General features: G+C 45.4%; 5 protein-coding genes, 2 long non-coding RNA genes, 1 other non-coding gene and 1 pseudogene across 12 annotated transcripts; 5 read left to right on the top strand and 4 right to left on the bottom strand.

Annotated features, from left to right (window-relative positions):
- Positions 1–186: 186 nt before the first annotated feature.
- LOC125362128 (phospholipase A and acyltransferase 3) lies at positions 187–21,027 on the top strand. Of its 2 annotated transcripts, XM_048360792.1 has the most exons (6): positions 187–205; positions 413–470; positions 576–657; positions 11,754–11,856; positions 16,345–16,613; positions 20,768–21,027. In XM_048360792.1, exons 3-6 carry the CDS (start codon positions 643–645, stop codon positions 20,867–20,869), a joined length of 489 nt encoding a protein of 162 aa, XP_048216749.1. In that variant the 5' UTR covers positions 187–205; positions 413–470; positions 576–642; the 3' UTR covers positions 20,870–21,027. The 2 variants fall into 2 exon arrangements, with proteins under 2 accessions (XP_048216749.1, XP_048216750.1); XM_048360793.1 differs by lacking the exon at positions 187–205 and having other exon boundaries at positions 358–470; positions 576–648.
- Positions 21,028–25,165: 4,138 nt separating this feature from the next.
- On the bottom strand, positions 25,166–35,291 carry Lgals12 (galectin 12). 2 transcript variants are annotated; one of them, XM_048360790.1, is made up of 9 exons: positions 35,073–35,291; positions 33,263–33,351; positions 32,919–33,132; positions 31,184–31,303; positions 30,402–30,440; positions 29,557–29,583; positions 28,259–28,347; positions 26,099–26,249; positions 25,166–25,789 (listed from the first exon to the last, which is right to left on the bottom strand). In XM_048360790.1, exons 1-9 carry the CDS (start codon positions 35,139–35,141, stop codon positions 25,643–25,645), a joined length of 945 nt encoding a protein of 314 aa, XP_048216747.1. In that variant the 5' UTR covers positions 35,142–35,291; the 3' UTR covers positions 25,166–25,642. The 2 variants fall into 2 exon arrangements, with proteins under 2 accessions (XP_048216747.1, XP_048216748.1); XM_048360791.1 differs by lacking the exon at positions 25,166–25,789 and having other exon boundaries at positions 26,216–26,481.
- Positions 35,292–40,769: 5,478 nt separating this feature from the next.
- On the top strand, positions 40,770–65,015 carry Plaat5 (phospholipase A and acyltransferase 5). The gene is made up of 8 exons (XM_048361432.1): positions 40,770–40,792; positions 44,599–45,086; positions 45,551–45,644; positions 47,853–47,961; positions 61,407–61,515; positions 62,723–62,985; positions 64,492–64,572; positions 64,819–65,015. Exons 1-8 carry the CDS (start codon positions 40,770–40,772, stop codon positions 64,840–64,842), a joined length of 1,191 nt encoding a protein of 396 aa, XP_048217389.1. The 3' UTR covers positions 64,843–65,015.
- Positions 65,016–66,560: 1,545 nt separating this feature from the next.
- On the bottom strand, positions 66,561–108,432 carry LOC125362056 (solute carrier family 22 member 9-like). Of its 3 annotated transcripts, none has more exons than XM_048360718.1 (10): positions 107,838–108,432; positions 106,843–106,946; positions 101,047–101,201; positions 100,780–100,945; positions 99,892–100,015; positions 71,981–72,096; positions 70,703–70,917; positions 69,019–69,127; positions 67,514–67,717; positions 66,561–66,719 (listed from the first exon to the last, which is right to left on the bottom strand). In XM_048360718.1, the coding sequence occupies exons 1-10, from the start codon at positions 108,237–108,239 to the stop codon at positions 66,659–66,661; spliced, it is 1,656 nt and encodes a 551-aa protein (XP_048216675.1). In that variant the 5' UTR covers positions 108,240–108,432; the 3' UTR covers positions 66,561–66,658. The 3 variants fall into 3 exon arrangements, with proteins under 3 accessions (XP_048216675.1, XP_048216676.1, XP_048216677.1); XM_048360719.1 differs by lacking the exons at positions 99,892–100,015; positions 100,780–100,945; positions 101,047–101,201; positions 106,843–106,946; positions 107,838–108,432 and adding exons at positions 74,829–74,952; positions 78,158–78,326; positions 78,424–78,578; positions 81,533–81,636; positions 83,880–84,750; XM_048360720.1 differs by lacking the exons at positions 66,561–66,719; positions 67,514–67,717; positions 69,019–69,127; positions 70,703–70,917; positions 71,981–72,096 and adding exons at positions 88,757–88,874; positions 90,141–90,344; positions 90,795–90,903; positions 92,537–92,751; positions 93,862–93,977 and having other exon boundaries at positions 107,838–108,424.
- On the top strand, positions 85,658–86,369 carry LOC125361882 (annotated as a pseudogene).
- On the top strand, positions 98,435–113,149 carry LOC125362069. The gene is made up of 3 exons (XR_007213017.1): positions 98,435–98,720; positions 105,667–105,672; positions 113,137–113,149. It is a non-coding gene; the product is annotated as an uncharacterized LOC125362069 (long non-coding RNA).
- Positions 113,150–114,738: 1,589 nt separating this feature from the next.
- Positions 114,739–127,117, top strand: LOC125362068. The gene is made up of 3 exons (XR_007213016.1): positions 114,739–114,935; positions 123,388–123,391; positions 127,107–127,117. It is a non-coding gene; the product is annotated as an uncharacterized LOC125362068 (long non-coding RNA).
- LOC125362055 (solute carrier family 22 member 9-like) lies at positions 115,669–138,431 on the bottom strand. The gene is made up of 10 exons (XM_048360717.1): positions 137,861–138,431; positions 135,383–135,486; positions 131,662–131,816; positions 131,392–131,560; positions 129,769–129,892; positions 122,864–122,979; positions 121,351–121,565; positions 119,356–119,464; positions 118,413–118,616; positions 115,669–116,212 (listed from the first exon to the last, which is right to left on the bottom strand). Exons 1-10 carry the CDS (start codon positions 138,260–138,262, stop codon positions 116,152–116,154), a joined length of 1,659 nt encoding a protein of 552 aa, XP_048216674.1. The 5' UTR covers positions 138,263–138,431; the 3' UTR covers positions 115,669–116,151.
- LOC125362795 lies at positions 124,634–124,738 on the bottom strand. Its single transcript, XR_007213106.1, has one exon. It is a non-coding gene; the product is annotated as a small nucleolar RNA U13 (small nucleolar RNA).
- Positions 138,432–140,724: the final 2,293 nt, after the last annotated feature.

Genomic DNA, 140,724 nt, shown 5'->3' with positions numbered 1-140,724 from the left:
GGGGCCTGGGCAGCAGGGCATGGGGGAGGCGGAGGCGGAGGCGTCCAGCTGTCCCCAGATGCCAAGGCTGTCACCAGCCAGTGGCTCGGGGCAGGGGCGGGGCGAACCGGGCGCTGGCCGGGCCTCAGCGGCCACGAAGTCAGTCCCGGGAGCGCAGACCGCCCGCCGGGTAGGCGCAGAGGTTCTTCCTGGCATCTAAGGACAGGTGAACCTCCCTGCTGCTCCTGCCGTCCGGGAGGCGGCGGCAGCGAGGGAGATGGAAGTTGGGGGAGGGAGGGAGGTGAAAAGGCTCGGTGAGCCGCCCTGGCCTCTCCGCGCCCTCTGCGTTCCGCCCTCCGCCCGGCACCGGGGGAGGGGACGGAGGAGGAGCCAGTGGAACGCCATGTGACCCTGCCCTTGTCACCCTCGGCAGCGCCCACGACTTTCCAGGAAGCCCGTCCCGAGTGTGGAGTGCGCGGCTGAAGCATCAGGTGAGACATCCTGGCTCTCGTGCAAGGGATTTGCGGGTGCAAGGCCAAATGCAGGGGTGGGGGGTGTTCATTAAGAATGCTCTTTCTGTTTCCCACCTGCTTCAGTCATCTACGCCGTGGATAAAGTGAGACCCAGCCTGTCTGTCACCCAGGAAGCCCCTCGCTAAAGAAGATGCACGTGCCCTTTGTGAGTGTGGGGAGAGGCTGGGTGGCGGTGGGTTCATGCTTTAATGTCTCAGGGCCTATACGGGGAGAGGTGTGGGCGCCACACCTCCACCTGCTGCTTGGTCCCTGGTGTGGGTCGCTGGCCACCTATTGGAGTTGTCTCACTACTCATCCTTGCCTGGGAAGGTCCCGAGGCTGGGCAGATCAGTCTGACCCAGGCTGGGTAGTAGGCAGGACCCCTCCCCCCCCCCCCAGGAAGAGAGTAAGGAAGAGAGTAGGGGGCAGAGGTCTTTCCTTAGAAGGCTGCCTTCCAGAGTCAAACCGGGACACAGGATAGGCCCCTGGGGCTCAAATGTCTGAAGCTGGACCTGCTGTGTGCTGGCCTTTTCTGGGGTCAAATGATTCACCTCATGACCAGCTCGTTCAGCAAATTCCTAGCTCTGGCTTCTCATTCGAACCTACAATGAGGATCAGAAATCATCATGAGGGCCAGGCAAATGTCTCCAACCTGGCCTGGCAGGACCACAGCAGAATGGTTAGAGTATAGGATTTTGAGGTAGGCAAATGGAGACTGTGTTTCCACGGATTGCCTCTATGTGGGATCAAGTTCAAGTTCACTGTCTTCTCCAGAATGAAGATTATATCACTTAAAACTTAGAAAGTGCTTACAACAGTACCAGGCACCCATACCGCACACCCTGTTACAGGAATTCATTTTCCTTATTATTGCAGTCCCCAAAAGAGCTTAGCACAAAGTGCCTGGTATTAGTTGGGCCTGCATGGCTTATTGCCATCTGTAGCGGTCATGTTTTCTTTCTTTTTTCTTTATTTTTGTGCTAGTATTAGGGTTTGAAGGCAGTGCCTGGGCACACTGTCTTCAGCTTTTTTACTCAAAGCTCTACTGTTACCACTTGACCCACAGCTCTACTTCTGTCTTGTTGGTGGCTAAATAGAGATAAGAGTCTCACAGACTTCCTTGTCTGGGCTGCTTTTGAACCATGATCCTCAGATCTCAGTCTCCTGAGTGGCTAGGATTACAGGCAGGAGCCACCAGCTCCCAGCAAGAGTGGCCACTTTTCAATACACTCCTCTTCTATCTGGTAACATTGTTCTTAACAATAATCATAGAATGAATAGTAAACGAAATGCAGACAGCAAATGTAATATATGTAGTCATACCAGTAAAAATAAACGAAACTGAGTTTGGTGGTACATGCCTATAATCTCAGCTATTTAGGAGGTGGATCAAGAATTCAAAGCCAACAAATGCTGGAGGGGGTGCGGGGAAAGAGGAACCCTTCTCCATTGTTGGTGGGAGTGCAAATTAGTACAACCACTTTGGAGAACAGTATGGAGGTTTCTCAAAAAGCTCAATATAGACCTACCCTATGACCCAGCCATACCACTCCTAGGCATCTGTCCTAAACAGCAAACCCCAAGACATCAAAAAGACATTTGTACTTCCATGTTTATCGCGGCACAATTCACAATAGCTAAAATATGGAAACAACCCAGATGCCCCTCCACAGATGAATGAATACAAAAAATATGGTGCTTATACACAATGGAATACTACATAGCGATTAGGAATGGTGAAATATTGTTATTCGCAGGGAAATGGTCAGAACTCGAACAAATAATGTTGAGCGAGACAAGCCTAGAACACAGAAAACAAAGGGGCATGATCTCCCTGATATATGACTGTTAACAAAGGGAGCCGGAGAGACAGTAGAGACCAAGTCTGGGAATACTGTATATGTTCTTGATACATTGTATATTGTATATATGTCTACCTGACCTAGAGAAGGGATAGAAAAACAGGGTGTAAGATATCACAAGAAATGTACACACTGCCCTACTATGTAACTGTACCCTTTTTGCACAACACCTTGTCAAAAAATTTGTGTTCAATTAATAAACAAATAAAAAAAAGAATTCAAGGCCAGTCAAAGCTGGAGGGATCCTATATCAAGTGAACAAAACTGAGCAAAAATAAATGTCATGTGAAAACAAAGGATAATGTATTCATAGCTTAAAATTTCATTAATGTACTTTTGAAAAAAGGGGAACATTTTATGTACATGTAGGTCAGACATAGTAGTAAATAATTATAATGCTACCATTTCTATTTTGGAGACTTAACTTCCAAAAAAGTTGTTTATGACTTTGTCAGAATTGATCTTCTTTGCCTGTTATATTCAATATTCACTAGAGCTAGATTTGCTAGTCTGTATTTGTTTGCTCAGTTGATTGGAGAATGCTTGTTGCTAATTTTAATTTTGAAAGCTGATATGAAATGACAAAGATAGTTTGGAATAGTCCTTAAAACGTTGGGATTAGCTTGGCACAGATTCACAATACAGCCTGTGGTCTAAAAATAAATCAGTTCTAGTGGCTTTTAAATATCTCTACATTCAAAACATTTTCATGGAAACATCTGAAGGAGACATTTTATTGTACTTTTTAGTTTCATTTGTCAGAGCTCCCTCACTTTTTCTTTTTCTGTAAAAGTCAGAGAAAATGGCAGCTGGAGAATAAACTTTGACATTTATTTTAGCCACTGTCTTAGATAAAGTGTCTAGTTCCTGGTTTTCCTTTCAGTTTCTACTGGCACTAGGAGGCCAGATTGTGCGAGAACACAGGGTTTAGCAACACAAACTCTGTATGAAGTGAGCTCAAGCCCTGTGGAGCCATTAGGAACTGTTGAAACAGTGTGTTGGCACTGGGTGTGTGTTCTGATTTAATTTCCACATAGAATACAAGATTTTTTTTTAAAGGCATAAAAATGTACAAATTATAAACATATATAGTATATATATACTATATAGAAACATATATATACTATATGTATATATTATTAAATCTCAGTGGTAACTTCTCTCCTCCCCTCCCCTCCCCTTTCTTCCTTACTCCCCTTCCCTCTCCTCTCTTCTTTGTTTCCTTCCCCTCCCTTCCCCTTTCTTCTCTTCCCTCCACTCCTTTCTCCTCCCCTCTCCTTTCCTTCCCTCCTTCTCCCTCCCTTTCCTTCCCCTCCCTCTCAGCAGGGAAACTGATCACTCCTTCTTGTAGATGAAGCCATCATCATCTCCTGTGATTAACCACCACAGTCATCCATCCCATGCACAGGGCAGTAGCTAGGTACTTCAGGGACACTGGTGAAGCATGGAGGAGTTGAGATGTTGGGCCTAGATCTCCTCTTGGTGGTTGGAACTTGCTGGAAAGCTTGTGTAACCTTTTCCTCTTAATCTCTCAATCTGGCTGGCTAAGCCAAGCCTTGCTGTCATGTGAGGTCCCATACAGAAACTGAAATGGAAGACCTGTAATGGGATGGGCCTTTCCTGGGTTCTGAAGTCCAGACTTTTTTTTTTTTTTTTTTGCCAGTCCTGGGCCTTGGACTCAGGGCCGGAGTACTGTCCCTGGCATCTTTTGCTCAAGGCTAGCACTCTGCCACTTGAGCCACAGCGCCACTTCTGGCCGTTTTCTGTATACGTGGTGCTGGGGAATTGAACCCAGGGCTTCATGTATACGAGGCCATATCCCCAGCCCGAAGTCCAGACTTCTTTATCAACTGTTGCATGTTCTCAGTTTGCTTTGACAATCCAGCGACTCTCTGTGCAGCTAGTTAGGGTGCAAAGGGGAGGAGAAAGAAGATGACCTTTCTCCAATAGAAGGGGGGACTTGAGGTCCTACATGGCTTTCTCCTCTCTCTGGAGGGGCCACAGGCTGAGAGGGGCTCTGGGAACAAGCCAGCACATTCTTTTGAGAATGTTGTATGTGCTGCACTGGATGCTAGAGAATTAGCTTCATCCTGGTCCTCATCTTGATGCTTAAGTCTAGCTGTCAGACTGGGTGCAGGGAGCCATCACTGTGGGCTCAGCCCAAGGACTGCAAACTGCAGTCCTCTCATCAGCAGGCTGTCGCTGAAGCAGCAGCAACTCTCTGCAGGGGCTAGGTAGGGGCCAGGGGCCTCAGGGAGGCATTCAGGAAAGCAGATATTGACCAGGAGCCCTTTCCTCCCCTCCGCTCCCCTCCTTTCCCCTGCTCTTTCCTTCTTTCCCCTGCTCTTTCCTCCTTTCCCTTCCCTCCCTCCCTTCCTCCCTTACTCCCTCCTTCCCTCCTTCCCTTCCTCCCTTCCTCCCTCCCTCCCTCCCTCCCTCCTTCCTTCCCTCCCTCCCTCCCTCCCTCCCATCTTCAGGCCTGGGTACTTTTTATTTTTGCTCAAGGCTAGTGCTCTATCACTTGAGCTACCACTTCATTAAAATTTTTTTTTTGTTTAATTGGAGACAAGAATCTCATGGATTTTCCTGACTGGGCCGGCTTGGGAACTTGATCCTCAGATCTTAGCCCCTTGAGTGTTTAGGGTTACAGGTATGAGCCACAGATGCCCAGCCAATTGTATGTGTGCATGTTTAATTTCCAGAAAAGCCAGGCTTCATTTTTTTTTCTTTCCTGTGCTCCACTACGAAGCTTCACCCTAGCTCTCAGCCCATGTTGAGGGTAAGTGGGGGTTTGCAGGTGAACACTGAAGGAAAACCATGCAAAGCTGAGGCAGAGGTAGGCAGAAGTGAGGCCTGATGTGGGAGCTGAGCATTATGGGATACTCTGATACCAGCACCTTCCTGTGAATGACTTCACACAGGAAAGCTTTTGCGTGTCTATGGTGCTGAGGGTTTGAACTCAGGGCTTCCTGTTTCCTAGGCAAGCCTTCTACCTCTACTACCTTTAAAAATTTTTTTTAATCAAGAAAGGGAAATCAATGTAATGGCATACCTCCATGCCCCAATTTTCAAGTGTCTAGTTAATGTATGCTATCCTGTAGGGTAAGTGTATGATTATTCATTTTAGATGTATGAGAAAAAGTGCTTGGAAGGAGGAGGTAGTGCTCCACAGTGCTGTGGATGGAGAGGTACAGAAGGGACACAAATGTAGAGCCCTGGACTTCCACTTAAGATTGTGGTCTCGCAATGGCCCATTTGGGGAACTTCTCATCTTCCGTGTATTTTGGGCTTCAAATCAATGGACTGCCCTGATATATTGTATGCTTTTGTGGTTGTTGTTTTTATTTTTTGCTGTCCTCAGGGCCTGAGTGCTGACCCTGACCTTTTGCACAAAGCTAATGCTCTACCACTTGAGTTTTACCACTTTTGGCTTTTTTTTTTGTGATTAATTGGAGATAGGAGTTTCACAGACTGTCTTGCCTGGGCTGGCTCTGAACCATGATCCTCAGATCTTGGCTTCCCGAGTAGCTAGAACAATGGGCATGAGCCACTGGTACCTGGCCAATTGTATGTGTGCACATTTAATTTCCCCAAGAGTCAGACTTCATTTTTTGTTTCTCTTTCATGTGTCTGTAAATCCCAATGACACTTTAGATCTTAGGATTCAGGAACATGGCAGAAAGCTGACACTGCTTTGCAGACAGCTCTGAGACCATGAGCAAATTCATTTCTACCTCTAGGCTCAGTGTTTAGGTCTGAAAAATGGAATGTAAGAACCCCTTGCCCCCCAGTCGTGCTTGGTGTGTGTGTGTGTGTGTGTATGTGTGTGTGTGTGTGTGTGTGTGTGTGTGTGTGTGTGTGTGTGAGTCAGGGAAGTTCTGGTGCAGGAGGGGTGACTTGGGCCCTCTAGGAGAACAGGCTTGAGGGTATTGTGGTCAAGAGCTTGGAGGATAGCCGTGTTTTCCCTCATTTACCCAGGATGCTAAGGGCCTTTGGGTCTTTGAGGCTGGGTGTGGTGCCTGCTGGAGCTGTCCTGGTCCTTTCCCAACTGGCATTGGCCTGGGCACTTAGGGCAGTAAGGGAAGGGTAATGTTTCAGGCTAGCCCCTGTCTATTTCTTTTCCAACTTTTCTCTGGGCCAGAGGCTGGGAAGTCAATTCTCTTCTTTGTCCTCCTACACCTGCCCAGCCAACAGCACGGACACTGACAGCACCCAGCCCCATTTCCTCAATTACTCCAAAGAGCTCAAAGAGGTTAAGTGATTGCTAAAGGTCCCACGGCAGTAGAGTCCTGAGGCTCGGTTGAGACTGCCGTGGGTCTGGGTCTGCTTCTGGGAACCCCAGTTCTGTAAAGATTGTTTGTTTCCTAGAGCCTTGCCAGAGAAATGCCCCAAAAATCTCTGCTGGGAAGTCCTTCTTGGCATCACCCAGACTTTGTTTATCACAGGCTTCCAGACATTCTTCTTGGGTGGGAAGTGAACGTGTTTACACACTCAGTAAAGGTTTGGTGGGATGTGGAAGAGAATGGGCTCAGTCTGGGTTTCATAAGCTACAGTATCCTTAGCTGTTCCTGAAGCCACCTGCAACCCAGAACAAGTCGGCACTGTCCTTTGCCAAATGCCTCCCATGTGCTGTTTTGTAGCTGATTATTTTTAAAATCATTATTGTGTTGTTAGGATTTTTTTGTGTGCCAGTACTGGGCCTTGAACTCTGGGATTGGGTGCTATCCCTGAGCTGTTTTGCTCAAGGCTAATGCTCTGCCACTTGTGTCATACCTCCACATTCAGTTTTTGGGAGTTAATTGAAGAGTCTCATGGACTTTCCTGCTCAGGTTGGCTTTGAACCATGATCCTCAGAGCTCAGCCTCCTGAGTAGCTAGGATTCCAGGTGTGAGCCACCAGCGCCCAGCTTTACATGCAATTTCAGAGCTGTTGATGTAGTTGATCCTCAACATAATACCATGAATCAGGAACTCTGTATAGTTAATCCCATTTTCATGAGGAAACTGAGGCTGGGAAAAGTTGGGTAAACTGGCTAGACAGTGAATGCATAGCTTCTAGGTTTGAACACAAGCCCAAAGTGGAGTTACTATTGTGTCTCTGAAAAAAGTCTCTCTCTCTGTCTCTGTCTGTCTCCCTCTCTCTCCCTCTCTCTCTTTTCTCTCTCCCTCTCTTCCTCTTTCCCTCTCTCTTCTCTCCCTTCCTCCCTCTCTCTTTTCTCTCTCCCTCTCTTCATCTTTCCCTCTCTCTCTTGTCTCTCCCTTCCTTTCTCTCTCTCCCTCTCTCCCTCTCTCATGCACGTGTATGCGCATGTGTGTGTGCACGTGTGTGCGTGTGTGTGCGTGCGTGCATGGCAGCTGAGGTTTGAACTCAGCACCTTGCACTTGTTAGGCCAGCACTTTACCACTTGAGCCACATGTCCAGCCCTAATGAAGTCCATCTTGACTGAACAAATAGAGCGATCATGCCCATTTGCGTACTTTCTGTATTTTTGATAGTCCTGAAATATTTCATAGGAAAAAACCAAAAACAAACAACTTAAGCCTTGAAGTCACAAATGGGACGTGGGTGGGTGACATGCTCTCTAAAGTGGCCGCAAGTACAGAAAAACACTTTTTGTTTTGTTTCAACCTTTAGATTGCAAACTGTTCCCAAATTGCCCTTATTTTCCATCCTGGTCCAGGTCCCGATTCCGTGTGTGTGTGTGTGTGTGTGTGTGTGTGTGTGTGTGTGTGTGTGTTGAATCAGTGGTGGGGGACCAGGGATCATCTGCAGTAGGTTTTCCTGGAGAGGTAGAAATCAGCTGTAGAGCCAGGCTGAGTGCTTTGCTCCTTGTGCAGCCTGCTGCCCTTCCTGTCTCTCCTTCCTGCCCATGTTCTTGTCTCCATAACCCTGTTACCAGCTGCATCTCCTTCCTCAGCACCTCTGATTGCAGTGCAGAGTGTGGGATTCGGGTACCCTTAGGCCTGGGTTCAGATGAAGACCTCAACAGAAACCTCAGGTTCTGTGCCTTCTTCCCTGGTTCTCTTTTGCTGGGGGAGGGTAGGACTAGGACTTGAACTCTGGGTCAGGATGCTTTCCCTTAGCTTTTTTGTTCAAGGCTGGTGCTCTGTACTTGATTCATAGCTCCACTGCTGGCTTTTTCTGGTTCATTGGCGATGAGAATCCTGGTCTTTTCTGCCTGAGCTGGCTTTGACCCTTGACCCTCAGATCTCAGCCTTCTGAGTAGCTAGGTTTGTAGATATGAGCCGCCAGGGCCTGCCCCTCAGTTGTCTCCGAAAGCCAGGCTTTGGCTTCCAGCATTCAATGGGATCCATGCTCATCCCAAACCACTGTCTTGAGCTGGGGCCCGCTTGGGCCTCCCAGGCCTTTCCATGTGACTGCCTAATGTGCTCCCTGGCCTGTTCATTTGCAGCTATGTACATCTCTACCTTCCAGTTGCTCTGGCCAGGGGTCATCTGAGTCCTCTTGCCTTCGCACCCCTCCTCATTCCATCTGTGAAGCCTCTGCTGGCTAGACCTTCAAAGTGGATCCAGCCTCCATTACCTCGTATCACCACCCTTTCCACGCCTGTCTGAGCTATTATTACCTCTCCTGCCCTGATTGCCTAACAGCCTGCTTCTCTCGGTGCCCTCCGCCTGACCTCTTCCCAGGCTGTAGACGGGGGGTAGGGGGGGTAGGGGGGGTGGGGGGGGTAGGGGGGGTGGGGCGGTGTTTAAAATCCTACATGGGATTGTTGGGCACCTTGCAGCTATGCCTGTTAGTCACAGTCAAAGCCAAAGGCCTTATACAGGGCAGCAGGTGCTGTCCAGACGCCCTTCACCACCCCCAGGTAACCGTAACCCCTTTGGTCCTTCAAGCTACCAGTGTCCCCTCTCCCTCACCCACACTATCCTCCTTGCTGGTCCTCACCACCTGGAGGCCTCCTGGCCTTCGCTTCTCTCTGCCAGGAGGCCCTGGACGTCTGCAGGCCTCACTCCAGACCTCCTGCAGGCTCAGAGAGACCTCAGGCCCTCTAACTTCCCCTGACCACCTAGCCCTCCCCTGCCGGCCCCTCCTCCATCTCTCTACCTCCTGCTTAACACGATTACAGCTAAACTCACCTTACCTGCACTCCAGCCCCGACACTGGAAATGTTGTTCTTTCTTTTCTTTTGGTCCTGGGGCTTGAACTTAAGCTTCTTTGGCTCAAGGTTAGTGCCCTATCACTTGAGCCATAGCGCTGCTTCCAGCATTTTCTGAGTAGTTTACTAGAGACTAGATTCTCATAGACTTTCCTGCCCAGGCTGGCTTCCAGCCACAATCTTCAGATCTCAGCTTCCTGAGTAGCTATGAACCACTAGCACCCAGCTTATTTCTGTTTTTGCTAGTTTTTAAATAATCTAGATGATTTTAATATATACTGAGTATTTTTTTTCACGCTAGTCCTGGGGCTTGAACTCAGGGCCTGTGCACTGTCCCTGGCTTCTTTTTTCTAGCACTCTGCCACTTGAGCCACAGCACCACTTCTGGCCTTTTCTATTTATGTGGTGCTGAGGATTTGAACCCAGGGCTTCATGTATACGAGGCAAGCACTGTTGCCACTAGGCCATATTCCCAGCCCCTATACTGAGTATTTGAAATTACTAAGTTCTTTTTTTTAACCATTTGTCTTTTTCTTTGCTATTGAACAAAATCTTGGCCTCTGTTTTGTTTTATTCAGGAACAGTGCAGGTGCCCAAGTGCCTGGCAGGCAGCTCAGTGAGTGTCTGCTGAGTGTCTAAGCGAATGACTGAGTTCCTTGATCCTGGGAGGCCCAGGGGGCAACCCCGGGGTGAGGGGACTTCCAAGGAGTTTCCCTGGCCTGCTTGCTTCCTGTGGGGGCAGCGGAGGGGAATTGTTGATTATATAATCATCACCTGTCTTGGAAGTGAGGCTGGGTGAGGGCTGCAAGTGTGGGGTCAGGCTCTTCACCAGCTCTGTAGCACGTACATATCACATCACACCCCAGCCCTTGTGTGCGTACACACACAACACATCATACCCAGTGCTTGTGTACATGCACGGATAATGCATCACACCTGCAGCACAAAGGAGATCAGGGACAGCGCCCAGGCTCAGAGTTTGAGCCTCAGGACTGGCAAAAAAAAAAAAAAAAAAAAAAAGGTACAAACAACCTGTCATGGTAGCACACACCTGTAATCCCAGCCCTCAAGAGGCTGAGGTAGGAGGATCACACTCATGCACACACTTTCAGCCCAACTCACCCCAAAGCATTTTCTCTTTCACATGTGCCTTCCCACCTCTTTTCATGGTCCTGAGAAAATAGTTGTATGTTATTGCCAGACACTGACAGAGATTCTCTGCTAGGTTCTAGGCCAGGTTGGACGTACCTGTGAGACACCCTCCAGGCTTGGCAGCTCTTGTCAAATGCCTGGTTGATGGTGGTCAAGATGTGCTAAGGCACTGGGTCTGGGAATCAGCCAGCCTCACACTGCTTGCTGGTCTGCTGCCCATGAGCTGCGTGTGGCTTTGTGACAATTTGTCTACCTCTCTGAGCCTGATTTCTTCATTCCTCATTGGGGTTCATAATATCCACTTCAGGATGGGTGTGTAGGTTTATCGAGCCCTCCTTGTAAACTCCTTAGCAGTGAGCTTGTCTCAGAATAAGAGTTCATTGAGTAATAACCCTAGAAAGATAGACAATAAGGCAATGAAGAAGCTCTTTAGGTTTGTATTTTGCAATTCCTCGTGACAGGAGGCCTGCCGGGCCAGCCGGCAGGGGAGCAGGAATCCTGACTGAGGGGCGGCGGGGATAAGGAAAAGGAAAAATAAGGCAAGAGAAAAAAGACAAGAGACAAAGATGGGGTACGGGAGGTCTGCAGCCATAAGGTTGAACCTCAAGACTGCAGCAACAGTTTATTCTCACTCCCAGCTTATATGCAGTTTTGGAACCAGGGAATAGCCTAGGATTGTTAAAATTCCAGAACATAAAGAGTCTTTGAAGTTTGCAACATTTGATTACAGTAGACACAGGACAAGGTTGATTAACATAGGAATCTACTCCAGCGGACATAGCAAGGTGGGGACATAGGAAAGCAATTCCGGATAGTGGCTGTGAACAAATGTCCTTGCCTTTAGCATATCCTGGCGGTAACAGCACAGCCAGAGGTGATAATGAACCTAGGTGCAGGTTTGGCTCCCGACATCTTGGCGACATCGGCACAGCCAGAGGTCAGGATGAGCTTAGCTGCTAGCTCGGCTCCCGACAAGGAGGCAGGTCTGGGGTCCCTGCAGGTCTCAAACACAGGCTTGTGGGCATGCGTCTGCCTATGTCCTGCTAAACTGATTGCTTCCTAACAGAATCTTGCCCCTGGCCCCTGGAGCTGACACGGCTTCTAATAGTCTTGTTATTGGTCTTGCAGCCAGAGCCCAAGCCTGGAGACCTGATTGAAATTTTCCGCCCTTTCTACAAACACTGGGTCATCTACGTTGGCAATGGATATGTGATCCACTTGGCCCCCCCAAGTAAGAGCAACAGGGTCTCCACTGTTCTGGACCCAGAGGCTGGGAAGAGGTTGGTGGGGGTGGGGGTGGGGGAGAGGATGGTGAACTATGGCCCTACTTGGTCCATGCCTGGCAATTTGTTCTTAAGTTTTGCAAACAGAATTTGGTGTGGGGCACTGTTTTTCAGATTCTGCTCCTTGGAACTCCAAGTGGGTTCTTGTTAGGGTTGAGGTGGGCATTCAAGGGGCAGTAAAGCTTTTTGACTCGTGGCTGGCACTCTACCACTGGAGCCACACCTTCACTTCTGGCTTTTTTAGGTAGTTAGTTGGAGATAAGAGTCTCATAGATTTCCTGCCTAGGCTGGCGTTGAACTGTAATCCTCAGATCTCAGCTTCCTGCATAGCCAGAATTGCTGGCGTGAACCACAGGCTCCCAGCTTGTATCACTTCTTGACCCCTTGGCACCTCCACTTGGGTGTTTGACACTTGAACTTCTCATGCCCTACGTGGAAGTTTTGGTGGGTAACACCATTCAGTTTCTCAGGCCAAAAGCCTAAGAGCCATTTTTTTTTTATTCCAGGAGATTAATTTTAATAGGATCCTTATAGACACATGTGCTGATAATTACACATCAATACCTTAAATACTTGCTATCTTTCCTAATTATTATTCAATGCCAAATACTATACCACATCCATCTCATAGATTTTAAGTCTGTAAAATAGAAGACTGGAAAAACCAATCACTGCTTCTTGGGTCCAATCAGAAAAAACGGAAGCAATCACTGAGGAACGTAAAATCAGATTCATTTTTACAAATTACTGTCATTGAAGCAGAAGACGAAAGCCATAGGTCCAAAAAAAAGAGAAAAGACAGAGCTGGGAGAGCCAACGGCTCCTGTTTGTCATCCCAGCTACTCAGGAGGCTGACATCTGAAGACCACAGTTCAAAACCAGCCTGAGACAAGAAAGCCGGTGAAACTCAACCGTCCTCCATGAAACACTCAAAAAAAGAAAAGCCAGATGTGGAGCTGCGGTTCAAGTGGTAAAACACCAGCATTGAGTGTAAAAGCTAAGCGATAGCGCTCAGGGCCTGAGTTCGAGCCCCAGAACTGGCAGACACACAAAAAGGAAACAAAAGAATCATCACCGAATCACACAAGACAGGGAATATTCAAAATCCCAATCAGTGGATTGCAATATGTGCAGTAGCTTTGTCCACAGGCTGTATACAATTATCTCAGCACCCGACTTGACCCCTAACAGTTGAACTCTTCCTCATAATCCATCCCTAGTCTCGCATTTTCTGAAGGGTCCCAATTTGTCTCCAAGCAGAAAGAGCAGGTACATCTGAATGGCTTGCCTTCGTCCCCATTCACCAGAGCAGCGCTCCATCCCTTCAGCTTTCTCCTATCAACAATCCGATCCTCCTCCGGGGGAAGGCTCTTCCCCGGCCCGCGAAGTCTCCTCCAGGCCCGGGCTGGCCCCGCTGGGCGCTCCGGAGGGTTCCATGGGCAGCTCTGTGGGGCTCAGCTGGGACTCCGAACGCGGCCCAGGGAAAATTACGCACCCCGGAAGAAGGACGCGCTGCCAGAATAAGGAAAAAACAATAATAATAAATAAAAATAAAGCCTTTGCCGGCTGAAGGCCCAGCCAGGAGGAAGAGGAAAGACCCTAAGAGCCGTTCTTAGTCCTTATTACCCATATCATATCTATCAGGAAATCCTGTTGGCTTTTTCTCCGAAACGAGCCCCAGATTGGACTGTCATAGTTTCATTGCTACACCCTTGGTGTAAGCGACCCGCGTCCTGCCCGATGCCCCTGTGGGACTGCTGGCTGAGCTCCCCAATCAAAGGCAGCCAATAGGATTGTTCTAAATTGTAAACTGTATCGTGTTACTCCTCTCCCTAAAGTTCCCTCCAGTGGCTGGAGGTGTAGCTCAGCAGTGGAACTCATGCTTAGTTTGAGCGAAGCCTTGGGTTTGATCCCCAGTACTGGAGAGGGAAAAGAAAGCTGTATGTATAGGATAAAACTCCACTTATATAGAAACAACGGCACTCGGTGGTGGGGGCCTATAATCCTAGGTACTCAGAAGGCCAACTTCTGGGGATCACGGTTCAAAGCCAGCCTGGGCAGGAAAGTCCATGAGACTCTTATCTCCAAATTAACTACTTAAAAGCTGGAAATGGCGCTGTGGCAGAGTGCTACCCTTTAGGAAAAAAAGCTCAGAGACAGTGCCCAGAACCTGAGTTTAAGCTCTAGGACCAACACACACACACACACACACACACACACACACACACACCCCACTGTGAGACTGGGTAGTTACCTTCCTTAACTTTTAGTGTGTGTGTGTGTCTTAAGCCCTGAATTCTGTGCCTTGCATTGTTGCCTAGTCTGACATTCCTCCGGTATTATCATAAAATTTCTGATATATCCATGTGCCCCCCCCCCACCTTTTTTTTTTTTTTTTTGCCAGTCCTGGGGCTTGAACTCAGGGCCTGGGCACTGTCCCTGAGCTTCTTTTTGCTCAAAGCTAGCACTCTGTCTTTTGAGCCACAGCACCACTTCTGGCCTTTTCTGTGTATGTGGTGCTGAGGAATTGAACCCAGGGCTTCATGCATGCTAGGCAAACACTCTACCACTAAGCCACATTCCTAGGCCTATCCATATGCCTTTTCTATGATTGTTTACAGTATTTTGTGTTTTCCTTTATAGACTATATGTCTTTCAGGTTGGGCATGGTAGCTCACATTTGTAATCCCAGCCATTTAGTAAGTGGAGTTATGAGAATCATGGTCCAAAGCAAACCAGGGCAAATATTCCAAACCCTATCTGAAAGATAAGTAAAGCAAAATGGGCTAGGGTATAACTCAGTTGGCAAAATGCTTACCTAGCAAGAACAAAGTCAAACCTGAGTTCAAACCCTAGTACCACTAGGAAAAAAGAAAAAGAAAGAAAATGTACAAATCTCAGTATCAGCTCAGCAAGGTTGAGCGACATGTGTGGACCACCCAGGTGGTCAGGGATGAAACCAGGATCAGAGGCCTGAGCTTCTGGGTGTCAGCCTGGGCCCAGTGTACCATCCACCAGGTTTAAGGAAGCTCTTACGCTTAGCTGTTGACGCTGCATGTCCACAAGGCTGCAAGTTAGTACCTCCTTAAATGTTGTGTTCTAGGCAACTTGTTTGACTCACCCTAGGGCCAGCCTTGCTACCTGTCCTGGCTGAGGGCTGCGGGTGGATGGGCCTCAAGAGCTCACTCTATCCATTAACTTAGGCCTTACATGAGGCTGCCTATCTTTTATTTATTTCAATGACTCTGTCAAGCACCACTGACCCTAGTACTGGCAACTCAGAATTCCCTGATTTTCTAATACCTCAGGGCTAAAATGGAGGCAGAGAGCTTTCGTCCTTCCCAGAAAGCTGGGTACAGCAGGATCTGGAATCTGACTATACCTTCCTGCCATGGCTTCTTGGCCATCCCAGGGTGTCACAGTTGAAGACAGGTGGTGCCCAGTGTGTTGCAATGCGGCTGCTGTTGGGGTGCTGTGTCCTGACCCTGGTAGGGCACAATGGCTCTCTGCTGGTGAGCCTTCTTTCATGATGCTCCAAGTGCCCATTTCAATCATCACACGCCAACGTGCTCTACCCTGACTGTGCAGGTTGGCTGGGAGGGAGGCTCGGCCGCTCTTCCGACTTCAGCTCTCCTTCACTGACATCCTGGTCCGCTTTGGAGCCCGGGATCCTGTTTTCCAGGTCTTTTGTTTGTTTGTCTTAATCTCTGTTCTCACTTGTAGCCAATGGGTCTTGGCCCAGGCCTGCTGGCCTATCTCATAGACTTCCTGAGCATCTTGTCTAAGGAAAGCGGCTGTGTGGCATTTTGTGATTTCTGAAAAAGTTATTAGTTTCGTGAAGTCACAGACCGGTAGCCCAGATGGGATGCCAAAAGGTTCACACCCAATTCTTCCAGAAGATGAATATAGTCATTGCTTATATTTGTATAATCAAGAAAGACACTTAAGTGTCACAGGGTACAGCAGATCAGCTTCTCTAGGGTTAAAAAAAAAATCAGCAAATCAAGGAACTTTACTTTTTCCCCCCTTCCACTTGCTCAAGTTCATTTCTGAGTTGGTCCTGTGCGAGGCATAAGAATCCCCAAGATGCCTTGCCATTTGTACGTTGCTAAGTTGGGAGGGAGATGACTAAATCTTCCAAGCTCAGATAGCTGGCAAAAGGCAGGTCCCAGGTCAGGCTAAGGCTTGCCTGTCTCCAGGAAGCCTAGCTCTTGACCACCATAGTGGCCAAGGAGAACCAGATTGGATCTTTGAGATGATTAATCTTGTCAACTTGATCGGATCGAGAGACACCTACATATTTGCAAAGCACACCTCTGTGTGTATCTGTCACAGCAGCCCCTTGTGGATAGTACCCAGGCTGGATACCCAGCTGGGACCAGCTCTGAGCCCCAGGCTCTGCCCTGAACCAATTCCTTTGTTTTCCCTCTGTACAGGTGAAGTGGCAGGAGCTGGTTTAGCCAGCTGCATGTCTGCCCTGAGTGACAAAGCTGTTGTGAAGAAGGAACTGCTGCGTGAGGTAGCTGGGAGAGACAGATACCAGGTCAATAACAAACATGATGACAAGTACACCCCACTGCCTCCCAGCAAAATCATCCAGCAGGCAGAGGAGCTGGTGGGGCAGGAAGTCCTCTACAAACTGACCAGTGACAACTGTGAGCACTTTGTGAATGAGCTGCGCTATGGAGTTGCTCGCAGTGACCAGGTGTGTACTCAGACTGTGTGTCCTTCTTCCGGGAACCAGACCATTCCTCCACCTGATGATGGCTACAGGGTGAGGGTGGAGACAGAACATGAATGAACAAGACAAAGTAGCAGAGATGCGCTTCCTGTCTTCCAGGATGTCAGGGTGGGGAAACAGGAAGCGCAGATTGCTGTGTGTAACACAGCAGTGGCCAGGAAAGGCAGCCCAACAGTGATGACCCATCCTGTTGTTGGGCTTCTTTGGCCACTCACCTCTTAGATGACCCTCAGTGGCTCTGGACACAAGCTATATTCCACCCTCTCTCTCCTGAGAGAGCCTTTCAGAGTTGAAGTAATTTGTAACCGTTCATTTCCTTCACATCTGTATTTGTTATGTCTTGAGAGTCAGATGCAGCTTTGCTGAGTACAGAGATGGCATTTAAAGCCCAGGTGTTTGACCAGCTTCTGGGGTTTACAAACAGCACCATCATCATCCCTGCTGAGCCCCCAGAGGTGACCCAGGATCCCCTAGGGGAATGTGGTTTGTTCATTTGCCAGGTCTGGTTTTTTTGGTCACCCCTTCTTCTTCTTCTCCTTTTTTTTTTTTTTTTTCTGTGTGTCAGTTGTGGGGCTTGAATTCAGGGCCTGAGTGCTGTCCCTGAAGCACTTTTGCTCAAGGCACTCTACCACTTTGAGCCACAGTTCCACTTTGGGATTTTTTTTTTTTTTGCCAGTCTTGGGGCTTGAACTCAGGGCCTGAGCACTGTCCCTGGCTTCTTTTTGCTCAAGGCTAGCACTCGGCCACTTGAGCCACAGCGCCACTTCTAGCCGTTTTCTATAAATGTGGTGCTGAGGAATCGCATGTATACGAGGCCATATTCCCAGCCCTCCACTTCGGGGTTTTTGAGTGGTTAACTGGAGATAAGAATCAGGGAGACTTGTCTGCCTTGGCTGGATTAGACTTGCAATTCTCAGATCTCAGCAACCTGAGTAGCTAGGACTACAGGCATGGACCACCAGCACCTGAACTCAGGGCCTGGGCCCTGGCCCTCAGCTTTTTTGCTCAAGGTTGGTGCTCTATCACTTCAGTCCCGTGGCTCCACTTCCAGCTTTTTGGTGGTTAAATAGGAGTCGTTTGGATTTGTCTTTTCCAACTGGCCCGGAACTGGGATCCTCAGATCTCAGTCTCTTGAGCAGCAAGGATTATAAGTGTGAGCCCCTGGTGCCTAGTTTGGCATTCCTAATGAAGGATGATTTACGATCTGCAATGCACGTGATGTAGCTACTTTCACTGTCAGAATTCCTATAATACTAGCATAGAAGCTATCCTGGATTTGTCAGTTGTGTAACGAGAAGATTCCCAAACTAGCACCAACTTTTGGACAGATTGCTTGTCCCCAAGAGTTTGCACCATCAGGACTAACTAGATACCACTTTCTTGTATTTAATTGCTCTCTTTGACTGCATACAAAGCATGATCACCAACAATGAGGTGATTATTGTTTTCCTTGACAAAGTGTCTTTTGTGTGAACTAGTGGACTCAGCATTCTTTCTCAGGCTGTGAGGTTCTGTAAAGATCTAGGGCCATATTGTTTTTCCTCCATTATCTGTACAATTTTCCCCACCCTGCCACAGAGCTTAGCAAGGAAAATACTGGACACACTGATTTCATGTAGGTTCCCTAGTGAGGTCACCTGCCACAACATGGCTGTCATAAACCCTATCTAATTCCCCCCTTTTTTTTTGTTGGTTGTGAGGCTTGAACTCAGGATATATGATCTGTCCCTGAGCTTTTTCCCTCAAGGCTAGTGCTCTACCACTTTGAGCAATAGCTCTACTTCTGGATTTTTAGTGATTAATTGGAGACAAGAGTCTCATGGACTTTCCTGTCGAGGCTGGCTTTGAACTTCAATCCTTAGATCTCAGTCTCCTGGGTAGCTAAGATTACAGGTGTGAGCCACCAGTGCCTCGCTTCAAATTCCCTGTTAGAGGAAAGTTTAAGGCTAGCTAGCAGTACCAGACTTGCAACTAAATAAGAGAGGAAAAAGAGCGTGAGATGTATAAGATGGGCGCTTTGGTATGGGGGAGAGTTCATTGTATGACCATCAAGGTGCCCAATATTGGTATTTCTTGTTGTTTCTATATGAGATGGCCAGATTCTCTAGAAAAGTCTTCCAGATTCTTGTAGGAAGGGCGAAGTGCTGTGGACAGAGAAAGGTGGGAAGTCCGAGAGTCTCATTGAGCATGTCTACAGACTCTCAATGTCTTGTTTAGGGTCTGCTATACCTCCAGGTGCTTCTCCCTTTCTAGGCTTACAGATCTGTTTCACTCTGTTGGAGTGACTACACTACTACTACGACTACTACGACTACTACTGCTACTTACCTGACCACAGCTCTCCCTCCAGTCATACCAGAGGTACCTGGGGTTGTCAATCTGAACCTTTTGTGCAACCCTTAAGAAAAGGTTCCTATTGTGATTGGCCCTCAGCTTTATTCTATGTGGGATAATGCTTTTTTTCCCCCCATTAATGCAGGACCTGGTGCAGGCTAGGCCAGAGCTCTGTCACTCAGCTGCACCCACAGTTCTAACAAATGCCTTATTCATTTTAGTGATGTTTTAGGAGGAAATGATTGTGACATATGTTCAATTTTTATCTTGAAATTTTCTCTTGGGCAATATTGTTTCTTCCCGTTACAAACAGCACAAATCAGGGGCTGGGAATATGGCCTAGTGGCAAGAGCGCTTGACTCATATACATGAAGCCCTGGGTTCGATTCCCCAGCACCACATATACAGAAAATGGCCAGAAGTGGCGCTGTGACTCAAGTGGCAGAGTGCTAGCCTTGAGCAAAAAGAAGCCAGGGACAGTGCTCAGGCCCTGAGTTCAAGGCCCAGGACTGGCCAAAAAACAAACAAACAAACAGCACAAATCAGATATCCTAATAACTTTCAAGTATAACATCAGTACTCTATAGTTGAGTACTTTATCAGTATTTTATAGCTGAGTAATTTCTTTAAGAACACAAAACTGGATGCCAGTGACTCACCCCTATAATCCTAGCCACTTAGGAAGCTGAGACCTGAGGATCGAGGTTCAAAGCCAACCCCAGGCTGGAAAATCCATGAGACTCTTTCTCCAATTACCTACCAGAAAACCAGAAGTGGTGCTGTGGGTCAAGTGGTAGAGTGCTAGCCTTGAGGTGAAGAGCTCAGGGACAGCACCCAGGCCCAGAGTTCAAGCCCCACAACTGACAAAATAAAATAAATAATAATATAAAGAACATAAAAGGAACACAAGAGAAATCCAGGTATGATGATGCATACCTGTAATTCTAGTACTGAGAAGGTTAGGGCAGGAGGATCACGAGCTCAAGGTCACCCTGGGTTACCCAGTGAGATCCTGTCTCAGAAAATCTTTGAAAACCCAAACCTGCCAGGTGCCAGTGGCTCACACCTGTCATCCTAGCTACTCAGGAGGCTGAGATCTGAGGATTGTGGTTAGAAGCTAGCCTGGACAGGAAAGTCCAGGAGACTCTTTATTTCCAACAAATACCAGGAAGCCAGAAGTGGAATGGTGACTCAATGGAAGACTGCTAGCTTAAAGCAAAAAAGCTCATGCCCTGAATTCAAACCCCAAGTTGGGCATAAAAATAATGAAAGCCAAAAATCAAAAACCCCAGACGAAACAACAATGACAAAACAAAGCAAAACTCCTGCAAAGAGAGCCCTCCATGCCTGGCAGGATGGGGCAGGGCTGAGGGAGGAGCAGAGTCATTGCTCTCATAAGGTCACGCCTAATTGAGTTCTCAATAACAACATCTCCCTGACTTCACACTTTCCCCATGGGCTGGTCCAGAATCTCGACCATTCTGGTATCATCATCTCATTCTTTCCACAGTTACCCTTTATATACGCTTTAAAGCCACAGGGTGAATTCAGTTTCCCTGGATTATGGTTGCATCATGTGAATTCCAGGCCAGATGGCTCCATGCTCAGAATTTCTCCAAAGCGAGCCCTCTCCTCCACTCTTCCCTGCCAATATTTGTTGACTGAGGTTGGCCAGGAGAGGCCAAGGGGCATGAGAGGCACCCCAAACTCAGTGATCCTGCTGAATGGACAGGGTGTTCTTGGATTCTGATATGAAATGTGACCCAGTCCCTTCTCTGTTGCAGGTCAGAGATGTCGTCACGGCTGTGGGCATCACTGGAGTAGGTTTGGCAGCCATGGGCCTCATTGGAGTCATGTTCTCAAGAAACAAGAAGCAAAAGCAATAAGTGAAAGGTCTATCTTGCCAGGGCCTTCCTTAGACGGCTGACGCGGGGAGGTGGGAAGGGTCTTCTTTTGCTAAAACGTTTGGGGCTTAGATTTCATTATATGTTGTAATTAGCCTTATTTTCACAGAATAAAATAAAGCACAAAAAGCGAGGCCTTTATTGGGGGACATGCAGCAGAAACTGCCTGATGTGAAGTTTGTGGTGGGAACTAGGTTGTGTTCCCGGATTCACCCTTCTACGGTTTTCTTCTTTCTCCTATGAGTTTGTATTCTTTGCATTGCAGGAAACAGAGTCTAACCCCAGTTATCTCAAAGTATCTCAAGCATATTTCTGGTTGTCAGGATATATCTGGGACAGCCAGGGAGACAGGCAGTCCACTTAGGAAAAGGAAACCATCAGATAACAAGGGCTCTTGGCCTAGAACTTAATCTACCATGGCACCCGAGATTCCAGAGCTAGAGTATATAGATGTTCAGTGGAGCTGAAAAAAAATAAATCCTCTGCCATAAACTAATCCAGTGTTTGCTTTGGCCAAACTTCCTAAAAGGTGTGCTAATCCATGTCTTTCTTCTGCCTTATGTGTTTCCTCTCTTCATTCTGCTTCTTTACCACTTCTGTGTACTACAAATCCATGTCTCAAATCCCACATGCCTACCTGTTCTTCTCTCCTCAGCTCCACACATTCCTTGTCCTTAACTCTGTATTTCTGAGACTCTGATTGGCTCAGTGTACCACATAGCTCAGCCTACCCATTGGCTGCCTTTGAGGGAGGTGACTTCCACTAGGCCAATCAGCTGTGCCTTTGGCCCAGCCCCTCTGTGTATAAGTTGCCACTCACTATGATTGACATGATAAAGATGAGGTAAGGGGATTAAAAGAAATATATAAGAGAGCAAGAGGAAAATATGCCACCTTCAAATTAAATAAGCAAACATATAATAGAGGAGAGAATCATATCAGAAAGTGGCCTGCATGCAAATGATGATATGAAATGGAGAAACCAAGTCCAAATATATTTGTAACCTTATACATAATGGAAAGACTGGCCCCACCACCACCACGTTTTCCCAGGAACCTTTGATTTTAAGATTCTTACTGATTTAAACAAATGTCCAATGAAATGGTGATAGGTCCAAGGGGTGAGTATAGGGGCATACTCAAACCCCTCATCTCCTTAGACCTAATGGCTTTTTCATTAATCCCTGCCTCCTTGCTCAGACCTCATAAAATCCCAGCTCTTGTCTTTGCTCTTTGCACAGTCTTCAAGCGCACAGGAAGGCTGTGCCCTCACTGATATAATATATGCTCCATAAACAGTCCTGGCCTATGGAAGATCAAGTCTAGCCTGTTTCTTTCTCCTCCATTTTCTTAACAATGATGTGAGATTTTGATTTTTCTGTGTGTTTCTGTGCATGTTTATATACTCCTTTCTGCTGGGTGTAGGTTATGGAGATCACGTGATTTAGATCTGTGGTGGGGCAATCTTCCTTGGAGGTTAGCACACACAGCCAGAGGGCAGGCCCTGGACAGCGAGGACTCCACAGACTGAAAGTCCAAAGACCCTGTCGGTTGATGTGGTTTTTCTTTTTTAAGCCTGAAAGAGTGGAGCCACAGACAACACCCTCACCCATTTGCCTTCAGGGTCCCAGCCGGGTCTCCTGATGCAGAAGTCACTGCCTCTAACATCTCAACCACCTGTCTAGGCAGCCTTGGGGTGCTGGGTGACTCAGAAGTGTCTCCATCTTGACTGCTTCCTGGCTTCCAAACCTAGTGGTTGTGGCTCAGTCTGAAAGCTTGTTTAGCCACAAGCGGCTGACAACCAGTTGGTATAAGCTTATCACTCTGTAGCCAGGCCCGTTTCCCAGGGGAGGCTAGGGTGTCATGAAAAAGTGAACAGATTGTGGATATAACCATGCGAAATACTTGGAATAGTAGAAGTAACTCAGGTTTATGTCACGCCAGATGTCGATGGACCCAGAGGAATTCCTCTCCCCTGACAGAGCATTGACTGTAATAATGTACAGGGCTTTAATAGGCTTTAAAGTTGACATTGGGGAGGGGGATGTAGGATGGGGGCAGTCCTACAGGCTGCAGTTGGGATAGGGGTTAGGTTAACAGGATACAGGTGCAGGACAGTCATGGAAGCTGTGGCTGTATCAACCGTCACACTTTCTGGGAAATCAGAAGTTACACTCTGGGTCAAAAGATAACAGCCGGGCTGATAGCTAGAGGCTCATGCCTGTAATCCTAGTTATTCTGGAGGCTGAGATCTGAGGATCATGGCCCGGAGCCAGACCTGGCAGGAAAGCAGTGAGACTCTTATCTCTAATTAAGCACCAAAAAAGCTGGAAGTAGAGCTGTGACTGAAGTGGTAGAACACTAGCTTTAAGCACAAAAACTCAGGGACAGTGCCCAGGCCCAGTTGCACACACACGCATGCACACAGAGTAGGATTTACAGCCATGTGGGGTTCAGGGATTTACAACCATGACACCTGGGGCTCAAGAGATAACAGCAGCTTTTACAACTGTGGCAGTTTCCCATTGTTTTCTGTTTTATGTAAGCCAACTCCTTAACAAAGGAACTTTTCTGAAATGGCCCCAAGGAATGAAGTTGTTGGGTGGGGTGGCCAGCCTCTGGGCAGGAATCAATGTAAATTAATCCTCAATAATTAGAGCTCTCATTCACCAGAGACTTAGATCTTCTGTACTTTGGACAAAAGAGTTGATGCTATCTGGGGGCACTTTCATTTTCTCTGCCAATTAAAGAACAGAAAGGTAGGAAAGCTGGCTCATGCCTGTAATCCTACTTGGGAGGCTGAGATCTGAGGATCACAGTTTGAAGCCAGCCAAGACAGAAAACTCTGCGAAGATTCTTTCCTCAAGTTAAACACCCCAAAAAAGCTGGAAGTGGAGCTGTGGCTCAAGAGGTAGAGTGCTAACCTTGAGCAAAAGGAAGCCAGGGACAGTGCCCAGGCCCTGAGTTCAAGCCCCAAGACTGGCAAAAAAAAAAAAAAAAGCAACAAAAAAAGCAAGGAGTTTTATCTGGTGGTGTTATTGGATCTATAGACCCTCCTCTGGGGGATGTATCTTTGGCTTGATTGAGTAAGCAGTGGTCACTGTTGCTGGAGAACTTTCTGATGGGATCGATCTCCTTCCCTCTGGGAACCAGAGGTGTAAATTTCTGATTTGGACTCCTCTCATCTTGGAGCAGGAGGTGGGAAGGGGGAAGGGCTTGACTTCTACTTGGCCTTTGTACAGCACTTTCTGATTGGATCTCGTGAGCAGGGGAACCTTCTGATTGGATCCCTTCCCACCTCAGAACAGGAGGGCAGAAGTGGGAGAGCTTGCCTTCTGCTTTGTGTCTGATTGTAAACACCTGTGTCAGTCTTAGACTCCCTGCCCCTCCCCCCACCCAGCCCCCGGTCCAGGGTCCACCAGGAACAAGTAATGTGTTTTGTGCCGTTTCGTTCCCACCAAGTTGGCCTTTTCCTGAGCTGTCCTTTTCCACCCCTAGCTACCTAAAACAAGGCTAGTTAACTGTTTTTCATTCCCTACTCGTGTCCTGGTAGGTCTCTCCTTGTTGCTGGGATAATGTCCCAGTTAGTATTCTTGCTTGTTGCTGGATAAGATGTCCCAGTTGGTCTGATTCCATGTTGGAGGGAAAGTGACTGACTAGTCAGGGACTCTATGTCAACAGGACACTTCAAGCAACAGGGAGCTCAGCAGAACTAGCTCCTAAACAGGGCTTACCTAGAGCCCATGAAGATCAAAAAGCTAAGCGTGACAAATACTTACTCCTAAGAGTCACCCTTCAGTGGGTCTGATTGCCAATACTCCAGAGGATCAAATCTGTCCCAAGTCTCCTTGAGCCGTGATTGATCCTTGTTATTAAGGTCTCAAACTAGGTCTGTCTCGAGCTGATTCAGTGAAGGTCAGGTGTTGTCTGGGATCCTTTGTCTTGTAGAGGTCCATGAATGAAAACTCACTGGTGATGAAGCTTGAGAGCAAAGTATTGAAGTTTGTTTATTTAGAAAGAAACACAAAGGAAAAATTGCACAGCAGGGAGAGGTCTCAAGAGTGCATGGTTGAGCTGGGAATATGGCCTAGTGGTAAAGTGCTCGCCTTGTATACATGAAGCCCTGGGTTCGATTCCTCAGTACCACATATATAGAAAAAGCCGGAAGTGGCAGAGTGCTAGCCTTGAGCAAAAAGAAGCCAAGGACAGTAGTCAGGCCCTGAGTTCAAGCCCCAGGACTGGCAAACAAACAAAACAAAGAGTGCATAGTTGCCTGCAGTCTTTTATTTCTGGGTCTTTATGAAACGTATGGGCCAATTGGGGTGTTGGTGATGCATTTTACCCTGTTCACACAGTGTCCGTGAGCCTGTGCTGGTGAAGAGCTTCTTGGCACACTTTCCTTCTTAGCCAGAGGACAAGTACTGTGTTGTAACTTCACACACGACCTGCAGCCTACACAGCCTGCTGTCCCTGTGAGGCCAGCCCGGGGCCTGAAGGATGGCACAGCCAAGTCCCAGGCTCCTGGTGAAAGGTCTCTGAGTTGGAGCAACTTTCATTCCTGCTATCTTCCCTCTGCTCTTTGGACCCAACATCCCTGCAGACTCCATTGTGATCCAGGGGTGGACTGGGCCTGACTCAGTGGAGACAGGTTGATGGTCTAATGAGGGCCAATGGACTAGGGCCATACAGTGGAGCTCTGGCATAGGTTGGTCTTCCTTTTGTCTGGTTGAGTTACCCCCTGGAGCACCCCCTTCCTCAGGTGTGGACACAGTAGAGCTGGACACTTCCACTGATTCGGAGCTCCCGTAAGCGCTCTAGCACTTGCTGGTCCACGCTGGTGGCTCCCAGCCCCTGCCCATTGAGCGCCAGCTTCAGCCCCCCTTCCCGGCACAGGAGCAGCACCTGGGGAGGAGGGGCTGAGGAGATGACATGCTTCCACGCAAAGTTCCCTTTGCCTTCCTGGTGCGCCACTCATGGAGACCTTCCTCCCCTTAGAGGACACCAAGGGGTCCCGCCTGCCACCACGCCCACCGTGGCCTTGCACTCTTCCCAGCCCCAGGCCTCAGTTTCACTCTCTGCAACTGGGGGTGCTTCCCAGGAACCACCGGGGAGCCCCCACCTCATTGATTATGCTTGGGTCCCCACCACCACCACCACCGTCTCCCAGATCAGCACAGGACACCGTGCTGCCCTCTCTCCCAGCAGGCCTACCTCGAAGAATCGCTGGGGGTAAAAGAGGAAAGGGGCCGCGATGAGCTTCCTGCGCCGCCCGTGGGAGACCCAGGTGAGCGTCCTGTCTGCGAAGGACACCCGCAGGGCCACGGGAGCACGGGCCACCGCGTCGTTCAGGCTCAGCGTGAAACTGCAGAAGGCAGGGTAGAGAAGACCCCCGGTCTCCACTGTCCTCGGGCCTGTGTCCCCCGCCCAGGGGGAGGGAGAATAGGGGGATCCACGGTTTCTAAGTGCTAAGTCCTGATGACAGACTCGGGGCAGGTGCTTGGACACACAGTAGTTCAGAGGAGTGGAAAGAGCAAATGTCTACCGGCTGGAGGATCATGGTGGGGCCAATACTTGGCCTAAGCCTGTTTTTCCTCCTGAAATGGATAACTGTGAGGACGATGGTAGTAGCTAACCCCTCCCTCCCTTCCTCCCCTCTTCCTTCTGTCCTCTCTCCCTTCTCCCCTCCCTCCTTCCCTCTCTCTTTCCTTCTCTCTCTCACTTTGTAGTCCAGGCTGGCCTGGAATTGTGATCTTCCTGCCTCAGCTTCTGGAATGCTAACATTTACTAAGCGATCACTACATTGCCTTAACTCTTTTGCACATTATTTACAGGTTAAAGTCAGATTACATGGGGTTTGACTCTGGCTCTTCTACTTTCTGTGACCCTGAGAAAAACCACTTAATTTCTCTGTGTTGGTTTCTTCGTCGGCCATTGTGGGGTAATAACAGTCCTGCATCTATTTTGTGGGGTTATTGTTAAACGAATTAAATGAGTTGATACAAGTAAAGTGATTGAGCAGGGCAGTACTTGGCACATAATAAACATACAGGCTCTACCTATTGTCCAAAAAAGAATGCAATATGTACCTCATAAAGCCAGCCCTACCCCACCCCCTGCCCCCCCAAATCCTCATGCCCAAGAAAAAAGTAGAATGAAGGACTTAATGTGTGTGAAACATCGGAAGGACACAATAAGGGTTTTTATAAAAATCAGGATCCTTAATCCTTGCAGAAAACTTCATGTGCCATGAAATTTTTCAGCACATTTAACTAATGAAGGTAGGAAGTTAAGTGACTTCGTCTGCTCTTTGTAATAGCTCGTGCTAGGGTGGAGCCAGGATTCATGGCTCTGAGGGGGGGGGTGTCTTTCTACTGCCTGGCACCCGCCTCTTAAGTAGGGGCCCTAGACTCTGTCCTGTGTCTCAGAAACTTCTGGACACCTTCTTTGGGGCAGCTGGGAAGACATAGGATGCGAATAGTGGCGCCAAGTGGAGGAGAGGCCCATCCTGGGGCAGGGAGGGGCTTTTCGGTGGCTCTTACGGATCCCTTTCAGCACCAGAAAGGGGGCAGAGGGCAAGGCTTTCACGTGGGGTGGAAGGCACGGTTGCTGGAAAATGGGGTACATGGAACCTCTGCACTGTGGCTGGCCCGTCTCAAGCTTCCTGGCCCACTAGGCGTCCATCCCAGCCAGGCCTGAGGGCTCCGAGGGGTCCCGGTGTCTCCCCCACCTCCCTCCTATGGACCGGCTAAGGGACTCCCTCTAGATGCTCTGCAAGCAAAGCTCGGTCAAGCTCTTGGAAGTGGTGGCCATGCTTCCTACCCAGCCTGGAATGGGGAGGGAGGGGTGGACTGGCACAGCCCCCAGCCCCACGCTGCCGGCTTTTCTCAGTCCACAGTATTGTTCCTGAAAACAGCAGCAGCATTCACCCCACGCCTTGCCACGTGCCAGGCATTGTGTTCCTTCTGCGTGGCCATGGCCCTCGGCGGAACACGGAACTGGCCTACAGGAACATTGCTCCATCTTAAATGAACACCAGATTCAAAAGCTGGGCTTATTTCAACGATGGCATCCAGCTTCTCTTTTTAAAATAGCCAAGCACTGGCAGCTCATGCCTGCAATCCTAGCTACTCACAAGGCGGAGATCTGAGGCTCAGTGTTCCAAGTCAACCCAGAGGCAGGAAAGTCTGACAGACTCTCCTCTCCAACAAACCACCAAGAAGCTGGAGCTGTGGCTGTAGTGGAAGAGCCCCGGCTTTCACAAGCTCTCTGGCTTTAGGCAACATACTTCTTTCTGTTTTCTCATCTGTAAGGAGAGGATTCGACAGTGGCGCTGGGAAGTGAGAAGAAAGGGACGTTTACTTGGATGCTTACTCCTTTGGCTCTTGCATGACCAGTCCTCGAACTATGATGACTTGTCCAGGCCAGAGACCTCGAGGAAGAGCACGTGAGCAGGGCAACTCCTGAAGAAGACAGATAGCTGAGAAGGGCCGTTACAGGGGTTCAGGGTCGGCTCCACACCTAGGCTTCATGAGCTACCTACCCTTGGCCAGCACCGGGTCGGCCATATTTGTACTTGTTTGCTGGTAGCCAGGAGATTCAGCTTTGCTCTCTTATTAAGCATCTGCTTCACGCCTGCTGGAAGCTCCCTCTGACCCATTTAGGCCGAGCTCAAGGCCATGTGTGTGAGCACCGGGATTGCTCTCTGAATTACAATAACCATTCAGTGGCTCACCCCTCCACCAGCCTTGGGCAGCTAGAGGGCTGGGCCTGGCTTGTCCCTCTATCCTAAGGCCTGGCCCTGGGTCCGAGCACAGGGTAAATGGAGAGGTGAAATGAGGCTGCCCAGGGCTTGAGCCTGGAGCTGTGTAGCCCACCCACAGATGCAGTATTCCATAAAGAAAGGGAAACTGTTGGGCACCAGTGGCTCATGCCTGTAATACCAGCTGCTCAGGAGGCTGAGATCTGAGGATCGTGGTTTGAAGCTGGTTGAGACTCTTACCTCCAATTAACCAGCAAAACGTTGGAGGTGAAAAACCAGAAAGCAGGTACTTGAAAGGGGTGGGGTGTGGTCAAAGGGAAAATGAATGGAGAGGAGCAGGGGGAAATGCCAACAAGAATTCAATGTAGGGGCTAGAAATGTGGTCTAGTGGCGGAATGCTTGCCTTGCATGCATGAAGCCCTGGGTTCGATTCCTCAGCACCACATATACAGAAAAAGCCAGAAGTGGCGCCGTGGCTCAAGTGGCAGAGTGCTAGCCTTGAGCAAAAAGAAGCCAGGGACAGCGCTCAGGCCCTGAGTTCAAGCTCCAAGACTGGCAAAAGAAAAAAAAAAAGAATTCAATGAATATCCTATAAATTTAGGAAGAATGAGGGAGGAATGGTGGGGAGGGGTAATAATGTTGAAAGGGGTGACATGCTCAAGATACATTGTATTCATAAACTGCTTTGTTAAATAGCAAATACTTCATATAACTACTTAAAAATAAAAAAAAATTAAAGCTAGAAGTGAAGCTGTGGCTCAAGTGGTAGAGTGCTAGCCTGGAGCACAAAAGCTCAGGGACAGCACCCAGGACCAGAAAAAAGAAAAGAAAGAAAGAAAAGAGGGAAACCATGGGTTTGGAGAAAGCCCAGAGGGACCACACCTCCAGGGGAGACAGGAGTGTTACTTACCAGCCGAGCACTGTACAGCAGAAAGGGCTGTCGGGAAAGAAAGAAGCAAGAAGAGGCCATTGGTGTTTGCTTGGGGAAAACTTCTTCATGCCATTCTTACATACTGGGGAAACTTAGGGGTTGAGCTTTTTTTGGTTGTTGTTGGTTGTGGGGCTTGAATTCTTGGCCTAGGGGCTGTCTCTGAGCTCTTTAGCTCAAGGCTAGCACTCTACCACCTGAGCCACAGCACCACTTCTGGTTTTCTGGTGGTTTATTGGAGATAAGAGTCTCACTGACTTTCCTGCCTGGGTTGGCTTTGAACCACAATCCTCAGATCTCAGCCTCCTGAGTAGCTGGGATTATAGGCGGGAGCCATGGGCGCCTGGCTGGTTTGAGCTTCTTTCAGCAGTGAGAGAGTCACTGGGGCCCCAGGGAGGTCCTCTTAAATGCAGAGACCCGGCCTCTCTGGAATAACAAGGAAGAACCAGACTGTGGATCTGCCATGCTACACCTTGCGGGGGGGGGGGGGGGGTCATGTGCCTCGTCTCCCCTTCCGTGAAGGCAGATCTTCCCGCTTTTACAGGGCTGTTCTGAGAACCGCAAACTCCAGGCACCTTCCAGTGGGACTCATGGATCTGGGGGGCCGCACTCATCTATTTTCCCAAGCGGGTCCTAGTCGGGGGCTGGGAGAGGCGAATGCAGGCTCTCTGGGGGCTGAAGGGGGCCGGTCCTATCCATGGGTGAGCAGGGAGAGAAGGGTCAGCGGGGCTCGGTGGAGTGAGTCAGGAGGGCAGAAGGACCGGCCTGTGCCAATAGCGCGGTTGTCCAACTTTGAACCGCGCCAGCCTTGCTGACAAGAAACTCACGTGTCCAGCTGGATATTCCTTGCTGCCCTCTACAAATGGCTGTTTGGGAAGAGGAAAAACAAAAAGAAAGAACGGGCAATAATCAGGACTACTGGAAGCCTTTAGAGTCATTTACTTGACGCTGGCCTTCCCTTCCTGCGTCCCACACGGCTTGTCAATGGGTCCTAAACCTGGAATTTTGAATCTATGGATTCCTGACCCTGTCGCCAACATACTAAAATAGAATCTCCAGAGGTAGATTCAAAGGACCATATTTTGAAGAATTTTATTAGCCAGCTCGCTTAATCAGTGTGGGCTTTTTATTTATTTTGTCCATTGTGGGGCTTGAACTTGGGGCCTGGGCGCTGTCCCTGAGCTCTTTTGCTCAAGGCTAGCGCTCTATCACTTTGAGCCATAGCACCACTTCTGGTTTTCTGGGGGTTCCTTGGAGATAAGAATCTCACAGACTTTCTTGCCCACGCTGGCTTTCAACTGTGACCCTCAGATCTCAGCTTCCTGGGTAGCTAGGATGACAGGCCTGAGCCACCAGCGCCCAGCTTGCTACGTGGGCTTTACTGAGCCAAGTCCGTCACTGGCTTTCCAGGCTCCTTACAGCCTGTGGCCCCTGCATACCTTTATGCTGTCACCCTGTCTCTCCCTCCCCACCCATTCATTTCTGACATCTCTGTGGTCCTTCCTCTTGGTGATTACTGGTGGCCAAGGCTTCCTTTGTCTTTTGGTCTGTGGTGGGTGACTGGGACCCAGGGTTGTGTAGGGATCAGGTGAAGTCAAAGTGAACTTACATTGATGTTAAGGAATCCAATGGCTTTCACCAAGACGTCACCGTATACGCCCAGAGTGTTCACCCGCCACAGGGGGAGCCGGTAGCGGAAGTGGAGAAAGTGCTTTCCGTTTACGCTCACCTGGAGAGGCAAAGAGCCCGGCTCAAGGGAGCCCAGTGTTCCCTGAGTCAATGAGCCTATGCCCGGCATTGGCAAACACAACTCCCTGGCTTTTTACTTATTTAGTTAGCTTCATACCAAATATTCTGATGAGCTTAAGTAACTATCCTAAGCTAGCAGTGTTGGCAGACATGGCACTTCCGTGTTCTCTGTCTGTCTGTCTGTCTGTCTCTCTCTCCCCCCCCCTCTTTTGTTCTGGAGCTTGAACTCAGGGCCTGGGCACTGTCCCGGAGCATTTTTGCTCATGACCAGCTCTCTACCACTTGAACCACAGCACCACTTCTGCTTTTTTGGTAGTTCATTGGAGATAAGAATCTCAGGGGCTTCCTTGCCCAGGCTGTCTTTGAACCAGGATCCTCAGATCTCAGCCTCCTGAGTATAGCTGAGAGTATAGGCATGAGCCACTGGCACCCAGCTTCATGACCTCTTTTTATCTATGACAAAGCAGGCCTGAAGCATCCTCAACATCCTCCTTCCAGATGAGGAAACTGAGGCTTGAGAGGCCGAGAGATAACTCAGACCCCTCAGCCGTACTCTGGAGCTGTCAGAATGTCTGGTAGACGTTCATATCAGAAGTCAGAGTTTTGAGGTCAAGTTCTCTTCCCCTGATCCCTGTGGCCTCCGTTGGAAAATGAGGAATTGTGACAGTACTGGCCTTGGAGGGTGGAGCAGGAACTGAATGAGCTGATACATTTAAAGGGTTTAAAACAGCTACTGGGGGGAGGGGGGCTGGGCAAAAAAGTCCATGAGACTCTTGCCTCCAATTAAGCTGGAAGTGACAGTGTGGCTCAAAAGGTAGAACATCAGCCTTGAGTGAAAAAAACAAAATAAAACAAAAAATCTAGGAACAGCACAAGACCTTGAGTTCAAACCCCAAGAATTGGCAAAAAAAAAAAAAAAAAAAAATCCATTAAGGGCTGGGAATATGGCCTAAGTGGTAAAGAGCTCGCCTCCTATACATGAAGCTCTGGGTTCAATTCTTCAGCACCACATATAAAGAAAAAGCCAGAAGTGGCGCCGTGGCTCAGGTGGTAGAGTGCTGGCCTTGAGCAAAAAGCAGCCAGAGACAGTGCTCAGGCTCTGAGTTCAAGCCCGAGGACTGGCAAAAACAAAACAAAACAGTGACTGCAGATGCCCTAAGTGCTTGCTACCATACCACTAGGGCACTGGATCCCTTTCTAAAGTCAGGCACTGTAGATTTCGTGTGTGTGTGTGTGTGTGTGCTTGAATTCAGGGCCTGGGCACTGTCCCTGAGCTTTTGTGCTCAAGGTTAGCACTCTGCCACTTGAGCCACAGCTTCACTTCTGGCTTTGTGCTGATTAATTGGAAATAAAGAGTCTCATGTACTTTCTTGCCTAGGCTGGCTTTGAACTATGATCCTCAGATCTGCAGTCTCCTGATTAGCTAGGATGACAGGCGTGAGTCACGGGCACCCCGCCATGGAGCTCTTTTTCTGCCAGCCTGGGGCAAGGCATGACAGGTCCCTGATCCTTTCCCTACAGAGCTGAGTGGTGAGGGAAGGGAGAGGAGAGGAGCACGAGTTCTTGACAAGGCGACGATTATCGTGTCCACTCACCTTCATCTCCTCGTTCTCAAAGAGAAAGAGGATGACGAAGCTGGCCCCTCGCTGCAGGTCCAGGCCGGGCCAGCGGGCCTCTGCTTGCCACTGTCCCCCCTGCAGACTGTTGCAGATGACGTGGGGCTTGGCGGTGTGGAAGCGAGGGTTGAAGTGGATGGCGATGTCTGGCGGGGGACTCAGGCTGCAGCCACACTGAAAGTCCACCTGGAACCTGGGGGCAGGCAGGGGTGTCGGATGTGCCCCTCTGCTCAGAGCCCCACAGAGATCCCCGAGGTAAAGATGAGCCCTCGGTCCAACACCTCCGAAGCTGAGCCCCGGCGCGCCCCCTGCGTCCCCCTTACCTGCGTGCGTGGAGTGGGACCACGCCCTGTAGCACCACCATCTTGCCTGCATATAGCCCGCCAAAAATGGTTGTGACATAAGGAATTACCTGAACAAAAGGGAGAGAAACTTCTGCTTGGGGAGAGAACCAAGGGTCTAGCTGTTTGGGATGCCAAGAGGGAAGAACAAGAAAGCTCAACTTCTTTACTCCCAAATAGAAAAAGGAAAAAAAAAACACACACAAAAAAACACTAAACCAGGTTTTCATTAGAATTTTTTTTTTTTTTTGCCAGTCCTGGGGCTTGAACTCAGGGCCTGGGCACTGTCCTTGAACTTCTTTTGCTCAAGGCTAGCACACTACCACTTGAGGCACAGAGCCATTTCTGGCCTTTTCTATTAATGTGGTACTGAGGAATTGAACCCAGGGCTTCATGCATGCTAGGCAAGCACTCTACCACTAAGCCACATCCCTAGCCCTGTGAAGCCTGTTTAATAACCAGCGTCTGGGAACTTGGAGGCTGAAAGAGTGGGTAAATTGGCAACTGGGAGCTAACCGTGACTGGAACTCCTAGAGAAAAACCTAGCCCTGACCTTCCCGGCCCACCTTTCTTCTCTTTCCTGAACTTGCAGAACGCTTTGCAGACCGTCAGTCAAGAAGAGCCAGCTGTGAGACCACATGCCCTTCAAAGCTAGCACTAGCTACTCAGGAGGCTGAGATCTGAGGATCGTGCTTTAAAGCCAGCCTGAGCAGGGAAGTCCATGAGACTCTTATCACCAATCAACTACCAAAAAGCCAGAAGTGGAGCTGTGGCTCAAGTAAGTGGTGGGGCACCAGCCTTGAGCAAAAAGCTGAGAGAGCATGCTGGCCTTGAAGTCAAGCCCTAGTACAGGCACAAAACACAACATGAAAAGAAAAGGTTAAACTTGGTTTACCTCTTTGGTAGGCTCAGCACCTGTCAGTTGGCAGGGCATGGGTTTTATGGAGATGTTTGCAGAGGGAATGTAAATAGAACAGCATATATACTTTGGACAGGATCACAAGACAAACTTTGCTAAGCCGCAGCAGCAATCAGAAGCCCAAAACCACCTTGAAAGAACTGAGGTCTCAGCAGTGCCTTTCAGGTGAGCGTCAGTCAGGGATCTGGATTCCTGGAGGCCTCTTTCCCCATTGGGCAGACCCACCTTTCCGGGCCTGTGAGGCATGTTCCAGGAGGAACCTTAGAGGTTCCCGATGCTTCAGTCCTTCAGGCAGGCACCTGCAGGTGCAGGAGGCTCAGGCTCCTGGCTTGCCCTTCCCCCAGCCCTAGGCTGATGCAGCCTCTAGGAGGAGAGGGCCAGCCAAGGGAAAGCAATCTTCAACGCTCACCAGTTCGGATGGCTGCTGGGAGTTTGGTACCCTGTAAAGCCTCTGTAGAAAATCTCCCAAGCACTAAACGGGAGGAGGGAGAGTGGACCCCCCCCCCATCAGAAGGCTCCCCCAGCCCTTCCCTTCCAGGCTGGAGATGAAACTGCCTTTCTTAGCAATCAGGGTGCCCCTCAGTGACTCCCTCCCTAACCCCATTTTCCCAGCCACCCCTCCCAGTAGGGGCACAGCACTGGATTTCCTTCTAAATAAGATATAAAGACCCAGGTGGTCCAATTTCACGCGCACCTAAGTTGGGAGTTTGCAGCTATCAGCCACTTTGCTAAACTCCAGAAAATGTTCGGGAGGCCCCAGGCAAGTCCTCGGAAAGCAGGGCCCAGGACTGCAGGCGTCCCTGTCCCCAGGGAGGCATGGGCCTAGCTGGGAGGCGCCCTGGGGCGGACGTCCCTTCAGAGCCCGCTGCTCACCGGGTGGAAGACGGGCGGCTGCAGGATGAAGCCGTCAGGAATCGGGTCCAGGGTTTCTCCAGGTGACATGAGGGGTGGGGCCACTCGCCCTGGGCTGCAGGTCTGGAATCCCAGAGCTCCGCGTGCACTGGACTCGTCCCTCCCTCCCTCCGCAGCCGCCTCCTGTGCCCCGGGGCAGCTCTGCCAGCTGTTAGGCCCCCAGGTGGCCTGAAGCCTCCGCCTCAGGCCCGCACAGGCGCAGCTGGGGCGGTGCAGGCCCGGGCTCTTGCCAGAAAGTCCGTGTTCAGGGGCGGGTCACTGCCCCCAGCCATCCAACGGGCTCCTCGGGGCCTGAAGCACGCGGCCCCAGGGCAGGAGGAAGCCCGGGCTGGCTCCACGGGAGGGCAGGGGATTTAGGTCGGAGCTGGAGAAACGGCCACACCTCCAGCTCGCTGGGTCCTGACTGTCACCACTAAAGGGTCTCATCTTTCCTATTTCCCTGTCGCCTCCCCTTTCCCTCCCCCACGTCCACACTCTTCCCTCCCTCTTGTCTTCTGTTCCCGGAGGCTCTGTTTCAGCATTAGCTGGAAATGTCAGGGCCCAGCTGGGGCTCACAAGAAGCTGGAATGAGCAAAAGGGGCTGGGAGGATCCCCCTGAGGCCGAAGAAAGGGGAGCCAGGGGGCAGTGGGAGCCCAGGGCTTTGGGAGCCAGATCTGGATGCTTCCATGCTCAGCCTCTGCTTGAATGAACTTTGTACTCTTGGACATATGGCTTCCCTCCCTTGGTCTCCTTTGTTTATCTGAGCAAGGAGAGGGTAACCACAGCAACGTCCTGTCCTAGAGTGGGGTGAGGTCTGTGTCTTGGGGGAGTCCTTGCAGTTCTGGTTCCAGTTCTAACAGGAAGGCTTTCTCTTTAAAAGTTGTACAATGTCTCAACTTTGGCCGGAGTTGGGAGCTGACCATGGTGTCAGATTTGGCAGGGGCCAGGCTGGGCAAACGTTCCCTGCAGGGGTTGCTTTTGGGCTAGAGGGGAGAGAATGTGGGGTCTTGGAATGAGGAATCCATGCCAGGGCCGGTCAGCCTGGCAAGCGCCAGGAACGCCAGTTGGGCCAATGGTGTAGTGTAACTCCTCTGAACAATCGGCAAGAAAGCGTAACAAAACAAATACCAAGGAAGCAGAAATGGGATTTGTTAGAAGGAAAGGTTCAGGGAAGGGAGAGGGGCAAATGAATGGAAAGAGGCAGGATGTGACCTCTCTAGAGTTCAGGTTCATTTTCGCTGTCAATTAAAGGACAAGAAAGGCTGGAAAGTGTCTAAGCAGAGCAAGTTCACTTGAAAGTGACAGGAAAGAAAGATCTTGGGGGAGCAGATCTTCCTGGTGAAGGGAGAAAAAATTGGGTCCCTAGTCCCTGCATTCTTGGGGGCAAATGTCATAGGATGCCTTCTCCCTAGGAAGCAGAGCACACAAGTTCCTGTCTGATTGGACTCTTCCCACCTCGGGAGGCTGGAAGCGAGGGTTTGCCTTCCAGCCGGCCTTTCCTAGCTGTGGACCGGCTCATCCTGAGCGAGGCAGTGTGAGGGATTCTGGAGCGGAGCTGTGCCACCTGGGTTAAAGAGGTTGGAAGGCCATCTCTAACAGCACTCCGAAGGCTGCGTGCGAGCACACTTCGGAAAGGGCCATCAGTCCAGGCAAGACAGAGGTGTAAGTTACTACCCTAAGTGTGTTTAGGTTAGAGCTGCTTGGACACTGAAAGCCTAAGACCTTGGAGCTAAAATCAAAGTCTGTGTTTCTGTTGGAATGTTTACTGCATCCTTCTGTTCTCTAATGATAGGGGAGGTCAATTATCACTACGTGTACAAACTATGCCTCATGTTAATGGTTGTAAGATTCAAACAACTAGCTAATGTTTGCAAATTGGGATTTGTAAAGTGCTTAGGGCTAAAATTGGCAGAAGACAGTAAGGCTACCAGGTAGGCTAAGATATCAGCTTCAGGTAATTGCCTTCTTACTCTAATTCAACTGAAGGTATTCAAAGGTCAATTGATGTGTAAAATGGTCTAAAGACTACACTCAAGTGCTGGGTTGCCAGTCTTCGCTCTACCTCCCATCCACGTGGGGGTCCTGGGCTTCTCTGCCTCTTCCGTGTGTGGTCCTCTGCCGCTCTCTCACATCCCCCTGGCCAGTAGGGAATTAACTGCGGGAGTGGAGGCCACGTGTAGCCTCGGTTTGCGCGTGGTCGCGAGACGCCCCATACCCGCCAAGGAAGACACTGGCGCGTGAACTTCTCGGAGACGCTTCGTTTATTTCAGGGAGGGGCTAACAGTTTACACCAGCAGAGATGACGAGGAAAGGGGTGATAGACCAGGAACTGGCGACAGGCTGGCGAGCTTGTCCTAGGACCCCCCTCATGGGCTAACCGTCACTTCCCATAGTACCACCCTCTGGGCAAAGCCCGCGAAAGGGGGGGCACAAGTGCTCGCTGGCGAGAAGTTGGGGGGCTGGTCTCAAGGCTACCCCTTCTGGTTCCGGACCCAGAAGGAGATAGGTGTGGCTTACTTCCACACTGCCCCAGGGCTGGGGGAAGGACAGTGTCTTGGGAGCTCTGGTCGCCCTTCCCCCTTCAAGGCCAAGCTGAATCCCCAACCCTGGGTGGCTGAGGTTAGCTCCTGGGGACCCCCATGCAGCTTTCTGGAGCAGCAAAGTTTATTCCCAAAGTGCTGGGTTAGGGCCAAGATCACACATTTAGGTGTGCAAGTTACCTAGGTAACACAGGTACTAGGTGGAGACTTAAGGGGGGGCATCTGCAAGGGTCTGCCCCCCCCCCCCCGGCTGTTTAAATCTCCTCCAGTTACCTAGGTAACTGGCACACTTGGAGGTGGTTACCTCGACACTTCTCTGAGGTCACACCCTAATCCATCTAGACACACCCTAATCTACCTGGACACACCTCCCACCCCCAGCCCTAGATAAGGCATCGGAGGGGAGAGACTCTTGCTTGCTACATGTGCCTTGGATTTAGTAGCAGGCCAGGAGTTTGGCTGAATAAAGTTCTCTCTTCTGCCCAAATACCATGGGGAGTTCTCCATCACGGGTTATCTACTTGAAAATGTCTTACACTTACAATAACCACAAGGTAGATTGATGCCCTAGTTTGTGCACATGCCTACAGCCTCCTTCCCCCCAGTGTTAAACCGAATAAAAAGCTTGTTAAATGGGATCTCGGATTCAGAAGCCAGCCATTTAGAAGCCAGCCGTGAGCTTCTGAGTCCCTGGACCCCACCTTTCCTATCCCTCTCTCTGATTTCTCCTTTCTTTGGTATCGTGTTGTGCTGCTTCAAGGTTGAGGTTAGTGACAAGGAAGTTCTCACTGATTGGGTCTCTGTCTTGGAATACAAGGGCAGAAGTGGGAAGTCTTGCCTTCCTCGGTGTCTAGTTGGTAAGCACATATGTACCGGTTTTAGAACTCGCTGCTCAGAGCCTGGCCGGAATAAGAAAGGTGATTTGCACTCTTCCATTGCTCTTGGCCATATTGGCCTTGGCCTCCGTGCCCTTTTCTACCCCTACAACCTAACAAGGGTCAGATAGGTGTTCCTCAGCTGAGCGAATGCAACCATTATATTCAATGTACATATTTGAAAATGGAAACACACAACTTGAGAGTACGAGTGGGTTTAGGAGAGACAGGGGAGAAGAGACACTCTAACAGAGTGTGGATGCTTTCAAAAGGAGCAGAAGCCCAGTTCTTTGGCTGTCAGGGGTATTTACATGGCAAAGGCAGGGGTCTGACTTAAAGATAGGAAAAGATAGTTTACCTTTGCTCTCAGTCACTGATGTTGTTGTACCTTCTAAGTTCCTGGATCTTGTTGACCATTCTGTTTACATTTTGTGTCCACCCATCAGTTATTTTGGGGGAGCATTTCTCTCTGGAAGGGGTACATCCTGCCAAACAGACATCAATTCTTGGGTTGAGAAATGCATCTGTCAGGAAGGAATGCATTGTTGTTTTTCTTTGAAGCAAAAACAGTGCTTCTATATTTCTAAATACCTTGTTTCTGAGTTGTTTTCACCAGGCCTCATTTCAATTATACCTCACTTTTTTTCTTACTTTTTAGTGCCGGTCCTGGAACTTGAACTCAGGGCCAAGCTACATCCCTGAGCTTTTGTGCTCAAGGATAGTGCTCTACCACTTGAGCCACAGTTCTACTTCTGGCTTTTTGATGATGTGGAGATAAGAATCTCACCAACTTTCCTGCCCTGGCCGGCTTTGAACCAACCACTCTCAGACAGCTGCCTGAGCAGCTGGGATTACAGGCATTATCACCCAGCCTTACTTCTTTCAAATGCTTTGTGGGTTTTGTCTTGTGTTCTCCTAACCAACTAATTATTGCTGGTAAAGTGAATGCTTTGCATTTATTTGTTTGGGGTGACATTGTCCAAAAAGAAATGTACTCATTGCCTGACTGATGAAACTGTAACCCCTCTGTACATCGCCTTTATAACAATAAAATAAAAATTAGAAAAAAAAGGAAATGTGAATTTGGGTCTCTACCTATGGAAGAAAGGATCTGTGTGGATGACCACCAGGAATCTGCCTTGGAACCTGCTGTCCAGATGTGCTGATGAATGAGACTGTGAGAAACTCTGACTTAGCTCATAACTGAGAGGGCTTTGGTTGCTGAACCACTGTTGTTCTGCTGGGTAGAGATAGAGCTGGGCGGGGGGTGGGGGGGCAGGTAGAAGGTGTTAGTGGTAGAAGGTGTTTGTGAAAGGGAACTTGATCTGGTGTGTGCTCACGAAAAGTAATCCAAGTGGGGGGGGGGGGTAGTGGAGAAACCCAAAGTAGAGAGACCAGTTGAGCAGGGGTGTGGAGCTGGCACTGGAATTACATCTGGGGTCTCCTCCCCATCCCAGCTGGGCAGATCTGTGGCCTAAGGCCTGTGATGCACAGTCCCCCTCCCCCCGCCCCCCTGGCCGGGCCCTGCAGGGGCTGTGGGTTGGGGGATGTATCTGTGTGGGTAAACAGCTGCGGAGATTTGTTTTCTCACTATTCTGGAGGCAAAAGTACAAGACTAAGGCATTGGCAGGTTTGGGTTCTCCTGAGGCCCCTTCTTGGGCTTGCAGAGGACCGCTTCCTGCCCTTGTGTAGTTGTCCCTGCACTTTGTATTTGTGAGCGCCTCTCTTCTTATGTAAGGATTGATGGACCCACGAATTGGATGGGAGAAAAGTCATCTTTTCTATCAAAGTAGGTGGCTTCAAAGTTCTTGCTTTGAGGGCTGGGAATATGGCCTAGTGGTAAAGTGCTTGACTAGTATACATGAAGCCCTGGGTTGGATTCCCCAGCACCACATATACAGAAAATGGCTAGAAGTGGCGCTGTGGCTCAAGTGGCAGAGTGCTAGCCTTGAGCAAAAAGAAGCTCAGGCCCTGAGTTCAACCCAGGACTGGCAAAAACAAAACAAAGACAAAGTTCTTGCTTTGACCTGATGGCTTGGTTCTTGTTGATTGTTCCGCTAAGGTAGTATCAGTAAGGAAGGAAAGGAAAGGAGGAAATGCTTTGGCACCAGGAAGGAGTTTTGGAATGAAAGGTTTTGTCTTAATGGAACTGGTTGTTCCTAGGGTGGTTACCTGCGCAGACGGGGTAAGAAAGGAGAGGTGAGCGACTGATGAGGGCTCAGGCTTTTCTGGGGAACAGACCTGCCCCGCTGCTCCAAGCAGCATGGAGGCAGCAGCAGTGGACCGGTGTGGGCGACATTTAAACAACATTTAGGAAGCGGCCATGGGTTACATGGAACTGAGGGGAGAGTCAGGTTGGGAGGAGTGTACCGACACTGTTGCAACTAGGGCGGGAATTTGTGGGTCACACCAGGGAAACAGTACAGCATTGGGGAAATAGAAACTTAATAGGTTTTTGTAAACAGGTAGGGACACAGGGTGCGGACTGAATTGGCAAGCTGACTCTCAGACGTTAGACACACCTCAGGCTGTTCAAAAACTAGGAGAGGGTGTGGATATGCTTCCAGATTGCTGTGTAAGGTTAATCTTATTTCAAAGTCTTTTAATGGCTACCTTATGTAAGTGAAACTTATTGTCTTCATTTTTTTTTTTTTTTCAGTCCTGGGCCTTGAACTCAGGACCTGAGCCCTGTCCCTGGCTTCTTTTTGCTCAAGGCTAGCACTCTGCCACTTGAGCCACAGCACCACTTCTGGCCATTTTCTATATATGTGGTGCTGTGGGATCGAACCCAGGCCTTCATGTATAGAAGGCGAGCACTTTACCACTAGGCCATATTCCCAGCCCCTCTTACCGTCTTCAAACTGGCCAATTTTGAGCAGATTGTGAACATGAGCCCCGGCCAATGTGAGCAGAGGGGCGGAGCCTGCTGAGTGAGAGACAAGAAGGGAGCAGCCAGCCTGCCCTGCTTGCTCAGCAGAAGTTTGGCTGGTGGTGCACCCTTCTGCAGAAGTAAATTATGCCTCACTGACACAATTCTTTGCTTTTGTGTTCATTGTTGTGATTCTGGTTTATATATATAACAGTGAGGATTCAGCATATAATTTTTGGAGGGTCACAATTCTGCCTTTAATAGAAGAGTAGCTAGAAGTCTTTAACTCTAATTTCCTGAATGAGCAAGTGGGATATGTCACTTCTCTATTTCTCCCCATTTTAACCCTGTTTTGCCAAAATAAATCGATGCTAAAACCCGAAAACTAAAGTAGAAGAGTTGTAGCTGTCACTGTGGGTCCTCCCTGCCCCAGATTCTTAGGTTGTTTCAATAGCTTGTAGCTGAAGGAAGAAAGATGTTGGATTGCCTTTCCCTTTTTCAAAAACTCTGGTTTTGAACATCTAGGAAGGACGTGAGTAGGCTTAAAGCGCAGAAGCAAAAAAAATCCACATTAGGAGTTAGTAGAAAAGCAGACGGGCAGGGAACTGAGGTCTATACGACACGCAGATGTCAGGATAAGCTGGTATACCCAAACCTGAAGTGGCGGTTAGGGACTACAAAAGAACTAAGAAGGGTAGAAGAGGGAGAAAGTAAGGGTGTGACACTAAATCTTTGGTGCCTTGTCCTTACCAGGAGACAGAAAAGAGACCCGCCATTAGCTGTTGTCAAGGACCCTGTTTTTCTTACTTAGTCCACTGAAGAGACTGAAGTATTATCTTCCCGTGACATAGCTATGTCACACACAAGAATGTCAACTGGGACAAAGTCAGTCCTGGCAATGAGAGATAATGGAGAGGAGTAAGAGGGCAGGGTGTCAGATCCTAAAGGAAGCCACTTTCTGCTTTCCCTTTCAAAATTAACCAGAACCGGGAGAGCAAAAGAAAATAGTTAATAAGCATGCCTATCTAATGTCCATACCTGTCTTTCTTCTAAATGGACAGGAAGTTACAGTGAGTTTTAGACCCGGGACAGTTTGCCCTTGCACCTTCCTGGGTCTCCCATCCTTACACTCTGTAGTCCAGACAGCTCTAGCTCAGTTACAGGAAATGTTCAAGGCCTCTCACTGGTCCCTTAACCTCTCCAATCCAGCCCCAGCTTCTGACCAGTTATTCATAACCAGTCCACGATGCTGTCCCCTGCCCTGTCACCAGATGCTAACCAGTCAGGAGGAGGGATATGATCCAACAGGAACTAGCCAAATCTTCCAAATTGTAATTTTCTGCCCGGAACCCTTCCTTCTGCTGCTTGTGTGCCCTCTAATAATATCTTTTTCTTATTGCTCAGTCCCTGCCTCCTAATTCTTTCAGATTTCATCCATACCTGTGTTCACCACCAAGGACCTCTACTCCTGCCTTCTCTGGGCCAGAAGACATCTCTGCCTTCTACCTCGAATGTCAATGCCCCTTGCCCACTGGAAGTAGCCAGGGAGAACTGGCGCCCTTTTTAACGGTCCAAAAGCTAGTAGGTTATGTCTGCCCAGGAAAAATGGCTCCTGCCCTTTGGTCTCCCTCAGTGACCAAGTAAGTGTCCCCATCCCCTAGGAGTCCCGGCTCAGCACTGGGAACCCAGGGAGCCGGTGCACCCGGGTGTGTGTGTGTGTGTGTGTGTGTGTGTGTGTGTGTCTCCCAGGCTCTGAGGTAATCGCTGCGGCCACACCTCCTCCCAGCCCTCTCCCTATAGAAGTCTTCACCATTAGGTCCCCCCTCTTCCCCCTCCCCCCCACCCTCTACCCGGTGCAAAACGGCAGCATGCTCCCCTCCCCCGCCAACCCTTTTCGGCCTGAACCGTGTGGGCTGAAGTGAAAAAAGCCAAGTGAGAGGGTCAAGTTCATGCCTCCACGTTGGCACAAGGAGAAAAAGAAAGATCGTAAAGCAGTTTTCCCATCAACTTTGGGCTGTCAGATGCTCCTTCGAGACGGGAGTCCGTGTGCGCAGTGAGGATCGTCCTCGCAGACCCCGGTGCCCGGAGGCGTCATCCCGGCCTCGGCCTCCAGGAGAATTTCCCTCCGCCGTCAGGGTTCGGAGCGCACGGACGCCCTCGGCCCGGCGGGGCTTCCTTCGCTTTCCCTCCTTTCCCTTTCCCTAAGCTGCGCTCGGGGCAGGTTGTGAGGCTTAAAGCAGGGAAAACGGCGGGCGCCCGTGCGCCTGGCATCCGGCTCTTCCCGCCCAGTGCGGGTCCCTGACCGCCCGGCTCCGCCGCCTCCGGGGCTCGGCGCGGTCACGGGGGGAGCGCGGGGCGCTTGGGCCTAACTTTATGGTCAGGCTCCGTAACCACGGGGGACTGCGAGGAACCGCGGGCCCGAGGGCCCCGGGAAACGCCTTTCCTGCTCCCCGATCCTGGACGCTTTCAGCCCGTGGGCCCCCGCGCGGCCCCGCCCCGCGCCGCCTCGCCCCCCGCCCTCCCTCCGCACCGCCCCACGAGGCCGCGCCCTCGCTCCTCCGCCCGGCACCGCCCCACGAGGCCCCGCCCTCGACCTCCGCCCGGCACCGCCCCACGAGGCCCCGCCCTCGAGCCCCCGCCCTCCCTCCGCAACGCCCCCGCCCCGCGCGCCCCCGCCTTCCCTCCGCACCGTCCACCCCCACCCTTTCCTTCCGCGCGCCCCGGCCCCGCGCAGCCCCGCCCCACGCGCCCCCGCCCCGCCCCACGAGGCCCCGCCCCACGAGGCCCCGCCCCACGCAGCCCCGCCCCTCGAGGCCCCGCCCCAGCGGCCCCGCCCGCGCGCCCCGCCCCGCCCCACATGGCCCCGCCCCACATGGCCCCGCCCCACGCGCCCCCGCCCCGCCCCACGAGGCCCCGCCCCACGAGGCCCCGCCCACGAGGCCCCGCCCACGAGGCCCCGCCCACGAGGCCCCGCCCCACGAGGCCCCGCCCCAGCGGCCCCGCCCGCGCGCCCCGCCCCGCCCCACATGGCCCCGCCCCACGAGGCCTCGCCCCTCGCGGCCCCGCCCCAGAGGCCCCGCCCTCGCGCCCCGCCCCGCCCCACAAGGCCCCGCCCCACGAGGCCTCGCCCTCGCGGCCCCGCCTCGAGCGCCCCAGCCCCCCGCGACCCCGCCGCCGTTTGCGGCGAGCCCCTCTCCCGCTCTCCGCCCTCTCCCCTCCGCAGTTCCTCGGCGCCGGCCCAGCGCCTTGGGTCCCGCGGCTCCGAGGACCGGGGCCGCGTCGAGCCTAGGGTGGCCTGGGGACCGGCGGATGTCAGCGGCGGGATGGGCCTGCATCCGGCCGTCCGGTGGGAGCCCGCCTCGAGAGCCAGCAGTGCGGGGTCCCGGGAGGGCTCGCCGGCCCCGGGACGCTCCGCCGCGCTCCTCCCGGGCCCGCCCCCGGAGCCGGGCCCGACCCCGCGGGGCCGCCGGGCGCGGAGGCCGCCCTGGCTGGTGCTCCGCTTGCCGTCGCTGAGGAGAGTGTGGGCCTCGAGGAAAGGCACGTGGGGCGGGGCGGCCGCTGGCCGGGCCGTGAAGCGCGGGGTGGGCCGGAGCGCGCGCGGCCTGCCACCGTCCGCGGCCTCCCCTCCCGCACCCCGGAGCCCGTCCCCAGCAGTCCTCCCCACACCCCCACTCATCCAGACACGGGAGTGCGTGTTCAAAAATGGGATCCGTGAGTTGCACCAGGAGGTTTCATTTGGACATGTTCGAGGATACATACAGTGTGTTCAGCCGTGTGTGTGTGTGCACTCGTGCATGTGTGTGTGCTGGTCTCGGCGCTTGAACTTAGTGTTTGGACACGTCTTTTACCTTTTCCCCTCAAGGCTAGTGCTCTACCCCTTGAACCACAGCTCCACTTCTGGCTCTTCTGGTGGTTAATGGGAGATGAGAGTCTCATGGACTTTTCCTGGCTGGGCTGGCTTTGAACCGTGATCCTCAGATCTCAGCCTCCTGAGTAGCGAGGATGACAGGTTTAAGACACCTGCTCTTGGCAAAGGTTGACTAGGAGCGGGGAGGTATTATAGACCAACAGCTTCGGGGCCACCTTGACATAGCCATCAAGGTGCAGGCTGGAACTTCCCGTTCACCCCTGAGGGCAATTGTGTATTAAATAGCCCCTTTCCCCTCTTGAATTAGAAGAATCGGCGGAGTCCCAAGCCTTGGTCCAGCTTCTGCCCAAGCAGTCCCGGCAGAGCATCGTAGAACAGAGCCAAAGCATCATCCACCAGGGGTGAGATTTCTTGTGGGAAAAGATTGGGTCTTTGGGAGGGAGGAGTCTTTGAAGAACTGACTTGGATGGCAGTTTGTGAAGCAAATCTTGTGGTGTGTGCCCATGTGAGTCTGGTCATGGATTGCACTAGGCTTGGGGCTTGGTGGCTAGAAGATGGATACCTAGTTGAAGGGAAAGCAATCAGGCATTTTTGAGTTGATGGTGTTTCATATGTGTACTTATGCTTTCTTTTTTTTTTTTTTTTTTTTGGCCAGTCCTGGACTGGCCAGGGCCTGAGCACTGTCCCTGGCTTCCTTTTTGCTCAAGGCTAGCACTCTGCCACTTGAGCCACAGCGCCTCTTCTGGCCGTTTTCTAGATATGTGGTGCTAGAGAATCGAACCCAGGGCTTCATGTATATGAGGCAGGCTCTCTTGCCACTAGGCCATATTCCCAGCCCTATACCTATGCTTTCAAATTTACCATCAGGCAACTCAACAAGACAATGTTACTTGTTTTAAAGATAATCAAACTGATGTCCAGGCAGATCAGTCTACCAGCTCAAGGCTGGACAGCTAGCACCAGAGTTAGGATTCATACCTAGATCTTTGGCACTAAAATGGTTCTGTCTAGGTGGACTCTGGTGGCTCTTACCTGCAAATCTAGCTACTCAGAAGGGTGAGAGCTCAGGATTGTGGTTTGAAGCCAGCTGGGGCAGGAACATCTGTGAGTCTCTTATCTCCAATGAACTACTAAGCAATTGAAAGTGGAGCAGCTGCGTCAAGTGGTAGAGTGCTAGCCTTCAGGAAAAACAAACAAACAAAACCAAACTCAGAGACAGCACCCAGGCCTTGAGTTCAAGCCCTAGGACCAGCACAAAAAGAAAAAATAAATCACTCTACCAGACTACTTCAAAAGCTTATTTCTTCTTGCTTTCCATTTTAGTCCTCTTCGGTAACATTTTGTTTCAAGGGACAAACTATATGGTTGTCTTTTTTTATTACTTGAAGTTACAGTGCTATGACTTAAGATTTCTAGGAAATATGGAAGAAACAGCTCCGGAGTTTACAGGGCTTGCCCCTGTCCATAGCCTAGGGTGGGACGGGAAAGGATACAGGTGCCTCGCATTTCACTGTAAACTTTCGTGCGCTGGCAGTGTCTCTTTTCCCCTCAGCTCTCAGCCTCCTTAACAGCTAGGATTATAGGCGCGAGCCACCAGCACCCAGTGTTCTTTCTTTCCTTTTTAAACCAGTCATTTTGATAAATATTGGAGCAATTAAGAAGTTAAAATCAAAGAGAGAGAGATGGGGGTGGGTGGGGGAGAGGGAGCAGGAGGGTGAAGAGGAGGAGGAAGAGGAGAGGGACAGCTCTGTAAATAATTACATTCTAAAGAAATGAAGTAGGAAAGATTACAATTCGAATTGTATATGTTATGGAAACCCTGTGTGCATTCCAAGGAGGAGGTAAAGGGAAATGTTTAATTGTTATTATTTATTTATTTGCCAGTCCTGGGCCTTGGACTCAGGGCCTGAGCACTGTCCCTGGCTTCCTTTTGCTCAAGGCTAGCACTCTGCCACTTGAGCCACAGCGCCACTTCTGGCCATTTTCTGTATATGTGGTGCTGGGGAATTGAACCCAGGGCTTCATGTATATGAGGCAAGCTCTCTTGCCGCCAGGCCATATTCCCAGCCCGTAAAGGGAAATGTTTAAAGGCAAAAATGAAGGTTACATAAAGTCACTTTGGGACTGTAATCTTTGGCCACAGGATTGATAATAAGGGTGTTCAGGAACCAAATAAGAAGTGGAGCTCTAGCCCCAGGTGCAGAGTCCTTGGAGACATGTTCTCTGTGCCAAGTTTCGAGGTCCTGGAGTGAAGTTGTGCTCCTATGGGAGGGTTATAGTGGGCCTTGTTACCAGGCTACCTGTCTACAGACTTCTCCCGGCAGGCCCCCCCCCCGCCCCCCCCCCCCCCCGCTTCATTCCCTTACGGGCTGACATCAGTGACTCCATTTTGAATGTGGCACATTTCACATAACTCATTAGCATTTTCTAAACAGTTGGCAGAAGGCCAGGCACCAGCACTCATGTATTATAAAGCAAATGCAGGCTTTCTATGTTTCCTCCAATTTCCAGTCTCAAAAATCACAAATCTGAAGTGGTCTGTAGCACGGATTTTCCAAGAATTGTGCAAGAGTGTTGTTTATTAATGATATGATTACTAAATTCCTTAGGGAGAAGCCTACAATTACCTTGGAGACTGCACTCAGCCAGAAGAGGGTGGAGTTGAAGTCAGCACTGAAGTCTGAGAGCGAAGGCAAGTTAGTAAAGCAAGTAGATGAGGTAGGTGTAGCAAGAATTAGATGGAGCATTTTAACCTCTTAGCGACTTCTCTACTTATTTGGATGGTGTCTAAAAACTGGCTTAGATTATTGGTTGTGCTTTCCCCAGGTATAATTAGCATGTATTTAAATTCTTCATATTCAAAGCATGCTACTTGATAGATTGTAACATATACACATATGTATGTATACATGTACACGTATATACACACATATATACATATATACGTGTATATATGTATACATACACATCTATATGTGTGTGACTGAAACCATTGCCGAAATCTTGATAATATTTGTGATGTCATTTATTACAACATTACCCAGTGAGTGAATTATCAAACTCAACAGCAGATGAACATTTCAGGTTCTCCTTGAAGTGTATTTTCACAGGATACAGGAACGATTTCTAGCATGTTTGAAGACATTGTGTTCAAATTATATTTCCAGAAGACTGATTTATGTGAACAGAGCACAGAGCAGGCTGGAGGTACTCATGAATATTTATGAAGCCTCCATACTGTGCTACAGAGCAAGGTCACTGTTTCTGTGAATGTTTTGAATTTAACACTTTGAAGTCGATCTTTTTTTTTTTTTTTAACACTGTCCTGATGCATAAAATTACTGCTGCTAATGGCAGGATGGCCCTCAGTATTTCATAAGTCCTTTAAAAATGTGTATGAAGACTTGCATATTTAAAGATGGGCTCTGATAACATCATAAGCAAACAGCAGGCCTGTAAAATTCAACAGTTACAAAACTGAAAAGACTAGAGTAAGTTTTTTTTTTTTGAGTGTGTGTGCTAAGTGCTGGGGCTTGAACTTAGAGCCTTGTGCTCTTAGCTTTTTAGCTCAAGGCTAGTGAGCCAGCCTCTCTGTTTCTAGCTTTCTGCTGATTAATTGGAGATAAGAATCTCTTAGGCTGGCTTTGAGTTTAGTCCTTAGATCTCAGTTTCCTCAATAACTAGAATTGCAGGTGTGAGCCACCAGGGCCAGGTCAGAGTAAGGATTTTCTTTTGCTGGTCTTGGGGCTTGAACTCAGGAGCTAAGCTCTAACCCTGAGCCTCTCTGTGCTCAAGGCTAGCACTCTACCACTTGAGCCACAGCACCACTTCTGACTTATTCTGAGTAGTTCAGTGGAGATAAGAGTCTCATAGACTGTCCTGCCTGGGTTGGCTTTGAGCTGTGATCCCTAGAACTCAGCCTCTTGAATAGCAAGGCTTACAGGTGTGAGCCACCAGCGCCCAGCAAGGATTTTTTTTTTTTTTTTTTTTTTTTTTTTTTTTTTGGCCAGTCCTGGGCCTTGGACTCAGGGCCTGAGCACTGTCCCTGGCTTCTTCCCGCTCAAGGCTAACACTCTGCCACCTGAGCCACAGCGCCCCTTCTGGCCGTTTTCCATATATGTGGCCCTGGGGAATCGAACCAAGAGCTTCATGTGTAGGAGGCAAGCACTCTTGCCACTAGGCTATATTCCCAGCCCCAGCAAGGATTTTATTTAATAGTGAAGTAAGGAGTGTGTGTTTAGTATTGCTTTTTGGTGTTGTTGAAGTATAGCAGAGATATGAAAAAGTATTCTTACTCTCAAGGTCTTCCTAGATTGTTGTAGAAACAAAAAACTTACATTCCAACAGGATAAGAAACATCACCAGCTCCGCAGTTGCGATGTCCAGTAACACTGACACACTATTTAATTCAGTGTTCTCTATTTCAGACCCTTACAGCACAACTTTCCATGACCTGTCATTTCTAATGTTCTGCTCATGTTAACGTCACTGCATGACAGGCTTTTTTGTTTTACCCTTCTTTTTGTTTTCCCAGGTCATCTGGGTGGACCCTTTCCATCTGTTAAGTCCAACTTTCTCTGTATTCAGAGAGCCCTGCACACACCCTTTAAAATACACAGAATTAGCTGGGTGCTGGTGGCTTATGCCTGTAATCCTAGCTACTCAGGAGGCTGAGATCTGAGGATCCCAGTTCAAAGCCTGTTGCCTCAGCAGAAAAGTACAGGAGACTCTTATCTCCAGTTAGCTACCAAAGGGTTGAAAATAAGAGCTGTGGCTCAAATGGTAGAGCACTGGCCTTGCACTCAAAAGCTCAGGGAGAGCTCACAGGCCCTGAGTACAACCCTCAAGGCTGGCGCGCGCGCACACACACACACACACACACACACACACACACACACACACACACGGAATTGTTTACTGCTTCATATAACTGAAGAATTACTGCCAAGAGCAAAGATGAAGTAAATGCCTCTTGAGCTCCTCGCATGCGAAGAACACCAGCTCTTTTCCTAAAATGGGCCTTTGAGATTGCTGAACACAGACAGAGGCCCACCTCCAGCCCGCCTACATTCTCTCGCTTTTCCTTTCTGTTCCCTGTATCCATATGTCATTTCCAAATTCATCCCCTGAGTCACTGTGTGTCAGCCATGACAGTCTCCTCTCTGTTTGTCTGTTTCATTCCTTGTGCTTTCTGGATTATTAGGCCTGCTCTTCCCCTGGCTTTTCAAATCCAACCCCTACATGATGCCATGGATGAGATACCCCTTTAGAGTCATGTGTGGGCAGCCCTGACCCGCGGTGTGGCTGTGTTAGGTGCCAGGAAGTAGTTAAGATTCAATGGAGCTATGGGGATGAGACCCCCTAGCTGATAGGATTAGTGAGAAGAGACCCCAGGGCTTCTCTCATTCTCTCTGTCTCCACCACCATCCTGTGAAGACACTCAGAAATCACAGGTGCACACAGCAAGATGGTGGCCACGTCCAGGCCAAGGGTCCTGGACCCTGGACTACCCAGCCTCGTGAGCTGGGAGGACAATGTCTGTCAAGTTCACTTGTAGTCAGTGAAGAATGGGTCATGTTGGCTGGAGCAGACAAACACAAACATGAAATGTTGGTGGTGCGCCCCCCCGACCTCTCTAAGGGCTGACTCCTCACTAAGTGCTCCCTATCCTGATGTCTGTGTTCTTTGCCAGGATTCCTTTGTTGCTGATCAGTCCTCTTTTTCTGCCAAATGGAATGCCTCCCTCAATCACAGTCTGGCCTCTTCCTTCTCCCATAGCCTTGTCTGATGTTTGATGTTCTCTTCCTCAGTCTTCCTTTTGCCACACATAATATTCTCATCTAACATCCCGACAGCCTCCTGGTGGATTGATCTGATGATTTTCTTCTTCTTGCCTCTGAGATCTCATCCTAGATCTTACTTCTTGAAGGAGGTCTGTCCTGACCACAGGGCCTAAACTTAGTATGTTCATGGTCACCCACTATTGCCCCTGTTACTGTGGATTGTAGAACTTTTAACCCAAGACCACTGGCATGACTTAGAGTAAAGGCTGACTCACTATAGGAAGCTCTGGCCTCTTTAGACTGGAACTCAGATCTGGGTCCTCGATCTCTCGACTATCCACATCTCCTTCTGGCTTCTTTGAGACCAAGGCCTCACAATCTTCTGTATCAGACAGTTTCCTTCATGTGGTTTAGGGAAGGGAGGCCCTGCTTATTTTGTCCTGGGAAAGTGAAGTACCTCTTCCCTTGCTTTATACATACAAATCCAAGGGAAGGACTCTGATTGGCCCAGCTTGGAATGGGGAGCAATGATTGGCCCAGCCTGTGGCATCGCCACTGGAATTACAAGGGTAGAGGTTACCCAAAAGAAAATGAAGAGGGTTATTATCAGGAAAATCTATTATCGTGTACCATGGCTACTGTCCAACAATACTATCTAAAATAGGCTTTCTTTAACCAAGCAACGTAATGGCAATCCTATAACTGTGTCTTTTCCCTTTAATAGCACTTGTCACATTATATAGCTGTTTTGCTTATTGATTAACTGTCTCCTTTCAACCTGAGGGCAGAGAACTTGTCATCCTTATTTGCTGCGATTTTCCCAATGGTGAAAACAGCCAGTGCTTGATAAACACTTGTCACCTGAGTACAGAAAGAATTTCGGGGGAGGAAGGCATAAGGCCTTCATACATTCGCTTTAAAGGTGTAGAAAAAAAAAATCACAGTTTCCAATCGATACAGAGGTGTGATATGAGTGCAAGTAATGATCTTTTGACACTGAACTTGACTATGTCAGTGTTTGAGAGTCCCGGTTTCATTCCTGAGCTGTCTCTGAAAGGGACACAGCAGGAAGCAGAGTTGCTAGGGGATGTGTTCCCAGCTCCCTACATCTGCTCCCTGCCCTCCCCCCTCAACTCCGCCCTCCCCCCTTCCCCTCCTCCCCCACTGATCAGGACTGACTCAGGATGTCTTAGAAGTCATCTCAGAGCTTCAGTTGTTTCTTTGTATCAGTCCTGAGGCTTGAACTCAGGGCCTGGGCATTGTCTTTATGAGTGTTTGTGCTCAAGGCCAGCTCTCCACCATTTGATCTACAGCTCCACTTCTGGCTTTTTTTTGAGTAGTTAATTGCAAATAACTCATGGACTTTCCTGCCCTGCTAGCTTTGAACTGTGATCTTGAGACCTCAGCCCCTTGAGTAGCTAGGATTACCAGCATTCCACTCAGAGTGTCACATTTTTTCCCCCCAAGAGTTGAAGGTGATGCTCTTCCTTAGTGATCTTTCTCCTGGTTTTTCTTTTTTCCACCTGCAAACCCTAACCACTTCCTTGCACATTGCCTGTTGGGTTTATTAATGCTTTCAGAGTCTAATTTTACCCAAGGAGGCCTTCTGAAGCACAACTTCTTCTAAGTGGGTGCCTGTTTCTGGGAGAAAGCCCAGAGCTGAGTTGTCAGCCTGTGAAAAGGAAATAAACAGCAGATGGATGGGGGAGGTTTTGAAGTAACAGTTTCTTCCAAGGGGAGAGAAAAAGTCAAAAAAGCCCTTCCCCTGAGATGGAAGACTGGAGAGGTGGTCCCCCAGAGAGGCTCCCATGGTCCATGGAAGACTGGGGAGACGGGAAAGGGAAGGAAAAGGGAAGCAAGGGCCGGCACAGTGCAACCCATACTGCCCATCACCTGCTGAGTGTTGAAAACCCTGGCACCCAGGCCGTATCCCTGGCCATCGTGAACTTGCCACAGTTCTGCTGGTGATCTCAGGGTGGAATCAAGGCCATCAGCCAGCGCTCAGTGTCCTCCACGTATGGGGAGAGATTTGGAGTGTGTGACGCTGCCGCTTGTGCCCAGGAAGAACAGATGGCGAGGCAGCCTGGACGGAGGGGAAATGCCAGTGGGCAGGAATCTCAGGTTCTGGGATCTGCGCTTCGGTGGAGTGAGATGGAGATAGGTTTGTGTAAGGGCAGCTTGACTGCTTGAGAAGGTCTCCTCTCCGTCCCTTCCCTCTTGGCATGCTCGTTCACCCATCTGCTGGCCCTCCAGGGCCATTTGCCACCCTCGTATCCTGTCTGCCCTGTGCTCTCTTTTATGTGCTAGCCTTACGGTGCTACACTCTCAGCACCTTCCAGGTTTCAGGGAGTCACATATCCATTTCTCTCTCCCTGGTCCTATGGCAAAAGAAAGCAAAGTGCAGTTGTCTTTCTCTCATGCCATTTTGCCTTCTGGATTTTGAATCCTGGATTGGGGGGCCATCTAGTGGATGTTCAACTACTATGGTATTTCACTTGTAAGGTAGAGAGAGCTGCTTGGGTAAGTAAGGACAGGGTTCTGCCACAGACTCGTTATGGAAACTGAGGAGAAGAAATAGTCACTTACTTTCTCTTGGCTTCAATTCCACCTGTGACGTATTGGGCACGGATGGTTTGCTTTGTGTCCACAGAAAGAAATTTCTACAGTGAGCAGGATGTGTAGAGTAAGTGCAGATCTCCACACACCCTCTCCTCCAAAAGCAAAGGTCAGGGCTGGGGATATGGCCTAGTGGCAAGAGAGCTTGCCTCGTATACATGAGGCCCTGGGTTCGATTCCCCAGCACCACATATACAGAAAACGGTCAGAAGTGGCACTGTGGCTCAAGTGGCAGAGTGCTAGCCTTGAGCAAAAGGAAGCCAGGGACAGTGCTCAGGCCCTGAGTCCAAGGCCCAGGACTGGCCAAAAAAACAAAAAACAAAAGCAAAGGTCATGCTGAAAGGAATTGCCTCTGCTAGTCATTTAAAGAGTCTGGAAATTCGATCAAAGGTATACAAGGAACTAAGAAGTGAATGAAGGAAGTCTGCCGAGTCTCAGGAAGAGCAGTGGAAGTGTACAGCGTCTCAAGGGCTCGGGGTGGGAGGGACGTGCCTGGAGGACCCACAGCAGCAGGAGACAATGGATGTCTCTATCTGGAGCCTAGTGTGGAGCCCAGAACAACCATGCTGACACACCATGTCAACACAGTGCAGCCGCCGACTCAGCCACACACAGTCACGGAAGGCCAGAAGCGCAGGCAGCCTGTGGCTGACACCCAGGAGACCCACAGGCCAGTCAGAAATCCAACACGGAAATGTGGGCAGTGCGATCGCTGTGGGTCTTGAGAAGACCGTGCACGTTGTCTGGAAAGTATGCACAGGGCTGACACACTCAGGGCAGAACGACGGGACCTGAGTGAGCCAGTTACTTTCAGGTGAACACAGGCCTCGTCAATGCAGAAAACAAACCCAGATGATGATCCTGGTAATGGCTGGACCTTTGAATGAATTCTCCAAGCCACATGGAGAGCGCTAAAGGTAAAGCCTTACTGGCTTTAGGAATGATGATGTCTAGGCGTTTGGATCCATTTCTCTGCCAGATAAAGAATTACGGGGTAGAGGGGAGTGAAATAGAGCAGCGGGTTTATTAAAAGCCAGGGTGGACTGCAGATTTTCTGTAGAGAGGGCTCTCAGAGCCACGGAAGTCTCTCAAGGAAACGGCCCTTGTTGCTTCTCCTCCTACCTGGAACGTGATTGGGCAGTGAGGTCCCACGTGCCTGCTTGGCTCCCACACTGGCCTCTGCCACTGGGCACAGCGAGGATGAAGCCAGTGGTCATGCACTATTGTGCACAGGTTCTGAAGTGCATTTGATTGCTCATGCCAGGTCATTCACAAGGCATTATCTCATTCCTGACATAGGATTTTGAACAGGAATCCAAGGCATTGTGGGAAGAAAAAGCACCATTTTGAGCAGGAGATTGAGGCACTGTGGGAACAGGAAGTGCTATGATGGGTCACGTGTTGTCTGCTACTGTCGGGCTTAATCTCCACATCTCCCCTGGGGAGACGCCAAGCCTCCCATTGTGGGGGACAGTCGGCTCTGTGCACTGCTCCCGCCGGCGGGAGGGCAGAGCATGTCTCAGTTGGGCTAAACTGAGCTGAGGTAGGGCTGCCGAAACCCCCGTGTCCCCAGTCTCCCTTACGTTTAAGAGACGACACTCACACGGATATCCCGGAGGAGCCGCCTGATGGTCTACCGGCTTCCAAAGGATTTTATTCAAGGGAGGGGTTTATATAACAGTAATGGCAGGCAGGAAGAGGAGGGACTGACTGGGTATTAATGATTGGCTAGTGAACTGTCCATCACGGTGATGTCACAGAACTTCCTCTATGGGCGGAGACCACAGCCCCCCAAGGACTGGGCCTCTGGTGTCTCCGGCGCCATGGTGGCACACACGTGCTTGCTGCTGAGAGGTGGGGGCTGGCCTGGCTTCTCTTCCCGTTGAAGCCAGAAAGAGGTGGGACGGGCTAAAGCCAGCACTCACCTCTTTTTTTTTTTAATTTTTTTTATTATTAATTGAACATAAAATTTTTTTTTACAAGGTGCTGTGCAAAGAGGGTGCAGTTACATAGTAGGGCAGTGTGTACATTTCTTGTGATATCTTACAACCTGTTTTCCCATCCCTTGTCTAGGTCAGGTAGACCCATATGCAATATACAATGTATCAAGCACATATACAGTGTTCACAGACTTGGTCTCTACTGTCTCTCCATCTCCCTTTGTTAACAGTCATATATCAGGGAGATCATGCCCCTTTGTTTTCTGTGTTCTAGGCTTGTCTCACTCAACATTATTTGTTCGAGTTCTGACCATTTCCCTGCGAATAACAATATTTCACCATTCCTAATCGCTATGTAGTATTCCATTGTGTATAAGTACCATATTTTTTGGATCCATTCATCTGTGGAGGGGCATCTGGGTTGTTTCCAAATTTTGGCTATTGTGAATTGTGCTGCGATAAACATGGAAGTACAAATGTCCTTTTGATATCTTGGGTTTTGCTGTTTAGGATAGATGCCTAGGAGTGGTATGGCTGGGTCATAGGGTAGGTCTATATTGAGCTTTTTGAGAAACCTCCATACTGTTCTCCAAAGTGGCTGTACTAATTTGCACTCCCACCAACAATGGAGAAGGGTTCCTCTTTCCCCACAGCCCCTCCAGCATTTGTTGCTTCCTGAGTTCAGAGTATAGGCCATTCTAACTGGGGTGAGGTGGTATCTCAGGGTTGTTTTTATTTGCATTTCCTTTACTAGCAGGGATGTTGAGCATTTCCTCATGTGTTTCTTTGCCATTTTTATATCTTCTCTTGTGAAGTCTCTCTTTAGCTCTTTTGCCCATTTCCTAATAGGTTTATTGGGCTTGGAGGGGCTTAGTTTTTTGAGTTCTCTGTAGATGACAGATATCAGGCCTTTGTCTGTTGCTGTGCTGGTAAATATCCTTTCCCATATCGTTGGCTGTCTTTCTATTTTGGTGGCTATGACCTTAGCTGTGCAGAAACTTTTTAATTTGTAGTAGTCCCATTTGTTGAGTCTTTCCCCTATTTGTTGTGCCCCTGGGACTCTATTCAGGAAGTTCCTTCCTGTGCCTATAAGTTCTAGTGTCTTTCCTACTCTGTCCTTCAGTAGTTTCAAGGATTCAGGTCTGATGTTGAGGTCCTTGATCCATTTTGAGTTGATCTTGGTGCATGGTGATAGGCTTGGGTCTACTTTGAGTTTTCTGCATATGGCTGCCCAGTTCTCCCAGCACCAGTAGTTGAAGAGGCTATGTTTATTCCATTGTATGTCTTTAGCTCCTTTGTCGAATATCAGTTGGCTGTAAGAGTGCGGTTTTATTTCTGGGTCTTCAATTCTAATCCACTGGTCTTCCGATCTGTTTTTATACCAATACCATGCTGTTTTTGTTATGATGGCCTTGTAGTAGAGCTTGAAGTCTGGTATGGTGATACCTCCTGCACTATGTTTTTTGCCTAGAATTGCTTTGGCTATTCTAGGTTTTTTGCTGTTCCATATGAATTTATGGATTGGTTTCTCTATTTCAGTGAAGAATGTGGCTGGGATTTTGATAGGTATTGCATTGAATTTGTATAACAATTTGGGCAATATGGCCATTTTTGATTCAGCCTACCCATGGGCATGGGAGGTCTTTCCATCTCCTTGTGTCTTCTTTGATTTCCCTTATTAGATTTTTGTAGTTTTCATTGAATAGGTCCGTCACATCCTTGGTTAAGTTGATCCCTAGGTACTTTATTCTTTTTTTGGCTACTGTAAATGGAATTGTTTCCATAATTTCCTTTTCTGTTTGTCTATTGCTGGTGTACAGAAAAGCTGCTGACTTTTGTGGATTGATTTTGTATCCTGCTACTTTGCCAAATTGGTTTATTAGATGTAGGAGTTTGGGTACTGAGTTTTTTGGGTCCTTGAGATATAAGATCATGTCGTCTGCGAATAGGGATAACTTGATTTCTTCCTTGCCGATGTGGATCCCTTTGATGTCCTCCTCTTGCCTTATTGCTATGGCTAGGGATTCCAGTACTATGTTGAACAGAAGTGGGGAGAGTGGGCATCCTTGTTTTGTTCCTGTGTTTAGGGGGAATGATTTAAGTTTCTCTCCATTTAATATGATATTAGCAGTTGGTCTGTTGTATATGGCTTTTATTGTTTTGAGGAATGTTCCATCTATTCCTGTTCTCTCCAAAGCTTTTAATAGGTATGGATGTTGTATTTTGTCGAAGGCTTTTTGGGCATCGACTGAGATAACAATGTGATTCTTGATTTTAGTTCTGTTTATGTGGTGAATTACATTGATTGATTTACGGATGTTGAACCATCCTTGTGACTGAGGGATGAAGCCTACTTGGTCATGATGTATGATATTCTTGATCACTTTCTGGATCCTGTTAGCTAATATTTTATTGAGGAGCTTTGCATCTGTGTTCATTAGTGATATTGGTCTGTAGTTCTCTTTTTTTGTTGGATCTTTGCCTGGTTTGGGGATGAGTATGATATTAGCTTCGTAGAATGAGTTCGGGATTTCTCCCTCCGTTTCTATTTCGCGGAAGAGTTTGAGGAGTATTGGAATTAGCTCCTCACTAAAGGTTTTGTAGAATTCATTGGTGAATCCATCTGGGCCTGGGCTTTTCTTAGTAGGGAGGTTCTTGATTACCCCCTGTATCTCGCTTTAAGTTATTGGCTTATTTAGTTGATTTATTTCTTCTTGGTCCAGTTTGGGCAGTTTATACTTCTCTAAGAATTGATCCATTTCTGTAAAATTATTGTTTTTTGTTGAGTAGAGGTTTTGGAAATAGCTCCTTATGATTGTTTGAATATCGTGTGTACTTGTTGTAATTTTTCCTGTGGAGTCCCTTCTCTTCTTTTTTTTGTGAGTCTTGCAAGGGGTCTGTCAATTTTGTTTATTTTCTCAAAGAACCAGCTTTTAGTCTTATTTATTTGTTGAACGGTCTTTCTATTTTCAATCAGATTTATCTCTTCTTTAATCTTTGTAATCTCTCCCCTCCTAGTCGTTTTAGATTCTGTCATTTCTTGTTTCTCCAGTTGTTTTAGTTTCATCGTGAGGGTATTCACCTGCTCTGCTTCCATTCTTTTAATGTGGGTACTGAGTGCAATGATCTTGCCCCTTAGTACTGCCTTAGCTGTGTCCCATAGGTTTCTTTGTGATGTGTTTTCTTTGTCATTGTGGCTTATGAATTCGTTGATTTCATCTTTAATTTGATCTGTGGCCCAAGTGTTGGATAGCAGCGTGGGGTTTAGCCTCCAAGAGTGTGTATAGGCTCCAGCACTCACCTCTTAAAGGCATAGCCATCCCCTACCTGCTACCTGTTATGCCCACCTGTTATGCCCATTTCCTTCCGGAGTGACTCAACCTCTCATTGGTCACTGGTTGACCATTAAGCTATGCTGATCTAGGGAGCCTGATTTAAAAGTAAAAACAAGGAAAAAGGCCCTAAGTAGATACATTAGTGAGGACCTGGTGTGGCACTATTCAAGTGGATCACTGAACAAAATAAACAGCAACCACCAGCTGGGTTGAGAGTAGGAACTGGAATTCAGAGTAACTACAATATATTACCTAAAATGTCAACCCATTATGATGTATACAAAGATTTAGGAAAGAACTACCTATCCACAAAAAGGAAACAAGTAGGGACTGTTTCCTAGTGGCCTAGATGTTGGATTTAGCAGACATTTCTTGTTATGTTTAAAGAAGCAAATAAGCTGGGCGCTAGTGGTTCACACCTGTCTGGTTCACACTACTCAGGAGTCTGAGATCTGAGGATTGAGGTTCGTTTTTTTTGTTGTTGTTGTTGCCAGTCCTGGGGCTTAAACTCAGGGCCTGAGCACTGTCCCTGGCTTCTTTTTTTTTTTTTTTTTTTGGCCAGTCCTGGGGCTTGGACTCAGGGCCTGAGCACTGTCCCTGGCTTCTTTTTGCTCAAGGCTAGCACTCTGCCACTTGAGCCACAGTGCCACTTCTGGCCATTTTCTGTATATGTGGTGCTGGGGAATCGAACCCAGGGCCTCATGTATATGAGGCAGGCACTCTTGCCACTAGGCCATATCCCTAGCCCCCCCTGGCTTCTTTTTGCTCAAGGCTAGCACTCTGCCACTTGAGCCACAGCGCCTCTTCTGGCTTTTTCTATATATGTGGTGCTGAGGAATCGAACCCAGGGCTTCATGTATACGAGGCGAGCACTTTACCACTAGGCCATATTCCCAGCCCTAGGGTTGAAGTTTGAAGCCAGCCAGGGCAGGAAAGTCCATGGGACTGATGTCCAATGAATCACCAGAAAACTAGAAGTGGTGCTGTGGTTCAAAGGGGTAGAGCACTAGGCTTGAGCATAAAACTTAGGGACAGTGCCTATGCTCTTGAGATCAAGCCCCATGACGGACCAAAAATAAAAGAAAAAGCAAATAAACTCTTTTACTAGACACCAGTGGCTTAGGCCTGGAATCCTAACTGATTAGGAGGCTTGAAGCCTGGGTAGAAATATCATTGAGACTCTGTCTCCAAAATAACCTGCAAAAAGCCAGGCTCGAGGCATGGCTCAAGGGATCGAATGCCAGTCTAAGCAAGCAAGCTGAGCAAGTGTGAGGACCCAAGTTCAAGCCTTGGTACTTCTTGCTTTGGCTAGTGACCGTAGCTTTGGGAACTGGGCGGAGAGATCCAGCTCTGAGGAAAGTTGGACTAATTGGGAAACTTGTCACACATTTGGTATAAGGGCCATGGTACTGGACGTGAATGGGCACGTGGGGCAGTGGGTGGTTTCCTTGTGGCTCCTCTGCCCAGGGCCCCTCCCAGACCAACTTAGGGGTAGTAGTTTGGGAGGCATGAAGAGTCCGGGAATCAGATCTTAGATAGAAAAACAAAAGTAGAGGGAATTTTATCCAGTGCATTACTAAAACAGGAAAGATCAACCAACTGTGGTTGCAGGAAATAACTTCTCAGGGGAGCTAGAGGGGCGGAATACACACGTGTGCAACACGAGCACAATGCCCCCTCACACTTAGGGACTCACAGGCATTTGTGTGAGTCCCCTGCATGTCCATGTGCATGTACGCACACGGGGTGTGCTCACACAGGCTCCTCCCCCCAGTGTGCTCTCAGGGCCCCTGTGTCTCCGAGTGTGCATTCCCACGCCTGCACCAGGAGAGGATGGTAACAGCTCTCTAGAATGGGGGCTCCCCACCATGACAAACGGGACCATTTTCTTCTCTGCTACATCTCCAGTGCCCAGGACAACATTAGTTAGCATAGACTAAGAGCTCAATAAATACTTTAAAGGATGTACATGCCTACCACATTCACCATTCCATACCTGCCCTTAATGTAGAGTCTCATTCTTACTCCCTTCCTTCCTCTTCCCCTCCCCCTCCCCCTCTCTATCCCTCTCTCTCTTGCCTTCTCTCTCTCTCTCTCTCTCTCTCTCCCTCCCCCCGGGTCACTGTCCTCCTTCCTCTACTTGAAAACAGATCATGCTTCAAAGCTAGCCAGGGCAGGTACAACCCTCCCTCCTTTCCTTCTGCTTTCTCTTTCCCTCCCTCCCTTCCTCCCTCCCTCCCTCCTTCCCTCCCTCCCTCTCTCTCTCACACACACTTGCACACACACGTGACCCCTGCAGGAGGCGAGGCCCACTCTGAATGGGTGGCTGGGGAGAAGGCGCCCCAGCTTGTACCTCATTCTGCCAGGCCGGGGAATCTTGGTGAGACCCAGAAGCCGGGCTGCAACCGGGTCCCCAGACACAAAGCCTCTGCAGCTCCCTGGAAATGCGCAGCCCGTCTTTATTTCCGCCTCTTCTTTCCCCACCGCAGATCAAACCAAGACCGAGGCCTGGAGACCTGATTGAGATTTTTCGGATTGGCTACGAGCACTGGGCCATCTACATGGAAGACGACTGCGTGGTCCACCTGGCTCCCCCAAGTAAGAGGGGCGCACCACCGACACAGCCGCGGGCGGGCAAGCTGTCAGCAGAGGAGCCGGAGGAGCTCAGTCACGCCTCCTCCACGGCCGCCCCTTCCCTGACTTGTATATGCTGTGTGGGCGGAAGAGCTCCATCTCTGTGGAGGAACCAGTGAACAGTCCAGCTGTAGGGGTGGCCCCAGGGCACAGGGTCCCCTAAATTCCCTGGCCTTTGAACCACCCTTTAATAATAAAAATGTAGTGTGTGTGTGTGTTGGGGGGGGGGGCATGGCTCACACCTGTCCTGCTAGCTACTCTGGGTGCTGAGATCTAAGGATTGTAGATCGAAGCCAGCCTGGGCAGGAAAGTCTGTGAGACTCCTACCTCTAATTAGCCAACGTAAGAGCCCGGAGTGGAGCTGTGACCCAAGTGGTAGAGTGCTAGCCTTGAGCAAAAGCACTCAGGGTCAGGGCCCAGGCCCTGAGTTCAAGCCCCACCCCACTAAGGATTCCGGGCCTCCATGTTTGTACTGAAAACAACCGAGTACCATTTCCATACTTCTGAGAGTGTGTGTGTGTTGTGGGGGTGGGGGGGCGGCTGTTGCTGTTACGTGTTTCCTGTTGTCTTCAAATCCCGCCACTGCCTTCATCATCCTGCCCAAAGTGGAAGACGCTATCCTCCTGCTCCGCAGCCGCCTCCTGGCTGCTGCGCCCCAGAGGAAGGAAGAGCCCTCATTTCATTTCTCAAGGCCCAGGTGACACAAGGCTTGCGGAGAAGCCAGGAGAGCACGTGCTACTTAGGGGAGCACGTGCTGCTTAGGGGAGCAGGATGTGAAGCCATTTGACATCTGGTATTGGGGGCCATGGCTTACAGAAGTCTCCTGAGGGGCTGGGGCCTGGGAGGATTTCTCTAGAATTTTGTATCCTGCGCAAGCCTTGAGCTTTCAGTGTAGAATCGCGGAAGGGCCCTGCCCACGGCCTTTGAGCAGCGCTGGGCCACAGCTCGTCCCTGTGTGCAGGCCTCTTCTGTGGCCGCCGGGGCGCGAACCCGGCTGGGACCTTCCCACAGAGGAAGAAAGAGGGAGCAGCTAGGATTACAGGCAGAGCCACAGGCGCCCAGCTAACTAATCACTTTTTTTTTTCTTTTAAAGGGAGGACACTCAAGAATCATCTAGCGGTTTCTAAATGACTACCCCCGGGCCTTGGGTCTTGTTCTTTCTGTTCTTCAGCTGAAGGAGTCGGGGCCGGCAGCATCACTTCGATCTTCAGCAACCGTGCAGTGGTCAAATACAGTCGCCTAGAGGATGTGCTCCACGGCTGCTCCTGGAAGATCAACAACAAGCTGGACGGGACGTACCTGCCCTTCCCCGTGGAGAAGATCATGGAGCGCACCAGGAACATGGTCAACAAGATAGTGCAGTACAGCCTGATCGAAGGGAACTGCGAGCACTTCGTCAATGACCTCAGATACGGGGTGCCCAGAAGCCAGCAGGTGCGCTACCAACGCCAGCTCCCGGGGTCAGAGCAGCCGTTGCAGGGCTGTGCTCCCAGGGCCTCCATGTGTTAGAGGAGTGAGGGCTGGGAATATGGCCTAGTGGTCAAGTGTTCGCCTTGTGTACATGAAGCTCTGGGTTCGATTCCTCAGCACCACACACACACACACACACACGTAAAAGCCAGAAGTGGCGCTGTGGCTCAAGTGGTAGAGTGCTAGCCTTGAGCAAAAGGAAGTCAGGGACAGTGCTCAGGCCCTGAGTTCAAGGCCCAGGATTGGCAAAAAAAACAACAACAAAAACAAGCAAAAAAAAAAAAGGGGCTGGGAATATGGCCTAGTGGTAAAGTACTCGCCTTGTTATAGGAGTGCGCAGTTGAGGAGGGATTTTTAGCTCTCTTCCCCCAGGGAGGATTACAAGGAGCACTGGGCTAGGGTGATCTCCTTGGTTAAGTTACTATATTTCTGAGACTTTATTATTATTTTTAATTGCCTTTGCAAAACAGGAATTGACTAAACGTTGAAACTTCTTTGTTAAATTGAAAACTAGAAGTCTGTGGGCCACATCTTGGATCTATTATTATTATTTTAAAAGTTGAGTTACTGCCAGCATTTAAAAATATAGAACCATTACATACAAAAGGATCTGATTTCCAGCTTTTCTTCATCGGGTCAGCCAGCCCTCTGGGCCAGCACTGATGACGGGGGTGGGGGTGGGGGGGTAGGGGTAGGGGTGGGGGTGGGAGGGTGGGGTGGGCAGGGGTTGTAGTGCTGTCTGCCAGCTCTAGGCACATTGCTACCTGGCCCATGGTGAATGCAGCTCTGGGCTCCCCGCCCCGCGGTAGCTCAGGGATCAGCCTCACGGGCTAGAGAGTCTTGAAAGGCAAAATATCTGTAACAATTCCAGCCGTTCTTGTTAATACCTGTCCTTGCTAAAACTCCACGAGCTGAGCAGAGGGAGCGTATGTATTTATCTCCTTTTAACTAGGAGGATTAAAAGTGGCCCCCTACGTCTTCTTTCTTTTTCTCTATGTGCCACTGGCACCTGGCTTCGCCTCTGTTTCTTGTGTTCTCTGGACAGAGTGGGTTTGAACCTGGTTCTTGGTGTCTCTGTCCCTCCTCACCTTCAGGGAGCACTGGCAGGCCTTCTCTCGCCTCCCTCTCCCTCCTCTTCTGTACAGCGCATCCTTGGCCTGCCTGCACTCCATTTTTGTGAGGCTTTCCGCCAGTGCCAGGGCTTGGTGGGCTGTGGTTTGAGGGGTCTCTCCTTTGCTGCACGTTTGGACATGAAGAGAAGATCCCCCCCCCCCCCAAGGTCACAGCGAGGGGCTTCTCAGAACCCCTAGCCCCAGAAGTCATGAGCACCAAGCTCAGAGGCAAGCGGTAGGCGGAGTCCCGGTGCAGTCCCGCGCAGGCGCGTTTCCTTCCGGGCCTCTCGGGTTCCCCGCTGGTCTTGAGAAGCCTTGGATGGGGACTGATGGCCCCGTGGCCGGGCTGTGCTTCCAGGTGGAGCATGTCCTGATGGAAGGAGCGAGGGCCGCAGGCGCTGTCATTTCAGCTGTCATGGGTGGCATAAAGCCCAAACCGGTAACTGCCCAGGGGTTGCTAGCAACCCTCCCCTCCCCCCCCCCGTCGCCCCCTCCCCTGCCCCCGCAGGGGAAGATCCAGCCCGCCGCCTTCCCGGCCCCCCAGCCGCCCGCATGCACAAAACCAGGAGCCCCTACAACAATCCAGAAGGGTTCTCCTCCCAGTGGATGTGCTAGGGGACCCACGGACCGGCAGGAGGGGGAGAACTGCTGCGTATTTCCTTACTTAATTTTCCTCTCTTTGCAGGAAGGCGCCTTGCTGGTTTCTTAGGCGGACGCCAGCCTGCCGGGCGGGCAAACCTTGAGGACGGGCATGGCGAGCTTCTGTTTGAACATTTCCAGTAATGAAGAGCTCTTTGCCCAAGTTCTTGTCATTGAATGAAAATGTCTCTAGCTTCTTTCCATAAAACTTCACCCTGCCCTTTTGGGCCCACAGTGTATTTCCTGGGGGGTGTGGGAGGAGGGGGGGCTCGGGAGGAGGGGGGCTCGGGAGGGGGGGCTCGCTCTTCAGTGCCATCTGTGCCTTAATCAGAGAACTCATTGCCCAAGGATAGTTTTCCTGCCTGAGATTAGCAGAAAATTTGAGATTTTAATTTATTGAGACAAATATTTCAAATATTTTTATCAATTGACTTCTGCTGTGAATGAACAAGATGAAGGATTAATTTTTTAAAATGTGGTATTTACTATATTATTAATTTGCTTATTGTTTATTAGCATATTAGCATTACTGGGGTTTCAACTCAGGACTTGTGCTTGCTAGGCAAATACTTTATTACTTGAGCCACCCCATCAGCAAGAAAGGGATTTTTTTTTTTTTTTGCCAGTCCTGGGACTTGAACTCAGCGCTGGGGTGATGTCCAATTCAATTTCTAATTCCAATCATTCTGTTCTCATTGCTTATTTTGAGCCCAGGACTTAAAGACACATTGAGCGGCCAAAGTGCGCTGTGTTGGTTGGAAACCCTTACTAACTTGTCCCTGAAGCAAATGGGCGGAGCTTAGCCTGCAGGGAGGGGTGAGTGATGGGGACCATACCCTGTGACTAAGCAAGTGATCAACCTCCATGCAGACTAGAACGCTGACAAGGAACGAAATAAAAATGGCAGGCCTGAAGCACACAGGCACATGCTGAAAACACAACAGTAGCATATCAACGATTCAAAACTTAACATCTTTTTTCAGTTAGGAGAGTCTTATCACTTGAAGAGTTTAAGGTGACCGTGCACGGGGAAGGCAGTGGAGGTCAGCTTCTGTTATTACTTTCACACTCTCTACATGCGTCTCTTCAAATCCTTGCTTTCCCACCGAGGGGAGCGTTCTGTTCTTTAACACTTGGGATGACCAAGCATGCATACACCAGACCAAAGTCCTTCACCCCCTCCTCCTCTTCTCTGCTTTGTCTCTAGCTGAATGTGCTGTCTTCAGCTGAATGACGGGATAAATGAGAGGCTTAGTAAACCCAACATCTGGACAAATCTTTGTGAACCCAAGGTTAAACATTTGCTTGTTTCACTTGAACATTTCCCTCCCAATGACATGCGGACTCCTGTATAGGTTTTTAATAATTCACTTGACCTGGAAAGAGAGGCTTTCGTAAGGATAACCATTAACTCTACAATGAGGCATTTATAATAGAGAAATAGGACATGGTTATAATCATGCTCACTCAGCCTTCTTGAAGCATATGTGAAATGGAGAGAGAGAGGGTGAGGGAGAGAGAAATGAAAAAAGAGGGGGAAGGGAGGGGACCAGTTAATATTTTAAAATACTGTTTTGCCCCATGTAAAAATTTTGACATGTAATATCACTGCTAAGTAGCCTAGATCTTCTTTTGTTGACGGTACATCAAAAAGAGGATGTTGGTGATTCTCAGGTCTCAGCTTCCTGAGTAGGTAGGATTACAAGTGTGAGCCACCAGCATCTGGTTTTATTCACAGGGATTTTATATTTAGCACTTAGTATCTCAATTGTAATTATAAATGATGTCCACTTTTCCACTATATATTTTATTTATTAGTTTCCCAGACTTTACCAGTCTCTGTGAAAGATATTTATTTTTTATCAGCAGCCAGTTCTTGGAATAGGTTAAAACGGTGTCACTTTGATGCAAGTATCTTCCTGTTTTGTTTTTCTGGAGACTTGTGTCCTGAAACAAACACAAAGAAATTAACAAAGCAATAAACACAGTGATGAAAATTCACAGGAGACATAACATGTACACATGCATAATTTAGGGTCTGAAGGTCGCCACCAGCCTGGCTTGAAGCTGTGGTTTCTGCCAGAAAGACTCAGCAGAAGCCTGCCCCGCAGGTTAGGAAGGAAAGGCAGCTCTGATGCTTTTCATTCTTATCCCGGGGCTCTAGGACATTGGCCAAAGGGGATCTTTGGAAAAGGAAAGGGATGCATTGAAAAAAAAAAATCAGAATCCTTTCCCACTATTAACTTAAAAAAAAATCACTTTATTTACTACACCTTCCCTCTTAAGGCAACACACACCTGAGATGTGTTGTTATTTGTGGGAGAGGTTTTAGTTCTGTCCCCAGATTCTTGAGAGACCAGGGCAGTCCTCAGGCCTTGACCACCTGGCAGCACCGAGAGTTCACCGAGCAGAAGGTGCTGGGGTCTGGGGGATGAGTTTGACACGGGTATTTATGAAAGCTTATAAACTACCCCGAGGTTTGTGTGTAGCACACGAGGGCAGAGGAGAGCTGGTTTTCTCCTGTTTATCACTAAGCTTCTGGGCACAGGCAGCACGGAGGTAGCCTGTGTGGGCCTCAGGGGACGCATGAGGCCATTGTTCCAAAAGGATAAGACGATTCCAAAGGCACCGAGTGCTGGAAAGAGCCTGGGTCTGAGCCTGCATGGGAGACAGCGGCTCCAGTTCCCACTTTGTCTTCTCAGCACCCAACTTCTTTAGGGGCAGCTGGTGGCTTTACTCACTCGTTTTCTATGTCCTGGATGGAGTCAGGCAGAGGCCGGTTCCTGGTCTCAGGAAGGAGGAGGGCCACAAGGCCAGCCAGGATGGAGAAGGTGCCATAGATGATCCAGGGCAAGGGAGCAGAATATATCGCCAGCATCATGGAGAGGGGAGCCAGGGCGGCCCCAATGTTCCCACTAAGCCCAATGAATCCTGAAGCTGTTGCCCTTAAGAGCACAAATGAGACAAAAATAAAAGTCAGGCACCTGGGCACATGTCTGTCATCCTAGCAACCCAGGAAGCTGAGATCTGAGGATCACTGTTTGACGCCAGTGACTCATCTCTAATTATCCACCAAAGAGCCAGAAGTGGAGCTGGGGCTCAAGTGGTAGAGTGCTAGCCTTGAGCAAGAAAAGCTTAGCACCAGAACCTAGTCATGTGTTCAAGCCCCAGCTCCAGCACCAACCAACCAACCAACCAATCACCACCAACAACAAAAAAACCCATAAATGGACTTTGTGACTTACCAATTGTACAATTGAAATATGCTTCATTATTTGCTGGCATATTTTCTCAAGTTCACAGAACATTGAGACTGTGTGTTTGTGTGTGTGTACTGGTCTTGGGGCTTGAACTCAAGGACTGGGTGCTGTCTCTGAGTTCTCTTTGTGCTCAAGGTTAGCACTCTACCACTTGAATCACAGCTCCACTTCTGGCTTTTTTTTTTTTTTGGAGATTAACTGGAGTCTATGAACTTTCCTGCCTGTGCTGGCTTAGAACTATGATCCTCAGATCTCAGCCTCCTGAGTAGCTAGGATTACAGGTGTGAGCCACCAGCACCTGGCTGAAAATTCTTTGTCACTTAAAAATACTATATTACTCCTAGTACCTACCTTATTAGTGACTCATAAGATAATATGAGTAGTGGTACATCAATGGACTTAACACAGCACCAGAAAAGCTACCGTTTGGAAAACTTGGGCTATCATATTTTTGAAAAAATAAATCACAATTAGGGGAGTCACAGAAATGGAGGAGGTGGAACAAATGCAGCAGTGGTACTCACTAGACACTATTGAAAATGTAACCTGGGTGGGGATGGGGGAGATAAACTGGGAGGGAGCCAGAGAAGGGGTAACATTGTACAGAAAGAAATGCGCTTTTTACCTGACTTACTATAATCAACTCTACATTATCTTTTTTTTTTTTTTGCCAGTCCTGGGGCTTGAACTCAGGGCCTAAGCACTGTCCCTGGCTTCTTTTTGCTCAAGGCTAGCACTCTGCCACTTGCGCCATAGCACCACTTCTGGCCACTTTCTGTATATGTGGTGCTGGGGAATTGAACCCAGGGCTCCATGTATACGAGTCAAGCACTCTAGCCACTAGGCCATATCTCCAGCCCCCTACATTACCTTTTTATAATAACAATAATCAACAACAACTACTCATTCCTGCTTTTCCTCAGGTGAATCGATGGTCTGAGAAAGGTCTGTTTAGATTCTATCAGGAAACGCGTAAGATTTTGTACCTGAATACGGTGGGGAGTAGTTCATTTGCGTGCGTCAGAGAACCAGTAATGGAAGCATATACAAGTCCTCCTCCTAAAGCTGACAGAACCAGGCGGACGGTCGGCATTTCTGGAGAGAGGAAGAACAAAGGGGAGTCAGGAAGTTCCAGCTGCTGGAATCAGCATTCTCATCACCCACATTGGACATAAAGTGCCCAATATGGGCACAATTGTAAAATACACGGTAGAGAAGCTATACAGAAGAGCAGAGTTCTTGCAGTGGCTCATAAGCTGAGAGGTGACTTATCTACATAGTTTGATAATGGTAAATCAAAGGTTCTGAATAAATGTATTCACTCTTCTTGCATCTTGACAATACAGAATGAGGTATTCAGAACTTCACTATCTCCCTCTTGTTCTTTCTTTGTTTCTTTCCCTCCCTCCCTCCCTCCCTCCCTCCCTCCCTCCCTCCCTCCCTCCCTCCCTCCTTCCCTCCCTCCCTCCCTCCCTCCCTTCCTTCCTTCCTTCTTCTTTTGTGTGTGCAGGTCCTGGGGCTTGAACGTAGTGCCTAGACACTGTCCCTGAGCTTCTTTGCTGAAGGCTAGCACTCTACCACTTGAGCCACAGTGCCGCTTCCAGCTTTTTGGTGGTTAAAGATAAGTCTTACAGATTTTTTCCTGCTCGGGTTGGCTATGATCCCAAATTTCAGCTGTCAAGGGTTGCTAGGGTTACAGACACGAGCCATTGGTGTCCAGCTTTATTTGTGTTTCATGTCAAGATATCTCCAGAAACCAGGGTTGCATTTATGTTGACTTCATAGGAGATCCATAAGCAGATACACAAAGACTTCAGGAAATAAATTTGTCCCTGAAGCTGGAGTCACAAGACAAAGCCAGAGGGCTGGGGATATAGCCTAGTGGCAAGAGCGCTTGCCTCGTATACATGAAGCCCTGGGTTCAATTCCCCAGCACCACATATACAGAAAATGGCCAGAAGTGGCGCTGTGACTCAAGTGGCAGAGTGCTAGCCTTGAGCAAAAAGAAGCCAGGGACAGTGCTCAGGCCCTGAATCCAAGGCCCAGGACTGGCAAAAAACAACAACAACAACAACAAAAAGACAAGACAAAGCCAGACTGAGGAAGTGACAGCATGCTGTAGTCATAGAGAAGCCTGTGACAAGGTCCAGACTCTACCTGTCTGCTTTGATATGTGTGACTGACCAATGAAATGGGATCTATTGTCCCCCCAGAGAAGCTCAGGGACAGATGGCATCTGTTTCTACATCCTTATCAACTGTGATGAAGACAATCACATAGGGGAGCCAAACTTTGATGATCTTTGGATCTTTTTTCTTATTGGCAGAATCTCTCTGGGATCTCTGGATTAGTATGAGGGACTTTTCAGACAGCAGTTTGTGAGTCCTGGGGCATGAATTCCGGGCCTGAGCACATCTCTGAGCTTTTTACTCAAGGCTAGGGCTCTGCCACTGGAGCTCTACTCCTGGCTTTTTAGGTAGTTTAGTGGAGATAAAGAGTCTCACAGGCTTTCTTGCCTGGGCTGGCTTCGCACCGCCATCTCAGCCTCCTGCGGAGTTAGGATTACAGCTGTGAGCCACTGGTGCCCTGCTTAGTCCTACTTCTTCTAGAGGTGATCTGAGGTGGGGGGGGGGACTTCTTCCCTTTTCACCCTGTGTGCTTTCCCCTCACCTTGAGGCACAAAGATGTTGGCCAGGATGAAGATCCCCACCAAGGACATGAACAGGACTTGAGTTACTCGACGGCCCAGGTGATTCATTGCAAGAAGGGCCCCATAGCTGGCTGGGAAGTTCAGGACACCAAAGAGGATCTGCAGGAGGAAAATATTACTCCCCAGGTGCTGGAGGTTGAGAAACAGGCCAAAGAAGGTCACACATATTGCAAATCTGTGGTGAACAGAGAGGAAAGAAGTTTAGAATTGTATGACTGATCGTCACATTGGCCGGGCCAGCCAGTTGTTGCTGGTGAAACAGAAACGTATGCTGGGCGCTGGTGGCTCAGGCCTGTAATCCTAGCTACTCAGGAGGCAGAGATCTGAGGACCACAGTTCCAGGCCAGGCCAGGCAGGAAAGTCTGTGAGACTCTTATCTCCAGTTAACCACCAAAAAGCTGGAAGTGCAACTTTGGCTCCAGTGGTAGAGCTCTAGCTTTGACCCCCAAAGCTCAGAGACATGCTCAGGCCTTGAGTCCAAGCCCCAGGACCAGCAAATACACACACAGACACAGACACACACACATCTTTTTATGGAACATTCCTTTATAAGTGGTAATTCTATGTTTGCCATACCATGGTCATATGATAATAAAGTTCTCATTGTTATGGTTTTGTTGTTTTGAGGGGGGTATTGTGTTTGAGGGGGGTATTGTGGAGGATATATTTGAGCTGATTTTTTATCTTACTGGTCGTTATTTACAAATGTAAGCATTCATTGAGCCATACTACTTTTCCTTTGCTATTTGACCTTCATTACAGTGGACACAAACAATGAAGCTCTCATGGTCTATACCACACTTGTAGATTTTTATTTTTATTTTTTGCCAGTCCTGGGACTTGGGACTCAGGGCCTGGGCACCATCCCTAGCTAATTTTTGCTCAAGGCTAGCACTCTACCACTTGAGCCACAGCGTCACTTCCGGCTTTTTCTGTGCATATGGTACTGAGGAATTGAACCCAGGGCTTCATGCATGCTAGGCAAGCCCTCTACCACTAAGCCACATTCCCAGCTCCACTTGTAGTTCTTAGAATCAGTTGCTGGTGATCCAGAAAACGCCAGCGTAGTGAATTCTGTGTCAGTGCTTCAAAATCTGCTCACCACTTTAACCTAAGCAATGGTGCAGATGCTTTCCTTGTCTTTTTGCTCCAAATCAGTTGCCATGCATATTGTACCCTTTGGAGTGAGACGTGGTGTTCCCTCTCTGTGGTTTTCCTAGGAACTGCGTGAGGCCCACCTTATAAAGCACAGGAGGCAGAGCCGCTTACGCAGGTTGAGGTTGTAGAACAAAGCACTCAGGGCAGGTTTCGTCTGTGCAGCCTCCAGCTCCTCCTTCATGGTGGATCTCAGAACCTTGGATGACCATAACAACAGTGAATTCAAAACTGTCTCAAAATGGTGGACAGTATAGGGAACACCAGGCACCCAATGAGGACAAGATTGGTGACGATTATTTCTGTCCAGTGGGACATACAGACATTGAAGAGGCATACAAATGGTATAAAATGGGAACACAGTAAATTCTGTCACAAAGTCCTATGACCAGTGGACAAGAGAGGCGAGTACACGTGTAGGCTTGTTTATCTGGCGTACACGTGTAGGCTTGTTTATCTGGCTAAAAGGAAAATGTCAGCTGGGCACTTGTGGTTCACTCCTATAATCGTAGCTACTCAGGAGGCTGAAATCTGATGGTCATGGTTCAAAAGCCAGCCTGGAAAGTCCATCTATGAGACTCTTATCTCCAATGAACCAACTCAAAACAAGAAGTAGAGCTATGGTTCAAAGGGTAGAACCCTAACCATGATCAAAAGAGCTCAGGGACAGCGCCTAGGCCCAGAGTTCAAGCCCCAGGACTACCGACCCCCCAACAAAACAAAATAAAACAAAACAAAGAAGTGCCTGCCTTCTGGTCATTCTTCATATCCAACCATGACAATTATGTGTGGCTCACAGGGAGTGGTAATCACTTCAAGAAAGCTTTCAACTCAGGGATAAAGTTGAATTCTATGTCATTGATTTCTGAGCATTGAACTAACTAAAGCTGTTACCCATGTCTGTTTAACAGGATCACAGAAAACATCTCATTTTTTTCATTTACAACATATCCAGAAAACTGAAGAAATTTCACCCAAATGTTTCAGTGCTAGAAATGATTTTTTTTTTTTGCCAGTTCTGGGGCTTGAACTCAGGACCTGAGCACTGTCCCTGGCTTCTTTTTGCTCAAGGCTAGCACTCTGCCACTTGAGCCACAGCGCCACTTCTGGCCGTTTTCTATGTATGTGGTGCTGGGGAATTGAACCCAGGGCTTCATGTATATGAGGCAAGCACTCTTGCCACTAGGCCATATTCCCAGCCCCTGATTTCCATTTAATAAAGTGTTAAGATCTTGGATTGTTTGCTTTACACATGGGGCAGACCTCCACTAACTACCCAGTCAGAAACTGGTCCTTCATTACTTTGCACAAAATTTCCAACTTAAGCCTATTTTCCCTTATATGTGGAAGATAGACCTAAGATATATGTAGATACATGTACACATATATGTGTATATATCTATATATAATGTATACATATGTGTGTATATAAATATATGTATATATAGATGTATATGTAGATGTATCTGTATATCTATAAACATATACATGTATAGAAGATGTTTGTAATTGTAGGACTGTTTGAGGGCATTCGGGTAGTGGGATAAGATAAGGATGATAAAGTGGATAAAGTGAAAATACATTATATCTGTGTGTGAAGATGGCATAACAAAACTCACTGTAAACTGTTGAGCTATAGGGTTAAGGGGTGATGAAAGAGGACAAGCATCTTTGTTGAAGCACAACATATGCATGTTTGAAATACCATGAGGGAGCATCTTTGAGCAACCAATATACCCTTAAAACTGAATGAGAGGGGAAGTGGTGCTGTGGCTCAAGTGGTAGAGCGCTAGCTTTGAGCTGAAGAGCTCAGGGACAGCTCCCAGGCCCAGAGTTCAAGCCCCCCTCCTCCCCATGACCAAAAAACAAAACAAAACTGAATGAGAGGAATATAAAACAGGTCCTGTTTAGAGGTGGGAGGGGAAGGGGCTAGTAAGGAGGGTGAAGGAGAGTGAATATGGTCAAAGCAATATATATATATATATATATATATATATATATATATATATATAGGCATACATAGGCATGAGACTATACATATGCGGTGAAACCTATTGGAGTTCTTTCAAGAAGTGGGGTGTTGAGGGAGAGTGATAATGTGGGTGTGGAGGATGGAACAGGATGCAGGCATGGAAAGTGACAGTGACAATAAAGTGACATGTGACAGCAAAAGACAAGATGCTGCCAGCTGTGGCAGCATGTACACAGCTTATGGCTGTGTGGAAGGAATGACATTCTATTAAGTGAAACAAACCAGATATAGAAGGGAAAAACTCCACATGATACTCACACATGAGATCTAAAAATATTCATTTCATGGGGGTGGAACATGCCGGTAGTCATGAAGGGAGGGTGAGGGCACTGGGGAGAACTTGGTCAAAGGATGTGCAATTACAGTGAGATAGGAAGAGTAAGTTCCAAAAGGGCCATTGTACAGTCATGTGACTATCAGCAACGACAATTTGCTGTAGTCTTAGAAAATGCAAAAGGAGTGGGTGTTGTGTGCCCTCACCACAAAAAGGATGTGTGAGGTAATGCATTTGTTAGTTAGCTAGATTTGGCCACCCACCATGTAAATCTACACACACACACACACACACACACACACACACACACACACACACTTCTAAACATGATGTTATAACAATAACACAATATTATCTGACAATTAAAAAACAATGAAATAAACAAAATGACTGTAATCCTGTGCTGGAATTTTTGCAAATTAAAGTCAAGGAGCAAAAGGAAGAAAAAAAAGAATCAAATTTTGTTTCTTTGGAATAAAATATGTGTCCAGTATTTTTACTGATAGTACATTGCACTTTTGTACACAAAGTTATATATATGTATTTGTACATACACACACACATGTCTGTGTGTCAAGTTAAGTCTTCCCTCTCCCTCATAACCCCTGCTGTCTCTCCCACTCACCTCCACAGTTAGTGTGTCTCTGTAATTCTTCATTCCATTCATGCGCGCGGCTCTCCGCAGCTCCTTTAAGCCTTCCTGGGGTTTGTTGGTGATGAACAACCACCGAGCAGACTCCGCCAGCCACCTGATCAAAGACGACGATGCAAGTGCAGCCAGCTCTCGCTTGCTCATTTCCCCGTCACCTTTAACCCTTGGGCTCCATTTCTCTTTAGTATTATACCCACCACTTTCCCAGTCCTACCAAGAAATATCGTTTTATGTTGCCTGTTACCATAACTAGGACAGGGGAAATGAGCCCTCCCCCCAGTCCTTCTGGAAGCACAGACCTGCACTGGTCCTGGCTCCTATCTGAGTGGGATACCAGTTTGCTATGGAGATCAGAGAGCGGGAGTGCGCGGGACGCGCACTGGTATAGACCTTTACCAATCGCCTTGTAAGAAAGAGCCACAGAATAAACATTCATAATGATAAACAAACACATTATGGCTTCTTTTTCTGATATAAGAACCTACCACATGGTCAGACCCAAGGAGGATACTCTTAGGTAGGAAGACAAAGGCACAATACCTATGTGCATCAGATCATACAAAATAATATTTATCAAAATGAACTCCAGGAAATAGAAATTAGAGGCTTATTAGTTTGTTGCTGTTTTTGTTTTCTTTTCTTTCTGTCTTGCTCGTTTCTCTGTCTTCGGGAGGGCAAGGGAGGGGACACAAAAATGGAGGGACAAAGGGTGAACAAATGCGGCAGTGGTACTCCCTGGACGACGTGTAGAAGATGAACTATACATACTTGTGGGTGGGGACAGGAGGGAAAAACTGGGAGAGAGTGAGGGAAGGGGTGACATTGCCCAAAAGGAAATGTACTCTACCTGACTATGTAACTGTAACCCCTCTATACACTACCTTTATAATAACAACAAAAAATTAAATAATACGAATTATTTTTGTACACTATTAGATGGACTGGAGCCACTTCTGTTCCTAGCAGTTGTGCTAGTGTCTGGCTACACGAGCAAGCAAAAATCTGTTTAGTTTTCTTGTTTGTGTGATGGGATAGCAAGGTTACAAAGTTGGTATATTAGTTACGAGGATTAAATGACATATTAGATGATTTTTACCAGAGGTACACTTTGTTTGTCCAAACTCATCTCACTATATTGTATCTGTAATTGTTTCTCTGGAAGTTCTTCCCACCCTCCCTCCCACCCCCGCCATAGGTTGTGGGGATTCAACTCAGACCCTGTCCCTGAACTTTTCTACTCAAGGCTATCGCTCTACCACTTTGAGCCACAGCTCCATTTCTGGTTTTCTGGTGGTTCATTGGAGATCAGAGTCTCATGGACTTCTGGGGCTGACTTCAAACCGGGATTCTTAGGTCTCAGCCTCCTGAGTAGTAGGATTACACGTGTGAGCCACCAGTGCCTGGCTTTCTGGAATGATCTTTTCTTTCTTTCTTTCTCTCTTTCTTTCTTTCTTTCTTTCTTTCTTTCTTTCTTTCTTTCTTTCTTTCTTTCTTTCTTTCTTCTCTTCTCTTTCTTTCTTTCTTTCTTTCTTTCTTTCTTTCTTTCTTTCTTTCTTTCTTTCTTTCTTGCCAGTCCTGGGGCTTGAATTCAGGGCCTGAGCACTGTCCCTGGCTTCTTTTTGCTCAAGGCCAACTTGAGCCACAGCACCACTTCTGGCCTTTTCTATATATATGTGGTGCTGAGGAATCAAACCCTGGGCTTCATGTATACCAGACAAGCCACTCTTGCCACTAGGTTATATTCCCAGCCCCCTTGAAGTTATTTCTAAGCAAATAGTAATCCCACAATGACTTGACCTCATTGGAATATAATATATTCCTTCTGGAGGAACAAAAGTGAGGACCCGTGAAGTAAATGATGTCAACTGTCCAATCTGACTCCAATTTTTTTTTTGTTGTTGTTGTTGTTGCTGCCAGTGCTGGGGCTTGGACTCAGGGCTTGAGCACTGTCCCTGGCTTCCTGGCTTCCTTTTGCTCAGGCTAGCACTCTACCACTTGAACCACAGTGCCACTTCCGGCGTTTTATGTTTATGTGGTGCTGAGGAATCGAACCCAGGGCTTTATGCATGCCAGGCAAGTACTCTGCCACTAGGCCATATTCCCAGCCCCTTACTCAAACTTTACACTGGGGAAACAGTGCTTCTTCACTGAATAGTTCAGGAGATAATTTTCTTCTTCTGTTTCTCAGTCATATCACCCCCCAAAATGAAAATCACTAAAATACTCTCTATTGAATATTGCCTTGCAAAGCCATATGTACAAATGCAAATCATGGAAGATGCAATCTAATCTTCAAATATTTTTCTCTGTGAAGGAACATACTTCTTCTAGCTTATCAATTAAAACTCACTAGCAAGGACATCCAGAAAGATTCAGGAAAATAGGTGATGATACATTACTGGAGTCTATTTTTAGGATTACTTAATATTAGAGTGTACATAGTTAAGTTTTAATACTAATTATATATATAATTACTTTATTTTTTTGCCAGTCCTGAGGCTTGAACTCAGGTTCCTGAGCACTGTCGCTGATTTCTTTGTGCTCAAGGCCAACTTGAGCCACAGCAACACTCCTTGCTTTTTCTGGCTTTTTGCTGAGGAATTGAACCCAGGGGCTTCATGCATGCTAGGCAAGCACTCTACTGCTAAGCTACATTCCCAGCCCCAATATTTATTTTTATTAAGTAGTTGTTCCAAGGGGTTTCTATTCTAGAAGTCAGGTTATGAGTACAATGCATCTTGATCAATGTCATCCTTTTAATTGGTCTCCTCCATCTTTCCCTCTCCCACGCCTACCCTCAAGTTGTGTAGTTCAGTTTTGATATAATGAGCATAATGACTACACGCTCGCCCTTTTCCCTCCCTTTGTGTGCTCCTACTCATTGCCTTTTATTATAAGTATATCATATGGAAAGTTTGGGGGTATAATAAAACTAAAATTATTTTTTATTTATCAAAATATATGAATGTAATGGGATAAAATACATGATATGCAGCTACTAAGTAAAATGTAGGGCACTCCGTTCAGTAGAAATATCCTGTGAACACTGGATAATTTTCAGTATGATATCTCTTACAATATCTGGGTATAAGTTAATGAAAATATTTGTTGGTTATCTTACATTGAAGTTTTATTCATTGTTTTGATTTTCACAGGACAGCTCTACTTGGTCTGCTTTTGAAATTGTACATAGGCACCTGTTGATCAGGTATAGCTTACGGACCAGATGAAATTCTTATTTCCTAGTTCCATAAATGTTCTCATCATAGAATACTATAAGACAAAGAAAGGAAGTTTCATACCTTTTAAATATAAATAAGAGAAATACTGGTACAGATATCACCAGCTGGAGGATGTGCCAATTTCGAATAAGAAAAGCCAGGCCTCCCAGTGTTATCTGTCCAAGACTAGTGGCACAAATTGCCAAGGTGATCCCCAGGGCTTGCAATTTGGGCTTTATCCACTCTACAACTGAGAGACAACATGAATCATGTCTTGACAGCAAATAAAGACGGAATATCAAAGGTCAAATTCGAGCTCAGCACCCACATTGGGAAGTTTGACTTACGGAGCATAGGGATGTTTGTCATTAGGCCCGAGGTGGACATCCCAGCCAGGCAGCGCAGACAGCAGTAAACGATGAAGTTAGGAGCAAAGGCTGAACTCGTTCCAGCAATGCCCAGTGTCAACAAACAAGTGACCAGAACTAACCTCCTCCCAAACCTAAGAGAAAGGAAAAGACTAGAATTATGCAAACAATAAAGGTGTCTGTGTTAATCAGCACGAAAGAAGTGCTTGGAAATGATCAAGAATCAAATAATCAGCAGCAGATATCCTCAAAAACAACTCTGTACATACAAGCAACTCTCTGTGTCTGGAAACAGAGATCGGATGTTTTAAAGCTGCTTCTTCTCAATAGTTTGCCTGCCAGTTTGGGGCCTGGGCATTGTTTGGGTTCAAGCCCCATGACCAGGATGGGGAGGGGAGGTGGGTGGGGGAGGTGGGTAGGTGGGTGAAAGGGGGCATTATTTCCCAGACTACATGATTTATATTGTAATCTTTCTTTTCTCCTTCCTTCCTTCCTTCCTTCCTTCCTTCCTTCCTTCCTTCCTTCCTTCCTTCCTTCCTCCCTCCCTCCCTCCCTCCCTCCCTCCCTCCCTCCCTCCCTTCCTTTCTTTCTTTCTCTCCTCCCTCCCTCCTTCCCTCTCTCCCTCCCTCCTTACCCCCTCCCTCCCTCCCTCTCTTGTTTCTTCCTCCTTTTCCTTCCTCTCCCCTACTCTCCCCTCCCCTCTCCTTCCTGGCCCTGGGCTAGTGTTCTACCATTTGAACCACAGCTCCACTTCTGGATTTTTCTGTGATTGATTGGAGATAAGAGTCTCACAGACTTTCCTGCCCATGCTGGCTTTGCACCACAATCCTCAGATCTCAGCCTCCTGAGTAGCTAGGATGACAGGTGTGAGCCACTGGTGCCCAGCTCTAGTGACTTTTGAATGTCTTAATTCCCCAGAAAGCATTACCCAAGCCTTTTCTTTGGCCATCAGGTGTTGCATATCTTCCCTGCAAATCACCTGCCTTTGGTGCTCATGGGAAGTTATTTATCATACAGATTTTTGGAGTATTGCCTGATACACTGATACTTAGGATCCAATTCTTTCTAGACAGAAATAGGTGTTTGGTGTCATTCCTTGAGACATCTCTCAAGCAAGTTAGAGTACATGTACGCCACGATTGCAAACAAGATCTCTTGCTCACGTTTGAGGGAAGGAACTGGGTCTGAGCTGATACCTCAGGACTAAGGATTGCAGCAGTGCTAGGATGAGGTGTGACAGGCTTGAGGAGAAGATGCCACGACATGTTTTCCCCCCAATTTGAGGATGAGTTTTTTCCTCTTTGAACTTGACATTCACTTGGTTGCTGTAATTTGTTGGTAGTTTTTCAGGTCATCTACATAAATTTATACTGTTTCTGCTTATTTTATAATCCTCCTATAGGGGAAGGAGAGCTTGGTGATCCATAGTTTTCCATTTCCTACATTCAAAATATGTTTTTATTTCTTTAAAGTACGTTGTTAACTATAAAAAGTTAATGATAGGGCTGGGAATGTGGCCTAGTGGTAGAGTCCTCGCCTCGCATACATGAAGCCCTGGGTTCCTCAGCACCACATAAATAGAAAAAGCCAGAAGTGGTGCTGTGGCTCAAGTGGCAGAGTGCTAGCCTTGAGCAAAAAGAAGCCAGGGACAGTGCTCAGGCCCTGAGTTCAAGCCCCAGGACTGGCAAAAAAAAAAGTTAATGATAAATCACTGAAATTCTATGTAATCAAGAGCAGTAAAAAAAAAAAACAAAAAACCAAACCAACCAACAACAGCAACAAAGGAATCAGAATAAAATTATTCTATATTCTAATTATTCCCCTCTGGAATGAAAACACACACACACACACACACACACACACACACACACACAGAGCAGAATGTAGGACCAAAAAAAAAAAAAAGAGAAGCTTAGTAAATAAATGGTAGAGCCAACACAACCATATCAGAAACGACATCATGTATGAATGGACTAAAATCTCTAATAAGAAGGTAGAAATTATTAGATAGAAGTACAACACAAAGACTTAAATTTGAGTGTGGGTCATTGGCTAACTGAAAGTAAATGGGAAAAAAGAGAACATGTCATTAGAACTGTTCTCTCATATTTTCTTCTACCTCTCTTTTCCCATTCATAATCCTTCTAATCAGATTGCCTGGGGGAAAAAAAAGAAGAGTTAGATAGTGGAGAGTGATAGAGAAGATTTGTTTGATTGGGCATACATTGCATAAATATAGTATGAAAATTCTACTTGGGAACTCTCCTTAGACAAGTAATGCATGCTAATAAAATCTTAATGACAATAAGTAAAAATGACAAGGAATATGTAATAAAGTCTGTGCCTATCAGCTCACAAAATTTTGTTTTGACAAAAGCAAAAATAAAGATGATGGGGCTGGGGATATAGCCTAGTGGCAAGAGTGCCTGCCTGGGATACACGAGGCCCTAGGTTCGATTCCCCAGCACCACATATACAGAAAACGGCCAGAAGTGGCGCTGTGGCTCAAGTGGCAGAGTGCTAGCCTTGAGCGGGAAGAAGCCAGGGACAGTGCTCAGGCCCTGAGTCCAAGGCCCACGACTGGCCCAAAAAAAAAATAAAGATGATGGATGTGACTTCGTGACGTACCTGATTGTCCACACGTCTATGGCTTCCGTGGTCTAATGGGCTATTCCACCCATCATATCTGGATAAGTAAAACCCAGTGCCTACTCCCTGGGGACCACAGGCATTGGGCGCAGTGTCTGGAAGGGACTGAGCCTGGTGTTCCTGGTGGAGGGCCATCAAACTATTTTCCAGTTCATTACATTCAAACAGAATCAGCCAGCTTCTCTCTAAGCCCTTTCTTCAAACAGTCCCATACCTTGTGGAGATGACATTTGTTTTGTTCATACCGGACACAAGCTTCTAAAAATAGCCCTCCTGGCGCTGGCCATGAATATTTCCACGTGTGTTTGTCATTCGTCAGAGGCAAAGGTACACACACCCAGGGAAGGATAACTGGCAACAGCCACCATGGAATAAACAAGTCACTCACAGGCGGGTGAAAACACCTGCTCATAGAGAGAACGGAATCAGATGCACTCACATGTCTGCTATATAGCCGTAGAGTACGCTTCCTGCTAGCATTCCAGCCATGAATAGGAATTTTGCCACTGATATCAGTGACTGAGAGTCACACACCAGGTCCCACTGGAAGAGAAGGAAACCAACACAGCTTGTAACCCTTCAGTGTACCTGATCAAGATCCCTAAACATAACCTATGGTTTCCATTACCCTATGAGTTTCATTATATCTGGCTCCTACCTTCTACAGCTTCCCTGTCCATCATTATCTCATTTCTACCTCAGTGGTACCAGAGTTTGCTTGCTAGGCTGGTGCTCTACCACTTGAGTCGCACCTCTCACTCTGTTCTTTTCCTTGACTGGTTATTTATCCAGCTAGAGCCTTGTGAACTTTCTTTCTGCACTGGTCTTGAACTACAAGCCCGCGGTTCCTAGTCTCCCGAGTAGATAGATTATGGGCATCGAGCCATCAATGCCAGGTGGATGATTACCCAATTCCCCATGGGCAGTTTTCAAACATGCTCATACATGGCCATCACGTGAAGAGTTTTAAGAGTTTATAAATCATCTTGGGAAAGATAGGGGTGAACGATGAAAGGGGTGACACTGAGCAAGATGCATAGAATTCATAAACTGACATGGTGAATTGAAACACTACATACAACTTCTTCATGATACTACTAATAAAACCAGTTCACAAGTCCTCAATGTCACCGCAGATCCTCTCATAGGACTCTACCTTGTGTAGACTCTGGGGGTTATGTTTTTTTTTTAATTGCTTTTGTTATTAGCTTGTTATTGTGGCTCTTACTTCTAACACTAAGTACTTGGTAATTAGAGAAAGAGAGGATTAGCTGGGCTCTGGTGGCTCACATCTGTAATCCTAGCTACTCAGGAGGTTGAGAGCTGAGGATTGTGGCTCAAAGCCAGCCCGGGCAGGAAAGTCCATGAGACTTTAATCTCTAATTCACCACCAGAAAACCAGAAGTGGCACTGTGGCTCAAGTGGTAGAGCACTAGTTTTGAGCTGAAGAGCTCAGGGACAGCGCCCAGGCCCAGAGTTCAAGCCCCACAACTGACCGAGAGAGGGGTGGAGAGAGAGAGAGAGAGAGAGAGAGAGAGAGAGAGAGAGAGAGAGATGAGAATTCCAGTTTGAGGCCAGACCAGCCAAAAAGTTCAGACCCACCCCCACCTCAACCAAGCTGGGAATATGGGGGCATATTTGTCATCCCAGCTATGTGTGCAATGTAAATAGAATATCAGAGCAGTCTAGCCTGGGAGTAATTTTTTCTCTCTGAAAAATTACTAAAGTGTCTGGGTAATGGTGGCTCACATCTGAAATCCTAGATACTTGGGAGGTTGAGATTAGAAAATCATGGTTTGAAACCAGCCTAGGCAGAAAAATCCATAAAACTCCATCTCAACTATCTAGCAAAACTCCAGAACAGAAGTGTGGCTCAAGAGAGTACCAGTCATGCATGAGAAGGAATGTTGCACAAGAGATCAATGTGAGTTGAAACTATGGTACTGACAAAAAAAAAATGACTAAAGCTACAGGGCTTGGGACATAGTTCAAACAGAACAGCAGCTCTCCAGGTAGTACAAGGTCCTAGGTTCAAATGCTTGTACTCTATCTATATATTTATAAATGTATACTAATAGTACAAAAGGAATAATTTGATTGTGATATTTTCGCATGTGCATATAATGTACTGTAATCATGTTCATCCTGTATTACTTTCTTTTTAAAATTTATTTAAAAATTATCTTTAAATAGTTATACGGAGGGGTTTCAATTCAACAAATCAGTTGTATCTTGAGCAATGCCACCCCTTTCGTGGTTCTCCTCTTCCTTCTCAGCTTCACCCACACGCTCAACTGTTTCTTTCTTAATTACTTTATTTTTGTGGTCATGGGGCTTGAACTCTGGGCCAGGGCGCTGTCCCTGAGCTCTTCAGCTCAAAGCTAGAATGCTACCACTTGTCCACAGTGCCACTTCCTTTTTAATTACTTTTAAAAATCCTTCTTCCCCCTCCGAAGTTTTGATTAATCAGAAACTTAAAAATATCCCCTATATTCCTAATTTAAAACCACGGCTGGATATTATTGGCTTCATGTAACATTTATATAAAAGCCCATGAACTAATAGTTCAAGCGATGGTTCTCTGAAAACTGAGAATGCTATGAGATGAGGAACTCATATATTAACTTATCAGACTCCTTTAACTATCTCACTGTCTGGTATTTAATATAGAAGCTAGAAGAATAGAAAAAGAAGCATTTACATTGTGATGGAAGATTTGAAGCATGTTCATTATTTGTGTTATTTCTAAACACCCGAACTCACAAGTGGGAAACGAAGCGTCTTACCTTAGTCACGATGGTGGAAAGGAAGGAGCTTTTGTCATACACCCAGCCGTCCACACAGGGCTCTGTGTCTGCCTCACTGGCGTTCCACAAGGTCTTGTTCAGGTGGAGCAGCTGCCACTGGGGCTGGACAAAGCGGCGGCACTTCTCTGGCCTGAGGTTTGAGTCTAGGGGGATGGAGATTCTCAGGAGGTCCTGCTGGCTGAGGGTGGCTGTGTGGTTGTGAGCGACAGTGTGGTTGTCGAGGACGGGCACCCAGCAGCGGTGCTCAGGGGTGGCTGCCGTGAAGTTCTCCAAGGGAACATGAAGGAATGCCAAGAAGCTACAGACCAGGAGGAAAACCATCTGCAGGATCTGGAATCGTCCCATGCTACCAACTTGCTCCAGAAGGTCTTGAAAAGCCATTGAATACAAATGACTATTCCCAAGAGGAGGCAGAATGCGTGTAGATAATCTCAAGGACAGAAAGTTTCTTTCCTCTCAAGCTCACTAGAGGAGCGGATTCTGGCCCCACGATTTCATTGATAGACCCAACAGAGCCAAGGAATTTGCTTCTCCTACAAACTTTTGGAGGTAGGCAAGTTACTTTTTACTTCCAAGTTATGAAGAAAAAAAAGTTTTGTTAATACTTTACGTAATTAAAATCTGTTAAAGATTTACTCTTTGAAAAGGTTCGTTGAGTCCTATGCAATGAACCCTGGTCAACTGTGGACTTTGAGGTGAAAGTTTTTGTAATCAAACTTGTGTAAATTTACTATTTGATTCTTTTGGACATGCACATAAAAGTGGTAGTGCTGGATCATACTGTAGTTCTAGTTTTAGTTTTTAGGGAAACCACCCATAAGAGACCTCCTGGGAGACTTAGATTTCCATGAATAGTGCATAGTCCCTGGTATATTTACCCTCCTTCCCTCTCTCCCTCCCTTTTTCTTTCTTTCTGTCTCCTCCCTTCCTTCTTTCCTTCCTTCCTTCCTTCCTTCCTTCCTTCCTTCCTTCCTTCCTTCCTTTCCTTCCTTCCTTCCTTCCTTCCTTCCTTCCTTCCTTCCTTCCTTCCTTCCTTCCTTCCTTCCTTCTTTCTTCTTTCTTCCTTCTTTCTTTCTTTCTTTCTTTCTTTCTTTCTTTCTTTCTTTCTTTCTTTCTTTCTTTCTTTCTTTCTTTCTCTCTCTCTCTCTCTCTTTTTCTCCCCCCCCTCTCCTTTTTCTTGATAGTGTGGCAGACTAAGTTAGGGATATTGAGGCTCAGCAAACCATCGCCAGGACAGAAGAAGAAGTGTTGTTTTAATGAATAATTTGGTGGCGTGTCTGGATTCATTCCCTCACACACACTTCCCTTTTCTCCACTGAACTGCTGAGGAGTAAAAGAACCGCGCTGATCAGGACTGTATTTTACATGAACTTTAGGATCATGGGTGGAATGTTAAACTTCTTGTCAGGGTGTCCTACAAAGACTCATGAGCGACAGGCTCTGTTTCCAGCTGGTGACACTGTTCTGAAATGGTGGGAACTTAGGAGATGGTATCTTGCTAAAGGAGGCTTGGTCACCAATGGTGGAGTCTTTTTTTTTTTTTTTTGCCAGTCCTGGGCCTTGGACTCAGGGCCTGAGCACTGTCCCTGGCTTCCTTTTGCTCAAGGCTAGCACTCTGCCACTTGAGCCACAGCGCCACTTCTGGCCGTTTTCTGTATATGTGGTGCTGGGGAATCGAACCCAGGGCCTCATGTATACGAGGCAAGCTCTCTTGCCACTAGGCCATATCCCCAGCCCCAATGGTGGAGTCTTTTGAGGGAAACGTGGACTCTGGTCCATTTTTCTCTTTGTGTTCTGTCCATCATGATGCGCCTCCTTTTCAGAGGGCAACACAATGGCTGGAGACGATTGCTTTTTCAACTGAGTATAGCAAATTAAACCAAAATGTCTGTGGATTCAGAGGCCTATGAGGTCAAGTTCCTAGCTTCATGCCACAAACTTGCATTTCAAGACTGCCTATTTGAAGTGATGCAGGCTGCTGAACACAGGTTAGTTATTCTGAGGAGGGGGGTGGGCATCCAGACTGTGAGCTTAGCCCAGTCCAAAGCTGTAAATGCACAGAGAAGTCTCTTTGCTTCATGAAAGGACATTCTGATAACCTTATTGGCAAAGCGGAACAGCCATTTCATTTTTTTTCCCAGTTGATTTTGTGTGTTCCTCCAAACATCTTGCTTCCTGAAGACAAATGTCAGGAGATGTATCCTTGTAATGAGGAAGACTCTTGGCTTCTCCAAAAAGAAACTGAAGAGTTACAAGTGTGAGGCTGAATTATGAACTAATCAGGCCCTTCTTACTCAGTTAGGAGAGCAGAAAATTATTTAGGCCAAATTCAAACAGACCTTGACTTCAGTGTTATGGGATTAGTGATTTTAGGGAGAGTTTGGCATCCCTGGTCCAAAACTGCAGAAAACTATAGAACCTTATAGAGACAAGGTAGAAAAGGAAAATGAAAACCTGAAAACATCCTAATTTCTCAATAACAAGGAGGAGACGGTATAAAATTAGATTTTTATTTGTTTGCTCTTTTATGTGTTCCCTGTCTTCGTGATCCACTCTCCTGTAGCAACTCTGTACTGCCCTCAACTGGCCTGGGGAGAATCTGTTCATGAGTGGCCTCTGATTGGTGGGATGGGATCTGATTTCAGTCATGGCTTCTCTAGAGGCATGATGAAAGCTGAAGCATCACGAAAGCGTGTGTTTGTACAGGGGTGTCTGGATCATAAGTCCTTTGTGGTATTGGTCTATGGGTCTGCCAACACAAAGTGCTTGTTCTCAGTCACAACTTTCCTTACACGAGGAAGCTGCTAACTTGTTGGAGGAAGGAGACAACCCCCTCCTCCCAAGACAACTTTGAGCTTTGGCAGAGACGTTAGCTTTGTTTCCAAAATGACTTTCCATGGACAAGGACTATTGGAATGTAGCAGAAGACCTGGGGCAACAACTAAATAGACCCCACTGGAAGAAGAAAGAAAAAAGCAGGTAGCATAGCCCAATAATGAAATGTGTATGTCCCAACTCAGGTTGACAGCACTCATTTTAACTTTTAATTTTTGCCAGTCCTGGGGCTTGGGATTCAGGGCTGGGACTCAGGGCCTGGGTGCTATCCCAGCACCCAGCACTCACTTTTGACAGCACTCACTTTATTTATTTATTTATTTATTTATTTATTTATTTATTTATTTATTTATTTATTTATTTATTTATTTATTTATTTTTTGCCAGTCCTGGGCCTTGGACTCAGGGCCTGAGCACTGTCCCTGGCTTCTTCCCGCTCAAGGCTAGCACTCTGCCGCTTGAGCCACAGCACCGCTTCTGGCCGTTTTCTGTATATGTGGTGCTGGGGAATTGAACCTAGGGCCTCGTGTATCCGAGGCAGGCACTCTTGCCACTAGGCCATATCCCCAGCCCCAGCACTCACTTTTAATGCTTTAGTTAATTGGAATTTGCCTTGGACTTAACATTTACTTATTCACACTTACAAGCATCGAATATATATATATATATGTATATATATATATATATATTTTTTTTTTTTTGCCAGTCCTGCGGCTTGAACTCGGGGCCTGAGCACTGTTCCTGGCTTCTTTTTGCTCAAGGCTAGCACTTTGCCACGTGAGTCACAGCACCACTTCTGGCCTTTTTTATATATGTGGTGCTGAGATATCGAACCTAGGGTTTCATGTATACAAGGCAAGTGCTCTTGCCACTAGGCCATATTCTCAGCCCAAGCATCAAATATCTACTACCCTCAGGTCACCCACAGAAGAGGAGAAATGGCAATGATTACTCTTAAGATATCACTTTGCCCTCTGCACCATCCCAAAGAACAGGATTTGGAGTGTTGCCTGTATGTGTACCAGGAGGAAGAATATTGATATTAGCAAGTATGAATATATTTTTAGGGAAAAATAACTCAGGTGTCTGTGAATGCAATCAAGTTGACTAACTCAGAACTATTTTTCAAGTCGTGACAAAAATGGCTTTTTAAAATTTACCCCATCCACATGTTTTTAAGCCTGCTCTATCTTCTTGTTACAATTTGGATCCAACTATCCTCCAAAGTCGCATGTGTAGAAAGCTTGCTTGCTTGCTGGTGGATGTAGGTCCATGTGTACATGACTTATTTTCATTTTATTTTATTTTTGTTGGTGGTAGGGCTATAACTCTGGGCCTGGGTGCTGTCCCTAAGCTCTTTTGCTCAAGGCTAGCGCTCTACCACTTTGAGCTAGTGTCACTTCTGGCTTTCTGGTGGTTCATTGAAGATGAGAGTTGAGAGTCTCACGGACTTCCCTGCCTGAGCTGGCTTTGAACTGTGATCTTCAGATCTCAGCCTCCTGAGTAGCTGGGATGACAGGCGGGAGCCACTGTGCCTGTCACTCATGTCTTTTAAGGGTATATTTTGTCCAGGGACTCTTTCTCAATGACTCATTCTCTCTCTCTCTCTCTGTCTCTCTGTCTCTGTATCTCTCTCTTCTCTCCAATTAACCATCAGAAAACTGGTAGTGGCACTGTGGCTCAAAGTGATAGAGTGTTAGCCTTGAGCAGAAGAGCTTTGGGACAGCACCCAAGGTCCCAAGTTCAAGCCTCATGACTGACAGGAAACAAATGCATTAACTAATCACTGGGCATCGGGGCTTCATACCTGTCAGCTACTCAGGAGGCTGAGATAGGAGGATCAAGGCTCAAAGCCAGCTAGTGTAGAAATGTTTGTGAGACTCTTATTTCCAATTAACTACCAAAACGCAGAAGTGGATCGGTGGCTCAAATGGTAAAAGCTCAGGGACAGTGATCAGGTCCTGAGTTCAAACCCCAGCACTGGCATGTGTACACAAAAAAGAATGAATCTCTAGAAATGATCCTGATATTGTTTTCTTTATGTTGTTCTTTCAGTAGAGGTCAGTTACTGGAATTCCTTAAAATTGTGTTACTTTGATGGAAGTATCTTCCTGCTTTACTTGTCTTGAGTCTTTGCTCCTGGAAAAGATACAGTAAAATCAGCAAAGAAGCACATAAATTGAAGGACATGGAGAAAGCATGTATCGTTTGCATTCATTAGAGGAAACTTGTGTTTCCCATCTGGCTTTGGCCAAAACCATGATCCTTGTGTAAAGATTTGAGAGCAATCATCTCATCTCCCTAAAGGTACTTAGGAAGGAAGTTCTGATAAATATATTTATGCATTCAATTTCTATAACATTTACATATGAATTATATTTATATCACATACACACACCACTATAGGTAACTGTATATAACTATATATGTAGTCATTTAATCCTTATATATCATGGCATTCTCCAAAGGGTTTTGTTTTGGGAAAAGGGAGATATACCAAAGATTTAAAATCCTCCCAATTCTACCCTGATATCACAGTAACTGATTTTGGTACCCTGGATATTGTATATACGTGTATTGGAAGTAGGGAAGGGAAAGAGAATACCAAAATCGAAGGACAAAGGATAAAAAGACAAACCAATGCAAGAGCAATACTTACAGAACTATATGGTGTAAACCAACTGTGCAACTCATGGAGGGGAGGGGGAGGGAAAGAGGACGGGGAGGTGGAGGAAATTGAGGGAGGAGGTAACAAGTTGGATAAGAAATGTATGTACTGCCTTGCATAGCAAACTGTAACCCCTCTGTACATCACTTTAACAATAAAGGAATGAAAGAAAAATCCTCCCAATTCTTCTTCATTTCAAAATACTATTTACCACTCCTTTATAAAAATCTTTTGAAAATATCCTCATTCATAGTGAGTATAACTGGCAACAGAGTAAGAGTCTTTCCCATGAGTTACATTGTCATCTGCTGAAGCCCCTCTAAGTCCTGAATACAATCTCACTAAGTTCTTCAGTTCCAGGGCAGACCTGAAAACTTGTAGGAATTGTCAGCTTCAGGCATCTTAACATCACTCCCTGGGCTTAGTCCCTGTGTCTGGAGAGTGAAGTGTGGTATTTGTGTTATCCCATATTTGTGCAACACCTTCAGGTTCTGGTGAGTCATTTAGCAAGTGTCATGGATAGGAAACCTATCCATCCAAATGGATAGGATGAAACCTATCCATCCAAACCTATCACATCCAAGTGGATGTGATGCTTCCTAAACCAAAGACACTGACCACCAGGAAGAATCTCCCACCTCTAGCCTGGGAGACTGGGACCCTGAATGGTATTTTGCCTTTCTCAGCACCAATCTGGAGCATACAACTCCCCGGGAACAGCCAGAAGTTTAACTCACTTATTTTTCACATCTTTGATGGAGTCAGGCAGAGGCCGGTTCCTGGTTTCAGGAAGGAGGAGGGCCACAAGGCCACCAAGAATAGAGAAGACTCCATAGATGATCCAGGGCAAGGGCGCAGAATATATCGCCAGCATCATCAACAGGGGAGCCAGCGAGGACCCAATGTTCCCAGCAATTCCAATGATTCCCAGAGCGGTTGCCCTTAGTGCACATAACACAGTACAGAAACAACATGTTAAAAATGCCCCCATGACATTCGAAACGTGATATCATCTTGCATTCATTGGAGGATACAGCAGAGATTGCAGATGGACTCTTTTGAATATTTATTTATTTATTTTTTTTGGTGAGTTCTCAAGTTCACAGAATATGTGGACATTTGATGGCATTTAATGATATTATTATTTTTGGCACTTACATTTTGGGTGATGCCAAAGATCACATGAGGTAGAGATTAGTGACATATGAGTGGCCTTTTTTTAGTACTATAGAAAAAAGCCTGGCTGTCACTAAACTTCAGTTGTAACTGTCGTTTTTCATCAAAATGGATGGATTTTGATAACTATTCCATCCTCTTTCTCTTCCCTCATTCAGTCAGTGAGCTGAGAATAGGCCGTGGGGGCCTGACAAGGGATGCACACAGTTTTGTACCTGATTATGGTGGGGAACAGTTCATTTGTGTGGGTAAAACTCATGCTGGCAGACGCAAACGCCAGTCCTCCTCCCAACGTTGACAGAACCAGGCGGAGGGTCTGCATTTCTGGAGGGAGGAAGACCAGGCCGGGTCAGGAAGTCTGAGATGCTGAACTCAGCAATCCTCACATCACTAGTGGAAAACAAACCTTAGTGGAACGGTGCACAAGTGCAAAATGCATTGTAGAGAAACCGTAAAGAGCCAGAATTCCTATATGGCCAATAAGCTGAGAAATAGGACTTAGCGATATGTGTTGGGCTTCGACGAATAAAGGGCTCTGACTCATTGTATTCACTTTCTTGATATCTCTGACATTTGCCAAAGAAGAAAAGCGTGATGAATTCAGTAAGAATTCACTTTAATTTTCTTTTCTGTCCTGTCTCCCCCTTGCCCTTCGAGCAGAATGTAGAAGTATCCTGTGGGAAATTCTTAAGCTGTACCCAAGTACTCTAGGAGTTTAAAACCATGGTTGAAGTACATTGCTAACACAGGGCTAATATTACAGGAGTCTGACACCAATGGGAAATCTTGAGAGAAGCCTCCAGATTGAGTCTTAAGATTTAAGAATAAAACCTAAGGATAAGAGTTCCTCTTTTAGGAAACAATGTCACATTTTGGAAACAATGGGATAGAAGTTCATAGAGTCAGTATTCTGGTTAATTAAAAAAAACATAGGAAAGCTTTAAACACTGGAATGGACTTTGAGGTGAAGCAGAAAACATGTCACTGCTGACAAATAAAAAGACTTGAGCCCTTCAACTTGGGATATCCAAACACACGATTACACTGCAAATTTAGAAAAGCGTGTGCTTCCCCTATAGACATAGACAGAGGCCTATTCCATTTTGTGGGATCGGGTCTAAGAGTTTTAAGTGATTAATATGTTATGACTTCTGCGTAATTCTTCTTAATCTAATGGCAATGAATGTTTCTTTTCTTTTTTCTTTCTTTTTTGATGTTGGTTGTGGAACTTGAACTCAGGGCCTGGGCGCTGTCCCTGAGCAATTTTTGCTCAAGGCTGGCACTCTACCATTTTAAGCCACAGCACCACTTCCAGTTTTCTGGTGGTTAATTGGAGCCAAGAGTCTCACATACTTTCCTGCCTGGGTTGGCTTTGAACTTCAATCTTCAGTTTTCAGACTCCTGAGTAGCTGGGATTGCAGGCTTGAGCCACCAGTGCCCTGCTTGGAATGGTCATTTTCTTGAAGGTAGTTCTCCAAACCAAATTTGCATTTATCATGACATAATATGAGATTAATGGGTGGATATATAGAATTCAGGAAATATAGCCACTGAAGACAAAGTAACAAGACAAAGCTAGAAAAAACAATTGACAGCGCAGTCTGACCTGAATAGGGCAAAACACAAGGTCTAGGGTCAACAAGCTTGCTAAAAATGTGATTGACAAGTGAGCACAAGATCCATTGCTGACCTAGAGTAGCTTGGGAATAAATGACATACTTTTCAAATGTAATGAAGACAATCATATCTTAGAACAACAACAAAAAAGTTCCTGCCCCTTGGCTTTTCTCCAAGTACCTCAATGTCAGAATGTATGATTCTCAAGGCCCAGATGGGTCTCAGGGAATTGTTAGAAAAAGAACTCCCCCCCCCCTTATGATTTCAAAAGTGTGTCATCTAAACACTCTTGAGTAAGGAGAAGAGGTTTATTTTCCACTCTGTGTGTTTTTATCCTTACCCGGAGGCACAAAGGTGGAAGCCAGAATGGAGATGCTCATCATGAACATGAAAAGGAATTGACTTATTCGGCGGCCCAGGCGATTCAGTGCAACTAATGACACACAATTGGCTGGAAAGATGAACACACCAACGAGAATCTGAAGCAGGACAATATTACTACTCAGGTACTGGAGGTTGAGTAATAGACCGAAAGTGGATGTCCATGTTGCAAATCTGTAGTGAACAGAGAGGAGAAACACGTGTCGTAATGTTAGAGAGTCCTACAGACTACAACAACAGGGGCACAGGTAGTTTCCGTCATTAAGATATAAAGATGATACTTATTTTCCACAGCATTCCCTTGTAAGTGATTATATTATAATCACTGTAAAGTAAGCTCCTGAATGCTTTTAGATATTTTGGAGGGCAAAGGCTAGTGTTGAAGACACAACATGAACTTTTTCGAGGGTTTTAGTTTTTCCTAGATCTTCTGAATGAAAAGTTTAACTTTATGTATACAAACATTTGTTAAGTCACATCTCTTTTTTTTATTATTATAAAGATAATATACAGAGGGATTACAGTTACATAAGTCAGGTAAGGAGTACCTTTCTTTTAGGACAAGGTCACCCCTTCCCTCGCTCTCTGCCAGTGTTTCCCTCCCGTTCCCAACCACAAATTGCATAGTCCATTTTCAACAGAGTGTCTAGTGAGTATCACTGCTGCATTTGTTCACTTTGTCCTTCCACTTCTGTACCCCCTTACCTTCCCAAAGACAGATAAGTGGAAAAAAGATGATGAAAAGAAAACAAAAACAACAGCAAAGGAAAAAAAAGTTCATTTCTTAGTGTTCATTTTGATAAATATTATTTTATATGATCAGAGGCACTTAGGCACTGCCCCTTTGTGTTTCTCCTTTGCTCTCACTGTGTATGAATGCCTAGAGTCCTTCCTGTGTAATTAATCATTTCCTAGGTATTTTAGATCTAGTTCCGCATATGAAGCTACATCTCTTTATATCCTTTAGTGTTTGAAAATTTACTTCTGGTAATGGAAATAAATGAATGGAGAAACTAAGAGACAAAATCTGTACCATGATTCACATTCTCAGTGGTCAGTCTCTGATGAAGAGTCTGGCAGGACAGTGTGATAAATATCAAATTCTTACTGTAGAATCAGTTCTGCATCAGTGTTTTCAAGAGCCTTAGGATGCTTCTAGTCTCAGCAATTGTGTGCGTGTCTCCCCTGTCATTTGTCTCTAAATTTACCATTCCCAAATATGGAGCCATTGAAAATAAGAAACAAAGATCATGACTCTTGAAATGAGAGCAACGGGAGGCTTACCTCACAAGGGACAAGAGACAGATCCGCTTACGCAGGGTGGGAGCACGGAGCAGGTCACCGGGCGAAGGTTTGGTCTGTGCCCCTTCTAGCTCCTCCTTTATGGTGGCTCTCACCACCTGCAATAACAATAAGAAACTTTTTAGTTGTCAGAACATGGTAGGTGTTACGGGGAGCACCAGGTCCCTCACAAAGGACAAGTTTAATTAAGACCCTTTCTGTTCAGTGGAAAAATGTAGACATCAAACAAGAAATGGTAGACATTGAAATATGGGTGCTGGGTCTAAGTGGTGCCATTTTGGCATTTTGGTGGGTAATAGGGACTCCAAAGGTGAAATTACACTTCCCTGCTTGCCTCCCCTCCCCCCACCCCCAGGTGATAGGCACCAGATTTCCTAAAGGCAGGGGCAGGATTTGAACAATAGGTTCCTAGGCCTCCCAGACCTGTACCATGAACTCATGAGACTCTTAGAACTCTCGAGCTGCCTGTGACCCTGCCCCCTGACTTTGACCCTATTGATGACCACCTCAGAGGTCATTGTGCCAGGCCTCCTGTCTCTTGACTCTCCTCAGGTCACCATGGCATCCCTCTTAAACTCCCCATTAGAGTTGATCTGGTTTGTTGAAATTGTTTTCTATTGTTTCTTTACTCCCCTTGTGGCTCAGTTTCTTAATAGTATTTAATGCATTCGAGGCTGCAAGCTGTTGGGACATGAGTCCACTTGCAGTTGCTGGCTTTCTAATAAAGACTCCCAAATTAACCTCTCCAAGTGAGGGGTCTATTTTGCAATTGCATTCCTGTATAACAACATCAAAGAAGAAATAAAGTGTTGGGAAGTGTAACACAGCAGGTGAAGGAAGCTCAGGGAAATTGTCCAGTGAGAAAAAAACAAATCAGGAGACAAGAGAAAAGCAACAGAGCATCGGAAAGAGTGTGTTGGTTAGAGCAAAAGAGTAGGGATGAGACACAGTATAGTCCAAAGTGTCAATTACACTAAAAAATTATGAAAAATGTGGCAACAGGACTTGATTCTCTACTGATGCCTATGGTAGAAATTGGTTTGTCTGTTTCAGGAAGGAGAATACTTTCCTGATAGACATGATTGCACACTTAAACACTCCTCTTCCAAGGAAATCTGGGAGAGTGTGTATATTGTGTATACTGTGGTATTAGCTGGAATTACACAATGACTGCCACTTGCTTGGAAGATACTTTGAGGAAGACGATGGAATATATCTGTGATTAAGTTTCATTGTTATTCAAAGGATGAAGATGGGCTGGGAATATGGCCTAGTGGTAGAGTGCTTGCCTCGTATACGTGAAGCCCTGGGTTCGATTCCTCAGCACCACATATATAGAAAAAGCCAGAAGAGGCGCTGTGGCTCAAGTGGTACAGTGCTATCCTTGAGCACAAAGAAGCCAGGGACAGTGCTCAGGTCCTGAATTCAGGCCCCATGACTGGCAAAAAACAAAATAAAACAAACAAAAAGGATGAAGATGAAGTATAAACATAAGCGTCAGGGCATTATAATACTAGCACCTTAGCCATCTTAGATTTTTCAGGAACACAGTTTCTGGCAAGCCTGAGAAGAAAAGTCCACGAGAATGAATCTCAAAAGCCACAAGAAGCAAGTCAGTATATAGCTGTTGCTCAAGTGGTAGAGTGGTAAATGAAGAAAGGAGCATACAGAAGAAGTATGAATGACTCAGTTCTACCCCTAGAGGGCCCCATTCCCCTCCAGTTTGCAGTCCACAATTCTTCAGAAAAGATTGGGCCTACTCCTTTGTTAGATCGTCATCATGGTGATGACTTCTGTATTTGATGCCGAAAACCTATCACCACTGACTGTGTTACTATGATACTGTGAGAAGGGTTCAAGGAGCCCTTAGTCCTGGCCCTTTGGAAAGCTGCAGTCTGTGAACCTGGCCTCCAAACATATCTAATATCACAACAACATATGAGGCAAGCTGACATTATTTTGTGCTGCTTCCTCATATTTTGATGGAATTGTGGCCTTTAGTATAATAATATGGTTCACTCTGAGATATTCAAAACTTTTCAGATTTTCTTTTTTGGCCAGTCCTGGGGCTTGAACTCAGAGCCTGGCCACTGTCCCTACACTTCTTTTAGTCAAGGCTAGTGCTCTACCACTTTGAGCCACAGCTCTACTTCCAGCATTTTGTTGGTAGTTTAGTGGAGACAAGAGTCTCACAGACTTTCCTTACTGGGTTGGCTTCAAACCATGACCCTCAAATCTCAGCTTCCTGAGTAGCTAGGATTTGTAGGTATAAGCCATTGGTCCTCAGATCTTTTAAGAATTAAAAAAAAATTATCTTTTAAGTGGTTGTACAAATCTGTTTTAAGTACGAGTCTTGATGACTGTTACCCCTTGCATTGTTCTCTTCTGTCTCTCCCAAGCTCTCTTCTCCCCTTAATTTTCTTAGCTGCATAGGATATGCACTAAATATTATAACTGTATCTCCTCTCTACCTCTCTTCATTCTTCTACCTCCCTTCCCTTGACCCTCTACATCTTTCAATACCAGTTTCCTGGTATTTATTTCATTGGACTGTGACTTGTTTTTCTAGAGAATTACACTGAATTCTCCCCTGCAAATACCCTACTTCCATTACTTCATTTGTGTGCATTTACATACAACCTTGTAAGAGTGTGCTTGTACATTTATAAATTAGTTCCACTTCCACATATAAGAGAGAACATAGACCTTTTTCTTCCCTGGACTGACTTCACTTAACATACATTTTCCCCCAGGTCCATCCATTTCCTTGCAAATGTTATAATATAGTTCTTTCTTTAAAAAATAGTTATTATAAAGATGATGTACAGAATGGTTACAGTTACATAAGTCAGGTAATGAGTGTATTTCTTTTGGGACAATGTCACCCTTTCCCTGCTCTCTCCTAGTTTTTCCCTTCTATCCTCTAATTCCTTGTTTTTACATCCAATGTTTTTACAGAGATGCGTCTAGAAGAATTTCTTCTCAGATTCTGTCTGCTAAGAGTTCTGTGTGTCTCTGTCAGGTGCATGAGAGTTTCTCTCTTGAGACTGGGGACGTTTTCTGTTATTATTTTGTTAAATACATTTTCAATGCTTCTAGTTTTGAATTATTCTCCCTCATTTATCCCAATTATGCATAGATTTGTTCTTTGGGCCGAATTTGCCAAATATTGAATGTCCTTTGCTATGTTCTGAATGTTTTTTCCATGCCTTTGATTTTTGTTGTAAGGATTCGAATTCCTCTGCTTTATCTTCAACTCCTGGTACTTCTGTTTTCTTCTTCACTTGTTCTATTGCCTATGCTTTCAACTGTACTTTGCAATAGGGAGACAGAACCTTTTGTGACTCCTAGCTCTTTGTTGATGTTCTCAGGATGTTAATTAATTTCATCTTTCACTCCCTTCACTGAGGTGTGTAACATTTCCTTCATGTTGTTTTGGGTGCTTTGTATTTTGTCATTAGTTCCTCCCTGTATTTCTCTATTTGGGTTTGGATCTGTCCTTTTATTTCATCCACCAATTATCTCACCAATGGTGCTTTTGCTCTCCCTCCTTTCTTCTTTGCTTCTACCAGAGTCCTTCCGAGTTGTTTTGGGTTTTGAGAGTGGCATGTTGCCTTGACTGTTGATGAGTTTTGTGATCTTTCACTGTGATTTACCCATGGTGTTTGGTGTTTGTGTGTTCTTCTTCCCAGGTTTTGCCTGTGAGGTAGTTTTCTCTGTTGTAGTGCAGCTTAGTTGCAAGGTGGACTGCTCCAAATGGAGCTTGGTGTTGAGTAGAGATTGCTGTTGGGCAGTGGGCTGCTCCAATCAGAGGTTGGTGCTGATCTTTGAGCTGTTCCTTGCAGTGTGCTTCCCACAGTGGAGGTTGTAATTATTATGAAGGTGATGTTCAAAGGGGTTACTGTTATATAAGTCAGGTAAAGAGCACTGAGTGTGGTTCTATAACCCCACTAAGTGGGGTTCTATACTGTGTAGACAGCTGCCCAAAGCTGCAGTCTGCACAGAGCTGTGGGCTGGGCTGGGACTTGGTTATGTGTACTTGTTATTCTTTTTGTTGATTTTTCTCCTCTCCCTGAGCTATACGTTTTGATGATCTCTGATTGATGCTGGGCTCTGACTGCTTGCTTTCACCTGGCATCCACTATTGAGCTTTATATATATAGGTTAGAGCTTTGTATTTCTGGCTGAGCAAATAGAGCTCTGGTAGTGCCCTCACTCTAGTCTGCTATCTTGCATCTAATACTGTATGATATTCTATCAGCATTCTTGGAAATAGCACTGAACATCCCAGAAAGCCTTGTATACTATTGAGTACAAACAACTGACATCCTAATGAATTCCTGAGCTATGGTGTTTGGCAGGTTACATGTATTAAATGCATGTCATAAAGCAGTAGTATTTATCCATATGAAAAGATGAAATTCTGCCACTTCTAACAAGATGGATTAACCTGGGTGAAATGAACCCAGTACAGAAAGACAAATACCACACCAAGCCACTTATCTGTGGTACCCAAAAAGATGGATCTGTTAAAAGCAGAGACTACTTCCAGGCTCTAAGGCCTCATGCCTATAATCTTGGCTACTCAAGAGGCTGAGATTTGAGAGCTGAGGTTCAGTGCCACCTGGCCATACAAACTTTGGAGACTCTTAACTCCATTTAACCAGCAAAAAGAAAGTTGTACGATTCTAATGGTAGAACATCAGTCATAAGTGAAAAGGCCGAGCAAGAGAGAAAGACCCTGAGTTCAAGCCTCAGTACCAACATAACACAGACAAACAAATTAGAGAATATTTTGCTGCTCACCAGATGAGACTTTGGTCAAAGTATACATAATGACAGTAAGACAGGAGAAATAAATCTCGAAAGATCTATTGTATAATGAGTATCACCAATGATAATACATTGTATTTATTAGAAATATGGAGAATGGATGCTGTGTATTCTCACCACAAAAAGAATATGTGAATAATGCATTCATTCATTATTAGCAAAAACCATTCTATTATAGACTCAAAAAGAATCGCAAATATGTATGTGTGTGTTTGGTGGAATAATATCTATGCATATATATGCAAATGGAAAATTGTATATTCCAAAACATATTGTGTTGATAAAAAACATACCAAGCACCTTTCAGTTAAAAAGAGAATTATGAGCGCATACAATGCATCTTCCAACTGAAAAGAGAATTGTGAGCTGGTGCCTGTGGCTCATGCGTGCACTCTTAGCTACTAAAGAGGCTGAGAGCTGAGGATTGCTGTTTTGAAGAGAGCCTGGGAAAGAGGTCCAACTCCAACCTCCTCCCCCACCCCCCAAAAAATTCTGCAAGTGGAGCTGTGGCTTAAGTGGTAGAGCACTAGCTTTGAGCAGAAACCCTTAGGCCTAGTGCCCAAGTCTTGAGTGCAAGCCCTAGAACCAGCACATGTAAAAAAGCGAATTATGGTGGAAGGGGTAAAGTTGCTCAGAGTACAATCTGTGCATGCATGGAAATATTGCAATGAAACCCCCTCATACTACTCCACAAATTTAAAGAATGAGTTAAACATAAGGGGCGGGGCTGGGAATATGGCCTAGTGGTAAAAGTGCTTGCCTCCTATACATGAAGCCCTGGGTTCAATTCCTCAGCACCACATATACAGAAAATGGCCAGAAGTGGCGCTGTGGCTCAAGCGGTAGAGTGCTAGCCTTGAGCAAAAAGAAGCCAGGGACAGTGCTCAGGCCCTGAGTCCACGCCCCAGGACTGGCAACAAAAATAAAACAAAACAAAAAACAAAGACAAACAAACAAACAAAAAACATAAGGGGTAAAATTCTATGGAGGAATTTTTATGAAATAAATTCAAGGGAGAAAGGAGGAAAGTAAGTTAATGGATAGATACCTATATGTGTGTATATATACCTACATATATGTATATACACGTATACATACATACATACATACATACATACATATGTCAGGTTAAGTCTTCCTCTGCCTCATAACCAGCTGCTATCTATCCATCCTGCTTACCTCCATGGTTAGTGTGTCTCTGTAATTCTTCATTCCATTCATGCGCGCGGCTCTCCACAGCTCCCTTAAGCCTTCCTGGGGTTTGTTGGTGATGATCAACCACCGAGCAGACTCTGCCAGCCACCTGATCAAAGATGATGATGGAAGTGTAGCCAACTCTTGCTCACTCATTTCCCCATCACCTTTAACCCTTGGATCCCTTTCTCCTTCATGTTTTTACTTACAAATTTAATCGGTTGTAAAGGCATGAGAAATATTTATTCATAATATGTTCTTTTTCTTAAAATAAGGATCCCCAATTATTTTTTTTCCCTAAGTGTCTCATATGAGATTGTAACTACTCCTGATCTTAGCAGCTGCGATGGCTTCTGGCCACACAGAGTAGTTAAATGTGCCTCAGGTTCCATGAAGACAGAGAACTACAAAGTTTGTAGCTGTGCTGCATATAAATGCCACAATGGATATGTAAACTATGGAACACTTGCTATTTGGACTCTTCTCACTATAGTAATTTAGTCTGAAATCACTATGAGGATAATTCCTAACTCAACAGACCTTCTGTCCAGAACTAACATAATTGCCTTTTATAAGTCTTGCCGTATGTATGTATGTATGTATGTATGTATGTATGTATGTATGTATATATGTATATTTGAACTCAGGGCCTGAGCACTGTCTCTGAGCTTCTTTTGCTCAAGGCTAGCACTCTCACTTGAGCCAGAGCGCCACTTTTGGCTTTTTTTGTTTATGTGGTACTAAGTAATCGAACTTAGGGCTTCATGCATGCTAGGCAAGCACTCTACCACTAAGCCACATTCCCAGCCTTCAAGTGAATTTCTTATGTCTCTCATCCTAGGATCCCTTAAGAAAGAGGAAGAAAGCTCATACCTTGTGAATGGAAGTAAGAAAAAGACGGGTATAGACAGTGCCAGCTGAAGGATGTGCCAATTACGAACAAAATAAGACAGGCCTCCCAACATTTGTCCTAAGCCAGCAGAACAGAATAAGCACATCATCACCGTGGCTTGGAACTTGGGTCCTGTCCATTCTACAGCTGAAAGACAACACACACTGAACTGTCATCCTAAACCAAGGTAGAGTATGAAGTTCACATTCAAGGCTAGGAAAATGTGCATGGTGGGAAGCGTTACTTACCGAGCACAGAGGTGTTCATCAAGATGCCTGTGATGGACATCCCAGCCAGGAAGCGCAGGGCACAGTAAGGGGGGAAGGTGGGAGCGAAGGCTGCGCACGTGTCAGCAACGGCCAGCATCAGCAAACAGCTGATGACAATTAGCCTCCTTCCAAACCTGGGGAAAAGACAAAGCTTAGATGGTGGGAACAAGAACAGCTGTTGCATAAAGAAACATGAAGGAAGTGTCTTAAAACTACAAATAATCAGAAATAACCAACAGCAAATCTTCTCAATAGCCAGTATCCCTGTTTGTAAACCTGACCTGTGAATACCACAGGTGTTTCTACCATGGTAACCAGTAGTTTTGTCACCAGTTCAAATAATAGAAGAGTTATAATTCTGGAAATTTTAGTACATTTAATAAAGGTACTTATTTGTTTTGTTTTCTGCCAGTCCTGGGCCTTGGACTCAGGGCCTGAGCACTGTCCCTGGCTTCTTTTTGCTCAAGGCTAGCACTCTACCATCTGAGCCACAGCGCCACTTCTGGCCTTTTTGTATATATGTGGTGCTGAGGAATCGAACCCAGGGCTTCATGTATAGGAGGCAAGCACTCTTGCCACTAGGCCATATTCCCAGCCACTGATGCAAGTATTTAAATAGATTTAGCCTAGCAGACAGTCCACCCACTACATGAAGTATCAAGCCAGGTGTCAGTGTGATCTATAATCCTAGTTACTCAGGAGGCTGAGGATCATGGCTTGAAGCCAGCCAGGGCTGAAAAGTCCCTGTGAAACTCTTATCTCCAATTAACCATTAAAACCGGAAGTGGCACTGTGGCTCAAAGTGATAGAGCACCAGCCTTGAGCACAAGAGCTCAGGGACAGTGCCCGGGCCCCAAGTTCAAGCTTCACAGATGTTGGGGCTCTAGAACTGTACATTCCTTGACGAAAGCACTAGGAGCACTGGTGAAAGAAACAACATGTGGGATTCGCTGATGGGGGTGTGTGAGAACCTCCCGCTGCCGAATTTAGATGCTTGGTGGCCTTCGCCAGCATGCCACTTCCAAATGCAGGATATAAGAAAGCTCCAGTTTAAATAGAACTTCTAGAAAGTTCTCAATGGAATGAGGCAAGGAAGATGGGGAATGAAGGAATATACAGGAGAAAGACTTGTTTGTTTAAAAAGAAAAATGGAGTTCCCAGTTCCATAAAAGTTCTGGACAAGATCCTATATACTTTTTTCTCTTTCTTTCTTCCTTTCTTCCTTTCTTTCTTTCTTTCTTTCCTTCCTTCCTTCCTTCTTTCTTTCTTTCTTTCTTTCTTTCTTTCTTTCTTTCTTTCTTTCTTTCTTTCTTTCTTTCTTTCTTTCTTTCTTTCCCTCCCTCCTTCCCTTCCTCCCTTCCTCCCTCCCTTCCTCCCTTCCTCCCTTCCTCCTTTCCTTCCTTCCTTCCTTCTTCCTTCCTTCCTTCCTTTCCTTCCCTCCTTCCCTCCCTCCTTCCCTCTTTCCCTCCCTCCCTTCCTCCCTTCCTCCCTCCCTCCCTTCCTCTCTTCCTTCTTCCTTCCTTCCTTCCTTTCCTTTCCTCCTTCCCTCCCTCCTTTTCTTTCCTTTTCCTTCCTTCCTTCCTTCCTTCCTTCCTTCCTTCCTTCCTTTCTTTCTTTCTTTCTTTCTTTCTTTCTTTCTTTCTTTCTTTCTTTCTTTCTTTCTTTGCTTCTTTTTCTTTCTTTCTTTCTTTCTTTCTTTCTTTCTTTCTTTCTTTCTTTCTTTCTTTCTTTCTTTCTTTCTTTCTTCTTTCTTTCTTTCTTTCTTTCTTCTCTCTTTCGTTGTGAGGCTTGAACTTAGGGCCTGGGAAGCTGTCTCTGTGCCTCTTTGTGCTCAAGGCTAGAACTCTATCACTTGAGCCACAGCACCACTTCTTGCCTTGTTTGTTGAGGCAAGCAATTGGTAGTGATCTGATTGTCTAATTCCAGAAGAAGCCACAGGTACACTGTAAAAGAATCCAGTCATGAGCACCAGACAGCAGTTCTAAATATGAACTCAAAGTACAAATATGAACACAAATATGTATCCTAAAGACATGGTGGCACTGGGTGCCAATGGCTCACAACTGCAATCCTAGCTCCTCAGGAGGCTGTGTTCCGAGGATCACAGCTCAAAGCCAGTCTGGGCAGAAAAGCCTCTGTAAGACTCCTAGCTCCAATTAACCACCAGAAAACTGGAAGTGGCGCTGTGGCTCAACGTGATAGAGTGCTAGCCTTGAGCAAAAAAAACTCACGGACAGTGCCCAGGTCCTGAGTTCAAGCCCCATGACTGAAAAAAAATTATTTAGTCTTCAAAAAGCGATTAATTAAAAATCAATCAAAAAAAAAGAAACTTTAGGCATTCAAGGAAATATGGGTCAAGAGCTTGTCTTGTACAACTGCTACTGCCACCCCCTCCCTCTCCCCCTTGTTGGTCATGGGGCTCGAACTCAGGGCCTGGGTGCCATCCCTGAGCTCTTTTGCTCAAGGGTAGCTCTCAACCATTTTGAGCCACAGTGTCCCTTTTGGTTTTTCTAGTGGTTAGTTGGAAATAAGAGCTTCATGGACTTTCCTGCCTGGGCTGGCATCAAACTGCGATCTCAGATCTCAGCCTCCTGAGTAGCTAGGATGACAGGTGGGAGCAACTGGTGTGTGGTGTACTAAGTGAATTTTGAGGCTAGAGATACCTCAGTGTGTAAGCTTACGAGCTCAGTGATTTTTGTCTCAGAGACTTTTGAACATGTGTTCCATGTGAGTTTGTACATTCACACACACATATATGGCAACTTTTCTTTTTGGCAGCACTGCTGTTTTCACTTGGGGTCCTGTGCTTGCTGGGCTGGTGCGCTAACTCTTTGTTTTCTTGTTTTGCCAGTCCTGGGCCTTGAACCCAGGGCCTGAGCACTGTCCCTGGCTTCTTTTTTTTGCTCAAGGCTAGCACTCTGCCACTTGAGCCACAGCGCCACTTCTGGCCATTTTTTATATATGTGATGCTGGGGAATGGAACCCAGGGCTTCATGTATATGAGGCAAGCACTCTTGCTACTAGGCTGAATCCCCAGCCCATGGTGCACTAACTCTTGAGCCATACTCCCCTCCCCAGTGCTGTGCTGGTCATTTTGGAGATGAAGTTTTAGCCTCCAGATCAATGGCATTCCCCTAGATCTCAGCCACTTGAGTAGCTAGATTTAAAGGCAGTGCCTGGCCATCAGGCAACTTTCTGTGTCCTAATAACCCAACCCCTTTTTGGACTTCTAATACATGAGCCTTTATTCAGCTTGCACATGTTAGGATAAATACTTGTGGAATTAAAATAGAAAACACACAGGAGGAGATGCAACAGTAAACCAGTAAAAATGAAATGATAAAGTAAATACAAGCATGTATACATATGTAATTATACATGACATGTGAAGACTAAAACTACAGTGAGAATTTGAAATAAATACCTGAATTAGAACACGGCTCTTTGAAGCTGATTGGTTTTACTGGCTAACTGAAACTCAATGAAAAACAAACATACTGCATAAACAAATCATAAAACTAGGATGATTGGAGAGGCCATACTAATGAGAGATTTAAAAATAAATACATTCCTCTTTTTGGTGGTCCATGCCTTTAGTCTTGGCACACAGGACTTGACATAGGACAATCATGACTTCAAGGCCAGCGTGGGCTGTATTGTGAGACTATGTCTCCAAACTTCACTGCCATGATAATAACAAATTAATTTAAAAGATTTAACTGAGATTAAATGCAATAGCCATGTGCTACAAAGTCAAATTTTCATTCATATTAACAAAATTATTCAAAACACACAAAAATAGAGAATTAAAGAGAAAATGGATAGTGCCACCGAATAGGAGATTTTTTTAAAACATCATTTTCTCAACAGTCAACGAAACAAGCAGAAAACATGCCACAACAATTAGAATGAATTAATGAATAAAATGTCCACTCACAAGATTTAATGGTATGTACACAATACTGATCTCATAAGTGGGAGAAGATGTATTTGCTATGAGCTGAATGTGTCTGTCTAAACTGTAGACTTTGAAACTTAATAGTATGACAAGAAGAGAGTGTTTGGTGTAAATGAACTGAACAATTCATGGGGGAGAAAGGGAAAGGGGGGGGAATGAGGGATGAGGTAACAAACAGTACAAGAAATGTATCCAATGCCTAACGTATGAAACTGTAACCTCTCTGTACATCAGTTTGATAATAAAAATAAAAATAAAAAAGAATTAAGGAGAGAGGTTCTAGCTGGGTGCCTGTGGCTCACACCTGTAATTCTAGCTACTCAGGAGGCTGAGATCTGAGGATGTGGCTCAAAACCAGCCCAGGAAGTTCTGTGAAATGCTTCAATAAACTACCCAGAAAAAGCCAGAAGTGGCATTGTGGCTCCTGTGGTAGTGCCCTAGTCGAGCACAAAGAGGCTGAGGGACAGTGCCCAGGCCCTGAGTTCAAGCCCTAGGACCAGAGCAACAAAAAAGAAGAGAGGTCCTGCCCATTGCTAGTGGTTCATGCCTGCTATCCTAATGATTCAAGAGACCAAGTTGTGACATATTAAGCTCTCACAGTTTTTAGCTGAGCCACAACTGACATGCTGATAGATGGAAAGGGACATGTGGTTTTACTTTTTAGCTTCAGGGGACACATAACTGTGTGGTGGCAGTTGTCTATTTCAAAGGAGATACTTTTAGGCACAAGATCAAAATTCCTTTACGACAAGGGTGACTCCAGTTGACATTGGATTATTTTGAAAGCTGTTCTGGTAAAATCAATACTAAATAAAGGTGGCTAATTTCCCAACACGCCAGTCATGACATGTTGCTATGAACTCCATGATATAATACTGCATTTGTACCCTTCATGTTTGAGCCACTGAGGTATAATAATGGCCAACCTGTAGGGACCACCAGAATTCAAGGCAGTGTCCAGGAGGAATTCATCAGGTTGCCTTTAACCAAGGGAGGCAATGCTCTTTTCCATTTCAGCATACTTTAATAGGATGATTGTGATGTGCTAATATCTTTCTTTTTTAGGCCCTGGGGCTTGAACTCAGGGCTTGGGTCGTATCTTTCAGCTTTTTTTTTCTTTTTTGGCTCAAGGCTAGCGCTCTACCAGTTGAGCAACAGCTCCATTTCTGGCCTTTTGGTGGTTAGTTGGAGATAAGAGTCTCATAGACTTTCCTTCCCAGGCTGGCTTCAAACAATGCTCCTCAGATTTTAGCCTCCTGAGTAGCTAGGATTATAGACATGAGCCACTGGTGCCCAGCAATATATCTTTTACTACATTTCAGTAGGTAACTTTTTTTTTTTGGCCAGTCCTGGGGCTTGAACTCAGGGCCTGAGCACTGTCCCTGGCTTCTTTTTGCTCAAGGCTAGCATGCTGCCACTTGAGCCACAGCGCCACTTCTGGCTTTTTCTATATATGTAGTGCTGAGGAATTGAACCCAGGGCTTTATGTATGGGAGGCAAGCACTTTTACCACTAGGCCATATCTCCAGCCTTTCACTAGGTAACTTTCTTATCTTTCAAAGTCTCATGTTGTAGCAACTTCTTTCTATAAACATTCTCACTTATGGAGATTTCATATTTGTGTCCTGTATACAGTGTGCTATTTTGAAAAAATACTATTTAGGACACTAGCTGAAAATTCCCATTTGTGTTTACAGATCCCTGAAACTATAAGCATATCTGGGACAATGTAATTGTGAATAACAACTTAATAATAAATCGCAGATTCATAAGCTGATAAAAATACCCACTAGTAGAGAGGACTGTGAGCTACTCACCTGTCTGTTAAATAGCCGTATATTAAGTTTCCCATCAACATCCCGGTCATGGATAGGAATTTACTTATTGAATTCAGATACTGAGACTCACACACCAGACCCCACTGAAAGAGAAAAAAAAATGAATACAATATTGCTTATAATCTCTCAGTGTAACCTGATCACCACTTCTTCATGTGACCTATAGGTTCATATTTCACCAGAGTACTCTCTTCCCAAATCTCTCAGTATTCCTTTTCAACATTACCCATCTTCTACCTTCCAGGTCTTAATGGGAACATAGCTTTCTCCAGGAAGCTGCCTTTAAGTCTGTAGGTTATACTAATGAGCCTTTTTGTTGTTGTTGCCAGTCTTGGGGCTTGAACTCAGAGCCTGGGTACTGTCTTTGAGCTTCTTATGCTTCTATTTTTCTTTTTTGAGTAGTTTATCAGAGATAAGAGTCTCATAGACTTTCCCGCCTAAGCTGGCTTCAGACTGTGATCCTCAGACCACAGCTTCCCCAGTAGCTAGGATTATAAGTGTGGGTCACTGGTGCCCAGCTGCTAATGAGCTTTTAAATCTATACTAAGGTCTCCTTAAATTTGACTATACATCCATTGTTGGGCCTTGAAGCAATTACTAAATCCCGAATACCATAGCTGACTGTCATCTGAATGTACTGAGTCCAGTGTGGACTTAATGGATCTGGCCAATCTCCAAGATGGCTTTGGTTTTCAATCAAGGTTGAATATTTATTGACTGGACCTAGCATTGTAACAAAACACCTGAGCTGTTTGCTTAAACTTTTGTCTTACCAAAAAATGAAAACAACATAAGAATAGGATTCATTCTACTGTCCAATTCATCAGACTCATTGAATATGTGTCTTATATTTAATAAAAATGCAGTCAATATTGGTTGAAAGAAAGAAGAATCGCCTTAAAGTGTGGGAAGAGCTTGTGTTATTTCTGAACACCCAAATCCCAAACTCACAAGTGGGAAACGAAGCGTCCTACCTCGGTCACAGTGGTGGAGAGGAAGAAGCTTTTGTCAAAGACCCAGCCGTCCACACAGGGCTCTGTGTCTGCCTCACTGGCGTTCCACAAGGTCTTGTTCAGGTGGAGCAGCTGCCACTGGGGCTGGACAAAGCGGCGGCACTTCTCTGGCCTGAGGTTTGAGTCTAGGGGGATGGAGATTCTCAGGAGGTCCTGCTGGCTGAGGGTGGCCGTGTGGTTGTGAGCGACAGTGTGGTTGTCGAGGATGGGCACCCAGCAGCGGTGCCCAGGGATGGCTGCGGTGAAGTTCTCCAGTGTGAGATGACAGAATGTGATGCTGGAGAAGATTGTAAGGAAAGCGATCTGAAGGATCTGGAATCTTCCCAGGCTGCCAACTTGATCCAGGATTTCCTGAAAAGCCATTGAATACAGGTGACTATTCGCAATAGGAGACAAAATGACTAAATCTGTATACTCTCAAAAACAAGAAAGTGTCATTCATCAGATACACAATAGCAGGGCCTAGAACTAGTGTGCTCTAGTGATTTGGTACCAGCTAGAGAGCTGTTGCTCTTAAAGTCATTTGAGAGCGTGTTCTGCTGATTTGCCTTTGGTAAAGGTCTGTTAAGAATCTTTAAGAATGTGTTACCAATCTACTTTGTGAACAATGTTATTCCAGGTTATGTCTCACCCTCAACTGTGGACATTGATCTCTAGGTTTGAGGAAAACAAATCAGAGAAGAGCTGCTACAGAAGATTGAATTTCTTCAGTGGAAAGGAGAATTTCTACTTATGAAGCTTCGAAGTCAGGGAATTTCTATGGCAGTGAAGAAGTGTATCAATAATTACACCTTTCTATTATAAATATTTTTGCATGTATTTCTACCTATGTGTATGTACATGCTGGATATCTATGTGGTTATATGTGTATATATGCATATATAATATTACATGCATACATTAGTTACAATAGACTTCACTGGCTTCTTTAGGATTTCTACATGCACTCTGGTGTCCTTTGTAAATAGGTAGAATTTTTTTTATTTTTTGCCCATCTGGAAACCTATTGTATTCTTTTGCTTGCCTACATACCTTGACCAGAAGCTTCAGTTGAAGTCCACATAAGAGATAGAGTGAGAATGTTCTTCTATCACTGGTAAACTTTCAGGAAAGCATTTTCCATATTGAAGTCTATGTCTGTTTCAGGTGGTGTATATATACATACAAACACACACATACACACACACATATACTGTAAAACCGGTTTTGGGGTGCCAGGGGGTCAGTGCTTCATGCCAGCAACAGAAGGCCAAGGTCCTATGAGCAGGGTTTTTATTGATCATCAAAGAGGGGAGTAGGTGTGGAATGCAAGGTAGCAATCTCTTTAAAGTTACTGATACTGGGGGGTGGGGGGGGGAATCCTGGGATTAGTGACTTCTTTATAAACAGGAGGTGAAGACAATCAGCAAAAAAAAAAAAAACAACCCCCCAAAACAAAACAAAAAAAAACACACCCCAATTTGAAGAGGTCCTGCCTGGCTCCAAGGTCTAGGGAAGTTTGGATGCTCATTAACTGACACCTAGAATAGAACCTGTGGTCTTTGTAATGCTAGGAGCAATTGATCTTTCTGGGGCCACTTTCAGCTTTTTGAGAGTCAGAGACTGGCATTCCAATTCTCTTTGGCAGACCTCATGGCTCCACATTTACAGGTTCCCACAATTCCCTCTTTCTTATTATTTGTGACAGCATGATTTTAGCTTCTGTTTGAGCTAGCATAGGCTGGATGCTAGAGGACAGATATTGGAACAGGCAGGGAGCCAGCAGAATGAATCCAACTATGGAAGCTAATGGGTCCAGAAGGGGCCAAAGCCAGGAGAACCATTCTGGAAGACCCCAATCATTACTGGCCTTAAACTTAGCCAGCTCTCTTCTGAGCTGCTCTAGCTGGCTCTGAAGCATTTGAGAATTGTCAGTTATACTGAAGCAGCACAATCCTTTGAATTGTTCATACCCCAAGTTTTTTTTTTTTTAACAATAGGGAGTCTATGGCAGCTCAATTTTGTAAAATTCCTGTTCTTAGCTCCTTTATTTCCTGATTTATTTCTTCCAGAATTATAGCCATGACATTTGTCACCTTGTTGAAAATGCAAACCAGCCTGGGAAGTTCTTTCTGGACACCCACAAGAAGCCCAGGTACAGGCAGAACAAAAGCTGCAGCTACAGCCATATCAGCAGTATCTAACGGCACAAGGTTGTCATCACAATTTAGGGGAAGATCATGTCTCATACATCCCTTATTTTTCTTATTAATTGTCAAAGTGATGCACAGAGGGGTTAAGTTTCATACATAAGGCAGTGAGTACATTTCATATCAAACTTGTTACCTCCTCCCTCATTTTTCTCCCACTTTCCCCCTCCCCATGTCCCTTATTTTGATGAGTCAAATTGTTACATAAGAGAGGCACCATCCTCCCAACATAACAGAGTTCTGAATATGTTTGTTTTGTTTTTGTTGCCAGTCCTGGGACGTGGACTCAGGGCTTGAGCACTGTCCCTGGCTTCTTTTTGCCCAAGGCTAGCACTCTACCACTTGAGCCACAGCACCACTTCTGGCCTTTTCTATTTATGTGGTGCTGAGGAATCGAACCCAGGGCTTCATGTATACAAGGCAAGCACTTTACCACTAGGCTATATTCCCAGCCCCAGAGTTCTGAAAAATCTTTCTTTAGAGTATGGTATGCCTTTCCTTTGCAAAAGAAAGACCAGCCAATGCCAAGTCTTGTCCCTCTAGACAGAGTGAGTCTTGTCACAGATGAGCAATTACTGAGGTTATGCACATAGTCAAAACATAAATCTCATGACGGAATATAAACTCAAGGCCTAAGGTTAATTTATTTTCTAAGATCTCATTTTCTTGCTGACTAATCTCATCCTGGGTTATATATTTGTACCATTTAGACTGATAGCAAGTCCTACTAAATTCTGTGTCAGGATATTTTGGACAGAAGTGCCTTTCTTGACACAGAAAGAAGTCTTATACATGGTATTAATGGTCAACCGGAGTCATAAGTTTGGAGAACTGGTAAATTCTGACTTGGGGGCCAAATGCACGGTGACAGTTTTTCCTATAAGAATGTTGTCTTGTGGGTAGGATTTCTGTATTTTGGAACAATTACATATTTCTTAATCATTGGGAGAAGCCATGAGTTAACTATACCAAAGTGGACATTATCTCTCTTCGACTGATCAGATATGTTTCTCCATGGCCCCCTCTGACTAAACATTTTAACTCCATCTACATATCAATGGATAGGTCTTGTTTCTGAGTTGTTACATATCACAGTACAATTTAAGTACAATGGCTTACCCAACATAGGAACCCCCCAAACAGAGGCTTGTATAGAGCAAGAGGTGGTACTAGCAGTGTGAATAAGTGCCATCTTTATTACAAATAAAGACATTGTATTAATCTCCTGTCCATTGTCCTTTAAGTGTCTCTCATCTTCTTGAGAAAGCTTCTTCATCTGTCCCCAGGTGGGAAGGGTCGCAGATCTGGTTCTCACTGTTCTCTCCCGGTCTCTAGTTATCTTTATTTTCTTGAAGGACTCCTCCAGCGGCTCCCTGATGTTGGATGATTTTCTCTTCATCTCTAGGTTTTAGTTTCTGGGCTGGCAGCCAAAAGTCTGCAAAACCTGTGGCCACACAAGCATAACCATGGCTACATACCTTGACGGTTCCTGGTTTCCAGGTATTATCAGTGTCATTGTTCCACCATACAGGTTGGCATGAGGACTGTGAATCTTCCAGATGTCCAATGCTTATCTGCTGCTGAAGTATTGGATGGAATTTTTTTTTTTTTTTGGCCAGTCCTGGGTCTTGGACTCAGGGCCTGAGCACTGTCCCTGGCTTCCTTTTTGCTCAAGGCTAGCACTCTGCACTTGAGCCACAGTGCCACTTCTGGCCATTTTCTGTATATGTGGTGCTGGAGAATCGAACCCAGGGCCTCATGTATACGAGGCAAGCTCTCTCGCCACTAGGCCATATCCCCAGCCCATGGAAATTTTTTTTTAAATGTCAACATTAAGGGTAAATTATGCCATTGCTATTTGTTCTTTGGGGGTCCAGTGACACACAAATGAGCAATTGTTCTACATGAGAAGTAAAACAACAGAAGAAAAACAGCAGATACAGGCAATTTATAATGTGTGCAGGTATGTGACATGATAATTTTATTTTCTACCAGCAATAAAACTTTATTTTAGGCTGGGAATATGGCCTAGTGGCAAGAGTGCTTGCCTCCTATACATGAAGCCCTGGGTTCGATTTCCCACTACCACGTATATAGAAAAAGGCCAGAAGTGGTGCTGTGGCTCAAGTGGCAGAGTGCTTGCCTTGAGCAAAAAGAAGCCAGGGACGGTGCTCAGGCCCTGAGTCCAAGGCCCAGGACTGGCCAAAAAAAAAAAAAAAACCAAAAACAAAAGAAAGAAAAAAGAAAAAAGAGAAAAAACAACCACTTTACTTTGGACTTCCCTTTTGGTCAAGATGGGTGGGAATGCAAATTGATTAGTTTGGGAGATTATTTCTGCAGTTCTTTTACAACCAAAGAGATATGTATCCCAGAGACACAGAAAAAGACAGGATGGTATAAGACAGAAATGTCATTATCATCATCGGTTTTCTAATCAGAAATTTCCAGAATACTAACCTGCAACTTGGTACTGTCTGCTCAGCTCTCTTAGCAGTTAGTCTTCTTGGATTCCTCTGCTTCTGTTGAGGCTGAGTACCGGAGTCCCTTATTCTACACACAGACTGTAGGTACTCTGTAAGCTTAGCTTCTGGCAAAAAAGAAGTAATGTGGAATGTAGAAGAGAGACAAAGGGAACTCCAGGGAAATCATCCATAATGAAGATGATTGGTTCCTCCTTCCTCATAATGTTGTGTTTAATGATCCATTATGAGAAGGACCACACAGTATCAGCTAGTCTCTTTTACTAGAAAGAGTATTAGCCAGCCAATACAATATGTTTATTGAGAGCAGAGAATGTCCCATAGGTTCTCAGGGGCCTTTGAGACCACAAACAGAAGGCTTGTGAACCCTTCAGACAATCCGCTGAAATATAGTGGTGGTGTTGAGATGAAGAGAAGATGGATGTAGAACTCAAAATCTAGTTCATGTGAATCTGTCTTGAAACTGATTTTGTTTAAAGAAAGCTTGTGTGTATGTGCGCACGCGTGTGCGCACGTGGTGTGTGTGTGTGTGTGTGTGTGTGTGTGTTACCTTGCCAAGAACTCTCTATGCTCCTTTGCAGAAAACTCAAGGAGACTTTATTCAGTCATATTCATCAGTCTATTTTCTCCAGAGCCCAGAGGCAATGGTTCCTCATTAATCATAAACCCAAAGAAGGTTTATAGTCACTATGAACAAGCATTTTGGCAGCATTCTCCAAGAGAGCAGGAAACTGCTCTTGTAAGGTCACTGTTACAAAGCTACTTGTATTTACCCAAGTATATTGCTTACTAATTTTCTGTTTAATGTTCCACTGGAAAAAGAAAAAAAGAGGACTGGGACTGTGGCTTAGTGGTAGAGTGCTTGCCTAGCATGCATGAAGCCCTGGGCTCAATTCCTCAGTACCACAGAAAAAGCCAGAAGGCATACTGTGGCCCAAGTGGTAGAATGCTAGTTTCGAGCAAAAGAGGCTCAGGGACAGTGCTCAGGCCCTGAGTTCAAGTCCCAGGACTGGCAAAAAATAAGTCTTTACAAAAAAGAAAAAAGAAATCAGGGTCTGTGCCTGTGAGATCCCAGCTATGTAGGAAGTAGTTAGGAGAATCATAGTTTAAGGTTAATCAGCTAGAGTTGCATGAAAATCTACTACTGATACAGGAGTGTGTATCACACGGGGAACACCGTCATTTGGGCATCCTATGTTAATGGTTTGAATAAATGACCAAGTAATAAGTAGCATTACCTAGCTTACTATATATAAGTTCAGTGATTAATAATTTGACCATGCTCTCAGCCAAATGAAAAATGAGCACTCAGTAATGAACTGAGTGTATCTTGCCTTGTGAGGCAGAATGAACTTGGGTAGAATGTTAAGTTTCTCACCTGGGGAGTCCCACATTTTCCTGAGCCACCGCTTGGCTTCCAGCAGGTGACACTATTGGGATGTAGTGGAAATTTAGGTCGCGCCATCTTGTTGGGGAGGTTCAGTCATTACTAGTGTAGTCTTTAAGGCATATGGGGACTCTGGTCGATTCATCTTTTTGCTTTCTGTCCATCATGAAGCCAGTGGCTTAGCTCAACTTGATGCTCTGTCTTTTCGGAGGGCAAGACAATGGGTCAAGTAATTTTGGACTGAAACTTCTACAAATGTGAGGAAAAGTAAAACTTCCCTCTAATTTTTTAAAAAAAATATCTTTGGTGTTTTATCAATGTGACAGAAACTGGACTAAAACACTTTAACTAAATGTGGAATTATCTTTACATTTCTTTCAAAAGTGTGACTTTTTTTCTTACTGTCTTTATTCCATCACTTGCTTTAAAACCTGCCTTACACAATAGAATTTTACACGGCCATTAGAAAGAATAAAATAATGTCATTTGCAGGGAAATGGATGGAACTAGAACAAATCACGTGAAGTGAGGTAAACCAAGCTCAGACAGACAAACGGTGCATGTTCTCCCTGATGTGCAAAAATTAGGTAAAATGCCTTGGGAAATGACAAATTATACAGGATTCTAGACACTCACACAGAGTGAGACCAAAAGAGGATACTCTTATGAGAGAAACACAAAGGTGCAATACCTAAGTGCCTCTCCTCTCCATATTTATATAAAATAATATAATACTGAACCAAGTACCAAGATATGGAAGCAAGAGACTTCATTTTTTCTCCTTTTTTTTTCTTTCAGTTTTTGGTGATTTTGCCTTCTTTTCTTTATGTGTGGTGTATTCACATGTATATCTTTGGGGGAGTGGAGGGCACAGAACTTGAGGGCAAAAGGGTGAAAAGGTGCAGCAGTGGAGCTCACTGGGCACTGATGAAAGTGAACTGTGCAACTCGTGGGTGGAGACGGGAGGGAGGGACAGGGAGAGGAGGAGGGAACAGAAGACACTGTATGAAAGAAAATGTACTCATTACCTGACTCCTGACATTGTAATGTGTCACAACCTGACAAGGACCCACAACCCGCCGTGACCAGGAACGGAGGCAGGAATGGAGACCCGGACCGTGGACTTGAGGTTTGGGGTGCTAGGGGACCTGCAGCTTTCTCTCAGCTTCAGATCCCAAGGTTCCATTAACCAAAGTTTTTTTAATTGCATTTCATACAGGGAAGCATGTGCAGGTAGTAAGGCATAAGCACTAACATGTGACAATATTTTGTATGGAAGTGGTAGATGGCTTCCTCATCTAGGGAACTAGAGCTAACCAGTAAACACCTCCCAATCTGAAGAAACCTTAATCTACCTGTAGGCTCCCAGGTACTTTAGGGTCAAATTAGCCCACACCCAGGATGGGTTGGAAGTCCGGCTCAGCCAGGACTGATCGACTTTTCCAGGCTGGGAGAAGGCCTTCTGAACTCCCAAGCCTTTCAGGTCTCACAGCTTGGCTTTTTGGGCTCTCACAGTCATTCCTCGGTACATCACCTTGACAATAACAATAAAGTAAATTTAAAAATTTAAATCCTGTCCTACCTCCCTTGACATTTGGAATATCCCCTAAAGGCTTGTTCTCTAGATCTTAGTGCTATTGGGAGGGGAATGACAGTTTAGAAGGTGAAGTCTAGCTGGCAGAAGTAGATCACTAGGGGTGGAACTTCGAAAGGTACATTTTGTCCAGGGATCTCTGTCTCTGTCTCTATCCATCCCCCCTCCCCCATGAATTGAGGAATTGAGGAGTTTTTTTCTGGGACACCCTTCTGCCACAAGGAATAGCTTCACCACAAGCTCAGAAACAATATAGCCAAGGGCCTATGGACTGAAACCCCTGAATAACACTTAGCTCCTTTTCGGTGAGTTTTCTCAGGTATTTTGTTACAGCCATGGGAAGCTGAATAAACAGTACCTTATCTAGAAATATAATACTTATCTACAAAAATAATTCCTATCAGGATTCCTTTCAAGGAATTCCAGTTCCCTTCAACTGATTATGATTAACCTAGATTAGATATATATGCACACATATATGTATATATAATTTAGTGTTGAAAATTTAAATGTGATCCATGTTATCTATTGGTCACTTTATTACAACACATTTACTAGTTTAAGAATACTGGTTCTGTTTTTCCTTCATCTTGCTCTTTCAGTAGAGGTCTATTACCAAAATTCCTTAAAACTGTGTTACTTTGATGAAGGTATCTTCCCGCTTTGCTTGTCTTGAGCATCTCCTCCTGGAAAAGATACAAGAGAATTAGCAAGGCAACACGTAAATGAAAGAACACGGAGAAAACATGTATCTCCTGCCTTCTTCAGGACAGGTTTAGCTTTCATGCCTTAGTGTTGGCCTTGCCTAGATTCAAAACCAGTCTCTCTGGAAATAGTCGGGAAGGCAGTTCTGATCATTTTTACTGCAAATCCTTTCCACATACTGTAAGGTCCACCCCCAGGAGGGCTCCGCACAGATGCCCCAGTTTAAGTCTGCACCCAGTACCTGTGATACCAAGTTGAGAGCTTGAGCCCTGCTGGCCACAAGCTTTGCCTCTCCTTCCCAGGAAAAGAACTTCACATCCTTGTTTGTTTGTTGTGCCTATACTGAGGCGGTTACCTCCTCCTTCTCTAAGCTCACATCCAATCCACCTGGCCATACCTCCCGCCTTTCCCTATATAACCTGTCTCCACTCTCTTTCCTTTTCATTCTCTTTCCTTTTCTCTCCTTTCTCTCTGTTGCTCTCTGTCCTTTTCTCTCCTTCTCTCTCTCCCCAATTTCTCTCCTTTCCCTCTTTTTCTTTTCTTCCTTCCCCTCCATCTCCTCACACCTCCATCTTGTGTGGGCAGGCAGTTTTCTTTCCCCCCAATAAACTCTTTTCTGCTTGCACCATGTGGTAGGTTTCCTTTCAGGCAAACTTTACACATACTCCAAGAGGATGCGTTGGTAAAAAGGGATGTATACCAAAGTCAAAATCCTCCTCATTCTTCACTTTAAAAGCCCTATATAGCTGGGTGCTGGTGGTCATGCCTATAATCCTAGCTACTCAGGAAGATGAGATCTGAGGATCACAATTCAAAGTCTGGGCAGGAAAGTTGTTGAGACTTTTATCTCCAATTAACCACCAGAAAACCAGAAGTAGTGCTGTGGTCCAAAGTAGTGGAGTGTCTGTCTTGAGCAAAAGGGTTCATGGACAGTGCCCAGGCCCCGAGGTTCAAGCCCAATGACAAGAAAAAAAAAAAAGAGAAGCCCTTTATTTACCACTCCCTTCTTCTCTTTTGTGAACACTTTCATTCACAATGAATCCCACAGACCACACAACTAGACTTTTCCCCATAGCTACATAGTCAGTTGCCAGAGGTTCTTTCTCTAGGGCTTTCTATAATCTTCTCCAGTGACAGAGCAGACCTGAAGCTACAGGAAATGACAACTTCAAGCATCTTCTCACAATTTGCTGAGATGAGGGCTCCAAGGTTTAGAAAGCTGTACATATTGCTAATGTTTGTATCTGCACATTTGTATCATTTTTAGTGTGAGAAAAAGCAATGGTTTCTGTCAAACTAAAATGTCTCCATCTTGTAACTAGTCGTCATTGTATACTGGTATCTAGTATTTCCTGGAATGATTTGCTTCTTGACCTCAGTTGTAACTACCATCTGTTTGAAACCAGTCAGCAATGTCAAAGGTATGTCCTCACCAGTGGAGTTGAAGATTGGGCCCTCTCCCCCTGAGTGGGAACTTTCTACTGACTTTACCAGCCTCCTCCCACTGTGACCATCATCACTATCCCCATTCCCAACCCCATTTCTGCCCAGTTGTCATGAGAATAAGGGGTACCTTGGCCTCCAAAGGACAGCCCACTCCCCAGTAGTGACTTTTCACTGATGCTTAGGATGTTTTCTAGCTTCCTTGTGTTATCCCATCACCTGGTAACCAATTGTAAAGAAAATGTGAGCCCGACTCCTTAGCAACTAGGAGAAGAAGGGCAACATCACTGTTTGGGTTGGGATAAAAACTGAGCAGACCACCCTGCTCAGTGTGCCAGCCTAGGTCTGAGGAGAGTGGCAGGTCACCCTTTTGTACAGAAGTAAAATGCCTTGACAAAATCTCCTGTATATCTTGGATGTCTGTTCATTTTTGGACACTGCAAGGCCGTTGTGTTCTCAACACCAGGATATCTAGTGTCATATTGGGACATAGAGGGGAGAAGGACATTTTCCTTATTTACCACTTTGCCTGCTGTTACAGTCTGTGTAATTTAGAAAGCATCTTGGGATAGCCAAAACACACAAATGGATATGACAAAACTAGAACCATAAATAGATATGATGCTTCTTAAACCAAAGACACTGACTGCTTGGAGAGAGCCATGACTCTGAATGGCCTACCTCTTCCCAGACACATAGCACATGATGCCCCGGGGAACTGCCAGAAGTATAACTCACTCATTTTCCACATCTTCGATGGAGTCAGGCAGAGGCCGGTTCTTGGTTTCAGGAAGGAGGAGGGCCACAAGGCCACCAAGAATAGAGAAGGCTCCATAGATGATCCAGGGCAAGGGCTCAGAATACACCGCTAGAATCATCAACAGGGAAGCCAGCGAGGACCCAGTGCTACCAGCAATTCCAGTGATTCCCAGAGCGGTTGCCCTTAGAGCACAAAACACAATTATAGAAATAACATGTTAGAAATACTCACATGGAATTTGGCACTGTGACTTATCTTACATTAATTATGGGATTGAGGAAGCAGTATATTTAGACATATGGCACTTGTGGACTGACGGTAGCCTTTGAAATTTCTGTTGCGTTGCTAGCATTTTCTCAAGCTCACAGAACACACAGACATCTGGTTATCATTTAACAATACCATTCTTCATGGCATGTGCTTTTAAGTGATTCAAAAGATTACAGAAGTGGGGTGCTGATGGACCATGACAGTAATCCTAGCTACTCAGTAGGCTGAGATCTGAGGTTCTCAGTTCAAAGCTAGTCTAGACGGAAAAGACCCCCTAAGACTCTTGTCTCCAATTAACCACTCAAAAACCATAAATGGCACTGTGGCTCAAGTGGTAGAGCATTAGTTTTGAGCACAAAGAGGCCTGGGGACAGTGTTCAGACTCGGAGTTCAAAGCCCCACAACTGACAAAAACAAAAAACCCCAAAACACCACCAACAAAAAGATTATACACGGATTAGACGAATGGCATACTCTGTGGATTCTGCAGTACCTTGGCAAAAGTGAACTTTCACTAAACTGTGGCTGTAGTTGTTTTCATTGCAATTATTTGCCTTTGAGAAATACCCTATCCTTTTTAAAAAATTAGTTTGATGAATCAAGGTGCTGAAAAAGGGCTGATTCTAACAGGAAACACATGAGGTTTTGTACCTGATTACGGTGGGGAGTAGTTCGTTTGCATGGGTCAGCAAACAGGAAATGCTAGCAAACACAAGTTCTCCTCCCAAAGTTGACACAACCAGGCCAAGGGTCTGCATTTCTGTAGAGAGGAACCAGGGAGAGTTAGGAAGTCCCATCTGCAGGAATCAGCATTCCTTGCATGACAAATTGCAAACAACCTTGAGTGGAGTTGCGTACAGGGTTAAACTATATCACAGAGGAACTAAATAGAGACAGAGTTCCTGCAGTAGCTACTGAGAAATGTGCCTTTTTCACACGGTTTGATTTAGGATGGACCAATGATTCTGAATGATTGTACTCAGTCTCCTTGGATCTCCGACATTTGCTAAGGAGGGACAGAGGCTGATGGATTCAAGAGGCGTTCACTTTCCTCTTTTCTGCCTAGTGTCTCCTCTGTCCTTCAAGCAGAATGTAGAAATGTTATGTGAGAAACTGCTGAGGGTGTGTGCAAGACTCATCCTGGTCTTCAAGTTTACAGCCACGATCTATGTGTGCCACAACACAGGGTTAGTACTATGTGAGTCCTACATTGATAGAAATATGGGAGAGATGCTAGATCTGCAATAATGTGTCAGGAATCTTGAATAAGGGCTTCTTTTTTATTGTCAAAGTGAAGTACAGAGGGGTTACAGTTTCATATGTAAGGGAGTGAGTACATTCCTTATCCAACTTGTTACCTCCTCTTCCCTCATTTTTCCTCCGCCTCTCCCCTCCCCATTTATCTCCCCCACCATGAGTTGTACAGTTGGTTTATACCATATAGTTTTGTAAGTATTGCTGTTGCATTTTTTTGTCTTTTTATCCTTTGTCTCTCGATTTTGGTATTCCCTTTCCCTTCCCTAGTTCCAATACACATATATACAATATTCAGGATACCAAAATCAGTTACAGTGATATCAAGGATGAAAACACAGTAAGGGAATACAAAAAAGAAGTGCACAGCTTCACACGGCATTTTAAAAAATAACTAGAATACTGATATACCATTTGTTTCTATAACTTGATGTTCATTTCACTTAGCATCAACTTATGTTTTCATACGGGCATGGCTCTTGAGCTATTGTGATCTTCTGCTAGGACTATCCTAGGCATGTACTAATTATTACCTATAAGGGCTTCTTTTAGTAAGAATTTCGGATCTTAGAAACAATGGAAGGAAATGTCACAGTTTTCTCTACAATAGGAGAGCATTATACACTGGAGTCGACATTGAGATAAAGCAGCAAACTAATGCCCTGGCTGACATTTAAGAGGATCTGAGCCTATCAGTTTGGGATTTTACAAAACATACTACTAGGGGAAGGGGGGAGGGGAGAATGAGGGAGGAGGTAACAAACAGTAAAAGAAATGTATCCAATGCCTAATGTATGAAACTGTAACCTCTCTGTACATCAGTTTGAAAATAAAAACAAAAAACAACATACTACTATACCATGAATCCAGAAAAAACATGGTTATCACCTGCACTGTCCCTATTCATTAGATATGTCCATTTAATTTTGTAAAATCAATAAATGACAGCTGTACCCACATATTTATCAAATGTAATAAAGGAAATCATGCTAGAACCAAACATTACTGAATTTTCCCACATGTGAATGTCAGAATGTCACCTAAATGCCTAGATTGGTCTCAAGGAATTGTTGGAACTCAACGCTTTAGTTTAGTTTTGTTTCTGTTGCCAGTCCTGGGGCTTGGACTCAGGGCCTGAGCACTGTCCCTGGCTTCTTTTTGCTCAAGGCTAGCACCCTGCCACTTGAGCCACAGTGCCACTTCTGGCTTTTTCTATGTATGTAGAGCTGAGAAATTGAACCCAAGGCTTCATGTATGCCAGGCAAACACTACCACTAGGCCACATTCCCAGCCCCATGGAACTCAACTCGTACAATTTCAGAAATGTGTCATCTCTGAACTCTTGAGAAGAGGGGGTTGACAATTCTTTTTTACCTTGTTTGCTTTCCTCACCTTGAGGCACAAACATGATAGTCAGAATGAAGATCCCCAAAAAGAACATGAAAAGAAATTGACTTATTCGACGGCCCAGGTGATTCAGCACAATAAATGTTACATAATTAGTTGGGACGCTCAGGACACCAAGGAGAATCTGCAGCAGAAAAATATTACTTCTCAAGTGCTGGAGGTTAAGTAATATGCCATAACCAGATAGAAGTGATGCAAATCTGTAGGAAATAGAGAGTAAAACATACGTCATAAAGTTTACAGAGTATGTCCTACAGATTACAGCAACATTGCCCTGGTAGTCAGTTTTTTTTTTTTTTTGGCTAGTCCTGGGGCTTGGACTCAGGGCCTGAGCACTGTCCCTGGCTTCTTCTTGCTCAAAGCTAGCACTCTGCCACTTGAGCCACAGCACCACTGCTGGCCATTTTCTGTATATGTGGCCATTTTCTGTATATGTGGTGCTGGGGAATCGAACCCAGGGCCTCATGTATTCGAGGCAAGCACCCTTGCCACTAGGCCATATCCCCAGCCAGTTTTTAAAACAAGTAAAGGCATATTTGTTTTCCAAAGTATTTCCTTGAAAGTGGTCATCATCATCATATTTATTATTATTTTGTGCCAGTTTAGAGGCTTGAACTCAGGACCTGGGCACTATCCTTGAATTTTTCTTCTCTCTCTCTCAAGGCTAGAGCTTTGCCACTTGAACCACAGCTCCATTTCCGACTTTTTGGTGGTTAATTGGAGACAAGAGTCTCATGGACTTTCCTCCCCAGGGTTGGTTTTGAACTGTGATCCTCAGATCTCAGCCTCCTGAGTTGATAGGATGCTAAGTCGCTGGTTTCTAACTACACGTGATTGTGTTTTTTTTTTGGCCAGTCCTGGGCCTTGGACTCAGGGCCTGAGCACTGTCCCTGGCTTCTTCCCGCTCAAGGCTAGCACTCTGCCACTTGAGCCACAGCGCCGCTTCTGGCCGTTTTCTGTATATGTGGTGCTGGGGAATCGAACCTAGGGCCTCGTGTGTCCGAGGCAGGCGCTCTTGCCACTAGGCTATATCCCCAGCCCCAACGTGATTGTTTTTTTAAATCACCATAAAATAGTTGCGTGCTGATGGAGCCTTTCATTGTTGTAAAGCCTTTGGGAGGGCAACGGGTAGTGCTGAGGAACAATGGGTCTTTCTAGAGTTTTAGAGTTTTTCCAATATCTTGTTGTAAGTGAATGGTTTAACCTTATGCACATAAATGTTAGTTTAGATAGCTATATATCTATATGTCTCTATTCACTTAACTGTTTAACACTGTAACCTCTACTAACTCAGAATCAAAATCTGAATATGATTAAATTTCTCAGCATTGATCTCTGGTGGCAGCAAGGCATGTGACATTATAAACATAACATCTCATGCTAACATTAGTTCTGTATCAGTGTTTTCAAAACCTTGGGTTCCCACTACTAAATATTGAGCCATTGAACAGAAGAAGTAAAATCATGACTCTTGAAACGGGAACAAGGGCAGGCTTACCTCACAAAGGACAAGAGACAGATCCGCTTACACAGGGTGGGAGCACGGAGCAGGTCGCCCAGAGAAGGTTTTGCCTTTGTCATCTCTAGCTCCTCGTTCATGGTGGCTCTCACCACCTTCAACAATGACAAGAAGAAACTCTTCTGACGTCAGAAAGTGGTAGGCGTTATGGGGAGCACCAGGCCCTCACAAAGGACGTTTAATGAAAACACTTTCTGTGCGGTGGAAAAATGTAGACATCAAAGAAGAAATGGCAGCCAGGCAATCATGATTCACAGCTGTAATTCTAGCTACTCAGGAGGCTGAGGATTATGGTCAAAGCCAGCCTGGGTAGGAAAGCCCAGAAGACTCTTATCTCCAATTAACTACCAACAAGACGGAAGTAGAGCCGTGGCTCAAGTGGTAGTGTGCTAGCCTTGAGTAAAAATCTCAGGGACAAGTCGGAGCTGGTGGCTCATGCCTGTAATCCTAGCTACTCAAAAGGCTGAGATCTGAGGATCACGGTTCAAAGCCAGCCCAGGCAGAAAAGTCTCTGTGAGACTCTCATCTCCAATGAGCCACCCCCAAAGTGGAAGCTGAGCTGTGGCTCAAAGTGGTAGAACACTGGCCTTGAGGAAAAAGAGCTCAGGGACAGTGCCTGAGCCCTGAGATCAAGCCCCACAATCAACCACCACCACCACAACAACCTCCAGGACAGTGGCTAGGGCCTGTGTTCCAGTTCCATCTGCATGCACTCACACACACATGCACACACACACACAGAAATGGCAGGCGTAAAAGTGGTGAGAAGAGTAAGACAATGGGTGAAGGAAGCTCAGGGAACTTCTCCAGTGAGGAAAAATGAACCAGGAGACAGAAAGAAAGAGTATGCTGGTTAGAGGAAAACAGGAGGAATGAAGCTTTGTAGTCCAAACTTCAATATGTACTTGATAAGTGTGAAGATGAGAAAAACAAACTTGCTTATCTACTGTTGCCTGTAGCAGAAATCATTTTACTTTTCAGTTTGGGGAAGGAGAATAATTTTCTGAAGGTTATTATTGCAGATTTGAGTGTATATTAAAACTATTTCTAGTAGTGCTCAGGGCTCTTATTCGTTAATGCTGGCTACAAAATATTAGCTACATTGTCATCCCACTTCCATACATTAAACAATTAGATCACTGAGAAAATTTCATGATGAGAGAATGTAAAGAAAAGATACTATCCTAAGTTGGATTCTTACACTATCAGGAATGATCTCTCGAGCTGGGTACAGTAATCCTAGCTACTTATGAGTTATGGATTTATTTACAGGATCGTAATTTCTGGCCATGTTGAGAAGAAAAGTCCATGAAACTGAATCCTTGAAAACAATCAGCAAAAAGCCAGGTTGGAGGGACGCTCAAGCGGTAGACAGAAGAAGGTAGCATGCATGAAGCATGAGACACTAACTCTACCACCAGCAAAAACTTCCTTCCACCTTGCAACCCACCAGCCTCCACAGCAAAATATTGGGCCTAACTTCATTAGCGAGGAGTCAGGGTGGTATCTTCCATGTCGGATCTTGCAATTCCCTGTCTGGTCCCATTATGATAGGCTCTTGAGAATGGGCTTCAAGGAGACCTTAAGCTGAGGCCTTCCATTGCCTACAGGGAGTCTGGCCTTCAGACACATCCACTGTCAGAACAACTTATTAGGGTGTTCTGGGATTGTTTTGTAGTGTTTATTCATTTTTTGCTGGATTTATGGGTTCATATATATATATATATGTATACACACATATTTTTTCCATATCAGATGGTTAATGTGCCAACATCGTAACAAGTTTTAGAGGGAGGCAAGCATCACCCAAGCCTGTGAGAACCTAATCATCATACTTACAAACCGGAAAAGGATCCTCTAATATACATATTTAAATTTGAAGTATTTCAGATGGTGGATTCCAACTAAATTTAGAGAGAGTTAGCTTTTGTTGTTGTTGTTGTTGTTGGTCATGGGGCTTGAACTCAGGGCCTGGGCACTGTCCCTGAGCTCTTTTGTTCAAGGCTAGCGCTCTACCACTTTGAGCCACAGCACCACTTCCATTTTGTTTGTTTGTTTTTGGTGGTTAATTGGAGATAAGAGTAACAGGGACTTTTCAGCATAGTCTGGTTTTGAACTGCCATCCTCACATCTCAGCCTCCTGAGTAGCTAGAATTACAGGCCTGAGCCACTTATGCCTGGTTAAATTTAAAAGGAAACATTGTTTGAATTGTAATTGTCTGGAGCTGTATTTGATTTGTAATTTATCTTAAAGCATTTTCAATGCTGGGTTTACATTAAGATCTTTAATCCAGTGTGTGTGTGTGTGTGTGTGTGTGAGAGAGAGAGAGAGAGAGAGAGAGAGAGAGAGAGAGAGAGAGAGAGAACACACACTTGAACTCAAAGCCTGGATGTTGTTCCTGAGCTGATGTCTGGCTACAAGAAATTTTATTGAAAAGTTTGCATCTATGTTCAAAGCAGAAGTTTCCCTGTACTATTTCATTTTTTTATATCCTTATCCAGTTTGGAATCAGAACAATATTAGATTTGTAAAATAAATTTGGAGGTGATAATAATTTGTATTTTGTGAAGTAGTTTGGGGAATATTGGTATTAGTTCTTTAATGATCTGATAGAATTAAACAGTGAATTTATTCACTTTTGGACTTTAATTTGTTGTGAGATTTTTTTCTTACTCTGAATCTTCTTGCTCACTATTGACCAATTTAGGTTGTCTAGTTTAATTTTGTTATGCCATATGCATCTAGAAATGGATGCTTTTGTCTTGTAGGATTTTCCAGTTTCTCAGAGTATCAATTTTCAAATATTCTATAATGGTCCTCTCTCAGTGATATGGGGGGTAATGTCAGCTTTTTTGTCTCCAGTTTTGTTATGTGTTTTCTCATTTTTTAATCACATTGGTCAAGAGTTTGTCAATAACATTTATTCTGTCAAAGAACCAGATCTGTGTTTCGTCTATCCCTTTTCTTTTTTTTTTTTAAAGCTTCCATTTCATTAATTTCATCTCTGATCATGATTCTTGCTATCTTTCTACTTATTTTGGAACTGGTTTGTTCTTGTTTTTCGAGGACATCAAGTTTCCTCAACAGGTTATTCATGATTTTTTACTGTAGGCATTTGTAAGGTGAACTTCCTTCATTTTTATATGACTTGGAATTTCTTTTTTTTTTGAAACTTTCAGTATTTCCCCCCATTTTGTATACTTAACACTTTAATTGTAATATGATATGGGGAAGTTCTTTTCTTGTCATGTCTGGTGTCCTAAAAGCCCTTTGAACCTTGACAACTATCCTACCCAAAATTTGTAAAATCTTTTGACATTGTTTTATTAAATGTGTTCTATGGTTTCAGCTTGCACATCTCCTCCTTGTTCTATTCTCGTGGTATGTATGTTGGGCCTTTAAATGGTGCTTTAGAGGTCTGTGTGTTCTGCTTTTTTTTTTTTTTTATAACTGTCCAATGTTCTAAAGGCACTGGCTTATCTACAAGCCTTGGGATTCTGTTCTCTTCTGATCCAATTTTGTGTTGAGGCTTTTGAATGAGCTTCTTATTTATCTTATTCCACTTTTTATTTTTAAAATTTGAAGCTGTTTCAGGGTGTTTATGACTTTATTATATTCCAGTTTCTTGCATGATTTGTTTTCCTTATTTAAAGGAATTGTTTGTTCATATTCTCTTTTAATTCATTCAGCTGTTTATTTTGGTGCTTTTTCATTTCATTGACCAATCTTTTAATCATTCTAGTTTTAGTCTTGAATTTCATCACTTCCCCGGCTTTAGTGTCTTTTATTATGGATTGGTTGACTTTTGGAGGCTTCGTTTCGTGTTGCTAATTTTTTTTCTGCTTTGTGATTTGCATGTTTTTACCCAATTTTAGGTTGGAGGTTTTACTATCCACTATGTTTTTCAGTTGAAGTATTTTTAATGACTGGGAAGGATGGAGTGACAGCAGGTTCCAGGTAGTTTTTCACCGCTGGACTGGGAGTGTAACTCAGTAACTGGACATTTGCCCCACACAGTGAAGGGACTTGGCCAATTTCCATGAGAGAGGAGAAAATTATCTGGTAAAGCAACTACAACTGGCAGAAACACCCACTAGAGAAATACAATCCTAAGTAATTGAAAACAATCACCACCAACTATCCTAATCTTAGAGGAAAAAAAGAGCAAAGACATTGGTGTTCCAAAGATACTACATAAGGGTAGGAATGGAAGGAAATTAGGAGTAATTACAGTACTCAGCAGTATAAGAAACACTGAGAAATAAAAATGGCAACAGACAGCCAGGTGGTGGTAACTCACACCTGTAATCCTAGCTACTCAGGAGGCAGAGATCTGAGGATCCCAGTTCAAAGCCTGCCCAGGCAGAGTAGTCGGTAAGACTTTTTTTTTTTTTTTTTGCCAGTCCTGGGGCTTGAACTCAGGGCTTGAGCACTGTACCTGGCTTCTTTTCACTCAATGCTAGCACTCTACTTCTTGAGCCAAAGCGCCATTTCTGGCTTTTTCTATATATGTGGTGTTGAGGAATTGAACCCAGGGCTTCATGTATATGAGGCGAGCACTTTACCACTAGGCTATATTCCCAGCCCCCTCAGTAAGACTTTTATCTCCAAATAGCCACCAGAAAACCAGAAGTGGACCTGTGGCTCAAAATGGTAGAGTACCCAGGGACAGCACCCAGGCCCTGAGTTCAAACCCCACAACTGACCATTACCACCACCACCACCACCACCACCACCTCCACCAACAGCAAAAGAAATTGATGAGGGAAATGTACTTAGAAGGAGGAAATGTAAGTAGAAGAGACAATCCAAATAAGAATAAAGTGTCAGTGAAAAAAAAAAGAGTAATAAAACTTAGCAAACAATGTAGAACTATCACAATAAAGAGTTGTAAAAAGAGGAATTAAAAGGTAAAATAAGAAAAAAAAGAAAAAAAAAAGGTAAAATAAGAAACAGAGAAAGAAAAAAAACATGTAATTTAAAGAAATAAAGTGAGGAAAAGAGGAGAGCAGGAAAGAAGAAAAGGGGATATATATATATATATATGCACATAGTACATATTTGTAGTATCGATCATCTATCTATCTATCTATCTATCTATCTATCTATCTATCTATCTATCTATCTATCTATCTATCTATCTTTCTTGCCACATGCCAGTGGCTCATGCTTATAATCCTAGACACTCAGGAAATGGAGATTTGAGGATCAAGGTTAGAAGCCAGCCAGGTCTGTGAAACTCTCACCTCCAGTTAATCACTAAAAAAAAGAAGAAGAAAAAAGCCAGAAGTAGAACTATGGCTCAAGTGGTAGAGTGCCAGTGTTGAGTCAAAAAGATCAGGACATAGCACCCTGGCTGAGAGTTCAAGCCCCAGGACCAGGACACACATAAAAAAAGCCATCAAGGAAAAGAAGAAAGAAACAGAAGGGAACATTTTGATGAAGAATATGTTAGGCTTCCAGGCCTCTTGTGCGCCACAAAGCAATGTTTCCATCAGTACCAACTGTTTTTTCTTTCCCTGGTGAGGTCAGTAGGTGCTAGCTATTTCAGCTTCCTATACTTTCTTTCATGTTCAACCACCAACCAGAGGGTGTGCTTGTCAAGCGAAACAGCTGTATACCAGGGCTGCAGAACACCCCGTGGGCTGAGCCTCAGCCTGCAGCATGTCCTCTTCCCAGAGCACTGCCCAGAGGGGAAGCGACTCTCACCACGCAGTACAACTCGGACCAGCTTTCCACCACCCAGAGCTCCCCACCTCCCTGACTTTCCCTCACAGCCATGTCAGATTTCCCAGTCAGCACACAAATGAAAAACAGCCCCTCCCCAACCCTCACTGTGTTCTCACACCAAATGATGGAGGATTTTGAGATGTCCATTCAGGGTCTTAGACAATGGCTCTCTGCCATTGTGTTGTGACCAAATGCCTGGGAGATAAGAGAGTTTTCTAAGTGCACATTTGCCATGTGGACTCCAGGACCCCTGTCCATATTACAAATCTGTTTATTTAGCCCGGTTTTAAACACATCTTGTCCTTTCTTGTCTGTTTCTTACTTCTGCTACACTCTTTCTGCCCAGACCACTGTTCCCAAAGACTCTTTGTGTTTTCATTTTTTTAAACAAGATGCACTATCTCTGAGCTTTTTCTCTCAAAGTCAGTGCTCTACACTTTGAGACACAGCCCCACTTCCAGTTTTCTGAGGGTTAATTAACTGTTTTGATTTTATAATCTATACATGTATACATGTGTTATATGTGTAAATATGGTGGAATAGTTAAACATATTTATATACAATACATGCAAATGGCTAAATACATGCATATATAAAATTATATTGTAATAATAAAAAAACACATAAGGATAACCTTAACTAAGCATTGAATTATGGTGGTGGGAGGACACCATGTATGGGTAGGAAAATGTCACAATGAAGCATCCCATATACAAATGTATTTAACTCAAAACAATTTTTTTTTTTGCTAGTCCTGGGGCTTTAACTCAGGACCTGAGCACTGTCCCTGGCTTCTTTTTGCTCAAGGCCAGCACTCTGCCAACTTGAGCCGCAGTGCCACTTCTGGCCTTTTCTATATATGTGGTGCTGAGGAATCAAACCCAGGGCTTCATGTATATGAGGCAAGCAGTCTTGCCACTAGGCCACATTCCCAGCCCCTAACTCAAAAAATTTTAAGTGAATTAAATAAATGTAACAATTTCATAAATTACATTCAGGAGGAAAGGAATAAAAAGTCAGAGTGCATTTTACTTCTTCCAAATAATAATATACGTGCCCAGTGCTTTTGGCACAGTCCATCTTTGTCACTAAGGAATACACACATTGGGCTATGTCTTCCCTCTGTCTTATAACCAGTGACCAGCCCACTCACCTCCATGGTTAGTGTGTCTCTGTAATTCTTCATTCCATTTATGCGCGCAGCTCTCCGCAGCTCCTTTAAGCCCTCCTGGGGTTTGTTGGTGATGAGCAACCACCGAGCAGACTCTGCCAGCCACCTGATCAAAGACGATGATGCAAGTGCAGCCAACTCTCGCTCGCTCATTTTCACTCCACCTTTAGCCCTCAGATTCCTCTCACTTCATTCTCACCCCTTCCATTTATTCAGGTGGACCAAGAAATACCATCTTGTGCCATGTGGCATTATAACTAGGGAAACAGGAAATGACCTTTGCACACGATACTTCTGGGCATCCAGGAATGCAGCTCTGGAGTCATGCTGACTCCACACTTAGTTCTGTGAAAATTTACTACACAGCTGGTATTTGAGGGGCACTCATATTTTCCTGAAATATGGATACTCCAGTCAATTTGTTATTATTATTGACTAAATGCCTCATTCAGACTGGAACCACTTCTGATTCTCACAGGTATGGGAATTTCTGGACAGCCAGCAAGTTAAATCTGCCTTCGTTTAATGAGGGCAGAGAATTACAAAGATTTGTGGAGGACAAATGTCAAAATGGATGTCTGTTAAAGAACACATGCTGTTTATCTGAAGTCACTTCTGAGGATCACTCCTAACTCAGTAGGCTTTCTGTCTTGAACTAACACTATAGCCCTTTTTAAACTTTCATAAGTTTGTTTAAGGAGAGGAAAGGAAAGGGATTAAAAAACAATGGATGTAAATTGTCTATTCTGCCTATGATTTTCAACTGAGAAATCCATACTGCTTCTTAATTTAACAGCAATAGTGGTACATTTGCTTCTCAATTTTGTCACTTTATACCACCTCCAAAGACAAACATCATTAAAGTTTCCATCATGTTTATCTTTCCAAACCACACATACAAACGCAAACCAAAGACAATGCAATATCATCCTCAAATGTTTTCCTCTATGAAGGAAAATACACTTGCAAAAGTCCTATTACCACCTTATCAATGAAGTCTACTGTCAAGGACAGCCACAAAGATCTGCAACATCCAGGACAGGATACACAGCCACTTTTGGTTCATAGAGTTGCTTATTTTAGTAATTAAAGTATACAAATTTAAATTTGAAATTCAAATAGCACATACTATTTCTATAACAATACTGCATTTTGTATGTGCTAACACTAAAAACTAACCTGTAATATGAGTATTCTGAGATATGTATAGTTTTTCTAGTACAGTACCCTCTTTTATTTATTTTTAAAAATTTAATTATTTTTTGTTTATGTGGTACTAAGGGATTGAGCACAGGGATTCATGCATGTTAGGCAAGCACTCTACCACTAAGCCACAATCCCAGCCCCAGAACTTTCCTTTAAACAGGAATTTCATCTCATGAATAATTTTTAGCATAACTTATCTCTTGCAATATGCAGATATAGTAAATTCAAACATAATTCACTCTACTCAGTGTTACCTAACAATACTTTTTGTTCCATTGCTCAAGTCACACATAGCTATAAATAAGGAGAGTACAATATCAGAAATTGATCAAGAATCCAGATGAATTTCTTGTGTCACTCATCCTAGGATCCCTTAAGAAAGAGGAAGAAAACTCATACCTTGTGAATGGAAGTAAGAAAAAGATGGGTATAGACAGTGCTAGCTGAAGGATGTGCCAATTATGAACAAAATAAGCCAGGCCTCCCAATAATACTTGTCCAAAGCCAGCAGAACAGAATAAGCACATCATCACCGTGGCTTGGAACTTGGGTCCTGTCCATTCTACAGCTGAAAGACAACACACACTGAATTGTCATCCTAAACCAAGGTAGAGTATAAACTTCACATTCAAGGCTAGGAAAATGTGCATGGTGGGAAGCCTTACTTACCGAGCACAGGGGTGTTCAACATGATGCCCAAGGAGGACATCCCAGCCAGGAAGCGCAGGGCACAGTAAAGGGGGAAGGTGGGAGTGAAAGCTACGCACGTGTCAGCAACGGCCAGCATCAGCAAACAGCTGATGATAATTAGCCTCCTTCCAAACCTGGAGAAAAGATAAAGCTTAGTTGGTGGGAACAGGAATAACTGTTGCATAAAGAAACATGAAGGAAGTGTTTTAAAACTACAAACAATCAGAAATAACCAACAGCAATCACTTTGTTGTTGCTCAAGGCTAATGCTCAGCTCCTTGAATCACATCGTCACTTCCGACTTTTTGATGGTTAATTGGAGATAAGTGTGTCATGGACCTTCCTGCCTTGGTTAGACTTGAATCACAGTTCTCCAAACCATGGGGATGAATCTCTTATTCTGTTCTGAGAAGTTAATGGGGATAAGAGTCTCATGGACTTTCCTGCCCGGGCTGGCTTTGAATCACGATCCTCAGATCTCAGTCTCCTGAGTATTTAGGATGACAGGCCTGAGTCCCTGGCATCTGGCTATCTTTTTCTTCTCTACACAAGGTATGAGCTTTCTTCCTCTTTCTTGAGGGATCCTAGTATGAGAAACACAAGAAATTAATTTTGATTCTTGATCAACATCTGATATTGTGCTCTCCTCATTCATTATTTATGTGCGACTTGAGAAACAGAAAAAATAGTATTGTCAGGTAAAACGGAGGAGGCTGAATTAAGTTTGAATTTTTAAAAAAGAAGAAAAAGCAACTCTTCCTATCTGTAAACCTGACCTTTGTATGCCAAAGGTGTTTCTCCCATGGTAACCAGTAGTCTAGCCACCCATTCAAACCGTGGAAGATAAGTTATAATACTGGAACTTCTAATACATTTAATACAGGTATTTAAAAACATGGACTTGACTAGTAGATTGTCTACACAATAAATAAAGTACCAAAATCAGATGTTGGGACTCTGGGACTGTACTTTTCTCCACGAGAGCAATAGGAACACAGGTGAAACAACACATTGGTTTTTTTTCTGATGAGTGGCACAAGAACCATGCTCTGCTAAATTTGGATTTCTTGGTCACAAACAACATGCCATTTTCAAGTACAGGAAGTAAGAAAGTCCCAGTGCAGAGGGAAGAATGTTCAGAAAATGTGCAGAGGAAAACATTAAACAAGATGAGGAATGAAGAAAAATAATGGAGAAAGACTGTATAAGAAAAGAAACAAAAATAGAATTCTGAGTTTCATAGACTTATAGACAGTCACAAAACAGTTTCAAAGGGCAAGTATGCATATATATGCATGCCCGTGGCTCACACCTATACTTCTGGCTGCTCAGGAGGCTGAGATCTGAGAATCACAGTTCAAAGCCTATCCAGGCAGGAAATTCCATGAACCTATCTCTAATGAACCATAAAAAGCCAGAAGTAGAGCTGTGACTCAGGTAGTAGAGCACTATCCTTGAACAACAACAACAAAAAAGCTCAGGAACAGCACCCACACTCTGAATTCAAGTTCTGGTAGTGGCATTAAAAAAAAGAAAGAAAGTTATACTTGGGAAAATACACATTAGTTTAGAACAGTATGGGAAAAACACTAGAATAACCCATTCTTGAGAGGCGAATGCTGGAATGCTTCTATGTTAGGTGACAAAACAAATTCAGCCAACTATTTATTATGTAAGCAACTACTTCTTTCTTTATTCAAGATTCTCTGTCTTTAATTTCTAATATTTTGCTTATAATATATCTCTGTGTAAGATACTGACTTTATTTACTTAGATCTTATTAAGCCTCTTTGAATTTATACTTCCTTTCTCTCTTCTTCAAATCTCTGTCCACTTCTTTTTCTCTCCTTCTGAGACTACCATAACGTATACATAGGTCTGTCTGATGGCATCCCTGAGTCCCTTGTGTGGTAGCCACTATTAACGTTTTTTCATGGCTTAACCTTCTTCATTTTTTTTTTCTTGGTGCCCATCCTGGGGCTTGAATTCAGGGCCTGTGCATTGTCACTGAGACTCTTTTCCTCAAGGCTAGTCCTGCCCAGGTTGGTTTTGATCCATGATCCTCAGATCTCAGTCTCCTGAGTAGCTAGGATTCCAGCCACCAGTGCCCAGTTAACTGCTTGATCATTTCTACTGCTTTATTTTTTCATGTCCATTGATGGATTCTTACTCTTTTTTTTTTTTTTGCCAGTCTTGGGGCTTGGGACTCAGCCTGAGCACTGTCCCTGGCTTCCTTTTGTTCAAGGCTAGCACTCTACCACTTGAGCCACAGCACCACTTCTGGCCTTTTCTGTTTATGTGGTGCTGAGGAATCGAACCCAGGGCTTCTGCATGCTAGGCAAGCACTCTATCACTAAGCTACATTCCTAGCCCATTCATGGATTCTTACACTGGGTCTCAGCTTCCACCAAATCTATGCAGTGACAATTTTAATCTATTCATTTCAATTTTTGATCTTAGATTTCTATTGTATGCCTCTCTACAATTGTTAGCTTAGTGTTGATATTATCACTTTTCACAGATTATTGTCATAATTTCTTTATTTCTTCACATATGTGCTAGCTTCTAGTCTTTTTGAGAATGCTTAAGATATTTGTTTTGAAGTGTTTGAATAGTAAGCTCAATGTTTGTGGTTCTGTAGAGACCTTAGGTCATAGATTTCTTTGCTTTTCTTTTTCATACATTGTGATTTGAAAACATTTGGTTAATTTGATATGGAGATTTGGAATGTCAATCCTCTATCTTTTGTATAGTTTTCTGTTTTTTTTTTGTCATTGTGCAAAGCTGTAGCATTCTATATATTATCTATGACTTTACCAGCCTCATTCTGCAGACTGCTCTTTGTCATTTGTGGGCACTAAAGCCTTCTGACCATGTTCATCTAAACTTTTGGCACATATTTCTTTGAATGCTCAAAGATCTTTTTTGGCAGACTGATTTTTTCAAATTTATTTATTTATTTATTTATTGTCAAAGTGATGTACAGAGGGGTTACAGTTTCGTATGTGTGTCAGTGAACACATTTCTTACCCAACTTGTTACCTCCTCCCTCACTTTTTCTCCCACTTTCTCCCTTCCCCGTTTCCTCTCCCCCTCAATTTTTTTTTTAATGTAAGAACTTCTGGTAGACAAAAATTTATGCTGAGGCTGAAGCGTCCTCAATGTGTGCATTTAAGATCTTTTTTTTTTTTTTTTTTGCTTGCTCAAACTTAAACTCAGGCTTAAACTCAGCAACTCAGGTCCTGGAGTGCTCTCCCTTAGCTTCTTTTGTTTTGTTTTTGCAAGTCCTGGGGCTTGCACTCAGGGCCTGACCACTGTCCCTGAGCTTCTTTTTGCTCAAGGCTAGCCTCTACCACTTGAGCCACAGCACCACTTGTGGCTTTTTCTATATATGTGGTGCTGAGGAATTGAGTCCAGGGCTTCATTATCACTAGGCCATATTCCCAGCCCCCTGAGCTTCTTTTGCTCAAGACTAGTATATTACCACTTGAGCCACAGCACCACTTCTGGCTTTTTCTGAGTAGTTTGTTGGAGGTAAGAGTCTCATGGACTTCTTGCCTGGGCTGGCTTTGAACCACCATGCTCAGAGCTCAGCTACCTGAGTAGGTAGGATTACAGACATGAGCCACCAGTGAGCCACAAGCTTGCATTTGAGATCTTCACACCCTCTAATAGACAGCGCTTTCAACCAGATACTCACCTGTCTGTTAAATGACCATATAGTATGTTTCCCACGAACATCCCAGCTGTCACCAGGAATTTATTTATTGAATTCAGTGACTGAAATTCACACACCAGATCCCACTGAAAGATGAGGAAATGAGTTTATATACTCTCAGTGTAATCTGGGCAAAACTCCCTAACATGACCTACAAGCTTTTATTTATTTTTAAAATTTTAATATTATTGTCAAGGTGATATACAGAGGGATTACAGCTACATATGTAAGGTAGTGAGTACATTTATTCTCAAACTTGTTACCCCCCCTCATTTTTCTCCCACTTTCCTTACCCTCAATCCCTCCACCAAGTTGTACAGTTAATTTCCAACATATTGTCTTGTGAATATCACTATTGCATTGGTTCGCCCTTTGTCTTTTGTCTCATCATTTTGATGTTCCCCTTCCCTTCCCTAATTCAGATATACATATATACAGTATCCAGGGCACCAAAATCAAATACAGTGATAAAGGCATAAACCATAGGAAAGAAAAGTGAAAAAAACAAATAGAACTAACTTTACATATTACATTAAAAACAACAATGAAAAACCCCTTGTTTTCATATCTTGGAGTTCATTTTGCTTAGCATTATCTTATATGATCATATATACATAGTCATTGAGCTATTGTGGTCCTCTGCTAGGACTATCATAGACATATACTAATTATTACCAATGAGGGAAACTATACAATCTATGTTTCTTTGGGTCTGGCTCACTTCACTTAATATGCTTTTTTTCCAAGTCTTTCCATTTCCTTGAATTGTATTGTGTATATATACCATATTTTCTTGATCCATTCATCTACCAAGAGGCATATGAGTTGGTTCCATATCTTAGCTATGGTAAATAATGTGACAATGCACATGTTTGTACTGGTAGCTTTAGTATTGCCTTGTTTGTGGTCATTTGGGTAAATACCCAGAAGTGGGATTGTTGGGTCATAAGGGAGCTCTATGTTTTGTTTTTGAGGAGGTATACAGGTTTCCACACTGCTTTCCAGAGTGGTTGGACAAGTTTACACTCCCCTCAACAGTGCAGTAGTGTTCCCCTTTGGACATGTCCCCACCAGCATCTGTTGTTATTAGATTTCTTGATTATGGCCATTCTAACTGGGGTGAGGTGGAATCTCAATGTTGTTTTGATTTGCATTTCTTTCATGGCCAGAGATGTTGAGCACTTCTTTGTGTGCCTCTTGGCCATTCTAATTTGTTTTTTGATGTTTCTTTTTTTTTTTTTTGAGGCTATTACAAAAGGAATTGCTTTCCTGATTTCAGCCTCATTCTTCTCATTGTTGGCATATAGAAAAACCATTGATTTTTGAAGTTTACTTTTATATCTTGCTCTTTGCCAAAATTTCAGATTAGCTTAAGTAATTTGGAAGTGGAGCCCAGGGGGTTCTTTAAATACAGGATCATGTCATCTGCAAAGAGGGAGAGTTTTACTTCATCTTTCCCTATTTGGATCCCCTTTATGTTTGCATTTTGCCTTATTGCTATAGCTAGGAATTTGAAGACTATATTGAAGAGGAGTGTAGTGAGCGGACATCCTTGTCTAGTTCCGGGTTTTAGAGGAAATAGCTTTAACTTTTTGCCATTAAGTATGATGCTAGCTGTAGATTTGTCCTACACAGACTTTATTATATGGAGGAATGAATGTTCCCTGGATTCCTAGTTTCTCCAGAGCTTTCATCATAAAAGGATGTTGGATCTTGTCAAATGCTTTTACACAGTCTCCTTTTTCAATCTAACAAAACTTCCCTCATTTAGTTTAACCTTCTCCAGCAAACTTCCTTTAAATCATAGGTTTGTTATAGAAATGATCCCTTTTAATCCATGTTGAAATCATTGGAGGGCCTTGAAGCATTTTCTGAACCTTGACTGTCACAGTAGCTCCTCTAGATGATTTCTCTAAAAGAATACCATGAGCATTATGGATTTGCTCAGTCTCCAAGAAGTTGCCAATGTGTAACCAAGTTTGTGTAACATGGACTGGGCCTAACATTTATAATAAAACACTTACAATGAGTTGTTTGTTTAAACACTCGTGTTTATAAGAATAAAAGCACTATGCGAGTAGTGTTCTATCTACTGTCCAATTCATTAAGATCATTGAAAAGTGTCTTATATTTGATAAAAATGCAGTCAATATTGGCTGAAAGAAGGAAAGAAGAATCACCTTAAAGTCTGGGAAGAGCTTGTGTTATTTTCTTTTTTTCCAGTCCTGGGGCTTGGCCTCAGGGCCTGAGCCCTGTTCCTGCCTTCTTTTTGCTCAAGGCTAGTACTCTGCCACCTGAGCCACAGTGCCACTTCTATATATATGGTGCTGAGGAATCGAACCCAGGGCTTCATGTATACGAGGCAAGCGCTCTTGCCACTAGGCCACATTCCCAGCCCAGCTTGTGTTATTTCTAAACACCCAAATCTTTAACTCACAAGTGGAAAACGAAGCGTCCTACCTCAGTCACAGTGGTGGAAGGGAAGGAGCTTTTGTCATACACCCAGCCATCCACACAGGGCTCTGTGTCTGCCTCACTGGCGTTCCACAAGGTCTTGTTCAGGTGGAGCAGCTGCCATTGGGGCTGGACAAAGCGGCGGCACTTCTTTGGCCTGAGGTTTGAGTCCAGTGGGATGGAGATTCTCAGGAGGTCCTGCTGGCTGAGGGTGGCCGTGTGGTTGTGAGCGACAGTGTGGTTGTCGAGGACGTGCACCCAGCAGCGGTGCTCAGGGGTGGCTGCCGTGAAGTTCTCCAAGGGAACATGAATGAATGCCAAGCAATTAGAGAGAATAAGGAAAGCAATTTGAAGGATCTGGAATCTTCCCAGGCTGCCAACTTGATCCAGGATTTCCTGAAAAGCCATTGAAACTAAATAAATATCTCTAATGAGAGACAAGAGTATAAAATCTAGGATGCTTAAGAAAAATTAAGTGCCATTTTATAGGATACATGAAAGGAGGTTGATCCTGAGCCAACTTCTTTTCACGTGCGTAGCTAGGCAATAGAATTAGTACCCTCCCATGATTATCTTTAAAGTCACAGAGAGAAGTACTCTACTGGTTGTATTTCTGTAATTTTATCTGTTAAAGATCTACTTTGTAGAAAATCATTGTGGTCCTGGGCAATGTTTCACATTCACCAGTGGACATTGATCTCCAGGTTCCCTGTAAACAAAGAACAGACCTGTTATTGAGATGTAGTCTTTTACAAAACACACAGTTTATAAGACTCAAAGTGAAGTGTTTTATATTTTTTAATTAACTAAAAGATTTTTTAAATGGAAGAAAGTATTTTGTAAGAAGTGAATTTTATTTAAAAGAATTGATGACAACAATCTCAATGTACAATTCTTCTCTGTTGAGAAATGCAAACCAAAACAACACTGAGTTTTCATTTCATCCCAGTTAGAATGGCCAGCATCAAGAATATAGATAACCCCAAATGCTGGCATGGAGGTGGGGGAAAAAGGAACCCTAATAAATTTGTTGTGAACTGGTATAACAACTCTGGAATGCAGTTTGGAAATTCCTAAAAAAATTAAACATAGAATTACCTACTATTGGTCCTTTATCCAAAAGATTACAAATATGGATACAATAAATCAACATGGACAACCATGTTCATTGATTCATTACTCACCATAGCCAAGGTATGGAAACATCCCAGATGCCCTTTGATGGATGAATGGATCAAGAAAATGTAGTATATATACACTGTGGAATTTTACTCATCCATTAGGAAGAATCTTATTAGGCAATTCTAACTTCACATAGCAGTTTATTTTTATTATTTTATTAACTGAATCAGATAGCAATTTTAGTTTCTTTCTGTTCTAATAGCAGAAATACAGTAAGTTGAAGACACATTATTATAAAGGTGATATATAGAGGGGTTACAGTTACATAAGTCAGGTACAGAGTGCATATTTTTTTGGATACTGTCACCCCTTCCCTCCCATCCCAAAACACAGGTTGTATAGTTCATTTTCAACATAGTGTCTAGTGAGTACCACTGCTGCATTTGTTCAGCTTTTGTCCCTCCATTTCTGTGCCTCCCTCTTATCCTCCTAAAATCAGATAAGCAAACAAACAAGACAAAGAGAAAACAAAAACAACAACAAAGTTAAAAATCCTCTTGTTTTAATTTCCTGGAGTTCATTTTGATACTATTTTATATGATCAGAGGCACATAGGCATTTTACCTTTGTGTTCCACCCCCAAGAATATCATCCTTTGACCTCACTGTGTGTGAATGCCTAGAGTCCTGTATAGTTTATCATGACCCAGTGTATTTTAGATCTAGCTTTCACATGTGAGAGAATACACACACCATCTGTCTCTCTGAGCTTGGCTTACCTCACTTACGATTTGTTTTAGGTCCATCCATTCACCTGGTTTTCTTGCTCATGTCTGGTGCTTTACAACTTGAGCCATACTTTCCAGTCCAGCCTTTCACTGGGTAATTGGACATAAGAGTCTGTGCTCTACCCAGTCTGGCTTTGGATTATGGTTTTCCATGTCTCACCCTTTGGTTAGCTAGGATTATAAGTGGGAGCCACTGGCACCTGGCTAAGACACATTTTAAGGGGCTCATATTTTAATAAGTAGTGAAGAAGTACTAAATAATTTTCATAATTTTTTTTTTTTTTTTGGCCAGTCCTGGGGCTTGGACTCAGGGCCTGAGCACTGTCCCTGGCTTCTTCCCGCTCAAGGCTAGCACTCTGCCGCTTGAGCCACAGCGCCGCTTCTGGCCGTTTTCTGTATATGTGGTGCTGGGGAATCGAACCTAGGGCCTCGTGTATCCGAGGCAGGCACTCTTGCCACTAGGCTATATCCCCAGCCCTCATAAAATTTTTATACATGTGCGTATTTGTATCTGTATGCATGTATATCTATGTATGTTTATATTTGTGTACAAAATGCGGAATGGACTTGAAAGAGTTGGTGATAAAATATAGTAGAAAACGTCATACCGACAAAGACTAAAACATCTATTAACAATTGTACTTCCATTAGCTATAACTGTTTTACGATGAGGTGTGTGTGTGTGTGTGTGTGTGTGTGTGTGTGTGTGTGTGTGTGTGTGTATGTGTGTGTGCTGGTCCTAGGGCCTAACTGCTCTCCCTGTCTCTGAGCATTCCCCACCCCCCCGCAAAGCTAGTGTTTGAGATATATTGACATCTGATTTAATAGATTTTCAGTAGAGACTTGGGATTTTAGACCTTAGAGTTGATTTTGGAAACAAGGAATGCTTTGGAGGATGGTAGGATCAAATAAATACATTTTGGGATCCTTCAAATTCGTGAATAAAAGAATATCTTTTTAA

Source organism: Perognathus longimembris, chromosome 13 (assembly GCF_023159225.1).
Source record: "Perognathus longimembris pacificus isolate PPM17 chromosome 13, ASM2315922v1, whole genome shotgun sequence".
NCBI lineage: Eukaryota > Metazoa > Chordata > Mammalia > Rodentia > Heteromyidae > Perognathus > Perognathus longimembris.
The sequence above is the reverse complement of the archived record's forward strand: the minus strand, read 5'-3'. Positions and strand labels throughout refer to the sequence as shown.

Excerpts from the sequence above, each read along its gene's own strand:
- Lgals12 (XM_048360790.1), bottom strand. The coding sequence starts at position 35,141 with ATGTCACCTGGAGAAACCCTGGACCCGATTCCTGACGGCTTCATCCTG. Across the intron at positions 30,441-31,183 it reads TTGGATTCCTTAACATCAAT|CCATTTGTAGAGGGCAGCAA; the intron begins GTAAGTTCACTT and ends CTTCCCAAACAG. Across the intron at positions 26,250-28,258 it reads GTCATGCAAGAGCCAAAGGA|TTTCACGCTGAGCCTGAACG; the intron begins GTAAGCATCCAA and ends TGCCTTCTGCAG.
- Plaat5 (XM_048361432.1), top strand. The coding sequence starts at position 40,770 with ATGGAGGCAGCAGCAGTGGACCG. Across the intron at positions 40,793-44,598 it reads GAGGCAGCAGCAGTGGACCG|TTCCTCGGCGCCGGCCCAGC; the intron begins GTGTGGGCGACA and ends TCCCCTCCGCAG. Across the intron at positions 45,087-45,550 it reads CGTGTTCAAAAATGGGATCC|AAGAATCGGCGGAGTCCCAA; the intron begins GTGAGTTGCACC and ends CTCTTGAATTAG.
- LOC125362128 (XM_048360792.1), top strand. Across the intron at positions 11,857-16,344 it reads GATCCACTTGGCCCCCCCAA|GTGAAGTGGCAGGAGCTGGT; the intron begins GTAAGAGCAACA and ends CCCTCTGTACAG. Across the intron at positions 16,614-20,767 it reads GAGTTGCTCGCAGTGACCAG|GTCAGAGATGTCGTCACGGC; the intron begins GTGTGTACTCAG and ends TCTCTGTTGCAG.
- LOC125362055 (XM_048360717.1), bottom strand. The coding sequence starts at position 138,262 with ATGGCTTTTCAGGAAATCCTGGATCAAGTTGGCAGCCTGGGAAGATTC. Across the intron at positions 131,561-131,661 it reads GTTGAACACCCCTGTGCTCG|CTGTAGAATGGACAGGACCC; the intron begins GTAAGTAAGGCT and ends GTTGTCTTTCAG. Across the intron at positions 122,980-129,768 it reads GAGACACACTAACCATGGAG|GTGGTGAGAGCCACCATGAA; the intron begins GTGAGTGGGCTG and ends TCATTGTTGAAG.
- LOC125362056 (XM_048360719.1), bottom strand. The coding sequence starts at position 84,281 with ATGGCTTTTCAAGACCTTCTGGAGCAAGTTGGTAGCATGGGACGATTC. Across the intron at positions 81,637-83,879 it reads TTTCCACCATCGTGACTAAG|TGGGACCTGGTGTGTGACTC; the intron begins GTAAGACGCTTC and ends CTTCTCTTCCAG. Across the intron at positions 78,579-81,532 it reads TACGGCTATATAGCAGACAT|GTTTGGGAGGAGGTTAGTTC; the intron begins GTGAGTGCATCT and ends CCTTTCTCTTAG.